This window comes from Bufo gargarizans, chromosome 3 (assembly GCF_014858855.1).
Source record: "Bufo gargarizans isolate SCDJY-AF-19 chromosome 3, ASM1485885v1, whole genome shotgun sequence".
NCBI lineage: Eukaryota > Metazoa > Chordata > Amphibia > Anura > Bufonidae > Bufo > Bufo gargarizans.
The window spans coordinates 20,357,525-20,501,703 of NC_058082.1; the positions used below are offsets into that span (position 1 = coordinate 20,357,525).

General features: G+C 43.9%; 1 protein-coding gene across 1 annotated transcript; it reads left to right on the top strand.

Moving 5' to 3' along the window:
• The first annotated feature begins 26,478 nt into the window (after positions 1–26,478).
• On the top strand, positions 26,479–95,149 carry ANGPTL5 (angiopoietin like 5). Its single transcript, XM_044287676.1, has 8 exons — positions 26,479–26,570; positions 48,209–48,377; positions 55,151–55,254; positions 56,740–56,833; positions 58,780–58,880; positions 72,756–72,876; positions 93,000–93,185; positions 93,480–95,149. Exons 1-8 carry the CDS (start codon positions 26,538–26,540, stop codon positions 93,797–93,799), a joined length of 1,128 nt encoding a protein of 375 aa, XP_044143611.1. The 5' UTR covers positions 26,479–26,537; the 3' UTR covers positions 93,800–95,149.
• The last annotated feature ends 49,030 nt before the right edge of the window (positions 95,150–144,179 follow it).

Here is a 144,179-nt window from a genome sequence, read left to right on the forward strand (position 1 = left end):
TCGGCACCTTCCGTTGGGCCTTTTGCAACCCATAGCCACCGGGGAGCGTCCATGGTCACACCTGGGGATGGATTTCATTGTGGACCTCCCTGCATCCCGAGGCCATACGGTCATTCTCATGATTGTGGATCGGTTTTCCAAAATGTGCCACTGTGTTCCTCTCAAGAAGTTACCCTCTGCACAAGAGTTGGCCTCGATTTTTGCCAGGGAGGTCTTCCGGTTGCACGGTTTGCCCAAGGAGATTGTGTCGGATCGGGGGAGTCAGTTTGTGTCCAGGTTCTGGCGCGCCTTTTGCTCCCAGTTGGGGATTCATCTCTCTTTCTCCTCGGCCTACCACCCTCAGTCCAATGGGGCCGCAGAACGATCCAATCAGGCCTTGGAGCAATTCCTTCGTTGCTATGTCTCCGATCACCAAGACAATTGGGTTGACCTCCTGCCTTGGGCTGAGTTTGCCAGGAACACGGCGGTGAACTCTTCCTCTGGGACGTCTCCCTTCATGGCCAATTATGGGTTCCAACCTGCCGTGTTACCGGAGGTATTCTCTCCCCAGGATATTCCGGCTGTGGAGGATCACCTTTCCGTCCTACGTGCTTCTTGGGTACAGATCCAGAGGTCCCTTGAGGTCTCTGCGCAGCGCCAGAGACTCCAGGCTGATCGCAGACGAGCGTCCGCTCCTTCCTACCAGGTCGGAGACCGCGTATGGTTGTCCACCCGCAACCTCAACCTTCGAGTGCCCACTCCCAAGCTGGCGCCTCGCTTTGTTGGTCCCTTCCGAGTGCTTCGCAGGGTAAACCCGGTAGCCTATGCCCTCGCGCTTCCTCCTGGCATGCGGATCTCCAACGTGTTTCATGTCTCCCTGTTGAAGCCACTGGTGTGTAATCGTTTCACTTCCTCGGTTCCTCGGCCTCGTCCGGTCCAAGTGGGCAATCGTGAGGAGTATGAGGTGAGCAATATCCTGGACTCACGCCTGGTCCGCGGTCGGGTGCAGTTTTTGGTCCATTGGCGTGGTTATGGTCCAGAGGAGCGTTCCTGGGTTCCCTCCGCAGATGTCCATGCTCCTGCCTTGCTCCGAGCCTTCCACGCACGCTTCCCTCAGAAACCGTTCCTTACTCCACGGAGGAGGGGCCCTTGAGGGGGAGGTTCTGTCATGGTCTTGCCTTCTTGCTGTTCTCCTTCGTTTGACATGTGCTGGCGGCCATCTTGGTTTCTGGGTTTCTTGTAGCCTCCCACCCTGCGGCTTCTCCTTCCCACTGGGAGGAGCTGGATGCCCAGCTCATATATATAGGAGGTCTGTGGCTTCAGTTCCCTGCTTGGTCCTCCTGTGTTCACATGCTTCTAAGACTGCTGCTGCTTCTGGTTCCTGATCCTGGCTTCGTCTGACTACCCTTCTGGTTCCTGATCCTGGCTTCGTCTGACTACCCTTCTGGTTCCTGATCCTGGCTTCGTCTGACTACCCTGCTGGTTCCTGATCCAGGCTTCGTCTGACTACCCTGCTGGTTCCTGATCCAGGCTTCGTCTGACTACCCTTCTGGTTCCTGACTTCTGGCTTCGCAAGACCCTGCTTCGGTTTAGCCATCCGCTTGGACTTTTGCCTTACAGCTTGAGTTTCAATAAAGCCTTCTTATTTCCACTTATCTCTTGTTGTACGTCTGGTTCATGGTTCCATGACAAGATGTTATTATTTTCCCTTATAACATGGTTATAAGGGAAAATAATAGCATTCTTTAATACAGAATGCTTAGTAGGTGATCAATTGAGGGTTAAAAAATAATTAACTCACCTTTTCCTCTTGATCACGTACCTGCCGGTCTCTTCTTACTTCTTTAATCATGAGCTGCCGGCTAAAGGACCTGTGGTGACGTCAGATCACATGGTCCATCACCACGGTGATGGACCATGTGATTGGACCATGTGATGTGATGTCACCACAGGTCCTTTAGCCACCAGCTCATGATTAAAGAAGTAAGAAGAGACCGGCAGTTACGCGATCAAGAGGAGAAGGTGAGTTAATTATTTTTTAACCCTCATTTGACCACCTACTAAGCATTCTGTATTAAAGAATGCTATTATTTTCCCTTATAACCATGTTATAAGGGAAAATAATACAGTGAATAGACTGTCACCTTAGCAACCATGCGTGAAAATCGCACCGCATCCGCACTTGATTGCGGATGCTTGCGATTTTCACTCAGCCCCATTCACTTCTATTGGGCCTGTGTTGCATGATAAACACACAATATAGAGCTTGCTGCGATTTTCATGCAACGCATAAGTGATGCGTGAAAATCACCGCTCATGTGCACAGCCCCATAGAAGTGAATGGGTCCAGATTCAGTGCGGGTGCAATGTGTTCACCTCCCGCATTGCACCCGCGCGGAAATCTCGCCCGTATTAACTAAGCCTTAGGCCGAATGCACACGGCTGTGTTCCGCGGCCGAGAGCGGTCCGTGGTATGCCGGGCTGGATTCCTGTTCAGAGCAGGAGCGCATGGCGTCATTGGTTGCTATGACGCCGTGCGCTTCATGCCGCCGCTGCTGTACAGTAATACACTCGTATAGATCCTACGAGTGTATTACTGTACAGCAGCAGCGGCATGAAGCGCACGGCGCCATAGCAACCAATGACGCCGTGCGCTCCTGCTCTGAACAGGAATCCAGCCCGGCATACTACGGACCGCTCTCAGCCGCGGAACACAGCCGTGTGCCCCTTGAAGTAAATGTACCACAGGAGGTATCAAATCTCATCCACTTTGCAGGTAACACATTGTGCAGCAGGTTTTACTGCCTGTGCTTTTGTGGCAGAAAATCGGCAGCTAGGGATGAGCAAAGCGAGCTTCGTTTTAATGCTGTACGGAGATCTGTCATTAAAATGTATGGGCTCCAGCGAGGCGAAATGAGTTATCACCGAAGTCTCGCGAGAGTTTGGTGAATAACTTCGCCATTTAATTTTTAAACTGGAAAACTATTTGAAAACAGGTATCCAAAGTTGGCTTCGGAACCAAGTTTTGAAAGGGTTTTCAAGTTGAAAAATCAATCCTGAAGTTATTCAACAAAGTCCCGCAAGACTTCAGTGATAACGAATTTGCCTCTCTCTGTACTGTGACATCACTGTGTTTATTATCCCTGTACTGTGACATCACTGTGTTTATTATCCTGTACTGTGACATCACTGTGTTTATTATCCTGTACTGTGACATCACTGTGTTTATTATCCCTGTACTGTGACATCACTGTGTTTATTATCCTGTACTGTGACATCACTGTGTTTATTATCCTGTACTGTGACATCACTGTGTTTATTATCCCTGTACTGTGACATCACTGTGTTTATTATCCCTGTACTGTGACATCACTGTGTTTATTATCCCTGTACTGTGACATCACTGTGTTTATTATCTCTGTACTGTGACATCACTGTGTTTATTATCCTGTACTGTGACATCACTGTGTTTATTATCCCTGTACTGTGACATCACTGTGTTTATTATCCCTGTACTGTGACATCACTGTGTTTATTATCCCTGTACTGTGACATCACTGTGTTTATTATCCTGTACTGTGACATCACTGCGTTTATTATCCCAGTACTGTGACATCACTGTATTTATTATCCCTGTACTGTGACATCACTGTATTTATTATCCCTGTACTGTGACATCACTGTGTTTATTATCCCTGTACTGTGACATCACTGCGTTTATTATCCCTGTACTGTGACATCACTGTGTTTATTATCCCTGTACTGTGACATCACTGTGTTTATTATCCTGTACTGTGGCATCACTGTGTTTATTATCCCTGTACTGTGACATCACTGTGTTTATTATCCCTGTACTGTGACATCACTGTGTTTATTATCCTGTACTGTGACATCACTGTGTTTATTATCCCTGTACTGTGACATCACTGTGTTTATTATCCCTGTACTGTGACATCACTGTGTTTATTATCCCTGTACTGTGACATCACTGTGTTTATTATCCCTGTACTGTGACATCACTGTGTTTATTATCCTGTACTGTGGCATCACTGTATTTATTATCCCTGTACTGTGACATCACTGTGTTTATTATCCCTGTACTGTGACATCACTGCGTTTATTATCCCTGTACTGTGACATCACTGCGTTTATTATCCCTGTACTGTGACATCACTGTGTTTATTATCCCTGTACTGTGACATCACTGCGTTTATTATCCCTGTACTGTGACATCACTGTGTCTATTATCCCTGCACTGTGACATCACTGTGTTTATTATCCTGTACTTAAATTAGAGGAAATTGTGGAGTCCGCACACCTGTTATGGTGGAGGGTGCTCGCAGAGGACTTCAGTCGCAGGATATATAGAGATAATCCACGGCACTCCAAATGTCTTTTTACTTTGCAAATTTATTGTAAGTACAGAGGATTCAGAAAAGTTGTCAATATATGACTAGTCGCGCCATAATCATAATATAAGCATATATAACATATATTTGTAGGCCATAGTGTGTCCCAACGTTTCGGTCCTCAAGACCTTTCTCAAGGGATCTGTGAAAGAGTATAAATGTAAAATTTTATGTCACTAGCCTATGAATGCAGCGACCATAGTATGTTATTGACACATAATAAGGGAGAAAATAAAGGAGAAGGAATTACATATATATAACGAGTCTCAGGTAAATGACTTTAGTATAGGGAGAGTAACGGGTAGGTAAAGTAAGGAGGATATGAGACTGGTTAAGCAGATACCATCTATAATAGAAAGAGGACATAGTAGTCAGAACAAGATTATAGCATGAACTATTTCTATTACTTCATCAATTAATCATGGATTTGAGTCAAAAATCATTACCAAGGATAAACTTGAGTAGTAAGGTAAGTATAGGGATGAAGATCAATTAAAGTAAATCAATCAGCGGAATGAATAAGGGTATATTGTAAGTATATAGTGCATGAGCTTACCGTGGCCAGGCTGCAATCGGCGTAATGCAGGCGCTGTAATTGTGTCTGCCTGTCTGCAATTTAAGCCGTGGGGCCGGAAGTCATGTGAGCGCTATAGCCTATGCCTGGGTTCGGCGGGTCACATGATCGCCAGGGACGTCATGTGAGCCGTGCGATCGCAGAACATAGTATGCGCATGCGCACTAGAAGCTGAGACGAGGAAGCGATGTGTTGCCACTTGTCTACAATGTTTATACCTTTGAAAAGGGAATACTAAATAGGGATCAGTCCGCTGGTTGATTTTATGAAACAAAGGGAAGGTTATATCAATGATATTAAGAATATTTGAGACCCGGAGTATATATAGTTCTATGCTAATAATAGATAAGAGAGAAAAGAAAGAACTATATATCAAAATACAATAACAGCGGCCACATATGTATATATATATGGAAAGATTGACAACCCCATAAATTTTCGTCATGCTGGAATATAAGGAGTAAAGAAACAATTGGCGAAAAAATGACATTTTAAATAGTTCTGAATTATATGGATAAGTATATGTGCATATAAGCATCTATATATACTATATTCTAATCAATGATGAGAGGGAGAGGGTAGGGAGGAAGGGGGGAGAGGGAAAAAGGGGAGGGAAAAAGGGGGGGGGGGAAGGGGGGGGAAAGGAGGGGAGGGAGGAGGGAAAAAAGGAGTGGAAGGGAAAGGAGGGGGGGGGGGGAGGGTTGGGGTTAATGTTATCTCACCAACTTGTATATTGACTATGATAATAATCCGACTAGGGAGCCTGAAATAAAGGAAAAGTATATACAAATCAATATCAATGAATTAACATTATGACACCATATCAATCCAAAATGCTGTAAAACAAGAATGAATATTTAGAGATCACAGTAAAAGTCACATTCACGGTTAAGGCCTCTGGGGGATAAAGTGTCCAGTCGGTGTATCCAGAAACTTTCTCTTTGTTTCAATATTTTAATCCTGTTGCCGCCTCTCCGTGGGGTATTAACTTGTTCCAAGACTTGATAGCGCAAGGATGAGATCTGGTGGTTATGTTCCTTAAAATGTGCTGGGATTGGTAACAACAATTGTTCGGTCCTAATGGTGGATTTGTGTTTAGAAATGCGATTCCTTATTTGTTGCGTGGTTTCGCCCACATAGCAAAGTCCACACGGGCATTTAATTAGATACACGACAAATGTCGAGTCACAAGTATAATATCCTTTGATTGGGAACCTTTTGCCAGTGTGTGGATGTGTGATAAAGGTACCCTTAATCACACTCGAACATTGAGCACAATGTAGGCACGGAAAGGTGCCGTATTTAGGATTCTGTAAAAACCGTTGTTTGGGTATTTTATTTAGAGGTCCAATATCTGCGCGGATGAGGTGGTCCCTAATGTTTTTTGATCTTTTGTAGCAAGTGAGAGGGGGAGACTGAAACTCTGGAATCTCTGGGTATGCTTGGGACAGTATAGACCATTGTTTTCTAATTGTTTGTTGAACCCCAACCCAACCCTCCCCCCCCCTCCTCCTTTCCCTTCCACTCCTTTTTTCCCTCCTCCCTCCCCTCCTTTCCCCCCCCTTCCCCCCCCCCTTTTTCCCTCCCCTTTTTCCCTCTCCCCCCTTCCTCCCTACCCTCTCCCTCTCATCATTGATTAGAATATAGTATATATAGATGCTTATATGCACATATACTTATCCATATAATTCAGAACTATTTAAAATGTCATTTTTTCGCCAATTGTTTCTTTACTCCTTATATTCCAGCATGACGAAAATTTATGGGGTTGTCAATCTTTCCATATATATATATACATATGTGGCCGCTGTTATTGTATTTTGATATATAGTTCTTTCTATTCTCTCTTATCTATTATTAGCATAGAACTATATATACTCCGGGTCTCAAATATTCTTAATATCATTGATATAGCCTTCCCTTTGTTTCATAAAATCAACCAGCGGACTGATCCCTATTTAGTATTCCCTTTTCAAAGGTATAAACATTGTAGACAAGTGGCAACACATCGCTTCCTCGTCTCAGCTTCTAGTGCGCATGCGCATACTATGTTCTGCGATCGCACGGCTCACATGACGTCCCTGGCGATCATGTGACCCGCCGGACCCAGGCATAGGCTATAGCGCTCACATGACTTCCGGCCCCACGGCTTAAATTGCAGACAGGCAGACACAATTACAGCGCCTGCATTACGCCGATTGCAGCCTGGCCACGGTAAGCTCATGCACTATATACTTACAATATACCCTTATTCATTCCGCTGATTGATTTACTTTAATTGATCTTCATCCCTTTACTTACCTTACTACTCAAGTTTATCCTTGGTAATGATTTTTGACTCAAATCCATGATTAATTGATGAAGTAATAGAAATAGTTCATGCTATAATCTTGTTCTGACTACTATGTCCTCTTTCTATTATAGATGGTATCTGCTTAACCAGTCTCATATCCTCCTTACTTTACCTACCCGTTACTCTCCCTATACTAAAGTCATTTACCTGAGACTCGTTATATATATGTAATTCCTTCTCCTTTATTTTCTCCCTTATTATGTGTCAATAACATACTATGGTCGCTGCATTCATAGGCTAGTGACATAAAATTTTACATTTATACTCTTTCACAGATCCCTTGAGAAAGGTCTTGAGGACCGAAACGTTGGGACACACTATGGCCTACAAATATATGCTATATATGCTTATATTATGATTATGGCGCGACTAGTCATATATTGACAACTTTTCTGAATCCTCTGTAATTACAATAAATTTGCAAAGTAAAAAGACATTTGGAGTGCCGTGGATTATCTCTATATATTATCCCTGCACTGTGACATCACTGTGTTTATTATCCCTGTACTGTGACATCACTGTGTTTATTATCTCTGTACTGTGACATCACTGTGTTTATTATCTCTGTAGTGTGACATCACTGTGTTTATTACCCCTGTACTGTGACATCACTGTGTTTATTATCCCAGTACTGTGACATCACTGTGTTTATTATCCCTATATGTGACATCACTGTGTTTATTATCCTGTACTGTGACATCACTGTGTTTATTATCCTGTACTGTGACATCACTGTGTTATTATCCCTGTACTGTGACATCACTGTGATTGTTCTGTCCTCAGATGCAAAGCCTAACGCAGGATCGCGGTCCGGAGGCAGCTGTCCCAGGCAGAGTCACGCAGCGGCGCGTCATCTCGCAAGGCGCGAGACTTCCTGTGAACGCGCGCACAGAGGCGCGCGCGTTCACAGGATCGGAAGGTAAGAGAGTGCATCTCCAGCCTGCCAGCGGCGATCGTTTTTTTAACCCCTAACAGGTATATTAGACGCTGTTTTGATAACAGCGTCTAATATACCTGCTACCTGGTCCTCTGGTGGTCCCTTTTGCTTGGATCGACCACCAGAGGACACAGGTAGCTCAGTAAAGTAGCACCAAGCACCACTACACTACACTACACCCCCCCTTTCACTTATTAACCCCTTATTAACCCCTGATCACCACATATAGACTCCCTGATCACCCCCCTGTCATTGATCACACCCCTGTTAGGCTCCATTCAGACATCCGTATGTGTTTTACGGATCCACAGATCCATGGATCGGATCCGCAAAACACATACGGACGTCTGAATGGAGCCTTACAGGGGGTTGATCAATGACAGGGGGGTGATCAGGGAGTCTATATGGGATGATCACCCCCCTGTAAGGCTTCATTCAGACGTCCGTATGTGTTTTACGGATCCATGGATCAGATCCGCAAAACACATATGGACGTCTGAATAGAGCCTTACAGGGGGGTGATCACCCCATATAGACTCCCTGATCACCCCCCTGTCATTGATCATCCCCCTGTAAGGCTCCATTCAGACGTCCGTATGTGTTTTACGGATCCATGGATCAGATCCGCAAAACACATATGGACGTCTGAATGGAGCCTTACAGGGGGGTGATCACCCGCCTGTAAGGCTCCATTTAGACATTTTTTTGGCACAAGTTAGCGGAAATTGATTTTTTTAGTTTTTTATTACAAAGTCTTATATTCCACTAACTTGTGTCAAAAAATAAAATCTCACATGAACTCACCATACCCCTCACGGAATCCAAATGCGTAAACGTTTTTAGACATTTATATTCCAGACTTCTTCTCACGCTTTAGGGCCCCTAAAATGCCAGGGCAGTATAAATACCCCACATGTGACCCCATTTCGGAAAGAAGACACCCCAAGGTATTCGCTGAAGGGCATATTGAGTCCATGAAAGATTTAAATTTTTGTCCCAAGTTAGCGGAAAGGGAGACTTTGTGAGAAAAAAACAAAAAAAGAGAAGACGTCATCGGCGCAGGCGCACTGAGGGAGTGCTGAGGAGGCGAGCCTCCTTATCTCAGAGCGCCTGCGCCGAATCAACACAGGCGCACGATTTTTGAAATACTGACAGGGCCGGCCGGAGGAGGAGATCGCGGCTGGCCCAGTCAATCAACAAGAGGAGGGGGCGGTTTTCTGAGGCTGCTACCAGCAAGTAGACGCCCTACTTGCTGGTAGAAAGGTAATTAGCATATCATAAAAGTACGTTTTTTGCAAAATCTACTGAACGAAAATTATTAATAACATAAGGTATAGCAATATCGCAGGATAGGGATTATAAGTACACACACACAAAAAAAATCAGTTTAGTGGGGTGACAGAAGCCCTTTAACAGTTTTGACATTGCAATTTACCTGTGTTGTATTTCATCTGCATTACAGGAAGTGCAGAATTATTAGGCAAATGAGTATTTTGACCACATCATCCTCTTTATGCATGTTGTCTTACTCCAAGCTGTATAGGCTCGAAAGCCTACTACCAATTAAGCATATTAGGTGATGTGCATCTCTGTAATGAGAAGGGGTGTGGTCTAATGACATCAACACCCTATATCAGGTGTGCATAATTATTAGGCAACTTCCTTTCCTTTGGCAACATGGGTCAAAAGAAGGACTTGACAGGCTCAGAAAAGTCAAAAATAGTGAGATATCTTGCAGAGGGATGCAGCACTCTTAAAATTGCAAAGCTTCTGAAGCGTGATCATCGAACAATCAAGCGTTTCATTGAAAATAGCCAACAGGGTCACAAGAAGCGTGTGGAAAAACCAAGGCGCAAAATAACTGCCCATGAACTGAGAAAAGTCAAGCGTGCAGCTGCCAAGATGCCACTTGCCACCAGTTTGGCCATATTTCAGAGCTGCAACATCACTGGAGTGCCCAAAAGCACAAGGTGTGCAATACTCAGAGACATGGCCAAGGTAAGAAAGGCTGAAAGACGACCACCACTGAACAAGACACACAAGCTGAAACGTCAAGACTGGGCCAAGAAATATCTCAAGACTGATTTTTCTAAGGTTTTATGGACTGATGAAATGAGAGTGAGTCTTGATGGGCCAGATGGATGGGCCCGTGGCTGGATTGGTAAAGGGCAGAGAGCTCCAGTCCGACTCAGACGCCAGCAAGGTGGAGGTGGAGTACTGGTTTGGGCTGGTATCATCAAAGATGAGCTTGTGGGGCCTTTTCGGGTTGAGGATGGAGTCAAGCTCAACTCCCAGTCCTACTGCCAGTTTCTGGAAGACACCTTCTTCAAGCAGTGGTACAGGAAGAAGTCTGCATCCTTCAAGAAAAACATGATTTTCATGCAGGACAATGCTCCATCACACGCGTCCAAGTACTCCACAGCGTGGCTGGCAAGAAAGGGTATAAAAGAAGAAAATCTAATGACATGGCCTCCTTGTTCACCTGATCTGAACCCCATTGAGAACCTGTGGTCCATCATCAAATGTGAGATTTACAAGGAGGGAAAACAGTCCACCTCTCTGAACAGTGTCTGGGAGGCTGTGGTTGCTGCTGCACGCAATGTTGATGGTGAACAGATCAAAACACTGACAGAATCCATGGATGGCAGGCTTTTGAGTGTCCTTGCAAAGAAAGGTGGCTATATTGGCCACTGATTTGTTTTTGTTTTGTTTTTGAATGTCAGAAATGTATATTTGTGAATGTTGAGATGTTATATTGGTTTCACTGGTAAAAATAAATAATTGAAATGGGTATATATTTGTTTTTTGTTAAGTTGCCTAATAATTATGCACAGTTATAGTCACCTGCAAACACAGATATCCCCCTAAAATAGCTAAAACTAAAAACAAACTAAAAACTACTTCCAAAAATATTCAGCTTTGATATTAATGAGTTTTTTGGGTTCATTGAGAACATGGTTGTTGTTCAATAATAAAATTAATCCTCAAAAATACAACTTGCCTAATAATTCTGCACTCCCTGTATATTGTATGGTAACAGCACCATCTACTGGTGAGTTTAATGTATTTCCTCCAGCCTGTTTTTCTATGCATTATGGGAGTCCCAGGGCATTGTGGGTAGTTCCTGGTACTTTGTAGTCTTGTGCTTGTATTTGAAGCAGTAGCCATTGTGACATCTCGGGGTCACTTAGCTTTCCAGGATCGCCGTCTTCTCCGCTTAGACTGTTGGCACACCTCAATAAGCCACTCCAACACTGCAGATTTGGGTGCAAACTGGCCACGACCAGCTTTATTGTCGCTTTAACAGCAGACCAAACATAGATCATAAACACAAATCCTAGGCCGTCTGGCCACTGACTATACAGTAGTTCTCCCTCTATCAGGATCTGGGTCTACCACCCAGCTCCCCAAAACACAGCACGTGCTTACCCCACACAGGGTTCCGGCTCCCGCAGGCCTTGGCGCAGCCTGATCCTTCCCCAGACAGGGAGCCCTGATTGAGGAGCTCAGCCCACATTTACCTGAGCTCCTCAGCTGGCTGCTAATTCTCTTAGTTACCAGCCTAGCTGCTGCAGACAGTGGGAAAAATCTATTTTCCCAGCATTTCCTGTTCTCACCTAGGCTCCTCTGGGTGAGATACACCATTTCAATGGCCGTCATATGGCCCTCTGGCAGCTCCACTGCCACACCATCTTATGTCTTTGTGAGAAGCCACACTCTCACTGGTTCTTCTGCTCCTGATTTCTTATACATCCTGTTTCAAGCATAGTCGGTAAGGACACTATCTATGTGACATTACACTGTAGTTTATTGTATGTTTCTTATATTTGATAGCTCATTATCATTGTATTACCCTATGTACTATGGATATTTATGTTCTGAAATACTACTGTCTCCTAACAGTCACACCGAATATCAGACTATACGGAGCCCGCCATTATCCATGCAGTGCTTACTTACGGATATTGCAGCAGTCTCTTAACAGTCACAACATGTCTAATAGTCGAGCATCTTCAGTCAAGACAAGGTCTCAGATAAGTGGCTCTAACAGGACATCGATCAGAGAAGCTGCCGCCATTGCCCGCGCAAAAGCAGAAGCTGCAAAGGCAAAATCCAGCTTCACAGAACAAGAGATACAGAAAGCTGGAGAAAGCGCAACTTGAAGCAACTCTAGTAAAACTCTCTGCTGATAAAGAGACATCAGAAATACAGATAAAGCTAAGAGAAGCTTCCCTGAATATGGAGAAAGCGCAAATTGAAGCAACTCTAGTAAAACTCACCGCTGATAAAGAGCAGCTGCCATAGCAGAAGCAGAAATTCTAGAAGCCACGGAACATCTAGAAACCAAGACTCATCACAGCATCGTCCATCCAGAACTTGAATTCCAAGATCCAGAACAGCGAACCTTACAATGTGTCTTTCAACATTCCAAGTCAGACGACTACCCAGATCCATAGCCTAATACAGTTTGTTGACAAGCCAAGCCAACATGCTTATTCGGATCATCAGAAAGTCGACTATCTGTCTCTTTGCAGCAAACAATAGAATACACATCAGAGTGAAACCGGCTACAACAACTTCTCTCTAGAACAGAGAATCAGAAATCCGCCCCTGCTAAGAGAGATGCCCTACGCTTCAGAACGGTATTACACAGACCGGATTAAACCAGAGACTTCCAACAGGTATGGCCGTGCACCACACATTCACTCTGACAACACAACACCAGCCGGTTCCAGCGCCAATCAAGCCACAATAGACTTTGCCAGGTTCCTTGTTCGATGTGAGCTGGTCACCAAGGGAATTGTAAAGTTCAGCGACCGCGCTGAGAACTGTAGAGCTTGGCAGCTTCCTTCCAAAATGCCACCAGAGACATAGGTCTGTCATGTAGTGAGGAATTGGATCTCCTGGTAAAATGGCTGGGAAGTGAGTCCGCCGAACACGCTAAAAGGATTAGAGACATCAATGTAAATTATCCAGACATTGGGCTAAAAAGGGTCTGGGATACCCTTGAAGAGGTTTATGGCGCAGCAGAGGTCATAGAAAGCGCCTTATTTAAGAGAATTGAGGACTTTCCTAAAATAGCGAACAAAGGCTATTCGAAGCTTAGAGAGTTAAAGGGGTTGTCCGGGTTCAGAACTGAACCCGGACATACTCTTATTTTCACCCAGGCAGCCCCCCTGATGCTAGCATTGGAGCATCTCATGCTCCGATGCGCTCCCTTGCCCAGCGCAAAATCGCGCAGGGCAAGGTCTCTTTTGTTTTCAGTAACACACGGCCGAACGGAAACTTCCGCCTGGCAGTGTGTTCGGCGACTTCACCGGCTCTGATGGGCGGGCTTTAGCGCCGCCCTACCCGTTTTACTGGCTAGGGCAGGCTAAATCCCGCCCATCAGTGCCGATGACATCACCGGGCTTCCTGGCAGCCCCATGGAGAGCCCCGGTACGTCACCGGATCTCCCAAAAATGCCTTTGCCCTACGCAATTTAGCGCAGGGCAAAGGAGAGCATCGGAGCATGAAGTGCTCCGATGCTCAAGTCAGGGGGGCTGCCGGGGTGAGGTATGTCCGGGTTCAGCTCTGAACCCGGACAACCCCTTTAAGTGACTTATTAATGGAGCTGGGTGTAGCAAAGGCAGCAGGAGATCTGGTGGGATTGACATTTATTGACACTGCGAGAGGTGTGAATCCCATAGTTCATAAGCTCCCATACAACCTGCAAGAGAAGTGGGTCATGTATGATTCTCGGTATAAACAGACTTACAATGTACCATTTCCTCCATTTAATGTGTTTGTAGATTTTGTCTCTGAACAAGCAAAAATCATAAATGATCCTAGCTTTAATTTCATTATGTCATGTGCCACCACCTCAGTCGGTAAACCTTGTAGGGCAACGGTGGAGGTCCACAAAATTAACGTTTCTTCCACAGGTTCAGTCCATAAAGAGTTCAGCTCCTATCAAGGAGGAGACAAACCCAAGGACCTGAGCAGACAGTGTCCCTTACACAGGAAGCCTCATTCCCTACTTAAGTGCAGAACATTCAGGGAAAATTCATTGGAAGACCGCAAGACCTTCCTCAAGGAGAACAACATCTGTTTTAAATGCTGCTCTTCAACTTCGCCAGGGACTGTGAGGTTAGTACAAAGTGTGCCGAATGTGACAGCACAGATCATAACACAGCTCTACACCCTGGGCCACCATCGTGGGCTTCACCCAAAACCCAAGAGCATAGCGGGGAGCTGAAGGACACAAATACTGACACTATTGCAGTTACTTCTAAATGTACAGAGGTTTGCAAAGACCTCAGAGGATGCAGATCCTGCTCTAAAATCTCCCTAGTGAGGGTGTACCCAGCGGACGACCGAGGCAAAGCCATCAAAGTTTATGCAATTCTAGACAATCAAAGTAATAAGTTGTTAGCGAAGTCTGCCTTCTTTGATAGCTTCGACATCAGAGGACCCGGTGCCCCCTACTCTCTAAAAACTTGTGCTAGTACTGTGGAAACAGCCGGAAGGAGGGCAAGCGGCTACATAGTTGAGTCCAGCGATGGTCAAGTGCGTCTGCCCTTACCAACTATACTGGAATGTAACCAGATTCCTGACAATAGGTCTGAGATACCTACGCCAGAAGTAGCAGCGCACCAGCCTCACCTGAAACGTATAAGACACCTGATCCTGAACCTTGATCCTGAAGCTCAGATAGTCTTACTCGGGAGAGATATCCTACAGGTCCACAAGGTTAGACAGCAGATCAATGGACCTCACAATGCTCCATACGCCCAGAGACTTGACCTAGGATGGGTCATTGTAGGAGAAGTCTGTTTGGAAGGTGTACACAAACCAACAACTGTCAACAGCATGCTTAGCAGTACACTTGAGAATGGACGCCCATCTCTTCTCCAACCATGCGAAAATCACTTCTTCATCACCAGGTACCTTTGCAGGTCCCACCTACGATGACTTAATCTGGGATGGTAATCAAGACCACTTGGGATCCACAGTCTTCCGCAAGACTAAAGAGGACAATCGTGGGGGCGTGGCCTAGCGGAGGATGTGAGCGGACGCGTGGTGCAGAGCTCCTCCGACACCTCGGCCAATTTATCCTGAAAGGGCTCCTGGATTAATGTTTCTCCTGTCGGTACCTTAGTGGACGAACGCTAGAGCACCCACCTGAACTGCGGGGAAGACTGCAACAGGCCGATATGACCCGCAGAAAGGAACAGAGAGCGCCGGAGAAGGAAAGCCAAGGTGGCGCCGACGCCACTCCAGGGCGGTCAGGCCGCATCACGGCACTTCAGAAAGAAGCCGCGGCTAAGCTGGAGAAATATGCCAGACTCTCAAATGTGGCCTCAGGGAAAGGTACGCCTAAAAAAGTAGTGGCAAATGAGGATTTGTCTGATATGGACTCTGACGCTGAAGGGCCTGATCCGGATAATACTCTGGCGGCCCGATCAAATAGATTTGGCGTGTTAGCCACTGCAAGTGAATGCTTACCCTCTGGGACTCATGATTCTGACTCAGAAGAGCCGACCCTTAAAGACGTCATGCAGGCCATTGCTTGATGTGGCAAGTCGCTGAATACACTCACTATGCAAGTGGGGGCCATTAAGTAAGATATCTCTATAGTGAGACATGATATGAGGAAGCTGGCTGACCGCACGACTGCATTGGAGGGACGAGTGGGTGAAATGGAAGACGCCATGACACCTCTGGCTAATACTGTGAGAGATTATTCATTAAGACTGGATACTATTGCTGCAAAGCAGGACGATCTTGAAAACCGTTCCCGCAGAAACAATGTTCGGGTGGTGGGGGCGCCAGAGAAAGTGGAAGGTGGAAATCCGTCAGAATTTTTTTAATCCTGGTTACAGGAGAACTTTGGCGCAGATGTATTGACCCCCCTGTTTGCAGTGGAAAGGGCCCACAGGGTCCCTATGCGGCCTTTACCACCAGGTGCCCCACCTAGAACAGTCCTGATCAAGATTCTACATTTCAGAGACTGGAACATTATTTTACGAAAAGCGCGAGATAAACCGGATTTGTCTGTAGATGGCCATAAGGTAGCGCTTTTTCCGGATTATTCGCAGGAAAAAGGCGATTGAGGGCGCATGGCGTGTCATACTCCATGATGTATCCGGCCAAGCTGCGTGTGGCTGCACTGGGGACCACGCATTTCTTTGAAGATCCGAAAGAAGCAGCAAGATGGCTGGACCGGCATGAAAGACCGCTTGCAGTGGAGCACGATTGATTCATGAGAGGGGAAACGTCATTAAGTTTATTGGTTCAGGTCATAGTCTCCTGTTTGGTATGGCCTGGTGTTGAGTGGGTGTGAGTGCTCGGGTGTAATGTTATGTCTGACGACGATATGTGAATGGGGGAATTATATTGTACTGATAGTGGAATGTACAGTCTGAAAGGTATAATAAGTCTTTAAACAATTCCCGTATAGTTGTCCGAGGAGTCATGGAGGAGGAGGCTCGGCCCTTTTCCCGGGCTAGTTACCTAGTGTTTAACACTTGACTGATTCTAATAGCGGGTTGTGTGCTGATTCCCACGGACCTTATTTAGGTGTTATAGTGGGACCCGTTATTGGGGTGGTCGCTGTTTGGAGAAGTGGATTGAATGTTCAGGAAGGAATGTTGGGGAGGGGGGAGGGTAATGTTTTGTTCAATCTTACAGCACGCATTGAATATGAGGATGCAGGTATTAGTCTAATGTCTGTGTATGATATGACTTGCTATTATATTTGCTCTCCTGACGCAATTAGTTGGGGCGCTGGGTTTAACCTTATCTGGTTGTTTAAATATGGCGGGAAAGGTTAATGTGCTTAGCTGGAATATAAGGGGGATTAAGGATGTAGTTAAAAGACGAGCAGTTATGGATTGCCTGAATCAACATCAACCATTGATTTGTTGTGTGCAGGAGACTCACCTTACCGCAGACCAGACTAAAGTGCTTACCCCTGGTTCGGCAGGACACTGTTATCATTCCACTTTTTCGTCTTTTGCTAGAGGGGTGAGCCTCCTGATACACAGGTCAATTGCGTTTACCTGTATCTCCCAAAAGGTAGATAAAGAAGGGAGATATGTCTGTATACATTGTGTGATCTTTGCAACAACATGTGTATTAGTGGGAGTGTATATTCCGCCACCATACTCGCCGGTAGTACTTAGAGATATACTAATGTTTATAGCAGATGTACCTGAGGTTCCGGTTCTTTTAATGGGAGACTTCAATAATGTCCTTGATCACAATATGGATAGAATGGGGGCAGGTCATACTCCTCATTTAACGGGAATGACATCTTTTGGGGTTCTGATGCGAGAAGCTATGATGCTAGATTTTTGGAGGTTGAAAAACCTGGCAGTGAGTCAGTTCTCTTGCTGCTGTAGCACATATAATTCTCTATCCAGAATTGACCTCATTCTTGGTAATGCTCATATAGGGCAATATGTAAGGGATGTACAGTATTTGCCACGTAGGATCTCGGATCACTCTCCGGTGATGGCAGTGTTGGACCTCCGTACAACAAAAAATCAAAGGTGTGGGGGTTGGAAGTTTAATCCATATTGGCTACCTCTCCTACCGGATGCTGACGGGATTGGTGAAAAACCGCAACCAAATCAATGGTGTGGGAGACTATGAAAGCTTTTTTGAGGGGATTGCTTATAGCGGAAATTAATAGGAAAAAAAATGAAACTAGGGCGCACACGAAAAAGCTGATTATGGAGGTGGAGGCGGCAGAAACGGAATATGTTTTGCATCCACTAGATGGTGCTAAAGATAAATGGAAGGAATCTCAACAAAGGCTAAATGAGCGGTTGCTGTCTCAAGCGAAAAACAAAAGATTTTTTCAAAAGCAATCCTTTTATGAGGATGGTGAGAGGGCCGGTAGACTTTTGGCATTAATATCTAAAGCCCAGTCGCAGCCTGCGTACATTGCGGCCTTAAAAGATTTGAGTGGTGTGGTTCAAACTGAGCCATCACATTTGCTCCAGGTCATGTATTCGTTCTACTCCACACTATATCGTTCTAGGTTGACAGTTATGGATGAGGAAATTTGTTTGCTTTTTACAGCCGTTAAAATTATGCACCTTATCAAGTGAGCACGGGTGTTGTTAGATAGTCCAATTACTGTACAAGAGCTTGAGGTAGCATTAGGTACGATGTCCAATAACAAAGCCCCAGGCAAAGATGGTTTGCCTGCTGAAATATATAAACGTTATTCCAGCATTCTTCTTCCCCAATTGGTAGAGGTATGTAATGACGCCAAGCAGCGGGGTAAACTCCCTGACTCCATGAATGATGCGGTCATTGTGCTCCTACCTAAACCAGGTAAAGATGTACTTGAACCTGAATCATATCGGCCCATTTCTTTGCTTCCAGTTGATGTTAAACTTTTAGCAAAAGTACTAGCAAATCGTTTAAACTCAGTAATTACCACCTTAATATGTCAGGATCAAGCAGGGTTTATGCCCAATATGTCAACTGCAGTGAATGTTAGGCGCCTCTTTCTAAACATACAAGCGACCCAGGTTCACGCCTCGACCGCGGCGGTCGCATCTCTGGATGCGGCCAAAGCGTTTGATAGCGTGGAATGGCGTTATTTATGGTTGGTGCTTAAGAAAATGGGTTTTGGAGATGAATTTATTGCATGGGTTCAATTGCTGTATGCATGTCCTAGGGCGGTGGTGAGGGTTAACGGAGATTTCTCTGACCCGTTCTCGCTGTTTAGGGGTACTAGACAGGGGTGTCCACTGTCACCGCTTCTTTTCGCGGTGGTGGTGGAACCCTTGGCGGAAGCTCTGAGAATGGCGGATGCAGTTAAAGGTCTTAGTTATGAACCTAGAATAGAAAAAGTGGCTTTGTATGCCGATGACTTGCTTTTATTCTTGGAAGACTGGGGTCATTCTCTCCCTGCTGCAATGGCGATCATAAACCACTTTGGAAATATGTCTGGGTTGGTAATTAACTGGTCGAAATCTGCCCTTTTGCCCTTAGGAAGTAGTTATAATAGGCCTCCTTTAGATACGTCAGGGCTGCAGGTGGTGTTGTCTCTAAAATATTTGGGGGTTTGGGTGACTGCAAATTTAGATGATTATGAAAGTCTGAATCCACTGCTCACTGAATTTAGGAGGAAAGTACAGGCCTGGAGCAAATTACCTTTATCTGTGATTGGTCGAGTTAACCTTGTAAAAATGATATTAATGCCGAAACTTCTATACCTCTTACATAACGCACCAATCTGGATTCTGCTTCGTTTTTTTAACACTGTTAACGCAATATTCAGAGATTTAATATGGAGGGGGGGGGGGTGTCCCCAGGATTAAACTTTCAACCCTTCAACGGCCCAAAAAGCAAGGGGGAATGGCGGTGCCGGATCCTTGGTCTTATTATATTGCAGCCCAGTTGCAGCATTTCAGAGGATAGGGAGACGAACCCAAATTGAATAGTGCGGGGCGCATTATCCAGCACCTACTACATCGTTTGTGTTTATTGGCGGCCCTGGAGGATGGTTCGTTTCATTCTCATGGTACTCAATATTCACTGCTATGAATGATGCATAAAATATGGTGGAAAGCTAAAGAAAGAGCGAATGTTACGGGGTATAGTACTCATACACCCATATGGCCTAATTACCTATATTCTGAATTAGATAAGATTAGTGGAGTGCAACAGTGGGGGCAATATGGGCTGGGCAAGATGGTCCAATTATTTTTGGACAAGACACTAAAGAGTTTCGAAGTTCTGAGACAGGAATTTAACATTCTGCATAGGTATTTTTATGTTTATTTACAGTTGAGACACGCTATCGAGACGCAGGAAAAGAAGGGGAAGATCCAGCAGGCAGTTAGGTGTCCTATTATTGATTATACAGTGAGGGCAGGGACCACTAGCGGAGTGATATCCCTCTACTACAACACACTCAGGGAGGAAGTTGATAAGTCCAACCCGTTGAAATTGTATGAAAAATGGAAGGGAGATATTGAGGAATTAACGGAAGAGCAGTGGAGGGAAATCCTCAATGACGTACCAACGTCATTAAGTGAGTCGTATAGACTATCTCAGATGTATCTCCTGCATAGGGTTTATAGAACACCTGTATTATTGTTCAAAATGGGGTATAGGGTGGATGATGTATGCCCACGCTGTAATTTTGCGAGTGCAGACTTGATTCATCTCGTGGAATTGCCCACGCTTGAGGAGGTACTGGGATGGAATAGTGGAACTTATAAATAAGGTGTTTCGCATTAGATTGGAGGCTAGCTCACTGACGTGTTTACTAGGCTTTGTGAAGGTGCCTAGACACATGATGAAAAAGAAGGTAGCGGTAATGATAATACTATACCAAGCAAGGAAATGCATAGCGGCTCATTGGATCGATGAGTTAGCTCCTGTGGTTCAGGAAGTGATAGATAGAGTGCATACACTGGTCAGGCTGGAGGAATATGTGTATTTAAGGAGGGACTCGACAAAAAAATTTGAGGCAATTTGGTCCTCGTGGATTTCTCACTATAATCTGTCCTAGTGTATGTTTGTGGAAAGGGAACTGGTGGGTCAGAAATGGATGGGGTGGGCGTATGTGAGTATGGTGGTGTACGGATAGGGTGTGTTTGAGGTATGTTCGTATTGGTATGCTAGTTGGAGTACTTTTGAATTGTGGGAGCTCTCAGATGTCCCATAACATGTTTCAGAAGACTGTACTATGATACTCTCGGATGGACTTGTCAACCACAGTTATGGACTATAATGTGCATCTTCTAAGTGATTGTGCTTTGGGTTGGGTGGGGGGGTTGGGTGGGGGGGGGGTTATTGTTGTTGTTTTTGTATAACAAAAATTTTGAAAAAGCAATAAAAATTATCTGATTTAAAAAAGAGGACAATCGTATGGTGATGTGATTCGAAGATAGACTGTTCCTAGATATAATGGAGCAGGGAATGGTGCAGGACGAAACAAAAAGCTGGGTTGCACCTCTACCCTTTAAGCCTCAAAGACAACGCTTACTCAACAATAGAGAACAAGTTTTCAAACAATTTGTTTCTCTCAGGCACAGTCTACGAAGTAAACCTTCATGGAAAAGATATTCCGGAACAGTCATGCAGAGCTAGCACCCGTACTTCGAGACTCGGAAGAGCGTTGGTACCTGCCCATGTTTGGGGTGTATCACCCGAAGAAGCCAGGTCAGATCAGAGTAGTGTTTGACTCAAGTGCCAAGTATGAAGGCGTATCATTGAATGTCGTTTTGCTGTCAGGCCCGGATCTAAACAACAATCTCATAGGAGTGCTTCTCCGTTTTCGAAGAGACTCCGTTGCATTCACGGCTGATAACCAACAGATGTTCCATTGCTTCCTCGTTAAAAAGGAACACAGAAATGTCTTGAGATTCCTCTGGTACAAGGACAACAACCCCTCTAAAGATGTTACAGAGTATCGTATGAAGGTACACATTTTCGGTAATAGTCCTCTTGGAGTTGCCATCTATAGATTGAGACGTGCAGCTCAGAAAGTAGAAGAGAAGTACGGAGCGGATGTCAGACTGTTTGTAGAGAACAATTTCTATGTGGATGACTGTCTGAAATCAATGCCCTCAGATAAGACTGCAATCAGTCTTCTTAAAAGAACCCAGGAGATGCTCTCTCTGTCTAACCTGGGGCTACAGAAGATCGCTTCTAACAGCCAGAAATTGATGGAAGCCTTTCCTTCTCAGGACCATTCAGACTTAAAAGATTTAGATCTAGGCTGTGACTCGCCTCCGATGCAACGGAGCCTTGGCCTACTCTGGGACCTAAAAGCTGATACCTTCACCTTCCTGGTTAAGAGAAAAGAAAAACCCTTTACTCGCAGAGTAGTACTGTCGGCCATAAGCAGTTTATATGACCCACTGGGATTTGCAGCTCCTATAATAATCGAAGGGAAAGCTATGTTAAGAGACTTCACCAGAGAAGTGTCGAACTGGGATACTCCCCTTCCCATAAAGGAAAGAGCCACGTGGATGGCCTGGAAAAATTCCCTTACAGCCTTATCTGATCTTCACATAGCTCGTCCATATGTTTCTGTACCAACTACCAAGGATGAGACACAAAACCTTTGTGTTTTCTGCGATGCTTCAGTCAAAGCAATTGCGGCTGTAGCTTACTTGAAGACGTTAGATACCAGCGGACAATGCCATGTACAGTCGTGGCCAAAAGTTTTGAGAATGACATAAATATTGGAAATTGGAAAAGTTGCTGCTTAAGTTTTTATAATAGCAATTTGCATTTACTCCAGAATGTTATGAAGAGTAATCAGATGAATTGCATAGTCCTTCTTTGCCATGAAAATTTACCTAATTCCAAAAAAACCTTTCCACTGCATTTCATTGCTGTCATTAAAGGACCTGCTGAGATCATTTCAGTAATCGTCTTGTTAACTCAGGTGAGAATGTTGACGAGCACAAGGCTGGAGATCATTATGTCAGGCTGATTGGGTTAAAATGGCAGACTTGACCTGTTAAAAGGAGGGTGATGCTTGAAATCATTGTTCTTCCATTGTTAACCATGGCGACCTGCAAAGAAACGCGTGCAGCCATCATTGTGTTGCATAAAAATGGCTTCACAGGCAAGGATATTGTGGCTACTAAGATTGCACCTCAATCAACAATTTATAGGATCATCAAGAACTTCAAGGAAAGAGGTTCAATTCTTGTTAAAAAGGCTTCAGGGCGTCCAAGAAAGTCCAGCAAGCGCCAGGATCGTCTCCTAAAGAGGATTCAGCTGCGGGATCAGAGTGCCACCAGTGCAGAGCTTGCTCAGGAATGGCAGCAGGCAGGTGTGAGTGCATCTGCATGCACAGTGAGGCGAAGACTTTTGGAAGATGGCCTGGTGTCAAAAAGGGCAGCAAAGAAGCCACTTCTCTCCAAAAAAAACATCAGGGACAGATTGATCTTCTGCAGAAAATATGGTGAATGGACTGCTGAGGACTGGGGCAAAGTCATATTCTCCGATGAAGCCTTTTTCTGATTGTTTGGGGCATCATGGGGCATCAGGAAAAAGGCTTGTCCGGAGAAGAAAAGGTAAACGCTACTATCAGTCCTGTGTCATGCCAACAGTAAAGCATCCTGAGACCATTCATGTGTGGGGTTGCTTCTCATCCAAGGGAGTGGGCTCACTCACAATTTTGCCCAAAAACACAGCCATGAATAAAGAATGGTACCAAAACACCCTCCAACAGCAACTTCTTCCAACAATCCAACAACAGTTTGGTGAAGAACAATGCATTTTCCAGCACGATGGAGCACCGTGCCATAAGGCAAAAGTGATAACTAAGTGGCTCGGGGACCAAAACGTTGACATTTTGGGTCCATGGCCTGGAAACACCCCAGATCTTAATCCCATTGTGAACTTGTGGTCAATCCTCAAGAGGCGGGTGGACAAACAAAAACCTACTAATTCTGACAAACTCCAAGAAGTGATTATGAAAGAATGGGTTGCTATCAGTCAGGAATTGGCCCAGAAGTTGATTGAGAGCATGCCCAGTCGAATTGCAGAGGTCCTGAAAAAGAAGGGCCAACACTGCAAATACTGACTCTTTGCATAAATTTCATGTAATTGTCGATAAAAGCCTTTGAAACGTATGAAGTGCGTGTAATTATATTTCACTACATCACAGAAACAACTGAAACAAAGATCTAAAAGCAGTTTAGCAGCAAACTTTGTGAAAACTAATATTCTCAAAACTTTTGGCCATGACTGTAGAGTTCATCATGAGCCGAGCAAAACTAACGCCACTCTATGAACACACAATACCACTCCTGGAACTATGTGCCGCAGTGTCATTGCTACAGAAATGAACCTGGAGATTAAATACTCTGAGTTCTATACCGATAGCAAGATAGTACTAGGAGATATCTGTAATGAAGCTAGACCCTTCTATGTCTACGTCAACAGCAGAGTTCTAAGGATCAGAAGATCTACCTCTTCTGAACAATGGAAATATGTACCTACGCATCTCAGCCCTGCAGACAAAGTAACTAGATCCGTCGCTGCTGACCGTCTCAAGGATTCAATTTGGTTTACAGGCCCCACCTTTTTGTATAGGCCGACGCCAAACACAGCAGAAACTGCCATGTTCGAACTAGTAGACCCACATGCTGAGGTTGAGATACGTCCACAGGTATCTGTGAAAATACAGAGACAAGGGGAGACCAAATTGTTCCTCAGACCAGTACGAGAACTCGTTCTACTGTTTGCACCCAACGAATACAATAGTGACGTCGGCTGACGTCAAGTGGGGAGTGTTCTGTCCTCAGATGCAAATCCAGTTGTTTCTGTGTGTTGAACAGTTTTGACATTGCAATTTACCTGTGTTGTATTTCATCTGCATTATATTGTATGGTAACAGCACCATCTACTGGTGAGTTTAATGTATTTCCTCAGCCTGTTTTCCTATGCATTATGGGAGTCCCAGGGCATTGTGGGTAGTTCCTGTTTGTAGTCTTGTGCTTGTATTAGAAGCAGTAGCCATCTTATAGCTTTGTGAGAAGCCACATTCTCACTGGTTCTTCTGCTCCTGATTTCTTATACATCCTGTTTCAAGCATAGTCGGTAAGGACACTATCTATGTGACATTACACTGTAGTTTATTGTATGTTTCTTGTATTTGATAGCTCATTATCATTGTATTACTACATGTACTATGGATATTTATGTTCTGAAATACTACTGTTTTATTCTGTAGTTTCACCTTTCCTGTCAGTTTACTAGAAATAAAGAGAACGTTAAAGCTGAATAGTCTCTTTTTCTCAGAAGACAAAGGGTTTAGCTACATGTCAGATTACACACTATGCTAACATGTATGAGGACAGTATAGTGATTATTATCTCTGTACTGTGACATCACTGTTTATTATCTATGTGCTGTGACATCTCTGTGTGTTTTTTTTTTATCTCTGTACTATGACATCACTGTGTCTATTATCTCTGTACTGTGACATCACTCTGTTTATTACCCCTGTACTGTGACATCACTGTGTTTATTATCCATGTGCTGTGACATCTCTGTGTTATCCCTGTACTGTGACATCGCTATGTTTATTATATCACTGTGTTATTTTTTAATCTCTGTACTATGACATCACTGTGTTTATTATTCCTGTACTGAGACATCTTTCTTATTAACCCTGTACTGTGACATCACTGTGATAATTATCCTATACTAATAGAAACAGAAGCAGCCGGCACTCTGATATATCAATGATATAAATGTCCCAGAAATCAATGTGAAGTAAAGGACCGGCACTCGCAGTAAGTATGATCTTCAATCTTTCTTTTTTTCAATATGTAGTGGACTCGAAAAACAATTCGTTTCGACTCACAAACTGAGTCTTTGTCAAGTACTTGAAGATTGAAGATCATACTTACTGCGAGTTCTGGTCCTTTACTTCACATATTATCCTGTACTGTGACATCACTGTGTTATTATCCTGTACTGTGACATCACTGTGTTTATTATCTATGTACTGTGACACCTCTGTGTTTATTATCCCTGTACTGTGACATCACTGTGTTATTATCCCTGCACTGTGACATCACTGTGTTTATTATCCCTGTACTGTGACATCACTGTGTTTATTATCCCTGTACTGTGACATCACTGTGTTTATTATCTCTGTACTGTGACATCACAGTTTTTATTATCCATTACCTCTATTCTTCGTGACAGGACCTGTGAAAGCTGTAATGGAGCCAGTGTGACTGTTCATCAGCTCTTCCAGACTTTTATATAACAATATGGGAATAAATTCTGCATGAGTCAGTATCTAGGCATATCTGCTAGTCTGTAGTTTTAAAAGCTAGGTCACAATGGCAGCTGCAGTGGATGTTACCCAGCTTTCCCAGAAACAAATATAACTATGAAACAGAGCTATAATCAAGGACATGATTACTTTTTTTTAATTATTTTTATAATTTTAGGGTGAAATTCAAAACTATACTTACTGCTGTAATGTAATTATTTGTGCTAATTGATAACAAGTGAATTTCAGATTTCCAATTAGCTTTGAGCTCCGCTCGGGGGACTTTTTTCTTCTTCTTCTTCTTCTTGTCATGATTAGATCCAGGTGGTAGAGCTGGCGTTGCTCATACAGCTCTCCCTGCAGCAGCCTTCATGTTCAGCATCTGCAGTCTGCTGTGTTTTCAGAAGGAAATCTTCAGGCTCCTAGAGTGTTTGCATTTCTTCTAATAAAAGATGATGCGCCTCTGTGCTGCCGCGCTGATCTTCTGCCACATTGTGTTCCATAGAGGAGATAGCACCATGACCAAGGAATATTCCATCCCCTCCGCAAAGGTAAGACCACCTAATGTCCAGTGCGCCTATGGCAAATATGACTAACAAGTATGGACCTCTGCCTAGACATGTGCAGAAAAACTTATATATGATAAGATAAAGCTATGCAAATTATCAATTTACACATTGATACATAGAAGTCAGTAAATGCAAGCTCCTATAGACTTGCTATAATGCACAAGGGCTGATGAGGCTTAATCGGGGAGGGCAAAGGGGGCAAATGGTTCAGGTCCTCCACAATCTGTAGGTCCTCCATCACACTCACAGTAAGAGTTTACTACTAGCTTCTGATACTTGGTTTGGAACCCCAGAGCTCTTTTATCTGTGCAGTCTATTGCACTCTTATTTATGTAGTGTTTGGCGGTATTACTAGTGCACTGTATTGCATTAGTAAGGTTTGTTCGTATATGTCTAGAGCTGCCCTGAATGGGAACATCAAATTACAGAAGCTGGATGTCTTGCATCCAGCGCCCCCCTTTGTGCCCCAGAGGATCAAATATGGACCGTTTAGTAAACTATTGTTGTGTAATAACTTTTTTTTCTTTTTTTGCTTTTTGCTTTATTTTCTTCCAAAAACATTGATCACCCCCTTCCCCACCAAAAAATTGTTTTGTCTAGTGGACCACCCAGGAGACAATCCTGCCCTGGTGATACTATTATGTGTCAATTACGATTCTGCCCCTAGGATTCCATAGGGGAGAATGCAGAGGATGCCACAACCTCTCCAGCTCCTGTGAAACTACAACTTCCAGCATGCCCTTCCCCGGCCTGCCTGTAACCCCAAGTATAATATAGTATTCTGAGAAATGATATTATAGGCGTATATAAAGCTATAAAAGTGGTGTGCAAATTGTGGTGCACAGCAAATTAGAGATTTTTTGTTGTTGTAATATTTTAGTGTCTTTTGTGAATTTGCTCCTACGAGAAAGCATATTGTAGTAAGTTTGTGTAAGTTGCGTAGATTTTTCATGCTTTTTACACAATGTATGCATGTATTAAATGGGCTGTCTGGTTATGAATACTCATTTTCAAATATAACCCCAATTCTAAAAAATAAAAGTTGCTTTTTTACAGTGCTGTGTAAAAATAACCTGAAGGCAATGATTTGCAAATCTTATAGATCTATATTTTATTCACAATAGATCATAGGACACATATCAGATGTTGAGATATTTTACCATTGGATGAAAAAATTTAACTCTTTTACAACTTGATGGCAGAAACACCTCTCCAAAAATTTGGGTTGTAGAAGTTGGGTCCCTTCTTTGGACCCCCCCCCCCCCCCATTAGGGTACTTTCACTTTAGCGGCAGGGGAGTCTGGCAGGCTGTTCCGGTGGGTGAACAGCCTGTCGGATCCATCCTGCCACTAGTTCACGTGTGCCCCTGGACTGCCACTCCGTCCCCATTGACTATAATAGGGGCGGAGTTCCGGCGGCAGCATGGCAGTGCACGGCGAGAGGCAGCCGGACTAAAAGTACAACATGCGGTACTTTTAGTCTGGCTGCCTCTCGCCGTGCACTGCCGTGCCTCCGCCGGAACTCCACCCCCGCCCTAAATATAGTCAATGGGGATGGAGCGGCAGTCCGGGGGCACACGTGAACTAGCGGCAGGACGGATCCGACAGGCTGTTCACCCGCCACCGGAACAGCCTGCCGGACTCCCCTGCTGCTAGTGTTACCTAGCCTTAGCCAGAGCATAGAGCAGCTACAAAAAGGTATCACTGATTTCAGTAGGAATGGTGTAATACTTCATTTCACCTGTGGCGGTGCTACAGTAAAATTGAACACAGATCACCACCAATCTCTGGTGGTTCCCACAGCAGAACACATTGGGATCAGGTTATTGTCAGGGTACACTTCCAATTGAAAGGATTTTCTTTAAAAAAAATAAAAAAAAGGGAAGAAGTCATAAAATGACGGCTTCAAGAATTCTTTACACAATTACAGTTTTATACCGGTGCCCTAATACCATGGAAACTCAGGGCGTATGAAGTACACAAACAGCGGCAGGACGGCATCCTCCCTGGTCCGGGAACTGGATGGTAAATCAATTAACTCAGAAGCTGGAACATTTTGATGCTAGAAGCTACAAGTTGGAAGTAGGACTTGTCTACTATGAATCCTGCCTCTGTCTGCTACATCGATGGATAGAGAAAATCAGAAAAAATGACAGTGTAGTTTTCTGTAAAGTCCATGGAAAATATTGCATCACATTGTGGCCACAATTTTTACTGTACTTAAAGGGGTTATCCTATGACTAATGTAAAAAATGAAAATCAGACATAATATTACATGACAATCTCTTTCTAACAAAGCTAGAACCAGCCCTGTACCTCACATGGATCCGGAGATCTCCACATTCATTGTTTTGCTAGATTTATATCAAACTGACAGCTCAAGGGGCGTGTCTTTTCTGCTGCAGCTCAGGGGGGGAGTGTCCATTCTGCTGCAGCTCTCTCCCTATCACAGCTCTTGGAGGCGTGTCCATGCTCTCCCTATCACAATTCAGGAGGTAGTTGAAGTATGAAACTGAGCACGGGCGACCTTTGCAGTAAGCAGGACAAAGAAATAAGAAAAATAAAAAACAGCAGGTGGCGCTATACAGATACATTTTATTGAATATCTCAGTGGTTATGATAAGGTTTAAATTACATGCAATTACTAAAGTTTTCAGATCCATGTGCTGGTTTGAATATTTTTCATGGGATAAGTGTAAGTTTAGTGGCCTTCTGTCCTGATTAAGATGTTTAAAGAGGAGCTGTCACCTCTCTTGATTTATCTGGTTTAGTAACTACCTGCATTGCCCTTGTAATAACAATTCTGGAGCATCTATTCTTATGACTTCATGTTGTGCCGTTCCTCTATTATTCCTACTTGACGTTATGAATGAATCACTACAATCTGTAATGAAAGTCCATCTCAGTGTCACGCTTTAGGGATTGTCCCTGCACAGTTTGACACTGGCAGCACTGATTGGATAGTGATAGACTGTGCATGGACACAATCCCCTACTGGTAATACCCATCTGGTACTTCATTGCAAACTGCCAGCAATTTATATACACTCACCTAAAGAATTATTAGGAACACCATACTAATACGGTGTTGGACCCCCTTTTGCCTTCAGAACTGACTTAATTCTACGTGGCATTGATTCAACAAGGTGCTGATAGCATTCTTTAGAAATGTTGGCCCATATTGATAGGATAGCATCTTGCAGTTGATGGAGATTTGAGGGATGCACATCCAGGGCACGAAGCTCCCGTTCCACCACATCCCAAAGATGCTCTATTGGGTTGAGATCTGGTCACTGTGGGGGCCATTTTAGTACAGTGAACTCATTGTCATGTTCAAGAAACCAATTTGAAATGATTCGCGCTTTGTGACATGGTGCATTATCCTGCTGGAAGTAGCCATCAGAGGATGGGTACATGGTGGTCATGAAGGGATGGACATGGTCAGAAATAATGCTCAGCTATCCCGTGGCATTTAAACGATGGCCAATTGGCACTAAGGGGCCTAAAGTGTGCCCAGAAAACATCCCCCACACCATTACACCACCACCACCAGCCTGCACAGTGGTAACAAGGCATGATGGATACATGTTCTCATTATGTTTACGCCAAATTCGGACTCTACCATTTGAATGTCTCAACAGAAATCGAGACTCATCAGACCAGGCAACATTTTTCCAGTCTTCAACAGTCCAATTTTGGTGAGCTCGTGCAAATTGTAGCCTCTTTTTCCTATTTGTAGTGGAGATGAGTGGTACCCGGTGGGGTCTTCTGCTGTTGTAGCCCATCCGCCTCAAGGTTGTGCGTGTTGTGGCTTCACAAATGCTTTTCTGCATACCTCGGTTGTAACGAGTAGAGTTGAGCGAACACCTGGATGTTCGGGTTCGAGAAGTTCGGCCGAACTTCCCGGAAATGTTCGGGTTCGGGATCCGAACCCGACCCGAACTTCGTCCCGAACCCGAACCCCATTGAAGTCAATGGGGACCCGAACTTTTCGGCACTAAAAAGGCTGTAAAACAGCCCAGGAAAGAGCTAGAGGGCTGCAAAAGGCAGCAACATGTAGGTAAATCCCCTGCAAACAAATGTGGATAGGGAAATGAATTAAAATAAAATAAAGAAAAATTAACCAATATCAATTGGAGAGAGGTCCCATAGCAGAGAATCTGGCTTCACGTCACCCACCACTGTAACAGTCCATTGTCAGATATTAAGTCCCAGGCACCCAGGCAGAGGAGAGAGGTCCCGTAACAGAGAATCTGGCTTCATGTCAGCAGAGAATCAGTCTGCATGTCATAGCAGAGAATCAGGCTTCACGTCAGCCACCACTGTAACAGTCCATTGTCATATATTTAGGCCCAGGCACCCAGGCAGAGGAGAGAGGTCCCGTAACAGAGAATCTGGCTTCATGTCAGCAGAGAATCAGTCTGCATGTCATAGCAGAGAATCAGGCTTCACGTCAGCCACCACTGTAACAGTCCATTGTCATATATTTAGGCCCAGGCACCCAGGCAGAGGAGAGAGGTCCCGTAACAGAGAATCTGGCTTCATGTCAGCAGAGAATCAGTCTGCATGTCATAGCAGAGAATCAGGCTTCACGTCAGCCACCACTGTAACAGTCCATTGTCATATATTTAGGCCCAGGCAGAGGAGAGAGGTCCCGTAACAGAGAATTTGGCTTCATGTCAGCAGAGAATCAGTCTGCATGTCATAGCAGAGAATCAGGCTTCACGTCAGCCACCACTGTAACAGTCCATTGTCATATATTTAGGCCCAGGCAGAGGAGAGAGGTCCCGTAACAGAGAATCTGGCTTCATGTCAGCAGAGAATCAGTCTGCATGTCATAGCAGAGAATCAGGCTTCACGTCACCCAACATTGGAACAGTCCATTGGCATATATTTAGGCCCCGGCACCCAGACAGAGGAGAGGTTCATTCAACTTTGGGTTGCCTCGCAATATAATGGTAAAATGAAAATAAAAATAGGATTGAATGAGGAAGTGCCCTGGAGTACAATAATATATGGTTAAGGGGAGGTAGTTAATGTCTAATCTGCACAAGGGATGGACAGGTCCTGTGGGATCCATGCCTGGTTCATTTTTATGAACGTCAGCTTGTCCACATTGGCTGTAGACAGGCGGCTGCGTTTGTCTGTAATGACACCCCCTGCCGTGCTGAATACACGTTCAGACAAAACGCTGGCCGCCGGGCAGGCTAGCACCTCCAAGGCATAAAAGGCTAGCTCTGGCCACGTGGACAATTTAGAGACCCAGAAGTTGAATGGGGCCGAACCATCAGTCAGTACGTGGAGGGGTGTGCACACGTACTGTTCCACCATGTTAGTGAAATGTTGCCTCCTGCTAACACGTTGCGTATCAGGTGGTGGTGCAGTTAGCTGTGGCGTGTTGACAAAACTTTTCCACATCTCTGCCATGCTAACCCTGCCCTCAGAGGAGCTGGCCGTGACACAGCTGCCTTGGCGACCTCTTGCTCCTCCTCTGCCTTGGCCTTCCACTTGTTCCCCTGTGACATTTGGGAATGCTCTCAGTAGCGCGTCTACCAACGTGCGCTTGTACTCGCGCATCTTCCTATCACGCTCCAGTGCAGGAAGTAAGGTGGGCACATTGTCTTTGTACCGTGGATCCAGCAGGGTGGCAACCCAGTAGTCCGCACACGTTAAAATGTGGGCAACTCTGCTGTCGTTGCAGCATGTAGTCGCTCATGTGTGCCAGGCTGCCCAGGGGTAAGGACAAGCCACCCCGCTGTGACCATGCTTCATCCTCATCCTCCTCCACCTCCTCCTCATCCTCGTCCTCCAGTAGTGGGCCCTGGCTGGCCACATTTGTACCTGGCCTCTGCTGTCCCTCTGAGTCACTTCGAAGAGACTGGCCTGAAAGTGCTAAAAATGACCCCTCTTCCTCCTCCTCCTCCTCCTCCTCCTGGGCCACCTCCTCTTCCATCATCGCCCTAAGTGTTTTCTCAAGGAGACATAGAAGTGGTATTGTAACGCTGATAACGGCTTCATCGCCACTGGCCATGTTGGTGGAGTACTCGAAACAGCGCAACAGGGCACACAGGTCTCGCATGGAGGCCCAGTCATTGGTGGTGAAGTGGTGCTGTTCCGCAGTGCGACTGACCCGTGCGTGCTGCAGCTGAAACTCCACTATGGCCTGCTGCTGCTCGCACAGTCTGTCCAGCATGTGCAAGGTGGAGTTCCACCTGGTGGGCACGTCGCATATGAGGCGGTGAACGGGAAGGCCGAAGTTACGCTGTAGCGCAGACAGGCGAGCAGCGGCAGGATGTGAACGCCGGAAGCGCGAACAGACGGCCCGCATTTTATGCAGCAGCTCTGACATGTCGGGGTAGTTGTGAATGAATTTCTGCACCACCAAATTCAGCACATGCGCCAAGCAAGGGATGTGCGTCAAACCGGCTAGTCCCAGAGCTGCAACGAGATTTCGCCCATTATCGCACACCACCAGGCCGGGCTTGAGGCTCATCGGCAGCAACCACTCGTCGGTCTGTTGTTCTATACCCCGCCACAACTCCTGTGCGGTGTGGGGCCTGTCCCCCAAACATATGAGTTTCAGAATGGCCTGCTGACGTTTACCCCGGGCTGTGCTGAAGTTGGTGGTGAAGGTGTGTGGCTGACTGGATGAGCAGGTGGAAGAAGAGGAGGAGGAAGCCGAGTAGGAGGAGGTGGCAACAGGAGGCAAAGAATGTTGCCCTGTGATCCTTGGCGGCGGAAGGACGTGCGCAAAACAGCTCTCCGCATGGGGCCCAGCTGCCACTACATTTACCCAGTGTGCAGTTAGGGAGATATAGCGTCCCTGGCCGTGCTTACTGGTCCACGTATCTGTGGTTAGGTGGACCTTGCCACAGATGGCATTGCGCAGTGCACACTTGATTTTATCGGATACTTGGTTGTGCAGGGAAGGCACGGCTCTCTTGGAGAAGTAGTGCCGCCTGGGAACAACATACTGAGGGACAGCAAGCGACATGAGCTGTTTGAAGCTGTCTCTGTCCACCAGCCTAAATGACAGCATTTCATAGGCCAGTAGTTTAGAAATGCTGGCATTCAGGGCCAGGGATCGAGGGTGGCTAGGTGGGAATTTACGCTTTCTCTCAAATGTTTGTGAGATGGAGAGCTGAACGCTGCCGTGTGACATGGTTGAGATGCTTGGTGACGGAGGTGGTGGTGTTGGTGGTACATCCCCTGTTTGCTGGGCGGCAGGTGCCAACGTTCCTCCAGAGGCGGAGGAAGAGGCCGAGGCGGCAGCAGCAGAAGAGGTAGCAGGGGGAGCCTGAGTGACTTCCTTGTTTTTAAGGTGTTTACTCCACTGCAGTTCATGCTTTGCATGCAGGTGCCTGGTCATGCAGGTTGTGCTAGGGTTCAGAACGTTAATGCCTCGCTTCAGGCTCTGATGGCACAGCGTGCAAACCACTCGGGTCTTGTCGTCAGCACATTGTTTGAAGAAGTGCCATGCCAGGGAACTCCTTGAAGCTGCCTTTGGGGTGCTCGGTCCCAGATGGCGGCGGTCAGTAGCAGGCGGAGTCTCTTGGCGGCGGGTGTTCTGCTTTTGCCCACTGCTCCCTCTTTTGCTACGCTGTTGGCTCGGTCTCACCACTACCTCTTCCTCCGAACTGTGAAAGTCAGTGGCACGACCTTCATTCCATGTGGGGTCTAGGACCTCATCGTCCCCTGCATCGTCTTCCACCCAGTCTTGATCCCTGACCTCCTGTTCAGTCTGCACACTGCAGAAAGACGCAGCAGTTGGCACCTGTGTTTCGTCATCATCAGAGACATGCTGAGATGGTATTCCCATGTCCTCATCATCAGGAAACATAAGTGGTTGTGCGTCAGTGCATTCTATGTCTTCCACCGCTGGGGAAGGGCTAGGTGGATGCCCTTGGGAAACCCTGCCAGCGGAGTCTTCAAATAGCATAAGAGACTGCTGCATAACTTGAGGCTCAGACAGTTTCCCTGGTATGCATGGGGGTGATGTGACAGACTGATGGGCTTGGTTTTCAGGCGCCATCTGTGCGCTTTCTGCAGAAGACTGGGTGGGAGATAATGTGAACGTGCTGGATCCACTGTCGGCCACCCAATTGACTAATGCCTGTACCTGCTCAGGCCTTACCATCCTTAGAACGGCATTGGGCCCCACCAAATATCGCTGTAAATTATGGCGGCTACTGGGACCTGAGGTAGTTGGTACACTAGGACGTGTGGCTGTGGCAGAACGGCCATGTCCTCTCCCAGCACCAGAGGGTCCACTAACACCACCACGACCATGTCCACGTCCTTTACTAGATGTTTTCCTCATTGTTATCGTTCACCACAACAACAAAAATATTATTTGGCCTAATGTATTGAATTCAAATTCAGGCCTTTTTTTACAGACACCTAACACTATCTGGCTATCTATTTAGGTACCGTATTACACTAATACAAGCACAGCAGTAACCACAGATTTAGCTGACTATAAATTTGAGGCCTATTATTTAGGCGCTGGGTGACAGGTATACGTTTACAGACAGAATTAGACTGGGATATGCACAGTAGCGTGTGTGTGAAGTTATTGAGAATGACCCACATGTGCACCTTGAATCTTATATACCCTTTTAGGGATAGATTTAAAGTAGGTCTGATACAGCAGAAACCACTAAATTAGGAAATTGCAAAATTGGGAATTGTATTTCAACCCAGAACAAAAACTGTGCTTTGATGGACACTAAATAACTTGCCCAGCCACAGCAATAACCACAGATTTAGCTGACTATAAATTTGAGGCCTATTATTTAGGCGCTGGGTGACAAGTATACGTTTACAGTCAGAATTAGACTGGGATATGGCCAAAAAAAAACAAACACACTATTGATGGTTAAATGCACTTGGTGTGACAGCTTGACCCTGATGTAGGATATAGCCAAAAAACAACCACACTATTGAGGGTTAAATGCACTTGGTGACAGCTTGCCCCTGATGTAGTATATGGCCAAAAAATAACCACACTATTGATGGTTAAATGCACTTGGTGTGACAGCTTCACCCTGATGTAGGATATAGCCAAAAAACAACCACACTATTGAGGGTTAAATGCACTTGGTGACAGCTTGCCCCTGATGTAGTATATGGCCAAAAAATAACCACACTATTGATGGTTAAATGCACTTGGTGTGACAGCTTCACCCTGATGTAGGATATAGCCAAAAAACAACCACACTATTGAGGGTTAAATGCACTTGGTGACAGCTTGCCCCTGATGTAGTATATGGCCAAAAAACAACCACACTATTGAGGGTTAAATGCACTTGGTGACAGCTTGACCCTGATGTAGGATATAGCCAAAAAATAACCACACTATTGAGGGTTAAATGTACTTGGTGGCAGCTTGTGCTGGCGCACCACAAGACACAAAATGGCCGCCGATCACCCCAGAAAAAAGTGAATGAAAAACGCTCTGGGCAGCCTAAAAACAGTGAGCAATTGAATAGCAGCAGTTCAATCATCCACAGCTGCAGATCGATCACTGAATGAAGTCTTTTGGAGGAGTTAATCTGCCTAATCTCGCCCTAACGTCGCAGCTGCAACCTCTCCCTACACTGATCAGAGCAGAGTGACGGGCGGCGCTATGTGACTCCAGCTTAAATAGAGGCTGGGTCACATGGTGCTCTGGCCAATCACAGCCATGCCAATAGTAGGCATGGCTGTGATAGCCTCTTGGGGCAAGTAGTATGACGCTTGTTGATTGGCTGCTTTGCAGCCTTTCAAAAAGCGCCGAACACCGAACCCGGACTTTTACGAAAATGTCCGGGTTCGGGTCCGTGTCACGGACACCCCAAAATTCGGTACGAACCCGAACTATACAGTTCGGGTTCGCTCATCCCTAGTAACGAGTGGTTATTTCAGTCAACATTGCTCTTCTATCAGCTTGAATCAGTCGGCCCATTCTCCTCTGACCTTTAGCATCCACAAGGCATTTTCGCCCACAGGACGGCCGCATACTGGATGTTTTTCCCTTTTCACACCATTCTTTGTAAACCCTAGAAATGGTTGTGTGAAAATCCCAGTAACTGAGCAGATTGTGAAATACTCAGACCGGCCCGTCTGGCACCAACAACCATGCCACGCTCAAAATTGCTTAAATCACCTTTCTTTCCCATTCTGACATTCAGTTTGGAGTTCAGGAGATTGTCTTGACCAGGACCACAACCCTACATGCATTGAAGCAACTGCCATGTGATTGGTTGACTAGATAATCGCATTAATGAGAAATAGAACAGGTGTTCCTAATAATTCTTTAGGTGAGTGTATAACTTCTAGCAGGAATAATAAAGGAATGGCTCAATATGGTATTATAAGGATAGATGCTCCAGAACAGTTATTGTATGGGGAAAGCAAGTAGTTGTTAAAACAGACATGTCAGGAGAGGGGACAGGACCTCTTTAAGACCCCCTCATTATGTAGCCAAAGGGGCATCTGAAATCCCAACAACAAAAAAGTGTGATGCATCTCTATTAGGGATGAGCAAATCAACTTCGGATGAAACATCTGAAGTCGATTCGCATAAAACTTTATTTCAATACTGTACGGAGCAAGCGCTACGTACAATATTAGAATATATTGGCTCCTATGAGCCGAAGTTATTACTTTGCGAAGTCTCACGAAACTTTGCGTAATAACTTCATAAATTGATTTCCACTGTAAAAAAAAACATTTCCCGAACTCGGGTCTGGTTCTAAGTGGTACCTTGGAACCGAACCCGAGTTTGGAACTGAACCCGCGCTTGCTCCTTACAGTATTGAAACTAAGTTTTATGCGAATCGACTTCAGATGTTTCATCCAAAGTCGATTCGCTCATCCCTAATCTCTATGATATGTGAGAACTTTACTGAAATGACTGTGACTCGTTAAAAGGCTCAGGGGGTAACAGCATCACTTTTCTGTGTAATTTACATATTACTCCCTCCTCCATTTTCCCAGGTTCAAGCTCAGAAGGTTGCAAATATCCTAATTATTCAATTATGACTTCCTGAAGTCACCACTGGGGGAGTTTACTTCATTTGGTTTTATTCTGTTAAACTCAATCAAAGCTGCATGAATACATGAATAGTGAGCTCCCCCTGGTGGCATCTACCAGTAGTCAGAATTAAAAATTTTATTCTGCTCTTCAGATTGCATATGGCTTGGCCCATCCATGGGCATAACTACTTGGGTGGCAGCTGCCATGGAGCCTGTCAACTAAACTAAGCTTTGATGGATGGCCGGAATGGAAAACGTAAAGCAGATCACTGGGTGACCAAGGAAAGTAGAAGACAGAGGGGAGATGTAAATAATCATAGGCCTTTTATTTGTAACTTAAAGCTGATGTGCCCCAAATTAAAATCTGTAACAGGACCCCCAACTTACAATGTGCCATTTATAATACCGGTGCCTTTCCGCCTCCTCAGACATCAGGCCTTGGGTATAAGCGTTACCTCTGAAACTCCTATAGACGCCGCAGGTTCTGAACAAGCAGGGCCATGATGATAGACTCTTTGGAGCTCCTTTAAATGCTTGCATGCAGTACTATGTGAGTAATGACTATTTGTCAGGGTTTCATCCTCAAACCTTCCCTGATACAGAGGATACGACTTAAGGACTTGCTAGATGAGCTTGCTTTGTGCTGTGGGATAACATGCTGGAAGTAGCCTTGTGTGACCTGCCCCGACAGCCGCTCCCTGCTCCAAGTTGTATTTTGTGTTAGGAAGATTTAGCATTTTGCTGGCAATTATATTCAGAGGTTTTTTGTTTACATTTTAAATGTCCTGCAATGTTTAAGAAGGTGTTTTCTGGCCTTAGATTCTGTTTAGTTTGCACAAACGTGTCTATATGAGTAATCTGGGGTTCTGTAGGGTTATAACCCTTTAATGACCAAGACAGTTTATAATTGTATTTTTTTTTTGACTTGTTGCATATGTTTTTTAAAATCTATGGAATAGCTGTACAAGGTCTAACTTGTCATCTAAAAAAAAATGTGTGAAAGGAAATAGGAGGGAAGGAGGGAAGGGGGAAACAGGGAATCAGGCCTGAGAACTATGGAAGGAAAATGGACACCTCCTAGTGAAAACTCCTGACCAAAATCCTGACTGACTACCAGTATGAACAGACCCAAAAGGTAGGTGAATAGGAATACCTAGACTCCTATAGGACCCTGGTACTAATGGCAGGGACGAGACTACCTGTTCCTTCAAAAGGAAGGACGAACAGGAGTCTCCTTCAGGCTTAATACAGACAATAGGGAAATGCAACACACAGAATCCAAACAAAATACAAAAGGGAAAGTAAAGACTTAACTTCAAAGGAGCAATGGAAGCACCAGGAATTCAGCCGAGATCCAACGACAATCTATCCAAAGGTCCAAACAGAAGCTATAAACCGCACAGCATTGTGGCAGAAGCAACTATAAATAGAGAAGGTTAAATTACCCTAATAGCCACTCCTGGGGAAAGAAGGTGTGACAAGCACCAGAAACAACACAGACGTCATTTGATCCAAAACATGTCAGATCAAATAACGTGTTGCCAGTCTCACCAATCTCCTGCCATCTGTCGCGGGAACGTCCCTGACAGTACCCCCCCCTTCTACGGGTGACCTCCAGACACCCAGGACTGACCTTATCCCGATGAGACCTGTGAAAAGCTTTTACCAAACGACTGGCATTCACTTCAGATGCCGGTACCCACATCCTCTCCTCTGGTCCATAACCCTTCCAGTGAACAAGATACTGAAGAGATCTACAGAGAACTCGAGAGTCAATTATCTTAGCGATCTGAAATTCCAAAATACCATCCACCATGACAGGAGTGGGTTCAACATATCTCTTCAACAAAGATTTATGAAACACATTATAAATTTTCAGGGCCCGAGGGAGTTCAAGACGAAAAGCTACAGGATTAATAATGGCAGTGATCTTATATGGACCAATAAATCTTGTACCCAACTTTCAAGAAGGTACCTTCAACTTAATGTTTCTTGTGGACAACCACACAGAATCACCCACTCTTAGGTCCGGATCTTTCATACGTTTCCTGTCAGCCACACGTTTATACTTGTTGCCCATATTCATCAAGTTATCTTGAATTTTCCACCATATAGATGACAATGATAACGAAAAACATTCCTCCTCAGGGATACCAGAGGTATCTGAATCAGAAAATGTGCCAAACTGCGGGTTAGACCCATATACCTAAAAAAAAAAAACGGTGACTTACCAGTGGATTCCTGTCTATGATTATTTATGGCAAACTCTGCCAAGGACAAAAACGAAGACTACTCCTGGTTCTCAGAGACAAAACATCTCGGTTAAGTCTCCAGACTCTGATTAGTGCGTTGTGTCTGTCCATTCGACTGAGGATGAAAAGCCGAAGAAAAGCACAGTTGTACCCCCAGTCGAGTACAGAACGCTTTCCAGAATCTAGAAACAAACTGAGTCCCACGATCCAAGACTATGTCAGAGGGAATGACATGGAGTTTCACAATGTTGTCAAGAAAACCCTTGTGCAAGTGTTTTAGCATTAGGCCCGGCAACGCTAGAAAGTGCACCATTTTACTAAAGCGATCTAGCTACCACCAGAATAACTGTCTTTCCTCAAGGATTAGGTAGATCAGTGATAAAATCCATGGATAAGTGAGTCCATGGTCTGGACGGGATGGGCAACTAAAGTAGAGATCCGGAAGGCCGAGTATGTGTCACCTTAGCGCGTGCACAGGTACTACAGGATGACACATAGTCCTCAACACACTTACGCAACCCCGGCTACCAGAATCTATGAGAGATGAGGTCAGCAGTGGTTCTGCTCCCAGGGTGTCCCGTAAGAACAGTACAGTGATGTTCCTCAAACACCTTGTGACGCAATTCCGATGGCACAAACAGTTTCCCAGAGGGACAAGAATCCGGTGCATCTCCCTGGGCCTCTAACACCTTCTAGGTCATGGTAAAGAGCGGATATCACCACCCCTTCCGACAGGACTCGGATTTTCAAAATCACCACCTTCAGGAAAACTACGTGACAAGGCATCAGCCTTGACATTCTTAACCCCAGGACGATAGGTGACAGTGAAATTGAATCTGGTGAAAAACAAAGACCATCTGGCCTTCCTCGGGTTCAATTGTTTAGCTGACAGCAGGTAAGCCAGGTTTTTGTGATCTGTGAACACCGTGATCGGATGAATTGCCCCTTCCAACCATTGATGCCATTTCTCAAAAGCCAACTTAATGGCCAGTAACTCTCTTTTCCCCACATCATAATTTCTCTCTGCGGAAGAGAGTTTTTTTTAGAGAAAAAGGCACATGGACGCTATTTACCAGGTGACGGGCCCTGCGATAAAACTGCTCCTACTCCAACCTCGGACGAGTCCACTTCCACAATGAAAGGTTGTGATACATCCGGCTGCACCAATATAGGGGTGGAAGCGAAGCATTCCTTAATCGCAGAAAAGGCTCTCAACGCCAAATCAGACCACACGAGACATCCGTCCCTTTCTTATTCATGTCAGTTAAGGGTATTACTATTGTCGAATAGTTCTGAATACATTTTCGGTAATAGTTGGTGAACCCCAAAAACCGCATAAGAGCCTTCAGATTTTCGGGTTGATCGCAGTCCAATACAGCACGGACTTTCTCTGGATCCATTCGAAAACCTGATGATGACAGCAGGTAGCCCAAAAACTGAACCTCGTGTACAGCAAAAACACACTTCTCTAATTTTGCATACAATTTATTATCTCTTAGGATCTGTAACACCTGTCTATCCTGATGTATCCCCACATCTGGAGAATAAATTAGAATGTCATCCAAATACACGACTACAAACCTCCCCACAAGGTGATAAAAAATGTAATTCACAAAATGCTGGAAAACCGCAGGAGCATTGGTCAACCCAAAAGGCATGACCAGGCTCTCAAAGTGCCCCTCAGGAGTATTAAAAGCCATCTTCTGTTCATCCCCTTTCTTGTTTCTAACCAGATTATATGCCCCCCTTAAGTCCAACTTGGAGAACACCTTGGCACCAACAATCTGGTTAAACAAATCGGGATTCGAAGGAAGAGGGTTAGGATCACGGACAGTATTCCGATTGAGTTCATGGAAATCCAGACATGGACGAAGACCTCTGTCTTTTTAACAGAAAGGAACCCTGCTGCCACTGGAGACATGAAAGGTCTTATGTGTCCTTTAGCCAAACTCTCGGCAATATACTCTCTCATGGCCAGTCTTTCAGGTCCACAAAGGTTATACAACCTAGATTTTGGCAACTTAGCTCCGGAAATAAGGTTGATCGGACAATTATATTCCCGATGCGGAGCGTAGGAAGGCGCAAGGGTCCGTCGTTGACGGAAGGTATGTGTCACCGAGGTTCCTGGCCTCGGTGAAGTAAGAGCCGGTATTTTCAGGTGTCAGCGGCAGCTAATGCTGATTGACACTTTGCTATTTTATATCAATGGTTTTTATTGATATTTTGGTCAGGAATACATCAAATACAACATAGGTTGTACAGACCAGTCAGCACATTTACAAAGCCATATTGGCAGTGTTGACCTAAGTCCGCAACTTAGGGCAGAAAATCATGAACATCAAACATACATACAAAACAAGTGGGGAGGGAGGGAGGGGATGTACATCTCTGAAGGTAAGTCCAGCAATTTCTCGTACAAAGATTCTCTCCTGACACAGAAGAGCTTAATTTTAAGGATTGTGTTACATATTTAGATTTACTCCAGGAGCTCCACACCTCTGCGAACTTTGAGAAGAAATGCCCGGCTCTTGCGATAGTTTTCTCATATCTATATATGTGGAGCCCCCTAAAGCCTGTTGTGGACGCTGATAGAACCTGCTAACAAGGTGACTGTTTTGTGCTTTGGACTTTCCTTTGTGTGAACGAACACTAAGACTGTCAATGTTGCTTTGTTTTTTTCATGTGTGAATAAACACTGAAGTTTTGTTTTACAAACCGTTTCTTTTGCCTCTGTTCTGCGTCCGCTTACCCTGCCTACCAGAGCGAATCCTCACAGTAGTTAAAGCAGAAAAAGATGTATTCAGACAATTGTCAATGCAATAATCACTTCAATCCAAAATCTGTCTAGCTTGCCAATCGATGGTTGGATTGTGCTTGTTTAACCATGGTAAATCCAGAACTACCAGAGCAGGGAGGCCCTCCAACACAAAACACGAGATACATTCTTGATGAAAGTCACCCACTCTTAATCGGATGTCATGCACCACTTGAGATAAACACTTCTCAGTTAGAGGTGCAGAATCAATAGCAAAAACGGAAATGTTTTTTTCTAATTCACTCGGTGACAACCCGTGCATCAACCGTGCATGCGGTTTTATGATTTGATATGCTTTTAACAAGAATGCGTTTGTAAGTAGAATAAACCCTTTAATATTCACAGAGTCTGACAATACTTCCCTATTTGTGCGAATCCTTGATCCCTATAGGAGTGTCCTGAAGAAAAGAGACACTTTCCTGGGGAGCTGGATGGTGTTTTCAATGTCCAGAGAGAAATAGCCTGTTGTGAGCGACGAGGAGATTCATATTGGTGTACAGCAGCGCGGTCTGTTTGACTTTATTGTTTTTATAGTATAAGACTTACCCACGTCACAGTTTGGACTGCAGCGCTGAAATATATAACGACGTATCATAGTTGCTTAGCATTTTTGACAAAATGTCCCTTCTGTCCGCAGAAAAAACACACTCCCTTCCTATTACCAGTATGCTTAAAAGCAGATCCAGGAGTAGCTCCCCCTAATTGCATGGGTTCGTCCCCAGACATAAATCCAGGAGTAGCTTCACCCAAAGTGTCAGAGGAGGATGATACAACATGTAATAGTACATCCTGAGAGTGGGGGCCCCTAGATCTCTCTCTCTCTCAGGTGTCGATCCATGCTTATAGCCAGAGACATAGCAGCCTTCAGGGACACTGGGGTTTCATGAAAGGCCAAAGCGTCCTTCAGCCTCTCTGATAACCCTTGACAAAACTAGCTACGGAGGGCAGGATCGTTCCACTCCGTATCCGTAGCCCAACTCCTAAACTCAGAGCAATAACTCAGTGGAACGATCACCCTGACGAAGGCCGCACAACTTGGTTTCAGGTAGAGAGGTCCGGATCATCATAGATAAGACCCAAAGCTTCGAAAAATTAATCTTTTCGGTTGGCAGAGAAAAATCCCTCTTAAGCAAGGAAATAACCACACCGACTCGCTGATTCTCATCCCCAGATGAGTGTGGACGTAGCCTAAAATACATTTTGCATGCCTCCCTAAACAAAATGAAATAATCACGTCCCCCAGAAAATCTGTCCGGGAGGGCAATTTTAGGCTCCAGATAGGCCTGGTCTCCACTACTACCACCAGGACCAACAGCCTGTGATCTCTGCATCTGCGAGATGGTCTTGCGGAGGTCAGCTACCTCCAAAGATAGCACTTGCAGCTGACCTGCCAGGATCCATGGTTGCACACAAACAAACATAAAATGACGGTTTTGGCGGTTTATAATGTCACACTTCGGTGTGGGAGGGAAACACCACACTGAGCATAGGGGGTAAGGGAGAAACGGAATCAGGCCTGAGAACTAGGGAAATAGACACCTCCTAGTAAAAACCCTAACCAAAATCCTGACTGACTACCAGTATGAACAAACCCCAAAGGTAGGTGAGTTCATACGCAGAAATACCTAGAGTCCTATCTAGCCCTATAGGACCCTGGTACTAATGGCAGGGACGAGACTACCTGTTCCTCCAAAAGGAAGGACGAACAGGAGTCTCCTTCAGGCCTAATACAGACAATAGGGAAATGCAACACACAGAACCCAAACAAAATACAAATGGGAAAGTAAAGACGTAACTTCAAGGGAGCAATAAAAGCACCAGGAACTCAGCCGAGATCCAACCACAATCTATCCAAAGGTCCAAACAGAAGCTATAAACCACACAGCATTGTGGGAGAAGTAACTATAAATAGAGAATGTTAAATTACCCTAATAGCCACACCTGGGGAAAGAAGGTGTGGCAAGCACCAGAAACAACACAGACGTCATTTGATCCAAACAGAAAACATGTCAGATCAAACCACGTGTTGCCAGTCTCACCGATCTTCTGCCACCTGTCTCGGGAACGTCCGTGACAATATAATGAAAAGGACTCCTAAGCTGGGCACTATAAGGGCTTGTGCACACAACAGTTGGGTGTTTTCTGGTCTGCAAATTTCAGATATGCAAAACATGGATACCGACTGTGGGCATTCCGCATTTTGCGGAACTGAACAGCTGGTCCATAATAGAACAGTCCTATCCTTGTCTGTATTGCGGACAATAATAGCACATGTTCTATTATTTTGCCGAACGGACATATGAACACAGAATGCACACTGGGTCATTTCCATTTATTTGTGGCCCCATTAAAGTGAATGGTTCTGCATATGGTCCACAAAAAACCCCCGGAACGGACATGGACAAAAAATACGTTTGTGTCCATCAGCCCTAATGGAGAAGATTCCTACGCTCGGCAGTATAATGGAGTGGTTACCTAAACTGGGCAGTATAATGTAAGGACTCCTTAAGCTGGGCAGTATAATGTAAAGGACTGCTAAGCAGGGCAGTACAATGTAAAGGACTCCTAATCTGGGCAGTATAATGTAAAGGACTGCTAAGCAGGGCAGTGCAATGTAAAGGACTCCTAAGCTGGGCAGTATAATGTAATGGAGAAGATGCCTACGCTCGGCACTATAATGGAGTGGTTACCTAAACTGGGCAGTACAATGTAAAGGACTTCTAAGCTGGGCAGTATACTGTAATGGAGAGATTCCTAAGTTGGACAATATAATGGAGTGGATACCTAAACTGGGCAGTATAATGGATAGGACTGCTAAGCAGAGCGATATAACGGAGAGGACTTCTAAACAGGGTGATATATTAGAGAGACTAGGCAGTGAGATAAAAATTACATAATGGGACTCAACATCTTTTCTTCTTTACTACAGCAGTCTGTGGGGTTAAAGCATGGATTCCCTTTAACAGTTATGATGATACCAAATATGTATGTATTATTTAGTGTTTTGTGGTATTAGATTAGTTTATTATTTAAAAAATGTATGTTTTTTTATTTTTTTATTAAAGAGGACCTTTCATGTCTCCAGACATGTGTGTTTACTAACTACTTGCACTCCCCATGTAATAACAATTTTGGAGCATCTATTCTTACAACTCTATGCTGTACCATTCCTCTGATATTTATACTAGTTATGAATGAGTTTTCAGCAGCTTGCAGTAAAGATACAGATGGGTGTTACCAGTTGGGGTGTGTACCTGCACAGTCTGACACCAGCAGCACTGATTGGACGGAGTCAGACACCTCCGCTAATGGTAACACCCAGCAATACCCTTACTGCAGACTACTGGCAATTTATTTGTAAATTCTATCAGGAATAAGACAGGGACAGCCCATCATAGAGCCATACGAATAGATGCTCCAGAATTGTTATTACATGGGAGAGTAGTTACTAAAACAGAGAAGTCAGGAGAGAGGACAGGTCAGGTCCTCTTTAGTATTGATCTGTATTATTGACCTATAATGTGCTAGCTTACGGTATGTCACATAAGTATCAACTATTATACCCAACTTATTCACTGACATGCCCAGCCCTGTGTAGCCTGATGCTGCAGTCTCGCTCCCTTCCGTCTATCCCCAACTTCTACCTAATCTGTGGAATGTACTGTATGTTATCTAGAGGTAAGGGACAGAGGGCAGTAATTGTGAATACAGGATCAGACTACACAGTGTCTGTTCTTATAGGAGCTGCAGACATGAAAGAAAATTAGGTTCCTACTGAAAACTACTGTATTTAAAAGGCTATGTGCACCTTTGACATGGAAAAATGATTTTTACATGTGCTAGTTTGAGTAAGAAAAAAGTTGCACTACGGTTTAGTCTACAGTCTAAATTCCTTCATTAATTTTCAGGGCCCCTGGTATTGAATTTTCAGCTTGCTCCTAGTAATGGACTTTTTTCTAGTGCGTGTGTCCCTACCAGTAATACATGCTGGATCTGTGTCTCCAGGTTGCTGCTGTCTGACAGACTGCATTGTGTGTGCTTACCTTCCTATCTACAGCTGCCCTCCTTGGATACTTTCTCCTCTCCAAAATGTATAAAGAAGAGCATTTAGAAACTTGCTTAAAGTAGCACTCCCACAATGGGCAACATATTGCACTGTATTCCTATAAAAATTATAGGCTATGGGATTTTTTTTTTTTTTCCAGTTGTTCATTTGCTTCCTAAATGCGAAATTAAAGAAGAGCTCCCACAAAAATATTTATTTTCTGTTAGAAAGTTGCATGATGTAAACTGTAGTGAATGTAAACTTCTTACCAGTGACTTTATTTGTGAGTTATAACCTCCCTCCTGATCCTCAGCTGTGTCATGTGACCAACTCTCTGATCTCCGACTGACACAGGACAGGAAGTCAGTTTCTTCTCTATACTTCCCTATGAGACTGGCATTGAGGCTCCCATAGGAATAGATAGAGAAACTGGCTTCCTGTCCATACTTAGGTGCTGTGCTATTTGGAAAGAAGAGTGCTGGTCACATGACACTGCTGAGGATCAGAAGGGAGGTTATAACTCACAAATACAGTCTCTGGAAAGAAAATTAATTTCATTACAGTTTACATCATGTACCTATCTAACAGGTCAGAGAATACAAATTTTTGCTGATGCATACCACCCCGGCAAAGTCCCAAAGGACACCTTTTTGGTAGGTGAATGGAACCCCATGGATACATTTCACATATACGCCGAGCAATTGTCCAGGCGTTTACATTGCATATGGGGCTTAGACACAATGTGCACAGCGCCTAAGTGAGTGAGAGCCAAATAAAATAAAGACATTTTAATGCCAAGTCTAGAGTGGCTGAGAATTTTCAGACTTTCATATGCAGACTTTATGTCATGCACCTCTGGAATTTTCTTAACACTGTTTAACTGTGCATTAATTTGCTGTGTGTGTGAATGTTCCTTAAAGGGGTTGTCCGGGTTCAGAGCTGAACCTGGACATACCCATAATTTCACCCCGGCAGCCCCCTGACTTGAGCATTGGAGCAGTTCATGCTCCAATGCTCTACTTTGCCCTGCGCTAAATCGTCCAGGGCAAAGGCTCTTTTGTTTACAATCACACACTGCCGGGCTAAGGCTTCCGCCCGGCAGTGTGTTCGGTGACGTCACTGGCTATGATGGGCGTGCTTTAGTGCTGCACTAGCCGTTTTAATGGCTATGGCAGCGCTAAAGCCCGCCCATCAGTGCCGGTGATGTCACCGGGCTTCCTGGCAGCCCCATGGAGAGCCCGGTACGTCACCAGATCTCCAAAAAATGCCTTTGCCCTGCTCCATTTAGCACAGGGCAAAGGTGAGCATTGGAGCAAGAACTGCTCCGATGCTCAAGTCAGGGGGTCTGCGGGTGAAAATGGAGGTATGTCCGGGTTCAGCTCTGAACCCGGACAACCCCTTTAAGATGTCTCCCACCCCCTATAGACCAGCAATCCAATGCTTTGTGTGTGTGGAGCCGCCTGTCTACATCATCTCATTGCTACCTTGCAGGGTAATGTTGGCTCAGAATCGGTCCGTGTTGCGGAGGCAGCTCTCAAAAATGTCACCTCAGCGATAAAGAGAAGCAAATCTACAAGGGCAACAGCAAGTCATGACAAATGTTTTCAGACGTGCAAAGAAATGACTTTACTAGTACGAGATCAAAAATTCAACATGTGCAGTAAGTACATTTTGTGACCTACAGTGTCTTGAAGAATGTATACTACAGTACATACAGTAATGCCTGTTGTGCCCAGTGTAGCCACTATAAATGACCATAGTATACGCTGTACGGTATATCACATGCCACCATTTACCAGAACACAATGGCTGATTATGCTTCAACTTCCATTTTTCCTCTCCAGGTATCCCCACGTTTGCCCCTCACCTCATATACTTAACATTTGGACTCCGTCTCACTTGGCACCCCCTTTTCTCATCTATCCCCATTGTCTTCTTGGCCCAATAATTTTTGGATTATATTTTTGGATTATTTTTCTTCCCATTGTTATAACCATTGTTGGTCTCCTCAATGTGCTTCATTATGGTCCCTCTGACATGGACACCTACGTAGTGAATTCTGTCTTGCACCCACCCATACTTCTCCTGCTCTTTGCTTAGGGAGTCATACAGTATAGCTGCAGAATCAGACAAGCCCACCAGAGCATGGGGTATGGTCAGCTAGGCCCAGGTTGTAGCTGAGGGGGGCTGGCATGGTACTGCTTGCCAGAGAGGACACCAACAAGCCTCTGCCATGGTCGAGGTATTTACAGAACTAGGACAGCAAACTAAGGGGTCATTTACGATCACAAATACGCCTATCTTAGACATATTTCTGGCGTCGATTGTGGCGCAAAGGCTATTTGCGCTGCAATCTGCAAATTTTTCCCACTCATGCCAGGTCTAAAAAAAAAAAGGGTGCAGCAGGGGCAGGTCGGTAGGCCCATCTCATTTATCATTTTCTACACCCATAGGCGTAGAAAATTGTCTAAATCTATGCCCGCAAGGAAGCTGACATAGATTTAGACAGGTGGTGGATATGCCATATATATATATATATAAGTTATGTAGAGGTCGGTGCCAGCGCAAGGGGTATTAAGACTGGTGTCTAAAATATTGGTCTTAATAAATGACCGCCTAAATCTTTACCTTAGGGCTCATGCACACGACAGTATTTTTTCACAGTCCGTAAAACGGGGTCCGTAGGTCCGTGATCCGTGACCGTTTTTTCGTCCGTGGGTCTTCCTTGATTTTTGAAGGATCCACGGACATGAAAAAAAAAGTCGTTTTGGTGTCCGCCTGGCCGTGCGGAGCCAAACAGATCCGTCCTGAATTACAATGCAAGTCAATGGGGACGGATCCGTTTGACGTTGACACAATATGGTGCAATTGCAAACGGATCCGTCTCCATTGACTTTCAATGTAAAGTCAGGAGTCCCTTTTATACCATCGGATTGGAGTTTTCTCCAATCCGATGGTATATTTTAACTTGAAGCGTCCCCATCACCATGGGAACGCCTCTATGTTAGAATATACCATGGCCACCAGTGATATAAATACAATAGAGGGAGGGAGGGGGGCCGCACTGGCCACCAATGAAATTGAAACTGGGGAGGGAGGGGGGTCTGCCCCCTGCTGCCTGGCAGCCCCGGATCTCTTACAGGGGGCTATGATACGCCCAATTAACCCCTTCAGGTGTGGCACCTGAGGGGTTAATTGTACGGATCACAGCCCCCTGTAAGAGATTGGGTGCTGCCAGGCAGCAGGGGGCAGTCATGTACACAGTTCGTAGTATATTCTAACTAGAAGCGTCCCCATCACTATGGGAATGCCTCTGTGTTAGAATATACTGTCAGATCTGAGTTTTCACGAAGTGAAAACTCAGCTCTGAAAAAGCTTTTATGCAGACGGATGTTCGGATCCGTCTGTATGAAAGTAACCTACGGCCACGGATCACGGATGCCAATCTTGTGTGCATCAGTGTTTTTTCACGGACCCATTGACTTGAATGGGTCTGTGAGCTGTTGTCCGTCAAAAAAATAGGACAGGTCATATTTTTTTGACGGACAGGATTCACGGATGCGGATGCAAAACGGTGCATTTTCAGATTTTTCCATGGACCCATTGAAATTCAATAGGTCCGCGAAAAAAAACGGAAAACGGCACAACGGCCACGGATGCACACAACGGTCGTGTGCATGAGGCCTTACTTGAAGAAAATCCTAGCTATGCTCCTGCAAGACCCTGGCATGATAATGGACCCCCGCCACAACTAGAATAGAAGGAACCTGTTCTATATAACTGAATGGTTATGTATACAGTGCTGCCCATAATTATTCATACCCCTGGCAAATTCTGACTTAAAATTACTTTTTTTCAACCAGCAAGTAATTTTTTGACGGGAAATCACATAGGTGTCTCCCAAAAGATAATAAGACGATGTAGAAGAGGCATTATTGTGGAAAAAAAAACATTTCTCAGCTTTTATTTACTTTTGAGCAAAAAGTGTCCAGTCCAAAATTATTCATACCCTTCTCAATAATCAATAGAAAAGCCTCTATTGGCTATTCCAGCAATCAAACGCTTCCTGTAATTGCAGACCAGCTTTTTGTCTCCACAGGTATTTTTGCCCTTTCATCTTTAGCAATGAGCTCCAAATCTTTCAGGTTGGAGGGTCTTCTTGCCATCACCCTGATCTTTAGCTCCCTCCACAGATTCTCTATTGGATTCAAGTCTGGACTTTGGCTGGGCCGCTCCAAAACGTTAATGTTGTTGTCTGCTAACCATTTCTTCACCACTTTTGCTGTGTGTTTTGGGTCATTGTCATGCTGGAATGTCCACTGGTGCCCAAGGCCAAGTTTCTCTGCAGACTGCCTGATGTTGTCGTTGAGAATCCTCATGTATTGCTCTTTTTTCATGGTGCCATTTACTGTGATTAGGTTCCCTGGTCCATTGGCTGAAAAACACCCCCAAAGCATTAGGCTCCCACCACCATGTTTGACAGTGGGGATGGTGTTCTTTGGGTTGAAGGCTTCTCCTTTTTTACGCCAACGTGACACTTTTTTCTCAAATATAAATGAAAGCTGAGAAATGTTTTTTTCCACAATAATGCCTCTTGTACATCGTCTTATTATCTTTTGGGAGACACCTATGTCATTTCCCATCAAAAAATTACTTGCTGGTTGAATAAAAGTAACTTTAAGTCAAAATTTGCCAGGGGTATGAATAATTATGGGCAGCACTGTACATGTGTAAAAAAGAGCGGGGTGGCACTGCTCATCCTCCTCCACTAACAGACACCCAGGATCAGCCGTGACCGGAATTTAACAATACCTCACTACTAGCGGTGCTCTGCCCACGGCCGTCGCCACAAGTGTTTTCCTGCAGTGTGTGGTCCGCCCTACGCCTGTTATGCTTTTACCATTAGAATAAAGAATAATCACTTCACATTTCGGTGAGTGCCGCCCGATCTTTCCTTCATATTTGTTTACTGGAGATAATAGTCCAAGATCATGATGACAGAGTCCCTTTGAAGAGGTTGCTGTCAGCAAGATCAACCCTATTAAACCAGGCATACTGCCTGGGAGGGTTGATCCTGCTGATTAAAAGTATACCTGTCTTGTGCAAATGAGGGCTTCAGTGCACCGAGGGGCTTGGCCAGCACTGGAAAGTTGAGATGCAAGCCCCACCCCGTGATGCGAAGCTCCCACTTGCATAAAGACTAAGGCCTCTTTCACACGGGCTTCCCGGATTTGCTCCAGATGCGCCCCAGGTGCATTGCGAGAAAGCCGTGCGAGTGCGCACGTAATTTCAGTCAGTTTGCGATTGCGTTGCGTTGTTCAGTTTTTATTGCACGGGTGCAATGCATTTTGCACACGCGTGATAAAAAACTGAATGTGGTACCCAGACTCGAACCCGGACTTCTTCACTGAAGTTCTGTAAGTGTTCTGTAGATTTTATTATTTTCCCTTTTAACATGGTTATAAGGGAAAATAATAGCATTCTTAATACAGAATGCTTACTAAAATGTGGCTTGATGAGTTAAAAAATAAAAAAAAAACATAACTCTCCTTATCCACTTGTTCGCGCAGCCGGCGTCGTCTTCTTTCTTCTTCTTTCAGGACCTACAAAAGGACCTTTGATGACGTAATCGCGCTCACCACGTGGTGACATCACCGCAGATTCTTCTGAATGAAGATAGAAGATTTCTTCATCAAAGGTCCTTTTGCAGGTCCTGAAAGAAGAAGAAAGAAGACGATGCCGGCTGCGCGAACAAGTAGATGAGGTGAGTTAATTTTTTAAAAATTTTTAACCCCTCAAGCCACATTTTAGTAAGCATTCTGTATTAAGAATGCTATTATTTTCCGTTATAACCATGTTATAAGGAAAAATTATAAAATGAATAGAACACCTAACCCAAACCCAAACTTCAGTGAAGAAGTTCGGGTTTGGGTACCACACTTAGTTTTTAATCACGCGTGTGCAAAACGGATTGCACTCGCGCAGAAAAAACTGAACATCAGAACAGAATCGCAGTCAAAACTGAGTGCAATTGCGTGCCTACTTGTGCAGGTTTCCCGCAATGCACACGTGACACATCTGGAGCAAATCCGGGACGCCCGTGTGAAAGAGGCCTAAAAGTCATTATTCTTTGGAAAGCTGAAGTGATTTTCACAAGACTATCATTTTAATCAGCAGGATTAACCATACCCAACAGTATATCTGGCTTAATAGAGTTGATCCTGCTGAGAGGTGATCTTTACACACGTGGGCAAAATTGTTGGTACCCTTCTGTTAAATAAAGAAAAACCCTCAATGGGCACTGAAATAACTCCAAACTGACAAAAGTAATAATAAATAAAAATTTACTGAAAATCAGTTGATAAAAATCAGACATGACTTTTTAATTGTGGTTCAACAGAATAATTTATAAAACAAACTAATGAAATGATCCTGGACAAAAATGATGGTAGCCTTAAAGGGGTTGTCCAGGTTCAGAGCTGAACCTGGACATCCCTCCATTTTCACCCCGGCAGCCCCCCTGACATGAGCATCGGAGCAGTTCATGCTCCGATGCTCTCCTTTGCCCTGCGCTAAATTGCACAGGGCAAAGGCATTTTTCTGAGTTCCGGTGACGTACCGGGGCTCTCTATGGGGCTGACAGGAACCCCGGTGACGTCACCGGCACTGATGGGCGGGATTTGGCTCTGCCCTAGCCAGTAAAACGGCTAGGGCAGAGCTAAAGCCCGCCCCTCAGAGCCGGTGACGTCACCGAACACACTGCTGGGCGGAAGTTACCGCCCGGCAGTGTGTTATTGTAAACACAAGAGCCTGTGCCCTGCGCGATCTAGCGCAGGGCACGGGAGCGCATCGGAGCATGAGATGCTCCGATGCCAGGCTCAGGAGGGCTGCCGGGGTGAAAATAAGGGTATGTCCGGGTTCAGCTCTGAACCTGGACAACCCCTTTAACTTAATATTTTGAGGCAATCACTGCAATCAGGTGATTTCTGTGACTCTCAGGCCTCATTCACATTTCCATGTCAGTGTCAAATCCGTGAAAAAAAAGCTTACGTGTTTCATCTGGGAAGATGTCCGTGAAGGATCTGTGGTTGGTCCGTGTGTCCGTTTTTACCATCCATGTGTCATCCGTAATTCACTGACGTTGCTCAGCTGAAAATCAATTTCCAAAGATCAGTCTTCAGTGAAAAACGGACGCAACACAGAATGCCTTGATAGTCTTGAGATTTCATTGTACCCGGCACAAAGTCAAGACACTCTGTGCTAGATTCAGCAAAGCAGCCCCAAAACATAACCGAGCCTCCTCCATGTTTCACAGTAAGTACAATTGTCTTTTCTTTCTATGGTTCATTTTGCATCTGCGAACATACAGCTGATGTGACTTTCCAAAAAGCTCCAGTCTCATCTATCTTTTGTCTCATCTGTCCAAAGGACATTCTCCCAGAAGCTTTGTGGCTTGTCAATATGCATTTTGACAAATTCCAGTCTAGCTTTTTTATGATTTGCTTTGGCTAAGACAGCGATGGAGCTCACCTCTAATCTCTTTGGAAGTTGTTCTGGGCTCTTTGGTAACATTTTTATTATCCGTCACCTCAATTTGTCATCAATTTTTCTCTTGCGGCAATGTCCAGGTAGATTGGCTACAGTCCTGTAGACCCTAAACTTCTGAATAATATGTGGAAGTGTAGTAAGAGGAACATCAAGCTGTTTGGAGATGCCCTTATAGCCTTAATCTTTAATACGTTTGTCTATCGTTTTCTTTCTAATTTCATGAGACAACTCTCTTCTTAGCTTTCTTCGGTCCATGTTCAGTGTGGGACACACCATGATACCAAACAGCTCAATGACTACTTTTCACCCTTTAAATAGGCAGACTGACTGATTACAAGTTTGAAGACAACTGTGATGCTAATTACAAGACACACCTTAACATGTCCCTATGGTCAAACTATTTTCAGTCCTTTCTAGGGGTGCAATGATTTTTGTCCACGCCAGTTTCATTATTTTTTATTTATTTTGTATTATTCTGTTGAACCACAATTCAAAATGTGTTTTCTATTAGCTGATTTTCAGTAACGTTTTAATTATTATTACTTTTGTCAAGTTATTTCAGTGACCATTGTGGGTACCAACACTTGTCCACATGTGTATGTGTGTGGAGCAGACTGCAGGTCTCTGCTCAACGTGATGGCTGCGAGCGCTACCGTGCAAGGAAAACCGCCGTGCAAGGAAGATTATGCTGCGCTAGTTTAACGCTACGAACCCTTTGATTCTCAGGATCAGTGGGGGTTCCAGATGTCTGACCCCACTGATCATAGAAAAAAATAAGACTTAATTAGATGGAAATATCCGTTTAATTTTCAGATTGTTTATAAATGATTCTTCACATATAAATCACAGCAATAACATATGGAACTAAATATTATTTCACTTCAGGGAATCTGCAACACTCTCTTATTTCTTATGCAAGAAGTACAAAGAATATGTTGAAGAACATGATGGAGGATCACCAAAAATCTCTGGATTTCCTCTCAAATCAGGTGCAAATACTTCTGTCTTGTGAGTTTTGAGTTGTGGTTTCCCTGTTTGTTAAGCTCATGGACGACCGATGCTTGGTTGGTTTTGATCATATTGGAGATCACAAATCTTACCCACCTCTGGGACCCGCACCTATCTCCAGAGCAGGCCCCTGAAAGTGAAGCAGAGCACACCTGACATGTGCAGGGGGCTCTCTATTCATTTGTATGGGAGTTCCAAAAATAGCTAGGCAAGAGGGCTCAACTATTTTCAGAAGTCCCATAGAAATGAACAGAGAGAGCCACCTGTCGATTCACCTCTATGGGACTGCTGGAAATAGCCGAGCCAGCGTTCAGCTATTTTTGAAACTCCCATAGGAACGAATGGAGGCTGGCTGTGCATGCACGGATGCCCTTCGTTTACTTCAAAGGTTCCATTCTGAAGATATCTATCTGACATTGGTGGCATATCGCCAATGTCTAAGCTGAGACAACCCCTTTAATTTCACCTATATTGGCATTTGCTGCCAGGTTTCACTGCAAATGAAAGCTGGCCAGTGGGGGTGCTAGCAACTTATGGAACTTTTTTATTTGGCTAACATTTTTAACAAAAAGAGATTATCCAATATGCATAACCCCTTGTAAGATTTTTGCATATTTTAGTTGCTCACTTGAGTTGAAATAAGTTTCGGTGTGCAGTCTTCATTATTCAGACTCCCTGATATACAGTTAGATAAGCCACTAATTTCAGAATTTTCCTATGTAGTACGCTTCTTAGCTGGATGTGAGGTCTGTGTCTCCAGCATGATGCTGCCTTCACTTGCTCTCATGTATCATCGCACCTTCATTCCTGGACTGGTTTTTCCTTCTGCAATCCACTAGGGATCCCCTCAACTTTTGCAGACACTGAGGATTGTGTGATTCCCCCTCTCCTTGCAGAATCTGCATGAATTCTCTCTTCCCAATAAACTCATTACCCCTTTCCTCTGCGGACTGCTATGTGAGTCTTCTCTTCCCTGTCTACACAAAGATACAGTACGGCTTGTGTAACTTCTCCGCACTGAATACTTGGATGCTTTGCTGCCTATCCACACTCTGATATGCCATTTGCAACATCCTCCCCATACTTATTGCTATGTCTAACTTGGAGAGAAGGTAGGGGGAGAGCAGAGAGAGCCATCAACAACATCACCAGTGTGCTGTGAGATCTATGTCAGAAGCAGCAGGACAGCCAGATATGTATAGAGTTGGACAGACTCTGCAGCAGAAAAACTGTAGGAGATTTATAATGAATGCTGATTAGAAACTTGCTTATTTTTCACTTAGAAAGCAAAAGATTAATAAAAAAAACTGTGCAAAAGTGTCCATAGCCTTTATTATCTTGTATTTATTATGCTTAATTAATCAGTACAGCAATATATCATCTGTTCTCATATCACCAATCTTGTATCTAGCTTGTATTATAACATACTGTAACGGTGTGCTTAATATTTCCATTATTACCTATAGGTGCGTGAACTAACCAATAAGGTTCTTCTTTTGAATGCAGAAGTCTTGAAAAAACACTCAGATCCTTTTCTTAATAGACCCATTCAGACACACGGTAAGAATATTAGTTATATATAAGGGTCTATGGGATGAGTCAAAAGCCAATCTCTGTGGTGTCTGAAAGACCCATTGACTTATAGTGGGGTCTGTCAGGGTCCCTTCGTAGTTTTTGCCTTTTTCAGGGGACATCTCGGTGGAACTTGTTGGACCTATTTTCAGTTAAGGTCCGCTGAGCACTGCCAGCATCCAGCATTTAATGGACCTGGCACAGTGCAGTGGTTTCCATTTATAACAAAAACCACAACACGGATGTGAGCAGAGCCTAAAGCAACGTCTCTGATAAACATTTCTTCTAAACAAATAATCCTGAAATCTTGCAGTTTTTACACTGACTGCTGAGCTTCAGAATAGACTGACACCCACTGTTCTGTAGAGATCACTTCTCAGCAGTCATCTCATTGCACAGGGCGCTGGCCTCTACATAAGGCCTCATGCACACGACCGTATGTATTTTGCGGTCCGCAAAAAACGGATCCACAAAAAATACTGATGACGTCCGTGTGCATTCCGTATTCTGCGGAACGGAACAGCTGGCCCCTAATAGAACAGTACTATCCTTGTCCGTAATGCGGACAATAATAGAACATGTTCTATTTTTTTTGCGGAAAGGAAATACAGACATACGGAAACGGAATGCACACGGAGTACCTTCCGTTTTTTTTTGCGGACCCATTGAAACGAATGGTAAAAAAACCAGAACGGACACGGAAAGAAAATATGTTAGTGTGCATGAGCCCTAACTTAGGCGCTTCACCGGTGGCTGTGCAACTTGCCTAAATCTACGCCAGCTCACTTGCTGACGTACATTTAAGTCATTTCTACGTCAAAAACGTGCGTAGTAAATGACGAATCAGATGGGCCTGCTGGCCCACCCCCTTCCCTATCAACGCTATGCCTACTTTTTCTCAGAACTGGCAAAAAAAGTGGTAAGTGGCGTACATGGGCAAAGGCGCATCACAAAGGTGTTTTGCTGCAAAATCTGAGCCTTAAATATGCCAAAAAGTGGCGTATATTTTGTTATAAATGACCCCCTTTGTCTTTTAATTGTTTAGTTAGACATTGGATGCATGTAGACAGGCTTTCAACGACCCTATTGACATGCATAGGAAAATATTTTTTCTAATTGAATACAGAAATAAGTGGCATGTTGCATATTTGGGAGCAAAAAACAGTCATTTATTATACTGAAATACGCCTATATTATTTCAGGCGCAGATGGCAGCACCACGGTTAGCTGTGCCGCAGTCTGCTACAGCAAGGAAGCTGGCTTACATTTAAACTGGCGCTGGATGCGCCAAAGTTATGTAGAGGCCGGGCTTTAGAAATGACCCCCATAAGGTTTAGCCACATGAACTAAAAATGGAGCTAATCCTTGTGAGGATCCATTGACGTGCAAACTGCACTCCACGGCTCAGCAACAGAAATTTGAAGCAGTGCTTTAGATCTCCTTTCCGGAAAATACACATTGGAAAATATCCCATCATTTAAACATACGGTAAGGCTGAGTTCACACATCACATTCTGGACGTTTGCTTGCTGACTCTGCCCTGAAATTCCACAGCAAACTTCAGTACAATCTTAGTGAATAGGGTTTTACACATGTTGTGGATTTTCAGATTTGCAGCGTGCCCTATCTGTTGAGGAAAGTCCATGGATTTTCACTGCAGATTTTATTCATTTTAATGCAAGCAGTGAAATCTGTGGCTCAATCCGCACCAAAATCGATGGATTCCAATGCAGAGTTTTTTGTCCAGATACACAGTATACATTTTACACTCCTCCATAAGAGAATACCAGCATTGTCCCTGACTTGTCATGGTCACAAGCCTTGGTGCCGAAGGTTACACTTTCCGATCGATGTGAGACGGTAAGGACATTGCATTACTGATTTTCTTGGCTACTACTTGTAACGCAGAGACCTTTCCCTTCTGTTTCTCTCAGGATTCGATTGCACTGATATTAAGGAAAATTTTGGAACAAATTCAAAAACTCCAAGTGGGATATACATCATCCAGCCAGAAGGAACTCACTTCCCTTTTGAGGTAATCACCTAAGAACAGACAGCCCTATGTTCTGCTCAGTGTGATGTGTAGGAGACATACAGCTCGGGTCGCACACGATTAATCATGAAATTGAATCCAGACCTTCTCATACAAAAAGAGCTATCTCAGCCCTCGCATTGACCGAACTGCTGACTGCGTGTAGTATGTTACAGGATGTTTTATCTACTGTGGGAATTTGAATCGCTATAAATGGCAAACAATGTCATGAAAATCTTAAAGGAGTTAGGCTCCATTCACACGTCCGCAAAATGGGTCCGCATCCTTTCCGCAATTTTGCGGAAAGGGTGCGGACCCATTCATTCTCTATGGGGACGGAATGTGCTGTCTGCATCCACATTTGCGGATCCGCACTTCCGCATCCGTGCTTCCGTTTCCGCAAAAAAATAGAACATGTCCTATTCTTGTCCGCAATTGCGGACAAGAACAGGCATATTCTATTATGTCAGCAATGTGCGGTCCGCAAAATGCGGAAAGCACATTGCCGCTTTCCGTGTTTTGCGGATCCGTGTCTCCGTGTATCCGCAAAACACATTGCGGACGTGTGAATACAGCCTTATCCAAGGTTAGAAGAAATTGGCTGCTTTTTTCCAAAAGTAGTGCCACACCTGTCCACAAGTTGTGTATGATATGGTGAAGCCCAATTTACTGCAGTGTAGCTGAGTGGGAATACCAGACTCAGCCCAGTGTGGCGCTGTTTCTGGAAATACACAGACATTTTTTTAACCACTTGCTTACCGCCACATGACTTTATATATCAAGGCAGTAAGCTGTTAACTGTAACCCGCCATATAAAACGTATTACGTTATGATCTGTCAGCTGCATGACGCTGCAGATCGCAGTGACTGTGCTGTCATCAGTCAGCTGCGGTCACAAGTGAAGATCCTGGAGATCAGCCGAAGTGGTCTCCGGGGATCTGATCCCTGTGACAGGCTGTAAGGGGATGGAAAAGGTCAGCAGGGGTTCTCTCAGCTAAGATTCTTAATGTGAGCGTGACCCCTGCTGGTTGTAAAGTTAGCTGTGATAATGCTGTCTGTGTATTAACTCTTTCCTACCCTGGCTGTGTGTGGGTGGGTGGGGGATTAATTCACTTTTTTCATTAAAAAAATATAAATACATAAAAAGTTATATCTCTAGTTATTAGTTTTAGAAAAAGTATAGCAGACGATGTATACACACTTACACTCACTTTTTCCCGTTTTCTTTCATAAAAAAATTAAAAATATATTACTTTTAGCAGTAGTAATAGGGTGTAGAATATACAAATGTACACACATTTTTTCTATCAAAAAAACTAAAAAATATAGGTATTTGTTTTAAGTATATTTAGTGTAGCTTTTTTGTGCATAAACGATAAAAAAAAGCATGCACTTTTTTTTTTTCAAAACTCAAAAGCTTAAAATGTCCAAATTCCCCCAACATTGAAAAAATTGTCACTTTGAAGGAGTTTCTAATGTTTTGGCACTGTACAACATCTCTTCTGGCAGTACGGTGCCATAGAACCATCAATAGAAAAATAAGCCTACACAATGTGCTCCAGTCCTTCGAAGTCTTGTGGTACACAAGTAGCATCTATTTTGCAGTTAGATAAAAAATGATACGAAAGGAAAATATTAATGTTTTCATAATTTTCACAGTTTATCCTTCAATTTTCTTTAAACATTATATCCGTCATCTAATGGCATAAAAGAAAGATCTAATCTGTTGTCACGGCTGAGGATGGGAAAAACCCTCAGCCGTGCGATGCCAGAAGGTGGAGTCGCTACAAGGCCAGGACAGAGATCAGGGAGCAGGTCACCTCCTATCATATCCCTAACTCTGACCCTGGCTCCTAGCTGTATGAGCCGACCCTGATGGTAGGAGGGCTCATACTCCGGAACCTTGAAGTCCCTACTAGCCCTCAGGGTTGCCCTCAACTAGGAGCAGGGTAAGACGACCTGTTCCTCCTAGGCACAGAGGAACAGGAGTCTCACAGGCCAGGCTACAATAAAGGGGAAACATAAACAACTTATGGCAATGGCAGGTAAATGCAACAAGTATAGCACCTACCTGCCACAGACACAAAGCCTGGAACCCATGCAGACGCGCTGCTGTCCAAAGAACACACACGGACACAGCACACACCACACAACACACCATACACAGGACAATAAGCTGCAATAAACATGCATACCAAAAACACACCTTCATAACATCATGTGTGACATAACTTATGACCACAAGGGTGGCCCCCACTGGCAGATGGTTAATTACCAGGAGGATGTCTACAGCAAAGCATGGCTGAAGAACCCCCTCAGCTTCAGGTCTCCAAAGTGGCTTTATAGCCCAAAGTGGCCACACCCACACAGACACACACAGGAAAGGGAATTAACCCTTCCAACACCAACCAGGGAAGTGAAACCACTTAAAGGGGAATACACACACAAACACACTGGAGCTGTTACCGCCGGCAACGACATGCGTGGCAACTATGTCCTGGGAGTCAGCCAAAAGGCTGAGACACTGCCACCACATGTACAATATACAACACGTTGCCACGGGCAGCCCCCAGTAAAGGGAAGTGTCACAGTGCACACACCTAAACCTCGTGCACACCAAACACATAAAAGGCACACCTACAAAGACAGGTAGCCAGGTGCAACCACATACACAAACAGCAAGCTGCCACATAAAAATGTTGCCAGCGGCAACCACAGGTGAGGCAACATACTTCAGCCCTCACCTGTGATTGACAACACAACCAAGACCGCAGGCAACTGCCTGCGGTTACAGGAGTCACGACCATGACCATGGTCGTGACATCTGTCCTGTGAAAAATATCAAATACATGTAGGTTGGCTCAGAAATGAACCCCTTCCCGACTGCCATACAGCTATATACGTTGGCGGTCAGGACTTTAAAGATGGCGCCCGCCTGTTATTTTCCGTTATAACGGAAAGCAATAACGGAACTTATAATGCTGATGTGAACCTGTCCTAACTTGTATTTTATGTAAACCTCTGCACTCTCTATACTTAGGAGTCCTGTGGGCAGTCCTACTCTGTGATTGGCAGCCTTCCCTGTGTAAGTGTACATACAGGGACTCCTAAGTATAGAAAGAGCATGAATAAATTACAAATAATACAGAATTTTCCCATAAAACTAGATAGCAATCTGCTCAGCTCCTCCTGCTCTATAACATGCTGTCTGCAGATTGTACTGCATTTTCATGGCGATAGCTTCCCTTTAAGTTATGATGGACCAGGAAAGTTCAATAATAAGGTAGCCTTGTATAGAGTTGTAATTTATATACCAGAGGAGCACATCATACGTTCTGTTCTCTCAGTCTCGTAAACTTGCTGAGTTCTCTTGCTGTGAATCCTGGTGCCAGCATATTACATCAGACGTCCGGGAACATTTCAAGGTGTCTAACATGGCAAACCTTCTGGATGTCTTCTGATTTGCTCATACAGATGTGGATGTGTTTCCAGCTTGATAAAAGGGTGCCAGTACCAAAATAAAAAATGTGGGGCACTGTCAGGGGCGTTCATAGAAATCACTGGGCCCCATAGAAAGAATCTAAATTGGGCTCCTCATGCTCCATTCATAGCCCCTCCCACTACCCATTCCTGGCCACTATATACAGCAGTGTACTGATATGTGAAGTATGAGGTATAAATTACAGATCATACCTCACATATCAGTACACTGCTGTATATACTATATATCTGTACACACTGCATCTATTATACCTTGTACTTCACATATCAGAACCCTGCTGTATATACTATATACTGTATCTGTACACACTGCATCTAATATACCTCATACCTCACATATCAGTACACTGCTGTATATACTATATACCTGTACACACTGCATCTATTATACCTCATACCTCACATATCACTACCCTGCTGTATATACTATATACCTGTACACACTGCATCTATTATACCTTGTATACCTCACATATTAGTACACTGTTGGGAATACTGCATCTATTATACGGTATAACAGATGCAGTGTATGTATGTACATGCGCAGTGTCCCACTGTGTTATTTGCCAATGTAATATATTTATGCATTAACCCTGTATATCCCAATTGCAGGCTGGTAGGGTGTCATTCCAACCCTTCACCCCTAGGTGGTGCTATCCTCATTTAGCTAGAACAGGAAATAGGAAGTAAGTTAGTCAGTGAGTGTATGTCTGAGAGGAGTTAGGAGAGGAGCAGTCCAGCTCTACTCCATCATGTAGCTGCCATGTTAGCCCCTTGGCTCTGGCCAGGTCAAGGGAGCAAGAAGTACAGATTCCAGCAGCATAGCACAGAACAGCGAGTCTATGTCTGAATATAGAGGAAGTCTAGTTAAGGTGAGAGCTACTTTAGCCAGTGGCCTTCACAAGCACCAGTGACCGGGAGGAACTTAAAGGTACCTGGACACAACCGGAGGATTATTACGCAGAATTATCCTTTTTCACTAAATACCTTCTGGGACATAGTGAACCTGAATATTTCAGGAGAGCATCCTGCATCAAATAATGTAGCAGAGAGTTTGTCAGCCACGAGGGAGAACGCCCTTATTGGATTGCTCAACATAAAGTAAGGAGACCTATTATATTCAGTACTAGTGATGAGCGAGCACCAAAGTATTCGGGTGTTCAGCCCGAACACATTGCTATATTCGTGTGCTCGCTTTAAGAGGATAACCCTCTATTGGTTTCATAGTCTTCTTACAAGAATATTAGACTGAGTCTTATGACAAGCTTGTAAGTGTAGCCTTTTGCATGAAAAACTCGCGATTAGAATATTCGCGATTAGAATATTCGCGATCTACATTAGGATGATATCTGACACTTGGAAAGCTGGGTAATAACTCAGTGATAAAATCTGACACTGGGAAAGCTGGGTAATAACTTGTGATCTACACTGAGTTATTACCCAGATTTTCCAGTGTCAGATATTATCACTGACTTACTACATAATTATTACATAATATTCGCTATATTGCTATATATTTGTTTTTTAGAATATTCGTAATATTCTAAAAAACTAACATATAGCAATATAGCGAATATTATGTAATAATTATGAATCACTGACTTACTACATAATTATGTAATAATTATGTAGTAAGTCAGTGATAATATCTGACACTGGAAAAGCTGGGTAATAACTCATTGTAGATCGCAAGTTTTTACCCAGCTTTCCTAGTGTTAGATATCATCCTAGTGTAGAATATTCTAATCGCAAATTTTCCATGCAAAAGGCTACACTAATAAGCTTGTCATAAGACTCAGTCTAATATTCTTGTCAGATGACTATGAAACCAATAGAGGGTGCTATTGAGTTATGAACAGCGCCTTCTATTGGTTTCATAGTCTTCTGACAAGAGTATTTGTCTTGTCATAAGACTGTGAAACCAATAGAGGGTGCTGTTTATAACTCAATAGCGCCCTCTATTGGTTTCATAGTCTTCTGACAAGAATATTTGTCTTGTCATAAGACTGTAAAACCAATAGAGGGCGCTATTCATAACTCAATAGCGTCATCTATTGGTTTTCATAGTCTTATGACAGCTGAAAAACAAGTTAGATTCTGCTCATTTGCATGTCTTTCCCATATGCCCATGTTTATGCAAATTCGTTTTTACATGACAAAACTGTATAGAAAGGTTATTGAAAATTATGTTAGGACAATCGGAAAACTTTTTGTCGCCCTAATGATATTGATCTAGGTGTGCAGTTCCACCCAAGCCATCCAACAGATGCAAAATAACTTTGAGGTTTACTGGTTCTCAGTCAAATGAGAGCTGGTTTGGAATATTTCATAGTGCACAAGGCTGCCATTGTAAGGTATGCTTGCTGTTATCTGTCTCATGGATGGATAGATGGATGGCTTGTACATACCTGGCTTTTGGCATATAGCCTTTGTGTGGTTGTCTATTGTATGTCATACATAATAGGAGTCTAAGATGCATCCAGCTATCCTCTTAATGCTGTTGCCAATCCTTTTTGATGGGGTTACCATCAATTTCTAACCTTTTTTTATGAACCAGACACCCTCTTCTCTTCCGAGCAGGGGGTGCCTGGTGTTCTCCCATTGACTTCCATTATATTAAATTGTATTCGAGTACCCAAATTATTCAGCCGAGCACTCGGATCTGCCGAGCATAGCGATGCTCGAGCCGAACAGGTATTTGGCCGAGCGTGCTCGCTCATCAGTATTCACTACCTGAGTGCTAGAACATAGACAAATATAGAGAGAAGGAAACTCCTAAAAGTACAATTGCCAAGCCTGTTATAGGATTACAGTGGCTATTATTGGGATTATCAACTTTGCCATCTAAATGAACTGTATTGACTACCTTTGACTACCTGAAGACAGGAGATTCAAGTAAAAGTTTAATTGTTTTATTACCACTGACTCCTCATCTTTTACACCACCAATATTTGCACCTAACAGTGCTGGTGTCACAAACAACACAGAGGCCCAGCCACCAAAGCACCTTAAATACCCATTACCATCAAGGGCACCTCAACCACCATCTGACTGGTGTTCCTTGCAATAGAGAGTGCCCCGGAGGATTTAGTGCTCTCTTCCCCTCCACTGCACACCGGCCCAGGGGACAACTGAACTGTGAGTACTACTACCCTCATTTGGCACATCACCACCGTTACACTCATATAGCACCCCTAGGGCGCGGGCATTGCGCATGTATATATGTGTATATAATATATAGAGTAGTGTACTGATGTGAGAAGTACAAGGTATAATAGTGCAGTGTCTACAGATATATGTGGTCAGTTATATATTATGGTTATTGTATGAGGTAATAGTGGTTGTAACTGTCTGGAGTACTATATATATGAATGAGATATGAGTAAAAATAGGGAATGGGGGCCAAATGAAGAGAAAGGAGGAGAACCTCTTCTTACCACACCATTCTAGTCTCAGTGTAGAGCTTGTCCTGCAGTTCTTCTCTATGCTGTTGGGGGTTGAAGGACCTGTGATGATGCTCTGTGCAGTTCCTTTACTATATGTACAGGACCTGTGATGATGATGATGATGATGATTGTGTCATCACAAGTCCTGGCAGATGCCCCTATCTAACCTGGGAACTACACCATGTTCTGTGAAGTTCCTTTACTAGATGTACAGGACCTGTGATGACATAATCACAGGTCCTTTACCTTTCTCCAGTGATGATAGGTTTACTATACTGGAGCTGGACAGTAATTAATCTAATTAGGGGGCGGGCCTTTGATTCAGTGTGAGCCTCTTTTCCCCAGGGGCCCCATAGCAGTTGCGTGGTCTGCCTCTATTTGAGGTATGCCACTAGGCACCATGTAAGATAATGAACAGAATGTAATGATTTGCAATTCAAATAGACCCATATTGTATTCACAATAGATCATAGAACACAGAATAGATGTTGAAAATGTAACTCATTTAGAACTTGATGTCAGTGATGCATCTCAAAAAAGTTGGGACAGGGGCAACAAAAGGCTGGAACAGTAAGTGGTGCTAATAAAAAACAGCAGGTGGAACAATTTGCTGTTAAGTCACATGAATGGGTATAAAAGAGCATGACAGAGAGGCAGAGTCTCTCAGATGCAAAGAGGGGCAGAGGTTCAACTTTCTGCAAAAAAACTGTGTCTAAAAATTGTCGAACAATTTCAGAGAAATGTTCCTCAACATAAAATTGCAATGACTTTGAATATCTCACCATCTACAGTATATAATGTCATCAAAGAATCTGGAGAAATCCATGTGCGCAAGGGAGACAAGGTCAACAGTCAATATTGGATGCTCGTGATATACAGGGCGTCAGCACTGTATTAAAAACAGGCATGATTCTGTACTGGAAATCACTGCATGGGCTCAGGAACATTTCTGTGAACATAAATGCAAGTTCAAATTGTTACGAAAAGAAGAAGTTATACACTACGTGCAGAATTATTAGGCAAATGAGTATTTTGACCACATCATCCTCTTTATGCATGTTGTCTTACTCCAAGCTGTATAGGTTCGAAAGCCTACTACCAATTAAGCATATTAGGTGATGTGCATCTCTGTAATGAGAAGGGGTGTGGTCTAATGACATCAACACCCTATATCAGGTGTGCATAATTATTAGGCAACTTCCTTTCCTTTGGCAAAATGGGTCAAAAGAAGGACTTGACAGGCTCAGAAAAGTCAAAAATAGTGAGATATCTTGCAGAGGGATGCAGCACTCTTAAAATTGCAAAGCTTCTGAAGCGTGATCATCGAACAATCAAGCGTTTCATTGAAAATAGTCAACAGGGTCGCAAGAAGCGTGTGGAAAAACCAAGGCGCAAAATAACTGCCCATGAACTGAGAAAAGTCAAGCGTGCAGCTGCCAAGATGCCACTTGCCACCAGTTTGGCCATATTTCAGAGCTGCAACATCACTGGAGTGCCCAAAAGCACAAGGTGTGCAATACTCAGAGACATGGCCAAGGTAAGAAAGGCTGAAAGACTACTACCACTGAACAAGACACACAAGCTGAAATGTCAAGACTGGGCCAAGAAATATCTCAAGACTGATTTTTCAAAGGTTTTATGGACTGATGAAATGAGAGTGAGTCTTGGTGGGCCAGATGGATGGGCCCGTGGCTGGTTGTTCAATAATAAAATTAATCCTCAAAAATACAACTTGCCTAATAATTCTGCACTCCCTGTATGGAAAGGCACTATCAATGCTGAACAGTAAATAGAGGTTTTAGAACTAATGCTCCCATTTACACAATGTCTCCTTCAGAGAAGACCTTGCATATTTCAGCAAGACAATGCTAAGGCCTCATGCACACGACCGTTGTGTGCATCCGTGGCCGTTGTGCCGTTTTCCGTTTTTTTTCGCGGACCCATTGACTTTCAATGGGTCCGTGGAAAAATCGGAAAATGCACCGTTTTGCAGCCGAGGCCGTGATCCGTGTATCCTGTCCGTCAAAAAAATATGACCTGTCCTATTTTTTTGACGGACAACGGTTCACGGACCCATTCAAGTCAATGGGTCCGTGAAAGAACACGGATGCACACAAGATTGGCATCCGTGTCCGTGATCCGTGGCCGTAGGTTGCTTTCATACAGACGGATCCGAAGATCCGTCTGCATAAAAGCTTTTTCTGATCTAAGTTTTCACTTCGTGAAAACTCATTTCCGACAGTATATTCTAACACAGAAGCGTTCCCATGGTGATGGGGACGCTTCTAGTTAGAATACACTGCAAACTTTGTACAAGACGGCCCCCTGCTGCCTGGCAGCACCCGATCTCTTACAGGGGGATATGATAGCACAATTAACCCCTTCAGGTGCGGCACCTAAAGGGGTTAATTGTACTATCATATTCCCCTGTAAGAGATCAGGGCTGCCAGGCAGCAGGGGGCAGACCCCCCCCCTCCTCCCCAGTTTGAATATCGTTGGTGGCACAGTGTGCCAACCACCATCGGCCCCCCTCCCTCCCTCTATTGTATTAAATCGTTGGTGGCACAGTGTGCCAACCACCATCGGCCCCCCCTCCCTCCCTCTATTGTATTAAATCGTTGGTGGCACAGTGTGCCAACCACCATCGGCTCCCCTCCCTCCCTCTATTGTATTAAATCGTTGGTGGCACAGTGTGCCAACCACCATCGCCCCCCCCCCCCTCTATAGCAGTAACATTGGTGGCAGTGTGCGGTCTCAACAGTAGAAGATTCATACTTACCTGCTTGCTGCTGCGATGTCTGTGACCGGCCGGGAGCTCCTCCTACTGGTAAGTGACAGTTCTTTAGCAATGCACCGCACAGACCTTTCACTTACCAGTAGGAGGAGCTCCCGGCCGGACACAGACATCGCAGCAGCAAGCAGGTAAGTATGAATCTTCTACTGTTGAGACCGCACACTGCCACCAATGTTACTGCTATAGAGGGAGGGGGGGGGGCGATGGTGGTTGGCACACTGTGCCACCAACGATTTAATACAATAGAGGGAGGGAGGGGGGCCGATGGTGGTTGGCACACTGTGCCACCAACGATTTAATACAATAGAGGGAGGGAGGGGGGGGGGCGATGGTGGGGGCACACTGTGCCACCAACGATATTCAAACTGGGGAGGGGGGGGCTGCCCCCTGCTGCCTGGCAGCCCTGATCTCTTACAGGGGAATATGATAGTACAATTAACCCCTTTAGGTGCCGCACCTAAAGGGGTTAATTGTGCTATCATATCCCCCAGTAAGAGATCGGGTGCTGCCAGGCAGCAGGGGGCAGTCTTGTACAAAGTTTGTAGTGTATTCTAACCTGAAGCGTCCCCATCACCATGGGAACGCCTCTGTGTTAGAATATACTGTCGGATCTGAGGTTCACGAAGTAGCTCATATCCGACAGTATATTCTAACATAGAGGCGTTCCCAAGGTGATGGGGACGCTTCAAGTTAAAATATACCATCGGATTGGAGAAAACTCCAATCCGATGGTATAAAAGAACTCCAGACTTTACATTGAAAGTCAATGGGGACGGATCCGTTTGAAATGGCACCATATTGTGTCAACATCAAACGGATCCGTCCCCATTGACTTGCATTGTAATTCAGGACGGATCCGTTTGGCTCCGCACGGCCAGGCGGACACCAAAACGACTTTTTTTTCATGTCCGTGGATCCTCCAAAAATCAAGGAAGACCCACGGACGAAAAAACGGTCACGGATCACGGACCCACGGACCCCGTTTTTGCAGACCGTGAAAAAAAACGGTCGTGTGCATGAGGCCTAAACCGCATACTGCATCCATCACCACAGCATGGCTTCACAGAAGAAGAGGCCGGGTGCTGAACTGGCCTGCCTGCATCCAGACCTTTCACCAATAGAAAACATTTGGCTCATCACGAAGCAAAAAATATAGCAAAGAAAGCTCAGGACTGTTGAGCAGCCAGAATCCTACATCAGAGAAGAATGGGACAACATTTCTCTCCCAAAACTCTAACAGTTGGTCTCCTCACTTCCCAGAGGTTTGCAGACTTGTTAAAAGAAGAGGGGAATATACAATGGTAGACATGACCCTGTCCCAGCTTTGTTGAGATGCGTTGCTGCCATCAAGTTCTAAATGAGTTAATTTTTTTCATTAAATGGTAAAATGTCTCACTTTCAACATGTGATATGTGTTCTATGATCTATTGGGAATAAAATATGGGTCTATAAGATTTGCAAAGCATTGCATTCTGTTTTTATTAACATTTATTTACATTTTGACAGTGTTCCAACTTTGGATTTGGGGTTGTAATAAAGTGCAGGAGGTGTAGTCCTAACTCAAGTGCCACATAGTTATTTGTAGGTCCATTGTCCATACACACTGGTCCCATGCAAAAACAAAGCTAGACCAGCACCTCTAAACAATATGAAAGGAACGGTGCACACTACCATGGCCGACATGCAAACAAACAGTTAATGTAATAGCAAACTCTGCTCCATGTGCTAACATTGAAAATATGAATTATTCTATATTTCCTTACTCTTATACCTACTCTACAGAAATATTTGTGGCTTTCTGTGCAAATTTATGATCAAAATTGTTTGGCCAATCCTGCAACGATAAGGAGACCTCTTTGGATGGGAACCTGCGCTATCAGACTTCATAGGAGCTTAGGACTACAAAATGAATTCAGGGTAATGTAGGATCCAGCCACACTATGCTCCAATTAAAATCCTTGGTTACAGTTGTCCAGAACATACTGCAGAAGAAATCAAGGTCCGTAGACCGCAGGTCCAAGAAGGAACCTAGATAGCATATATCATTGGCCAACCTTAACTTGTGTCATATTGATGTGCATATAAGAAGGAGATAAAATAAGGGATTAAAGACTTACAGAAAAATGGTTTATGCACAATTCACAAGTGGGACTGGGACACTAATACAAGTGTCTAATAAGGGTCACCTATCTGTCTAAGCCAGGATCACCTACCGATGCCTCCGTTCTGTGCCAGTCATTGCACTGGTTGGCCATACATTATAGAATCCAATTTAAACTGTTTGTTCTCACCCACAAAGCTCTTCACAGTGCTGCACCCCTTACATCTCCTCCCTCATCTCTGTCTACCACCCTAACTGTGCTCTACGCTCTGCAAACAATTTACGACCTCATCTATCATAATCCGAACTTCTGACTCGTGGCTTTAAGTGTTCTCCTGAGCTGCACCAGTTCTCTGGAATATTCTACCTCAAACAATTTGGTTAAATCACACATATACAAATACACTGCCTGTCCCCCAAAAAATTGCCACCTGGATTTAACTAAGCAAATAGTTATGAGCCTCCTATTGGATAATTACTGCATGGGCGATTATTTTTCAGCTGGCAACAAGCTATTTAACCCCAACTGGTGCAATGAGTTGCTTCTCATTTCTTAAACGTTAGTCTGTTTGAGAAGGGTCAAATCATCGGCATGCATCAAGCAGAAAAAACATCTAAGGAGATTGCAGAAACTACTAAAATTGGGTTAAGAACTGTCCAACGCATTATTAAAAACTGGAAGGATAGTGGGGACCCATCGTATTCGAGGAAGAAATGTGGCGGGAGATGATCGTGATTGGCGATCACTTAAACGTTTGAAATGAAATCGAAGAAAAACAACAGTAGAACTCAGGGCTATGTTTAATAGTGAAAGTAAGAGCATTTCCACACACACAATGCAAAGGGAATTCAAGGGATTGCATGCTTTAATCAAAGTTAAAGGCGGTCCAACAAAATATTAGAGTGTGTGACCCTATTTTTTTTTTGGTGGTGACTTTTTTTTGGGACGGCAGTGTATAAACAGTTTTAGGCGCTCCCTAAAAACACACCTATCACATCCCCTAATCTAACTCCTCCCCATATATAGCCCATTTATCATTTCCTGAACCTGATCCTCCACCAAACTCTCCATCGCACCAATGCACCCAAAAGCACTACACCAGTGGCTGGTGACTAGCTCATGCAGCTTTATATCTACTCCCTTATTTTCCCAAGATGGCCGGACCATTGCACAAAACTTTTACCTTTTGTGTCACCCCTTTCCCCTCATAGATTGTAATCTCTTGCGAGCAAGGCCCTCATTCCTTTTGTTCCAATTATTGACTTGTCTGTTGCTATGTTATTTATGACTGTACATGAAACCCTGAATATGTTGGCGCCATGTAAATAAAGATTTTTATTAATAAGGTGAAGCAGAGCCAGCCCAAGAGGATCTTACAACTTACCTCAATACTCCTCATTATGTTGTGACTTTGATTATATAGATCCCTCTTTTATTGGTTACCCTTTTACAAATTCCGTGTGGGTAGGTGGTGATTCATCCAACCAGGGGCATAACTAAAGGTTCTGTGCCCTTGTGCAAGAGTCCAGCTTGGCCGCCCCCTTCCTTTGTACAACTTCTTTTCACATCATCCTGTATGTTGCTTACCGCTGAATAGCTGTCAGTGTTCCCTGTAAGGGCCCATTCACACAGCATATTTTGGTGGCAGAATTTGGTGAGCATTTTGTGCCACAAAGTCACAAGGTGGCCATACAGAATCTGCATCCCATTGTTTTCAATGGGAGACTGAGGTTTATAGCTGCAACCATGCCAAGAAAGGTCGTGACCATGAGCCGCAGCCACATGAACGGCAGCATGGCCTCCCATTAAGACTAAAAAGACATTGTGCGAGCGTCCCCTAACCCTTTAAAGTTGGTGAGCAGGGCACTTAGGGACATGGGTGGTATTTCCTCTAAACTCGGCAGTACAGAACTGCAACTATTTAGACATGATAGCTCAAAGGGTGGCTTATGACCTGAAATGTAGATAACTTATAAATCAATTGCTATCAAGGAAAATACAGATGATACATCTCATTAATGAAGTGTCTCTGTAGGCTTTCTGTGACATGGATTACAGAGGAGGAGGTTGGACCGTTCTTCAGAAGAGAATTGATGGAATTGTTGACTTCCAGAGAACTTGGCTGGACTACATGGATGGATTTGGAGAACTTTCAGGTAATTAAACCTTTGAATAAATCTTTTTCTGTGTTATACTATGCTCAATGTTTCTGCAATTTTATCATAGATACATATGTAAATTGCCTAATAAAGAATGCTGAGGGTGAGGGGCTCCAGAGCCAAGAGGCTTGTCAAATTCAAATTTTTTGCTTTGAAAGATGTCGAGCCTTCTTTGAAATCCCTGCATCCATGTGTATGCCAAGCGGAGGTCTGGTGAGGCTGAGTTGCAAATAAAGGTCAAAGATGCAGCCCAGGTGCAGCAGATAAGATAACAGTCAACTTTACAGAGGCAAGGTGGTATGGCCTCAGAGGGAGTGCACATAGTCTCCTCTCACAGACAGAGGTACAGTTTTAAAAAGTTGCTCAAAACTGTGGCACAGGTTCTAGTCACAACTTATAGGTAGCGATGGTGGCTCACCTTCCCATGATTAAAAAGGTTTTCCAGTTTGCAACATCCTGTAAAATAAATAATCATTTATGGAGGTCGATGTAATTTAGCTACAGACGTGGACAAAATTGTTGGTACCCTTTGGTCAATGAAAGAAAAAGTCACAATGGTCACAGAAATAACTTTAATCTGACAAAAGTAATAATAAATTAAAATTCTATAAATGTTAACCAATGAAAGTCAGACATTGTTTTTCAACCATGCTTCAACAGAATTATGTAAAAAAATAAACTCATGAAACAGGCATGGACAAAAATGATGGTACCCCTAACTTAATATTTTGTTGCGCAACCTTTTGAGGCAATCACTGCAATCAAACGCTTCCTGTAACTGTCAATGAGACATCTGCACCTCTCAGCAGGTATTTTGGCCCACTCCTCATGAGCAAACTGCTCCAGTTGTGTCCGGTTTGAAGGGTGCCTTTTCCAGACTGCATGTTTCAGCTCCTTCCAAAGATGCTCAATAGGATTGAGGTCAGGGCTCATAGAAGGCCACTTTAGAATAGTCCAATTTTTTCCTCTTAGCCATTCTTGGGTGTTTTTAGCGGTGTGTTTTGGGTCATTGTCCTGTTGCAAGACCCATGACCTGCGACTGAGACCAAGCTTTCTGACACTGGCTAGTACATTTCTCTCTAGAATTCCTTGATAGTCTTGAGATTTCATTGTACCCTGCACAGATTCAAGACACCCTGTGCCAGACGCAGCAAAGCAGCCCCAGAACATAACAGAGCCTCCTCCATGTTTCACAGTAGGGACAGTGTTCTTTTCTTGATATGCTTCATTTTTTCGTCTGTGAACATACAGCTGATGTGCCTTGGCAAAAACTTCGATTTTTGTCTCATCTGTCCACAGGACATTCTCCCAGAAGCTTTGTGGCTTGTCAACATGTAGTTTGGCATATTCCAGTCTTGCTTTTTTATGATTCGTTTTCAACAATGGTGTCCTCCTTGGTCGTCTCCCATGTAGTCCACTTTGGCTCAAACAACGACGGATGGTGCGATCTGACACTGATGTTCCTTGAGCATGAAGTTCACCTTGAATCTCTTTAGAAGTCTTTCTAGGCTCTTTTGTTACCATTCGGATTATCCGTCTCTTAGATTTGTCATCAATTTTCCTCCTGCGGCCACGTCCAGGGAGGTTGGCTACAGTCCCATGGATCTTAAACTTATGAATAATATGTGCAACTGTACTCACAGGAACATCTAGTTGCTTGGAGATGGTCTTATAGCCTTTACCTTTAACATGCTTGTCTATAATTTTCTTTCTGATCTCTTGAGACAGCTCTTTCCTTTGCTTCCTCTGGTCCATGTCGAGTGTGGTACACACCATATCACCAAACAACACAGTGATTACCTGGAGCCATATATATAGGCCCAATGGCTGATTACAAGGTTGTAGACACCTGTGATGCTAATTAGTGGACACACCTTGAATTAACATGTCCCTTTGGTCACATTATGTTCTGTGTTTTCTAGGGGTACCATCATTTTTGTCCATGCCTGTTTCATGAGTTTATTTTTTTACATAATTCTGTTGAAGCATGGTTGAAAAACAATGTCTGACTTTCATTGGTTAACATTTATAGAATTTTAATTTATTATTACTTTTGTCAGATTAAAGTTATTTCTGTGACCATTGTGACTTTTTCTTTCATTGACCAAAGGGTACCAACAATTTTGTCCACGTCTGTATGTATTTATTTTCCCTTTTTTTCCTCCTATCTCCCGTTCTGGGCTGTGGTCACCTGACCATGTCCATGCAGCTCTTTCTTACTTCCTGTAATGTCATTGTGAGGAATATGGATTAATATTTACTGTCAGCCATGTCCTCACAACCACCATTTGCTGAAAGATGGCAGAGGAAATCAAGCTCCACAGGGGGGCCCTGCTTCAAAGCCGCAGCCAGATAGCAGTAAACCCCTAGCAGGCCACATTTGGTTACATTCCACACCTCCAGTCAGACACAGATCCTGCAGGAAAACCCCCAGCAGGAGGTATCAGCCCTTGCCAGGATCAATGATACGTCCCAGACATGTTGGCACCTACATTTCATAAGGAAATATGAATCGTCCGTCCATCCCCAGCATAATTCAGTGATCTTTTTGCAATCCTGGGGCAAAGCCAAACGTCCACGTAGTCCTGGTTTTAGGCTAGGATGCCCGGGAGGGGAGAAATACATATCTCCCCACAGAAACCAACTAACGGTACCATGTTTGGACTCTACTTGTAGCCAGAACCCAGGCGGATCCGTTGGTCCTAGAACCATCTCCCTGTGACCTTCTGGCCTGGAGCTATGAACCCTAAAGAGTTTTGTGGGTCATTTGCTGTCAGCCCAGCAATAGGGGGGGTGAATCTGTCACAACCAGACAGCTGAGAAGCTCTGACAGAGGCCTTTCAGAACCTCCTCTTTGAGTTTCTGTGTTGTGGTATTCAGCTCCTCCTCTCCTTAGCCTCTCTCAGCTGTCATGTGTTGGACTAATTGCTTCCCTTTAAATTCTTCCCCAGAAGGCTTTTCTGGGCGGCTTATATTTCTTCCTGGAGTATGTGTGCGCCCATCTGGTTCTCCTCTCCTCTACAAAGTTAAGTGTTAAACTGTTATCTGTTATTTTCTGTTTGCTGGATCCCAGGTGACCCTGACTCCCTCCGTGTCTGGTGTAGGGAGCCGGTGGTCGTGTCCCCTCACTATTGTAGGGTGCTCAGGGGTTATTAGTCAAGGTACGTGGATATGCATACCTCCACCATTCGGATCTATGCATAGGCTAAGCAGCCAGGGAAAGTGCCAGGTCTTCTACAGGGGTCTCCCTTTTGTTCCTTAGCTGTTGGATCCAGCGAGTCATTTATGCATGTTGTTTTGCCTTGTTACCTGTACACATTCCGTGACATTATAAGCCGCCAAAACCGTCTTAAGCATGGATTCGGTTTCACTTTTGGCTGAACTCTTCCAGGGTCTTTCATTGGAGGTAGCTGACCTCCGTAAGACTTTTTCTCAGCTTCAAGTGACCGGTTCAGCTTGCGTTCATGGAGCTTGTTCTGAGCCTAAGATCTCGCTCCCGGATACGTTCTCCGGGGGTAGTGAGAATTTTGTGCGTTTTAGAGAGGCTTGCAAACTCCATTTTCGCCTTCTTCCCCTTTCCTCTGGAGATGAGGAACGGAGGGTGGGGATCATTATATCGCTGCTCAGAGGTAACGCTCAGTCCTGGGCCTTTTCGCTGCCGGAGGGGGCATGGCCTCTCCGTTCAGTGGATGAATTCTTTTTAGCCCTGGGTCAGATATATGATGATCCGGATCGTATTGCTCTGGCGGAGTCTAGACTACGTCTCTTATGCCAGGGTAAACAATCCGCAGAAATATACTGCTCAGAATTTCGGAGATGGGCAGCTGATACTGGTTGGAATGATGCTGCACTCCGAAGTCAATTTTGCCATGGTCTTTCAGAGGGATTGAAAGATGCATTTGCCTTTCATGAAAGGCCTATTTCTTTGGACTCTGCTATGTCTCAGGCCGTTCGTATTGACAGGCGTCTTCATGTCATACTCGGTCCCAGGACTGTGCAGCGGTCCCATTCTGTGCGCAGGGGTCTCAGTCGCTGTCAGCCCCTTCTGAGCAGGAGCCCATGCAGCTGGGGTTGATTGCTTCTGACAATAGAAGATTCAGCCCGCATGGGACGGTTTGTTTTTGTTGTGGAGGTATTAATCATTTGGCAAATATTTGTCCCTCTAGGAGATTCAGGCAGTTCTCTGGGTATAATAAAGAAACAAAGAGGAAAAAATCTTTGAAAAATGTTCCGTCTGTTACTATTGGCAGGGTTGAGGCGGAAATTGAAGGTTTTCCGTTTGCTTGTAGTTCCCGTTTTGTCCTGCCGGCTAGGGTGGCGCTAGAGAGCAAGAACATTTTTTGTGAGATTTTTGTGGATAGTGGAGCAGCGGTCAATCTCATTGATAATCAATTTGCGATAACTCATGGTTTCCAGGTGTGCGCTTTGAGAAAGGATATTCCTGTTTTTGCTATCGATTCCGCTCCACTTTCTCAGAAATCATTAAAGGGCATAGTTCACAATATCCGTTTGATTGTGAGTGATGCTCATGTTGAGGATGTGTCATGTTTCGTCCTTAGCGGTTTGCCCACCCCTCTGGTGTTGGGGCTGCCCTGGCTCACTAAGCATAACCCCACCATTGATTGTCAAGCGAAGCAAATAAATGGTTGGAGTGACTTTTGCAGAGAGAATTGCCTCATGACATCTGTTTCTGAGGTTGCTACTAAGACTATACCATCTTTTCTCTCTGAATTTTCGGATGTCTTCTCTGAGAGTGGAGTTCAGGATTTGCCCCCGCACAGGGAGTACGATTGCCCTATTAATCTCATCCCAGATGCCAAGCTGCCTAAATCTCGTTTATACAATCTTTCCCAACCTGAGAGGATCGCTATGCGTGCTTATATCTCTGAGAGTCTGAGAAAGGGACACATACGACCCTCGAAGTCACCTGTTGCCGCTGGTTTTTTCTTTGTTAAGAAAAAAGATGGTTCTTTAAGAACTTGTCTGGATTTCAGGGAGCTGAACAATATCACAATTCGTAACCCTTATCCGCTTCCTCTGATCCCGGACCTATTTAACCAGGTTGTTGGGGCTAAAGTCTTTTCCAAATTAGATTTAAGAGGGGCATACAACCTGGTCAGGCTCAGACAAGGGGACGAATGGAAGACGGCCTTCAATACCCCTGAGGGCCATTTTGAAAACTTGGTTATGCCTTTTGGTTTGATGAATGCCCCAGCCGTTTTTCAGCATTTCGTGAACAGCATTTTTTATCATTTGATGGGAAAATTTGTATTGGTGTATTTGGATGACATTTTGATTTTTTCTCCCGATTTCAAAACTCATAAGGAACATTTACGTCAGGTCTTGCTCATTCTGCGGGAGAATAAATTATATGCGAAACTGGAAAAATGTGTGTTTGCGGTTCCAGAAATTCAATTTCTGGGGTTTCTTCTCTCCGCTTCTGGTTTTCGCATGGACCCCGAGAAGGTCCGCGCTGTGCTTGAGTGGGAGCTTCCTGAGAATCAAAAGGCGCTGATGCGTTTTTTGGGCTTTGCCAATTATTACAGGAAGTTCATTTTGAATTATTCTTCTATTGTTAAACCACTCACTGATATGACCAGAAAGGGGGTAGATTTTTCTTCTTGGTCATTAGAGGCGCGTAAGGCTTTTTCTGATATCAAGGAGAGTTTTGCTTCCGCTCCCATCTTGGTGCAACCTGATGTTTCGTTACCCTTCATAGTTGAGGTTGATGCTTCTGAGGTGGGTGTGGGGGCGGTCTTGTCTCAGGGTTCCTCTCCTGCCAATTGGCGACCGTGTGCCTTTTTCTCAAGAAAACTCTCCTCCGCAGAGAGAAATTACGATGTGGGAGATAGGGAATTGTTGGCCATCAAGTTGGCTTTTGAGGAATGGCGCCATTGGCTAGAGGGAGCCAGACACCCTATTACCGTATTTACTGACCATAAAAATCTGGCCTACTTGGAGTCAGCCAAGCGTCTGAACCCGAGACAGGCCAGATGGTCGTTGTTCTTTTCTAGGTTTAATTTTGTTGTCACATTCCGCCCTGGAGTTAAGAATGTGAAGGCAGATGCCCTGTCACGTTGTTTTCCGGGAGGCGGGAATTTTGAAGACCCGGGTCCCATTTTGGCTGAAGGTGTGGTGGTCTCTGCTCTTTTTCCTGAATTGGAGGCAGAGGTGCAGGCAGCCCAGTCAGAGGCTCCTGATCTTTGTCCTCCTGGGAGGTTGTTTGTGCCTCTCGCTTTAAGACACAAGATTTTTAAAGAACACCACGATACGGTCCTTGCTGGGCACCCGGGGGTAAGAGCCACACTGGATCTCATCGCTCGGAGATTCTGGTGGCCTGCGCTTCGTAAGTCGGTTGAGGGTTTTGTGGCAGCCTGCGAGACTTGCGCTCGTGCCAAAGTCCCTCATTCACGGCCATCAGGTCCTCTCCTTCCCTTACCCATTCCTTCCCGTCCTTGGACACATCTGTCCATGGACTTCATAACGGACCTGCCTCGTTCCTCGGGGAAGACTGTGATTCTGGTGGTGGTGGACCGTTTTAGCAAAATGGTGCATTTCATCCCTTTTCCTGGTTTGCCCAATGCTAAGACGCTGGCGCAGACATTTGTTGATCACATTGTCAAATTGCACGGTATTCCTTCAGACATAGTCTCTGATAGGGGCACGCAGTTTGTTTCCAGATTCTGGAAGGCTTTCTGTTCTCGCTTGGGGGTTCGGTTGTCATTCTCTTCTGCTTTCCACCCGCAGTCGAATGGTCAGACAGAGCGCGTCAATCAGAATCTGGAGACATATCTGCGTTGTTTTGTGGCGGAGAATCAAGAGGATTGGTGTTCTTTTTTGTCCCTTGCTGAGTTTGCTTTAAATAACCGTCGTCAGGAGTCCTCTGATAAGTCACCATTTTTTGGTGCATATGGGTTTCATCCACAGTTTGGGACTTTCTCGGGAGAGGGGTCTTCTGGTTTACCTGATGAGGACAGATTCTCCTCGTCTTTGTCATCTATTTGGCAAAAGATTCAAGATAATCTAAAGAGCATGAGTGAGAGATATAAGCGTGTGGCTGATAAGAGACGTGTGCTTGGTCCGGACCTTAATGTTGGTGATCTGGTGTGGTTGTCTACCAAGAATATCAAATTGAAGGTTCCCTCCTGGAAGTTGGGTCCTAGGTTTATTGGGCCTTACAAAATCCTGTCTGTCATCAATCCTGTTGCATACCGTCTTGATCTTCCTCAGAATTGGAAGATCCATAATGTTTTTCATAAGTCCTTATTGAAACCTTATGTTCAACCCATTGTACCCTCGCCTTTGCCTCCTCCTCCGATTATGGTTGATGGGAATCTTGAATTTCAGGTCTCTGGGATTGTGGATTCTCGTCTTGTCCGCGGTTCTCTTCAGTACCTTGTTCACTGGGAGGGGTATGGTCCTGAGGAGAGGATGTGGGTCCCAGTGACGGACATTAAAGCCTCTCGTCTCATCAGGGCTTTCCATAGATCCCATCCTGAGAAGGTGGGTTCTGAGTGTCCGGAGTCCACTCGTAGAGGGAGGGGTACTGTCACAACCAGACAGCTGAGAAGCTCTGACAGAGGCCTTTCAGAACCTCCTCTTTGAGTTTCTGTGTTGTGGTATTCAGCTCTCCTTAGCCTCTCTCAGCTGTCATGTGTTGGACTAATTGCTTCCCTTTAAATTCTTCCCCAGAAGGCTTTTCTGGGCGGCTTATATTTCTTCCTGGAGTATGTGTGCGCCCATCTGGTTCTCCTCTCCTCTACAAAGTTAAGTGTTAAACTGTTATCTGTTATTTTCTGTTTGCTGGATCCCAGGTGACCCTGACTCCCTCCGTGTCTGGTGTAGGGAGCCGGTGGTCGTGTCCCCTCACTATTGTAGGGTGCTCAGGGGTTATTTAGTCAAGGTACGTGGATATGCATACCTCCACCATTCGGATCTATGCATAGGCTAAGCAGCCAGGGAAAGTGCCTGGTCTTCTACAGGGGTCTCCCTTTTGTTCCTTAGCTGTTGGATCCAGCGAGTCATTTATGCATATTGTTTTGCCTTGTTACCTGTACACATTCCGTGACAGAATCCCTCCCAAAGGCTGGGAGGGGAAGGACCGTCTACAGGTTAAAAAGCTTGTGCCAGCAAGCGGGCGTGTCTTTTTTCTCTGAAAGGGGGTCACATCGTGCAATGTGTTTAGAGGGACCTGCAACCAGCTGACATCACTGCCTCCGACGTGAATACAGCTAAGAACTCATCACTACCCAAAGGACTCATATATCTGGTAAACTAACTTATTGTTCTGCTTAACCCTGTTGTACCTATATCACCTGTATCTGTAACCTCAGACCACTGTATATATTCTCTGTGTATATTGTGTCATCTAGTGTGCCCTTAAGGCGATTAAATATATAATTTAATCTTGTGCTATCTTGTATCTCGATCACGACTCCCCACCTCTGTGTTTCGGCCTAGTTATAAGCTACCGTGGGTTGGTTTCTCAGCTTATATAATCCAGTAAGCGGACCGGGCTTATATCAAATGAGAAGCTGGTGGCAGTTACCCGGGCTGAGACAGCACTGTTTTCACGGTGGCAGTGAAAAGGCTCTCTCAGCTTGTTGCCTCTCTGTGCCCGTGTGGACAGGAGGTGTCTTTGTAAACAGTACAAAGCTGACCTTACCTTCTCCTTTGGTTACAAGTGACCATACTGCATCTCGTGAGCTCGACGTAGGTGACGTCAAGCGGGCACAAGGCGTGGTGTTCGTCACAGTCATTTCCATGGGTGGGGCAGTGATAGGGGAGTGTCTACATAACTATATGGGTGGGCGGTCCTATAAAGTAGCTGGGTGTTTTTAGGGGCGGTGCTGGAGTTGTGGCAGAGAAAGGAGAAGTGCATCATGGTTTTGGAAGGATACAGGAACAGGAAGTGCTACCTACAGGATGGAAACAAATCGGAGGGATTTGTTTACATGATGAGAACAGGTCAGGAGGGTCAAAAATGAAGAAAAAAAACCCTACATTGCATATCTGTTAAAAATCATAGCATTCCTGGAAAACCCCTTTTAACAGCACATTCATCTTACCTGATATAAAGGTATATTTTTGACACTGTGATATAGCCTCTCTATAGGCCTGTATTGGCTCTTAGTTTTGGGTCCACATGCAGCCTTTTGTAAAATTTGTGAGGAAGTTCCCTTTTCTGCCCACCTCTCTGTGTCTGTCAGGGAGCCCACTCTTGTCGTACTGACTGTCTCTATTTTACTGTGGCCCTTCCTTTCCCTCAACTTGGCTTTACACAAGGCCATTTACTCACTTATGGCCATATCTCCTCTCTCATTGGCATGAAGTGCAACCTTTTTTATGATTCTATAACTCTGCCCATGTAGCGACCTAGGAGGAGGAGAGCAGAAGAGATGATAGGAGTAACATAGTTTATAATAAGGCTGAAAAAAGACATCTGCTCATCCATTTCGGCCTGTTATCCTGCAAGTTGATCCAGAGAAAGGCAAAAAAAAAAAAAAATATGTGAAGTAGAAGCCAATTTTTCTCACTTTAGGGGAAAAAATTCTGAATATCCATCAGAATAATTCCCTGGATCAACGACCCCTTTCTAGTAGCTATAGCCTGTAATATTATTACACTCCATAAATACATCCAGGCCCCTCTTGAATTCCTTTATTGTACTCACCATCACCACCTCCTCAGGCAGAAAGTTCCATCCATAGTCTCACTGCTCTTACCGTAAAGAATCCTCTTCTATGTTTGTGTACAAACCTTCTTTCCTCCAGACGCAGAGGATGTCCCCTCGTCACAGTCACAGTCCTGGGGATAAATAGATGATGGGAGAGATCTCTGTACTGACCCCTGATATATTTATACATAGTAATTAGATCGCCCCTTAGTCATCTTTTTTAGATAAATAGCCCTAATTTTGCCCTAAATAATCTTTCTGGGACCTGTAGTTGTCACCACCAGACATCTGAGAAGCTCTGACAGATGTCCTTCAGAACCTCCTCCTTGAGGTTCCTTTTGTTTTGCTTTCATTTTCTCATCTCGTTAGCCTCTCTCAGCTGTCATGTAGTTGCACTGATTGCATCCCTTTAAATCCCTTCCCATACTGCATCACTTTGCGGTTTATACAACTTCCTGGAGTGTATGCATGCTGGTTGCTACTACTGAGTCTTCTACAGATAAGTTTTGTTCATTCATTTGTATTTTCCTGTTTGCTGAATCCCAGATGACCCTGACTCCCTCCGTATCAAGTGTAGGGAGCCGGTGGTTGTGTCCCCTTACTATTATAGGGTGTTCAGGTGTTATACAGTCGAGGTACGAGGATATGTGATCATCTACCATTGAGATTTTTGCATAGGCTGAGCAGTTAGGGAGAGAGCCAGGTCTGTTGCAGGCCCTTTTGTTCCTTAGTTTTGGATCCAGTCAGTCGGATCTTCATTTTGTGTCTTCTAGTTTTCTATACACCTTCCGTGACGTAGTCCACCCATTCCAGTTATTACTTTAGTTGCCCTCCTCTGTACCCTCTCCAGCTCTGCTATGTCTGCCTTGTTCCCCGGAACTGTACACAGTACTCCATGTGTGGTCCAACTAGTGATTTGTAAAGTGAAAAGACTATGTTCTCATCACGGGCATCTATGAGTGATAGTAACAAGAATGGTGGACAGAGTGGACACTCACTCTGATGCTTCCCTGGGCTGTGTGGTGATTAGAAGGGCACACCTATTTCTGGTCTTGGGGTTCTCCTGGCTGATGGTTGTTTGAGGTCCCCTTGATAGTAACTAATCATGAGGTGCAGGGTCCTATGCATCAGTGGAGAAAGTTTTGCAGTAGAACAATTCTTTACTGAAGAATGATGTTCTGTTACATCTCTTAGCATGCAATGGACTGACAGATGTTACACAGATGCACTTCCCACAGCTCTTAGAGGTTGTACAGCTGCAAAGGCAATTGATAGGCCCAATGTATCTCTTTAACCTGTCCCAGTACTTAAGGACACAGGGCGTACAGGTCATTCAGCAGGCACTCTGTGATAATGCTGAGGGGGGTCCTGTGACCCCCCCCCCGTATCGGTGTTCGCTGAAAACTGCAGGTCAATTCAGACCTGCAGTTTGCAGCGCTTTCGGAAGTTTCTGATCCCCGCGGTCCATGACCTTGGGGATCAGAAACTTTAAAATGACCTAACTTTTCATTTTTAACACCCCCCCTACAGCCCTCATTCTTATGTGTCGGCGGGCTGTGCGGGCGGGGGGGGGGGGGGGGGGAAGTTGCTCTCTCAGGATGGCCGAGCAGTTAGCAGAGTGTCAGCACATTCCTGACACTTTGCTTGAAACGGCTGACATCCGTGCTCCGTTTAACCCCTTCCATGCCGCGGTCCGTAGGGACCGCTGTATGGAAGGGTTTTACAGGGAGGGAGCTCCCTCCCTCTCCCATCGGGGGCTGCTGTGCCGTTTCAGCCCTTAATTCTTGACGGGATCACAGAGGCAGGGGGCCTCCCTCCCCATCACCTGCTGCTCAGTTGTGGCAGCGGGTGATGGTTACCATGGCAACCGGACGACGTCTTCACAGGCTTCCGGTTTGCTATGGTAAGGCTAAGTCTGATCAGACTTCTGCTAAAGGCAGTGTAAAGTGAAAATACAGTACAGTACACTATATAGTGTACTGTATTGTATTATACAGACATCAGACCCACTGAATATTCAAGAACCAAGTGGGTCTGGGTCAAAAAAAAAAAATAAAATAATTTGAAAAAAAGTAAAAATAAAAAAAAACACATTTATCACTGATAAAAAAAAAAATGAAAATTCACTATACATATAAGGTATTGCCGCATCCGTAATAACCTGCTCTATAAAAATTTTACATGACCTAACCCCTCAGGTGAATACCGTAAAAAAAAAAAAAGGTGTAAAAAAACAATTTTTTTTGTCACCTTACATCGTAAAAAGTGTAATAGCAAACTATCAAAAAGTCATACGCACTCCAAAATAGTGCCAATCAAACCGTCATCTCATCCCACAAATATCATACCCTACCCAAGATAATCGCCCAATAACTGAAAAAACTATGGCTCTCAGACTATGGAGACACTAAAACATGATTTTTTTTGTTTAAAAAATGAAATCATTGTGTAAAACTTACATAAATAAAAAAATGCTGACATATTAGGTAGCGCCGTGTCCGCAATAACCTTCTCTATAAAAATATCACACGATCTAACCCCTCAGATGAATATCGTAAAAAAAAATTAAAATAAAAACGGTTTATTAACACCTTGCATGCAAGAAATACAATAAATGCATATACCACACAAAAGTACATTTTTAACCCTTTTGCAGTTCACCGCTGCTCTGCAGTGGGACGCTGCACCCAGGCGTAAGGCATGACTATCCTTTTTCACGCTCTGCATTACATATTTCTCTTAACCAGGCAGGGCTCCTGGGGCCATCCTTCCCTGTTGTCAACCTAGCTTGTTCTAAAAAGAAGCACCAGAAGCAATACAATAAAAGATGTATTACTATATAATACAATAACAGTCACTGGACGAGGCGAGCCTTAAATAAACATCTTCAATGCCGTTCAGATATCAATTTACAATATGTTAAGACTCAGTCCTTTGCCAGAAATAAATGTACATGTGGCAACAGTCCCAAACACATCTGGAGGGGGTTACTCCACCACTTCACATATATTTACAATTACATTGTAGGGGGAGATAACCAAGGTGCGGGTCATGGTCTCCTTTAAGTAACCGATTTAGCTCTGCTACATCCATATATGTTTATTACATCTGTTGTATATCACCACAGTGGGACTAATTTAAGTCAATGTGTTTAAGAGGATCTGTAGCGTTAATAGCATTGCACAGGGAGCTGGACTAAAATGAGAATCCACCTATTATACATCATCTCCCTATTGTTTTCCTTATGTTATCCTTGTTTTACCTGTGCAGCTGTTTTACATTTTGGTCAGGACCTCATCCACACACCAGTAATACTGTAGTACAAGATAAATGGAATACATCATCAGAAAATGATGTATTGTTTAAATTGTGTATTTATATTGAACATATTTTAAAGAATTTTAAATTTTTTACTAATTTCCCATGTCCTTAAAAAAAAAAAAATACCTGAAATCTTACAATTTCTCACAATGGCCACTGAACATCACGATAAGCTGATACTTCCTATTCTGTAGGGATCACTTTTCAGTGTGCATCTCCTTATCATCGCAGGCAGGATTACAACGGCAGGTAACACCTATATAGAAATAACATGGAAGTTACCGTTCACAATAGCTGATGGTCTCAGCTCACCGATGGCCAGTAATGGTGACACACTATAGGTAGTTGTCTGACATCACCGCCATGTCCATTCTGTGTTTTCCCCAGCAGGTCTCGTGACGAGTGTCAGCAGCAGGGGGAGTGTGTCCGACTACTGCAGAACACGGTGCTACGGGTAGTCTGAGAAGCTGGGAGACATGTTAGGTGTAGTTGTTACCAACCCTAAATTTGCAGGGACTGCCCCTAATTTTCGGGGAAATCTGTGCAAACTGCCTGGACATTTTCAGGTGGATTTGGGGGTGTTCACTTGGGGCATGTAAGCTAACATGTCCCAAATTTACCAACTGCCATAGTGGTAACTATGGTTAAATAGGGTTGTCCGGGCTTATACTATTGATGACCTATCCTCATCATAGGTCATTAATATCAGATCGGCGGGGGTCTGACGATCAGCTGTTTGAGGAGATGCCACTGCTGCTGTTCAATAGACATACAGCAGCAGAGCAGGAAGAGAGACGGGAGATGGCACGTGCGTACTGCAGTTGGTAAATTTGCAAGCGCCGTCTCCTCATACAGCTGATTAGCGGGGGTGCCGGGTGTCAGACCCCCGCCGATCTGATATTAGAGACCTATCCTGATAGGACATCAATAGAAAGAGCCCGGACAATTCCTTTAAGTGAAAGAAGAGTCCTGGGAATTTGTGGATCTGCTGCACAAAGAGGACACTAGGCACATCTACTAAGCATTACACAGGGGTTTTCCGAGACTTTTCTACAGGTAACCTATCCTCTAGATAGCTTGTCAGTATATGATCGGTGGAGGTCCGACACCCAAGACCCCCGCCGATCAGCTTTTTGAGAAGGTACTGGCATTCACAGTAATGCCGCGGCCTTCTCTCAGCTTAGTCTAGGCCAGTGACATCATATTCATCGGTCACATGGCCTAGGCGCAGTTCAGCCCCATTGAAGTAAATGGGGCTGAGCGCGATACCAAGCACAGCCGCTATACAATGTACGGAGCTGTGCTAGATGAGCTGAAAGAAGGCCACAGTGCTAATGCAAGCGCTGGTGCCTTCTCAAAAAGCTGATCAGTGGTGATCCTGAGTGTCAGACCTCCACCGATCAGATACTGATGACCTATCCATTGTCACCACCAGACATCTGAGAAGCTCTGACAGACGTCCTTCAGAACCTCCTCCTTGAGGTTCCTTTTGTTTTGCTTTCATTTTCTCATCTCGTTAGCCTCTCTCAGCTGTCATGTAGTTGCACTGATTGCATCCCTTTAAATCCCTTCCCATACTGCATCACTTTGCGGTTTATATTACTTCCTGGAGTGTGTGCATGCTGATGATACTACTGAGTCTTCTACAGATAAGTTTTGTTCATTCATTTGTGTTTTCCTATTTGCTGGATCCCAGGTGACCCTGACTCCCTCCGTATCAAGTGTAGGGAGCCGGTGGTCGTGTCCCCTCACTATTATAGGGTGTTCAGGTGTTATACAGTCGAGGTACGAGGATATGCGATCATCTACCATTGAGATTTTCGCATAGGCTGAGCAGTTAGGGAGAGAGCCAGGTCTGTTGCAGGGCTCTCCCTTTTGTTCCTTAGTTTTGGATCCAGTCAGTCGGATCTTCATTTTGTGTCTTCTAGTTTTCTGTACACCTTCCGTGACATCCATAGGATAAGCCATTATTAGGAAAGTTTCGGAACACCCTTTTGAAATATGAGGATTTGACATAGAATATGCAGAGGTGCATCTGCTCGTCTTTCTCAGTTTTCTGTAGAAAACTCCTCTAATTTCATTTGCACTAGAAGTTTTCTTGAGAAATTTTGGCCAGACTGTTTTGCACTGACTCATTGGCCCCTGTGACTCATGGGTCTGCCCACACGCACCACAGTTTAATAAGCAAATGGAAAATAGGAACAACATTGTTTAGGAAGAGACGACTTTACAAACCCAAGTGTTATGGACAGGTGGCCCCGTGTTTGCCTTATTGCCAGATGTCTCACATTTATCAAGCATAACAGATAAACTTCTGAGGTATGTATAATTACTACAGGCAATCCCAGGTTTTAATTCATTGTCCTTAGAAGTTTCTAAATTCTGCCAGAAATATCTTTTTTCTACTTTTTGGTTTTGGCCTCCCCAAATTGAATCTTCACCTTTCAACATCATATCATTTTAGATCCAACATTCTGTACTGATTAATTTCTTAAAGGGAATATGATAACCATATTTTTTTAAGACTTTTTGGTGAAGTTATTTTTAATTTTCCATTTGACTATGTTTTAAAAAATCCTAACATGGTACAGTTTTCACACTGGACACTAAGCCTAATGATACGGTAGGATGGTATTTCCTGTTCTGTGATCACTTCTCAGCAGTCACCTCCTTATCCTCACAGGCAGGATTACAAAGACAGATTTCATGTATAGATAAGGCCGAGTTCACACTTCAGAGATTTTGGTCAGTGATTGTGAGCCAAAACCAGGTGCAGGTCAAAAACAGAACAGGTACAGATCTTTGTACTTATACCTTGTTTTTTTTTAAATCTGATAATTTTTATTTGAGTTTCATAAAAACAATATATTATTACAATAACAACCCCTTACACCCACCCACCCCCCTCTTCCCTCCCACCCCTTTTTCAGTCCTGCGACCAATTAAAGTCCAGAATCATCTCCGTGATAGTCTTTGTAATAGTCTTTGTAATACCATACACCATTAACATACTCTCTCCTATATGTCTTCCATGACCGCCATTCCATCCTCTGTCCACAACAGACCCCATGTTCATCTTTCATCCATCCACCATATAAATAATCACCATCCTTCCTAACAGGCAGAAAATAAAATAGACCAGCATACAATATTTTGGACACCTTTCACCCAATATATTGTTAAATAATGTTGTAATATCTCAACCACGAGAACCATACTGTTTCAAATTTTTTGACCGCTCCTCTCTTCTGATAGACATACCTTTCTAACTTTACCAAGATGTGAACCCTGTCTACAAGCTCTTTCAATGTAGGCGGTTCCGGATCTATCCAGTGTTGTGCAATACTTTTCCTGGCTTGATATAAAACACGCATAATGGCCGTTTTCTTCTTTGCCATCCCTGGCTGAACTTTAACACATCCTAAAACACACACTAGTGGTGTAACCTCTATGTTAGTTTGGAACACAGCATTTATCAAGCCCACAACAGCCATCCAATATCTCCTAAGCTTTGGGCAATTCCACATCAAATGGATAAGGTCCGCGTTATGCCTATTACACCTTGGGCAACAGTCATCTGCTCTATATCCCATCTTTTTCAACAGAACCGGAGTTCTGTACACCCTGTGCATCAAGTACAATTGTGATACCCGTTGTGCTTCACTCATTGCTATGATTTGAAAATTCTGCATTACTTCATCCCATAAGTCCTCAGTTAGATCCCCAATGTCAGACTTCCATTTCCCGTACAATCCTAACGGTCTATTTTTATGCTGCATTTCCATCAGGGTCATGTAATGAAGAGATATTACCCCATTTGTGCTCCCCAGCGTTATGGTGAGGTCTATAATACTATGCTTTGGTGCCTGAACAATACTTTCTTGTTTTATTTGCGATTGTATAGCATGCCGGAGCTGAAGATAGAGATAAAATGAGTTATGTGGTATATTAAATTCTTGTTGTAGTTGTGCAAATTCTTTTAGAGTATTATTAGAGAATAACTGAACCATTCTATTAAGACCATACCTCTCCCACACCTTTATTTCTGACACTTTACCTATTTCTTTATACATATAATTCGGCCATATTGGTGTATATACTGTATATCCCGATATTTTAGCCATAGACCTGGCTTTCCACCATATTTTGTGAATCACTCCCAATATCTGATATTGCGCGCCTCTATCATAAAAAGTACCCTCCTCCAAGGCTGATAGCAGACATGTTTTCCCTATAAGGTGTTTCACTATTTTCCCCGTCTTGTTTAGATTTTCACTATCACCCCAACCCCTGATATGTTGCAATTGGGCTGCGACATAAGAAAATCAAGGGTCTGGTATAGCTAGTCCCCCATGTTTTTTAGGCTTCTGTAATGTACTTAATTTTATGCGTGGAACACCTCGTTTCTATATAAGATCCCTAAAGATTGTATTAATCTTGTGGAAAAAACGGATTGGAATCCATGTTGGAGCATTATGGACAAGGTATAACAGTTGGGGCATGAGGATCATTTTAATAAGGTTGGCTCTACCAATCAGCGCAAGGGGTAACTTAGTCCATGCTTGCATTTTACTCCTGAACTTTTCAAGTAGGGGTACTAGATTCAAATCACTGTATTCTCGAGTATCAGTAGATATTTTCACCCCCAGGTACGTAAAGGATGTAACAACTTTAAGATCCGAAGACACTAGCAAAGATGGGTTCACCGCTTTAGATAAAGGCATTACATTAGATTTTGACCAATTAATGGTTAATCCGGATAATTGGCCAAAGTCATTTATAACCTTAATAGCTTCTGAAAAGGACGTTTCCCAATCTTCCAAAAATAACAATAAGTCGTCTGCATACAATGCGACTTTTTCAGTAAGATTCCCATACTGAAAACCTTTTACTAGGCCTGCACTTCTAAGGGCTTCAGCTAGTGGCTCTATCGCCACCGCAAACAGTAACGGTGACAGAGGGCACCCCTGTCTAGTCCCCCTATAGATATTGAATGGGTCTGATACATTACCATTCACTCTTACGGACGCTCTGGGACTAGCATATAATAACTGTATCCATTTTATGAACTCTGGGCCAAAGCCCATCTTCTGGAGTACAGACCACAAATACCGCCATTCCACACTGTCAAATGCCTTGGCCGCATCAAGAGATGCGACCGCCGCATTCGAGGTATGAACCTGGCCCGCCTGAATATTTAAAAACAGACGCCTAATATTCACCGCTGTGGACATATTTGCCATAAAGCCAGCTTGGTCAGTATGTATGAGAGACGTAATTACCGTATTTAAGCGATTTGCCAGAACTTTAGCTAATATTTTCACGTCCACTGGAAGCAAAGATATAGGTCTATAAGAGTCAGCTTCTAGAACGTCTTTACCTGGTTTTGGTAACAACACAACTATAGCCTCGTTCATGGATAACGGTAAACTGCCCAAACCCTTAGCTTCCTCACACACCTCCAACAACTGAGGCAAAAGTGTTGAAGCATAAGACTTGTATATTTCCACCGGTAACCCATCTTTGCCAGGGGCTTTATTATTGGCCATATCACAGGGCTAACTCTATTTCTTTTAATGTTATAGGCCCCTCAAGCATATTCCTCTGATCTTCAGAGAGGACATTTAAATGTAACGGGTGTAAGAAGCCCTGCAAATCCTCATCCGAGGCACACATCTTAACCTCATATAAAGAAGAATAAAATGTGCGCATGATTTCCAGTATATGCTCTGGTGATGTGTGTATGTTCCCTTCCCGATCTCTAAGGGCTGCTATGTATGCTGTTTGTTGTTGGGCTTTAGAAATTAATGCTAACATCCTGCCTGCCTTTTCTCCTTCTTCATAATAGGACTGTTTCTGAAAAAAAACTTTTATTTTGTGCAGTCTGTAATAGATTGTCGTTCAGTTTTTGTTGTGCCTCCCGCCATCTCTTTTCCATTGTTACGTCAGGAGAAACAATGTACTCTGCTTCTGTTGCTTCCACCTCATCCATTAGTTTACGTACATTAAGCCTGGATTCATTTTTCTTTTAATTGATGTCAGCTATCAATAACCCCCTCAGGAAAGCTTTCATTGTATCCCATACTATCAATTTGGGAGCTGATGGAGTATTAAGTTTGAAAAACTCCTTTAGTTTCTCCCCAATTCCACCAATATCCGGACGTATATGCAACCAGTACGGATTGAATTTCCATACCCTAATGCCTTTATGTTGAGAAGAAAGAAAGTCAGCCGTTGCCATTACTGGAGAATGATCTGAGATCCTGCGTGGTAGATACTCTACCTTTTGGACAAATTGTCCCATGCTCTCATTACCCAATATCATGTCTATCCTAGACAGGGAACCATATGTTGTAGAGTAGCATGAATATTGTTTTGTTTCTGGATGTTTCATCCTCCAATAATCCAACAGGGAAACCCCCCGCAGATTGTGGACCCCCACTCATCCTATCCATATCAGTATGTGTTACCGTATTGAAGTCTCCTAACAATAAAACTGGGACCTCTGGTAGATCCGTCACAAAACCCAGAACAATTCTGAGCACAGTAGGGGAGTACGGTGGTGGCACATACAGTCCTATTATAACACATTGCATATTATATACGGCTGGGGGCCGTGAGGAGGGATGGGGTGGCACTCCTAGGCATCGGCCGACTGGGAAATTTCCCTGTAGGGTCTATGGCCAATCCACCCCTGTAAAGGGGTTTTTGAGTTACACAATAAAAACACCAACAGTCAACCTTACTGCATTATGTAAGTCAGATGTTAAAGTTCTGAGTACATTTTGACTACAGCATAATTGCGATTTGTGACCCGCACCCAGTGTTTACATCCCGGCATAAGATTCACGGGGAACGTCTGTAGCATCAGGTCTCTGCCTCTACTTCCCTATCGCAGCTCGAACGTCACGGATCCAAGCCTGCAGGGAAATTGAACCCTTGCTCCCAAGTGTCTCCATCAATAGCAATTGATCCGTGGAGGGTCCTAGATGCAGGACATCCTTATTTATATTAACTTATTTCTGTGGGAACTTTCCAACCAGAAGGAATAATCACTAGTGGAAGACTCTTTGATACTGAATCTCAATGCGATTTGTTTTGTTTTTTGTTTTGGTACTTGCAGGTGAGTTCTGGCTAGGTTTGAAGAAAACGTTCTGCATTCTCAATCAGAAGAACACCAGCTTTATGCTGAATATAGCCTTAGAGGCAGAGGATGGCTCTTCAGCCTATGCAACTTATGATAGCTTTTGGATTGAAGATGAGAAGACGGCATTTATAATGCATGTCGGACGCTACTTTGGAACTGCAGGTAAAGTATTAATCAGGTCAGTTTCCAATATCTTTATAAGGTTCATCTCATGAAGTCAACCCTGTCAGTGTGCTCTATTAGGGCATATGGAGCTCAAAGAGGAGGGCTTTTCTGCTTAGGACTTTCTTCTGAACAGAAATGACCTCTGATCGACAATGAATTTGAGATGTCCGTTCAGTGTTAGCCCCACCTGAAGTACTCCCGACATTGACAGAGACGCCCCTTTTAGTGAAAATGTGCATACTCTCACCTTTTTTCATATTTTGCATTTATTAACAGTCTATTCGTGTTTAGGTGATGCTATAAGGGGAAACCGGAAAGAGGACAACCAAAATGCTGCCCCCTTCAGTACATATGATGTGGACAATGATAACTGTTATCCTTCCTGCTTCGTCAATGGCACCAAAGTGGCCAGCTGCAGCCAGCACAAGAGCAGGAGCGGCTGGTGGTTCAGCCAGTGTGGTTTAGCCAACCTGAACGGTGTTCACCGAGTAACTAGAGGCGTGGACATATCGGGGATCCAGTGGGACACGTGGATAGAGAACAATGCGACTATTAAGATTAAATCAGCTTCAATGAAAATTAAGAGAACTCACTACCCGTTTTATAAATGAAAAATGATTAGCATCATTAGTTTTTAGCGTATTTAAAACCTATATTATATGTCGCTGTGCTTATTTCTCTTCTTACAGTCCCCATTTTCCCCCTTAGAGTTTACAATAGGATCTATGTGTTCGTGTTGCCTAGCCTCACAAGAAGTTCCATCTGATACACAAGAGTCCTCCTCTATATGCTGCACAGGGTTGTATTTGGCCCATCACACTCACAGGCCAGGAAGAATGAGAAGATTATGGATAGAAAGGCTAAAATGTGACTTAAAGGGGTTTTCCCATTAAGTGGGGCCACAGTGATTAGTGAGTTAACAAGAAACATTTTTGTAATAAAAGCGGTTTTCATTTTTTTTAGCGTTATGAACTTATTTGTCTCTCCACGAGCCTCATTTGGTTACAAATCCTGTTGCCTTTGGTCTCTGTCCGTAATGTCTCCCTCTGTGGATCCTGAGGACTGAGCATGTGCAATAGAAAAGCAGGTTGGCGGGGTCTTGTCACATGAGGGCATGGATGATAGGGAGGGAGATTCTATGCCTTCCTACAACTTTGTAATTTGGGCTCACTTGGTAATTTAACCCTAAGTGGGATTGACTAATACTGCTTTACCCCAGCCTAGCTATCCTCTGGGTTTTGCTTTGCCCCTTTAGATTACCCTCCCATCTTTCGGATTGTCCCTTCCTTCTTGTCTTCCCTTTTGTTTCTGACTTTACCTTTTCTTTACTATTGTCCCCAAGGGTTTACGTAGTGGGCCCACAATCAGCATTTTCTGCTCTGTGGCAAAAACCTGTTCATTCTCTTTCCTCATCTTCTCCATTCGACCCAGACCACCATAATTACTTCTTTCAGCCACATTTAATCTCTGCTGAGTTTGCTACACAGACTTCTTAGATTCCTTATCTTGGACAGGGCTTGGGGGGGGGAAGAAACAAGCACCACATCCTTCTGCCTTGGGGTGCACAACCTGGCGCCATTATGGGAGCACCAATTTTGATCTCTGCTTTGGGTTCCTGATATATATATCAGTGTGTGTGTCCATCCCACCCCCCCCCCCCTTTGTTTTTGTGTCTTATGTCCTCCTCTACTGTTTCGTACATTCTGATTAATGACACCTATGCTTGGGGGTTCTTCAACTTGCTAGTCAATGTACTTTAAACCGCTGTGGGGCCCTATGCCTCTATTGGATTGTAATGCTTTTAATCAAGTTCTGTGCTTTGCCTAATACTTTTCTCAATGCAATCTAATTGAAGGTGAAATAATATATGTATTAAATTTAATGCACTTCTGCATTGCGGGGAAAAAAATTCCAATGTTTTATGATCTTAGTTTTATTCGTCTGACATTCCCTTAATGAAATCTAACTGCAGCGACGTGCAGTATTTTACTACAAGATCGTTTTAATTGCATTATTCATGTTTTATTCATTTTCAAAATTCAATAAAAAGAAGCTAAATGACTCAATTATTCTTTCCCTTTTTTACTTACTGTTGGACATATTATTACAGCATAACATGAAAAATCTGTTTTTATTTATTATGTTATTATAGGTTTCAGAGGGTCTGTTGCAGAGTGAGTAGGTTTGCAATGCAATGGACAAGGTCTGGTTGTAATAATACAACAATCTCTGGTCTAAAATGATTTAAAAAAAAATGGTGCTCTTAAAATAGAAAGTCTCTGTTAGTGATGTCATAGTATTTGATTAATTTTATTACATCACTGTCATCAAACGTGAGCAGGGTCAGATTGGGAACTTAAAGTGGCCCTGGAGAAAAACTAAACATGGCCCTATGTTGTAGGTGGGTTTAAATTGGTAGAAGTCAGCACCAACACAAGTAAGAAAGGGTCGGTAATACCATAGTGCAGCATAAAATACCTTCCCAGGAGAACAAATCCCACAGTGCAGCACAAAATACTGCATTAGCAGTGCTAAAGAGCAGAACAAAATACTTTCCCAAAAGCTGCCAAATGTGGTGGCAGCAACAGCTATCATGTTTTGTCGTTCTCTTTCTCCAATTGTTTCTAATTAAGATATAGAGGAAGAGACTGAGAAGGTGAGACATGTGCCATAGCATCAGGCCAGCCCTACCTTCAGCAAGCTGCCTGGTATTTTAGCACTACCAAACGTACATGAGAAAACAGCACTACCTAACTATTACATCCAGTGATATCTCTTCTGGTTGAAGATATTTTCTTTTCCTTATCTTCTCCATTTTGCCCTTGCCGCCATGATGACTTTCAGCCATATATCATTTCTGCTTTCATTTTTGCTACACAGATTTCTTAGATTCCTCACTTTTCCATCCTCCTCCTCACCTTCTCAACATGAATGAAATCATCGTGGTGCCCCAAAAGTGTCATCCTGCTGCCAACCCCAACACTGCTAGCTGTGCTCCCACATGACCGCAAATATTATATTGGATAATTAATAGTGCCATACAAATAGTGCCCTTGAAAATACTAGTACCATGCAAAAATAATTAATGACGAGCAGAATACCCTCAACAGCTAGAGAGCTCTCTTATAATGCCTCTACTAGTAATACTCTCTGTAGTGCCACCAGTAATAATAATGCCCCCTACAGTACCTCCACTGTCAATAATGCCCCTTATAGTGCCTCCAGCAATAACAATGCCCTCTATGATGTCACCAGTGTTAATAAAGCCTCCCACTGTGCATCCAGCATTGACTGCCTTTATTGTGCCCTCAGTAATAATAAAAATGCCCCTTATAGTGCCCCTAGTAGAATGCTCTTCAAGTGGCCAAGAAAAAAAAAGACTCACCTGTCTCCTGTTCCATGCCGACATCTGCCATTTGGGTCACAGTCCTTTTTTGGTCTGTGGCCTGAGATGCCTGATTTCTGGCACAGGCTGTCACCTTGACCTTATCATACTACCAGAGTCCCAGTGCAGGCGATCGCGATGATGTCATCACTTTGCAACCATCTGCAACATTGATACACTACTTCATAGGTTTCGGGCCTAGTGACCTATAAAAGTGAATGGAGTGGAGGGAGCTAGCAGCCCTGAGATTTCTACACAGGAAAGAAAAAAAAGACTTATCTGTCTCCTATTAAAGGGTTTCTCCAGGACTACAAAAAGATGTTTGCTTTCTCCCAAAAACAGCTCAGCTCTATTCACTTCAATGAAGCTGAACTGCAATCCTGGAGAACCCCTTTAAATACTGCAATCTGCCATACAGGCCACAGTTCTCTTCTAGCCTGTGGGCTGAGATGCCTTATTTCTGGCATAGGCTGTCACCTTGATGTTATCCTGCCACCTGTGTCCTAACAGAGGTGGTTGCGATGATGTCATCACTTTGCGACCACCAGCACCATTGATTCACTACTTCATAGGCTTCAGGCTTGGCCTGTGGCCTATAAGGGTGAATGTCGGGGAGGGAACATCAGCCTCCCTGCCCCATTGTAGTATACCTAAGGACTGAGCATGTGGCACTCCCAATGTTTCTTAATACTGGGAGCATTAGGCGATTTTTCCGCACGAGTGCAAAGCGTTTTAATGCGTTTTGCATGCGCGTGAGAAAAATCGGCATGTTTGGTAACCAGACCCGAACCCGGACTTCTTCACAGAAGTTCGGGATCGGTGTTGTGTAGATTGTATTATTTTCCCTTATAACATGGTTATAAGGGAAAATAATAGCATTCCTAATACAGAATGCAAAGTAAAATAGGGCTGGAGGGGTTAAAAATAATAAACAAATTTAACTCACCCCATCCACTTGACTTTCTTCAGGACCTGGCTAAAGGACTGTTGATGACGTCACTGCGTTCATCACATGGTCCATCACCATGGCACATCACCATGGTGATGGACCATGTGATGAGCGCAGTGACATCATCAAAGGTCCTTTAGCCAGGTCCTGAAGAAAGTAGAAAGAGGAGATCCGCTACGCGATCAAGTGGATAGGGTGAGTTAAATTTGTTTATTATTTTTAACCCCTCAATGGACATTTTACTAAGCATTCTGTTTTAAGAATGCTCATATTTTCCCTTATAACCATGTTATAAGGGAAAATAATAAAGATCAGGTCCCTATCCCGATCGTCTCCTAGCAACCATGCGTGAAAATCGCACCGCATCTGCACTTGCTTGCGGATGCTTGCGATTTTCACGCAGCTTCGTTTACTTCTATGGGGGCTGCGTTGCGTGAAAAACGCACAATATAGAGCGTGCTGCGATTTTCACGCAACGCACAAGTGGTGCGTGAAAATCACCGCTCATGTGCACAGCCCCATTGAAGTGAATGGATCCGGATTCGGTGCGGGTGCAAACTTCACGCATTACACCCGTGCGAAATTCTCGCCCGTGTGAAAGTGGCCTAAGACTGCAGTCTATAGATTTCGTAAAAACGTTTTGAAATGCTCTATTAGATGCCATATAATAGTGGCATTGCTTTTTCAATATTTCTGATACAGTGCCATATATTGGCACATGGCGTGCCTATGGCTCAGTAGTTCTCACAGTGCCATGGTATGGAACCGCAGGAATTTAGATTCCTTCGATTTTAAAAAAGGGAAAAGAATAACCGTTTTAAGCTTTTATTGATATAGAGGGTATTTTTCTTATTAAGGGATATGTTCTCAAAGCCCCCATAAATGGTGATTAATAATGGCAAACTTGTTTCTTAATATTGCCCCTCCCCTCCCAAAAAAGCTAAGATACTGGAGCATAAATACTGCCAAATAAAATCGTGTGCGTTCTAATAGGTTATGTGCTGCTTTGCTTTAGTTTTATGCTATTACATCTACAATAAAAAAATGAAGCAAAAGGTTTCACTTCAAAATATCCTACCGTTTTGTGTACCCAGCTCTTATGCAAAGCTATGTGTGCAACTGCCTTACAAGCTTGCTCGAGCAGCTTTACTTGAAAGTGAGAATATAACAGATCTTAGAAGGTTGATGTGTATAACAACGGAGAACATTGCTCACTTTTTCCAGTTTATGGTATGGGATTTGTGGCACTGCAGCAGTGATATGGGATGTCTAACACCTAGCACACCTTTGAATTCCTATTAGCAGCACACCCCAATCTGCCCAGTAATACCCACAGAACCACCAGAATTATCCATTTTTGGACTCATTTACATGGGCTGCAGCTTTTTAGAGGGCAGTTGTATGAACAATAGGACAGTTGGGTCATATGGTACAGAAATTTCCCATACGTGGCCTGGTTATGAACTCCAACAACCACATACTATATAAATCTTATATGTACCGAATGTCACTGATAGTAACGGAAATGAAGGATAAACAGACGTAAACGTAGCTATTAAAAGAAATCTTAATTCATTTCTCATGTCATATATTTTTGGTGTCGCCTCAGGACAAACCATTGCTTTACTCAGTGTGTATATTAGCTGCAGATGTTGGTAGAAGATAATTGAAAACAATGTTGTATGAATCTATGGATGTCATGTGACTGTAGCATATGCAGGACCTTCTATTACTTTACATTTATTTATATTTTTACCTTTTTTATGTCAGAACTTCAAACTAATGACTCATTTATTAAAGATAAACTGTTATGAGTAACATGGGTCTTTTGCTTTATTCTTACTTAGTTTGAGCAGTTGTGCCTTGTATCTGAATCTGAGTTTGGTTATTGCCTGGCTTCGCCTTGTTGATTAGGGCAGAGTTGCTGATTGCTGAGCCTTTATATATTCCAGGTATAGTTAGTATAGTATTTGCTAGGTGCATTCCCATCCAAATGTTTTGTACTTTGTTCTATATTCTTGCATGTGTTGTTCCACAGTTGTATCTTGTTCTTGTCTTGTGTGTTTACTGTGTATTCAGGGAGCCACTATTTTAGCACCTTGTTTTCTGCTAGTGCTGATAGGCGATTGATATATGTTATTTTTGTGACTGTTGCACAATTCATCCATAAAGTAGGGCTACTTTCCCACCAACGTTTTCAATTCCGCTATTGAGATCCGTCATAGGATCCCAATAGCAGAAGAAAACGCTTGAGTTTTGTCCCCATTCATTGTCAATGGGGACAAAACTGAACTGAACAAAACGGAGTGCACTAGAATGTATTCCGTTCCGTTTGGTTGAGTCCCCATCGCGGACAGAAAAACGCTGCTTTTTCTGTCCACAATAAGTCAATGGGGAAGGATCTGTTTTCTAGGACACAATAGAAACGGATCCGTCCCCTATTGACTTTCGATAATGTTCATGACGGATCCGTCATGGCAATGTTAAAGATAATACAACCGGATCCGTTCATAACGGATGCAGATGGTTATGTTATTGTAACGGAAGCGTTTTTGCAGATCCATGACGGATCCGCAAAAAATGCTAGTGTGAAAGTAGCCTAAGTCCTGGGGGTATCTGAGTACTGTAACATGGTGGCTGGTAAAGTACTGGAGGGGGTGTATATCTCACCCAGAATGCTCAAATGGGTGAGGTAAAAGAATCCAGGAAAGCTGGGTGGTTTCAGCAAAGTGTAGTTTGCTGAGACACTTTTCTTTAAAGTGTTTTATGGGCTGTATTTTTATAGAATGATATGTGGGTGCCCTCTCTCCTTCTGTACCAGTTTGCAACTCGTTTTGTTTATGATTAGTGCAATTGTCTGTATTATGTATGTATACCCCTTATCATATGTACAGCGCTATGGAATGAATGGCACTTTAATAATATATAATAATAATAGGTGTTAGTAGTGGGATTTGCCATTCCCTCCCCACTCCAGTACAACACATTCCCCTTTCCTGAGGCAAACCCAGGTGTGGCTGCTGGGCTCATTACTGCAGGGATAAAAACAGAGCCTGGAAGCTGGATGTCCTACTTGCTGAAAGCCTGATCTCCCATGTGTTGCTGAGTGTTTTAGATGAGGAAACATATGGTTAGTTAGAGGCGAGGGGGGCGAGGTATTTTTTTTATGTTTTGGTGCCATGGATTCCCTCAAGTGACTGTATAACTTGGATGGAAAATAAAGCATTATTTCAAAATGTAAACTGCTGAATCTAATGAATTCTGTCATCACCAACCCTGTCTACATACGGACCCACGACAGTACAGAGACACAGTTGGGACAGTTGTGAAAGGCCGCAGTTATAGATAAAGTCCAGTTCTTTGGGCACAACCATCGTCCTTAGGCCTCGTTCACATTTCCGTGTCAGTGTCACGTCCGTGAAAAAAATCGTACGTGTTTCATCCTTGGAGCTGTCCGTGACGGATCCGTGGTTGGTCCGTGTGTCCGTTTTTACCATCCGTGTGTCATTCGTAATTCACCAACGTTGCTCAGCTAAAAATTAATATCCAAAGAATCTCCTGTTGGTCTTCAGTGAAAAACGGACGCAACTCGGACACAACTCGGATGTGTGTCAGTGATTTTCACGGACCCCTAGACTTAAATATGTGTGCTTGGTCCGCATCACGGATCAAAGTAGTGCATGTCCCCGTGATTTTTTTACTGACCCACAGTCAGTAAAAAAATACTGAAATGTGAACAGAAAGGCCTCTTTCACACGGGCGTCAGTTTTTTTGCCTGGATAAGAGGCGGGTGCGTTGCGGGAAAATGCACGATTTTTCTGCGCGAGTGCAAAACATTGTAATGCGTTTTGCACTCGCGTGAGAAAAATCGCGCATGTTTGGTACCCAAACCCGAACTTCTTCACAGAAGTTCGGGCTTGGGATTGATGTTCTGAAGATTGTATTATTTTTCCTTATAACATGGTTATAAGGGAAAATAATAGCATTCTGAATACAGAATACATAGTATAATAGGGCTGGAGGGGTTAAAAAAAAAAAAAAAAAAAAAAGTTAACTCACCTTCTCCTTTTGATCGCGCAGTTCCCGGTCTCTTTACTTCTTGAATGAGCTTTGGGCTAAATGACCTGTGGCGATGTCAGATCACATGCTCCAATCACATGGTCCATGTCACGACCCTTGGTCTTGGTCGTGACTCCTTGGGAGCCGCACGCAGTTGCCCGCGTTTTGGAGTTCATCAACCGCAGCTGGGGGCACTTAGTGGTTTGCCTCAGGTGCGGTTGCCGCGGACAACAAGCATGCGTGCGGTTGCCCTTGGCAACGTGTTTTGTGTGAATGCACGTTTGTATGTCTGTGTGCACTTTGTGTTGTGTGTTGTGCACTGACATCCGTTCCTTCACTGTGGCTGTCTGTGGCTATGTTTGGTTGTTTGGGTACATGTGGTGGAAGTGTCTCGGCCTTTGGGCTGACTCCCAGGACACGGTTGCCACTCATGTCATTGCCTGCGGCAACAGCCACAGTGTGTTTGTTGTGTTGGGCACTTCCCCTTTAAGTGTGTGTTTTCCCTTCTGTGGTGTAGGAAGGGTTAACTCCCTTCCCAGTGTGTGTGAGTCACTGGGTGTGTCTGACCGTTGGGTGTGGCCACTTGGCCTATAAAGCCTCAGTCCCTGGCTGGGTTCAGTAGGTTGCTCTCAGCCATGCTGGCTGGAGCAGCCTCCTGTCTCCTCCATCTGCCTGGTGGGGACCATCCTTCTGGTCATAAATCTCTGTTGGGAATTTCTATGTTTCACGGTGTTATCTAGGTGTATGTGGGGTTTTCTTGTTAGTGCAGCTTATGGTCCTGTGTGATGTCTGGTGTGTGCTGTGTTCGTTGGTGTCTGAACTGCAGCACCTGCACATGGGATCCAGGGTTTGTTGTCTGTGGCAGGTGAGTGATGTGTTGGTCCCATTGCCTGTCACTGCCATAAGTCTGTTGTTGTATTCCCCTGTGTTGCTTGGCCGTTGAGACTCCTGCTCCCCCGTGCCTAGGAGGAGCAGGTTGTCTTACTCTGTCCCCTAGTACAGGGCCGACTTGAGGGCTCGTAGGAACTTTTAGGTTCCGGCGTATGAGTCCTCCTACCACCAAGGTCGGCTCATACAGATAGGAGACAGGGTCAGCAGTAGGGACGCAATAGGAGGTGACCTGCTCCCTAACTCTGTGGTCCCGGCCAAGGGGTAACCCTACCATCTCCTGGCACCGCACGACTGGGGGTTTCCCCCACCGCCAGCTGTGACAGTCCATCACCGTGGTGATGGAGCATGTGATCTGACGTCACCACAGGTCCTTTAGCCCACAGCTCATCATTAAAGAAGTAAAGAGACCGGGAACTACGCGATCAAGAGGAGAAGGTGAGTTAACTTTTTTTTATTTTTTTAACCCCTCCAACACTATTATACTCTGCATTCTGTATTCAGAATGCTATTATTTTCCCTTATAACCATGTTATAAGGGAAAATAATACAGTGAATAGACTGTCACCTAGCAACCATGCGTGAAAATCGCACCGCATCCGCACTTGCTTGCGAATTCTATGCGATTTTCACGCACCCCATTCACTATGGGGCCTGCGTCGCGTGAAAATCGCACAATATAGAGCATGCTGCGATTTTCACTCAACGCACAAGTGATGCGTGAAAATCACCGCTCATGTGCACAGCCCCATAGAAATGAATGGGTCAGGATTCAGTGCGGGTGCAATACGTTCACCGCACGCATCGCACCCGCACGGAAAACTCGCCCGTGTGAAAGGGGCCAAAATGCGGACAGCACACGTCAGTGAAAAACGGAAATGTGAACGAGGCCTTACACAAGAGACAATTTGACAAGAGAAATTTCCTCCAACACAGTTGTGAAAACGAGATAAATCGGATATATTTAAAGAGTAACTGCACTTTTAACTTTTTTTTTCTAACAATACACTGTAATGTTAAATACATCACCTTTTAAATTGCTTTATTACCCTTTTTTTAGCGTTTTCCTTGTGAGAATTTACTCCATCTCTTTTTCCTATTACCAAGTTGTGTTCTGCTCCAGTGACCTTGAAGGCAGATTTTGCAGTGTGTGGGTGGCGTCTTCCTTGGAAGTGCATTCCCAAGATGTCCAGTATGTGTATAGGGATGGCTGCACAGTGTGTGTTGACTTACAGCCTCTGTTTACACAGACTCTATGCACTCCTGATATCACTCCTCCAAGAGAGGGACAAGGCTAGTGAAACACGCTAGGTAAGGTCATATTTATCCTAAAAACTCTGCACCGGTGCTACTAGTAGAGGCAGTGCAAGTAGACAGAAGAATGAAGAGGCTGCAGAACTTGCATGAATGCCATAGTTCCTTCAGACAGTTAGGCCTCTTGCACACAAACGTTTTTTTTTTTCCCGTTTACGTTCCCTTTAATTACTTTTTTTTTTTTTTTTTTTTTTTTTTTTTTTTTTTTACGGAACCATTAATTTCAATGGTTCCACAAAAAAAAAAAATGAATGTACTCCGTATGCATTCCGTTTCCGTATTTCCATTCCGTTCAAAGATAGAACATGTCCTATTCTTATCCGCATAACGGACAAGGATAGTACTGTTCTATCCAGCTGTTCCGTTCCGCAAAAAACGGAATGCACATGGACGTCATCCGTATTTTGGGCGGATCAGTTTTTTTTCAGACTGCAAAATACTGAGAAAGCCATACGGTCGTGTGCAATAGGCCTTAGGCCAATTGCACAAGAACGTGTGCTCTCCTTGGCCATATTGCAGACCGCATTTGCGGAACCGCATTACACGTGTGTATTTTGCATCACGGATGCGGACCTATTCACTTCAATGGGTCCACAAATCCGGAGATGCAGAATGGTGCTTCCGTGGGGTTTCGTCCCGTACTTCCGTTCCGCAAAAAGATAGGACATGTTCTATCTTTTTGCGGAACGGCCGGATCGCGGACCTATTAAAGTGATCGGGTCCGCAATCCGCTGCGGCTGCCCCACGGTGGGTGTTCGTGCAATTTGCGGGCCGCAGCACAGCCACAGGGTGCACACGTTCGTGTGCAAGAGGCCTTAGTCAGCGGGAGTGACAAGAGTCAAATCCCCATCTATATTATAAGGAACTTGGAAAACCCCATTAGGGATGATTTCAAACAGGGTTTTTTTCTGTCATTTTTCTACACTTTTGTGGTTTTTATTGTGTTTTTTGTAACTGCTTTTTTGGCATTATTTTTTGCGGTAAAAATGCCAGCTCTGTATGTTAGCTGAAGGTCTATGGGAAATATGAAATGCAGGACACACAAGTGATTGTTTACTCCTGAATTTTTTTTCATTACGTGGCTTTTTATGTCTTTCTGACTTCTTTTCAAAACCCATCATGCTGGAGCTCTTTTATGCTGTTTTTTCAGGCGTTTTGACATCACCTCTGTGAGCCTTGAGGAAAATGCTAGTGGCAAGACACACAGGTGGACATTTACTAAAGCTTTTACACCAGGGGCGTACATAAAGGCTAACGCTGGGTTCACACCTGAGCGTTCTGAAAGGAGCGCTCTGTATGCGCGATTGTACCGGCGTTTGCAATCGTGCATACAGAGACAAGCGAACGCCCATTGTCGCGCGTTCCTGAAAGTCTATGTACGGGAACTTTTTTGAGCGTAGGGCATTTTTCAAACGCGCTGTAAAACACTCAAGTGTGAACCAGGGCCATAGGGAAGCATTGGTTTTCATGTGTTGAGCGTTTTACAGCGCGTTTGAACGCGCTATAAAACGCGCTATAAAACGCTTAGGTGTGAACCCAGCGTTATAGTCCATAGGGCAACAGTTCAGCTTGGGCTCCCTTATCTCAGTGCTTTGTGGCAAGGGGCAGGTGTACACCTAACCTTTCTGCTGCCTGAGGCAGAAATTGAAACGGCACCCCCCCCCCTCCATCTCCGCGCGCCAAATTCTCAATCTACACTTCGCACTACAAAACATACTGGAAAATACAGTGCCACATAGCGCTTACATTCAGTGACGTCTCCTCTGATGTAGATGTTCTCTTTTCTCAATTTCTCCATTCAGACCAGACCACCGTGATGACCTCTGCAAAGTTTGACATAAAGACATCTTAGTTTCCTACTTTTCCATCATCCTCCCACCTTTTGAAAAGCCCACCGTGCCCCCTAATACTTTATTGCAGAGCCAGTCCCCCTGCAAATACTAGTACCATGCAGATGAAAAAATGGCCCCTAATGTATGCCAGTAGAAAAACTCCCCCTAATGTGTGCCAGTACAAAAAAAATACCCCCCTTATAATGTGTTCCAATACAAAAATACCCCTTATAATGTGTGCCAGTACAAAAAAAAACTTTAGAGCTCATGCACACAACCATATGTATTTTGCGGTCCGCAAAAAACATATCCGCAAAAAATATGGTTGACATACGTGTGCGTTCCGTATTTTGCGGAACGGAACACCTGGCCCCTAACAGAACAGTCCTATCCTTGTCCGTAATGCGGACAATAATATGACATGTTCTATTTTTTTTGCGTAACGGAAATATGGACATAGGGAAACGGAATGCACATGGAGTAACTTCCATTTTTTTTTTTTGCTGGCCCATTGAAGTGAATAGGTCCGCATATGGCTCGCAAAAAAACGGAACAGACACGGAAAGAAAATACGTTTGTGTGCATGAGTCCTTTTAATGTGTGCCAGTATAAAAAATACCTCCTTATGATTTGCACCAGTCCAAAAAATACCCCCTTACAGACCCCCATATCAGATCTTCAGATCAGACCCCCATATCAGATCTTCAGATCAGACCCCCATATCAGATCTTCAGATCAGACCCCCATATCAGATCTTCAGATCAGACCCCCATATCAGATCTTCAGATCAGACCCCCATATCAGATCTTCAGATCAGACCCCCATATCAGATCTTCAGATCAGACCCCCATATCAGATCTTCAGATCAGACCCCCATATCAGATCTTCAGATCAGACCCCCATATCAGATCTTCAGATCAGACCCCCATATCAGATCTTCAGATCAGACCCCCATATCAGATCTTCAGATCAGACCCCCATATCAGATCTTCAGATCAGACCCCCATATCAGATCTTCAGATCAGACCCCCATATCAGATCTTCAGATCAGACCCCCATATCAGATCTTCAGATCAGACCCCCATATCAGATCTTCAGATCAGACCCCCATATCAGATCTTCAGATCAGACCCCCATATCAGATCTTCAGATCAGACCCCCATATCAGATCTTCAGATCAGACCCCCATATCAGATCTTCAGATCAGACCCCCATATCAGATCTTCAGATCAGACCCCCATATCAGATCTTCAGATCAGACCCCCATATCAGATCTTCAGATCAGACCCCCATATCAGATCTTCAGATCAGACCCCCATATCAGATCTTCAGATCAGACCCCCATATCAGATCTTCAGATCAGACCCCCATATCAGATCTTCAGATCAGACCCCCATATCAGATCTTCAGATCAGACCCCCATATCAGATCTTCAGATCAGACCCCCATATCAGATCTTCAGATCAGACCCCCATATCAGATCTTCAGATCAGACCCCCATATCAGATCTTCAGATCAGACCCCCATATCAGATCTTCAGATCAGACCCCCATATCAGATCTTCAGATCAGACCCCCATATCAGATCTTCAGATCAGACCCCCATATCAAATCAGAACCACATATCAGACCTCAAATCAGAACCACATATCAGAACCACATATCAGACCCCCATATCAGATCCTCAGATGAGACTCTCATCAGACCTCCAAGTTAGACCCTCCATATCAGATCTCAAATCAGACCCCCATCAGACCTCCATAAACCACCCATATCAGACCTCAGTTCAGACCGAAAATAAATAAATTCACAGACCTATGCTGCTCCGCCGCTACTCTGCAGGTTCAGCGTTCTCTCCTTCAGTCATGCTACCTGGTCTTCTCTGGACATGCGCTGCATTGTGACTTGACTGCATACAATGTCAGGTCAAAGTGTGAGCACTACATCCTGACGCTATACGCAGTCAAGACAGTGCAGCGCAGCCCCAGGGAAGAAGACCAGGAAGGGTGAGCACAGTTAACGCTCCCCGTGCCTCCTGCATACTAGTGAGCTCAGTGAGCACTGCATCGTATAAAGTGTAAAATGCGGTAATTGGCTGTGCACATCTTATTCAGCGCACAGGTGGCTAAAGAATAAGGTATGTTATATATTCCAGAGGAGATTGAGGGGCTGCATTTACTTCCAGCAATAACCACTTGTACAAGCATGTCAGCGTGAAAGAGGGAAGGGAAAGATCCAAGCATAAAGACTGAGGCCCCTTTCACACGGGCGAGACTTCTGCGCGGGGGCAATGCATGAGGTGAACGCATTGCACCCGCACTGAATCCGGACCCATTCACTTCAATGGGGCTGTTCAGATGAGCGGTGATTTTCACGCATCACTTGTGCGTTGCATGAAAATCGCAACATGTTCTATATTCTGTGTTTTTCACGCAACGCAGGCCCCATAAAAATGAATGGGGATGCGTGAAAATCACAAACATCCGCAAGCAAGTGCGAATGCAATGCGATTTTCACGCATTGTTGCTAAGGAGACGAGGGATGAGTTACCCGGGACCCCATTTACTTAATTATTTTCCATTATAACATGGTTATAATGTGGTTCTAATTTTTTTTTGTCTTTTCAGATATCTGGCGACTGGTAATTCTTTTTCGTCTTTACATTTTGTTTTTCGAATGGGCACTTCCACAATTGCTGGGGTGGTACGGGCTACATGTGCCGCCATTTGGTTGACACTGAAGGCATCAGTGCTGCCACAACCAACCAAGCAGCAGTGGCTTGATATAGCCCAGGGCTCACAGGAGAGGGCTCAATTTCCTAATTGTATTGGTGCCCTTGGTGACGGGAAGCACATATGGGTTAAGAAGCCACCGAACTCAGGGTCCCAATACTATAATTATAAGTAGTTTTTCTCTGTAGTTTTGTTGGCCTTGGCTGACATAAACTACAGGTTTATAATTGTAGATATTGGGTCCTATGGAAGTTCTGCAGATGCTCGCATCTTCAGGGCTTCCGGAATGGGTCGCTGGCTTCAGTCCAACCAACTGGACGTACCACAGCCAGCAAACCTTGCTGGCTCTACTGGGCCACCAGCGCCTTATGTGGTTGTAGGGGACGAGGGATTTGCCCTTTCTAGCCACCTGATGCGTCCTTATCCTCGACGCGGTTTGGATGTGAAGAAGCGCAATTTTAATTATCGTTAAAGTAGAGCCAGAAGGTTTGTGGAGTGCACATTCAGCATTTTTTCAAATAAATGGCGTGTTTTCCAGTCGGCAATACAGCTGGCACCACAAAATGTCAATGTGGTCATCAAGGCGTGTGTAGTGCTGCATAACTACATACCCACCTATGAGGCCACACCTGATGAAGACGCCCAAGTGTACAGTACACCATCACCAAGAGACACTTTACTACTTGGACATAGAAACATGTGTCGGCAGATAAGAACCATTTGGCCCATCTAGTCTGCCCAATATACTAAGTACTATGGATAGCCCCTGGCCCTATCTTATATGAAGGATAGCCTTATGCCTATCCCATGCATGCTTAAACTCCTCCACTGTATTTGCAGCTACCACTTCTGCAGGAAGGCTATTCCATGCATCCACTACTCTCTCAGTAAAGTAATACTTCCTGATATTACTTTTAAACCTTTGCACCTCTAATTTAAAACGATGTCCTCTTGTAGCAGTTTTTCTTCTTTTAAATATTCTTTCCTCTTTTACCGAGTTGATTCCCTTTATGTATTTAAAAGTTTCTATCATATCCCCTCTGTCTCGTCTTTCTTCCAAGCTATACATGTTAAGTTCCTTTAATCTTTCCTGGTAAGTTTTATCCTGCAATCCATGTACTAGTTTAGTAGCTCTTCTCTGAACTCTCTCCAAAGTATCAATATTCTTCTGGAGATATGGTCTCCAGTACTGCACACAATACTCCAAATGAGGTCTCACTAGTGCTCTGTAGAGCGGCATGAGCACCTCCCTCTGTCTACTAGTAATGCCTCTCCTTATACACCCCAGCATTCTGCTAGCATTTCCTGCTGCTCTATGACATTGTCTGCCTACCTTTAAGTCTTCTGAAATAATGATCCCCAAATCCCTTTCCTCAGATACCGAGGTTAGGACTGTATTACTGATTATATATTATGCTCTTGGGTTTTTACACCCCAGGTGCATTATCTTGCACTTATCAACATTAAATTGTAGTTGCCAGATTTTTGACCATTCCTCTAGTTTTCCTAAATCCTTTTCCATTTGGTGTATCCCTCCAGGAACATCAACTCTGTTACAAATCTTTGTGTCATCAGCAAAAAGACACACCTTACCATCGAGGCCTTCTGCAGTTTCGCTGATAAAGATATTAAACAATATGGGTCCCAGAACAGATCCCCGAGGTACCCCACTGATAACAAGCCCTTGGTCTGAATATACTCCATTGACTACAACCCTCTGTTGCCTGTCCCTCAGCCACTGCCTAATCCATTCAACAATATGGGAGTCCAAGCCCAAAGACTGCACTTTATTGATAAACCTTCTATGTGGGACAGTATCAAAAGCCTTACTAAAGTCTAGATAAGTGATGTCTACTGCACCTCCTCTACTGCACGATCTTGATCTGCTGGACTCAGAGTGACGGAATTTTTTTAGAATTATTTTATGTCCCCTATCGGTTCTTTTTCTTTTCAGCAGTAGTCCTCAATTCATGGACTTTTGTGTTTGCCAGTATATTTTCCTAACCAGGATGGTTTGAGTTTAGTTACTTTTTTCATTTTTTAGTTAGGGACTTGCAAGATAATGAGGACCCTTGACGTGGGTTGCGAGCTTACATATTTTGCTACCAAATAGTCTCATCTTCATGGTATGTGAAATATGTACTAATACCTCATTTATCTATTAGCTACACTTTGTTTCATAACATTTTACAGTGCTAAATGTTGCAAAATGAGAGAATTTATTCAAAATGATTTTCTGTATAATACTGAGTAAAATAAATGTGTTAATATTGATTATATGGTGTTCTAGGAGTATAGATTTGTTGGTCTAACATGTTCTGTATATATGTGTAATAAAACATACTTATTAAAATTACGTAGGACCTACATTTTGATGTAAGAACCCCTAAAAATAAAAAGTATTGAACGTCAGTGTTTGTGTGCAAAATTAACATTTCATATGTGTCCTATGTGGTTACTAATGTTTCTTAAAAATTTTCTATCTATATATTGTGTTATGTGTATGCCCAATAAAATTAAATCTGACACATTAGAAACTTGAAAACAAAAATGTGTTTTATTGCACACAATGTGAAAATAAATTCTCTGTTATATTAAAATAAAATTATTTGTCTCACAAAATTTTTATAAATTAACATACTGCATTGATGGCGATGAAGGTCCCTGATAAGGAGGGGCTGAGTATTGTGAGGGTCCAGCCTGATTTGGAGCTTGGCACTCATAAAGAGTCCCGGAATATTGGCTCTGGGAAGGAGCCCTTGAATATTGGCTCTGGGAAGGAGCCCTTGAATATTGGCTCTGGGAAGGAGCCCTTGAATATTGGCTCTGGGAAGGAGCCCTTGAATATTGGCTCTGGGAAGGAGCCCTTGAATATTGGCTCTGGGAAGGAGCCCTTGAATATTGGCTCTGGGAAGGAGCCCTTGAATATTGGCTCTGGGAAGGAGCCCTTGAATATTGGCTCTGGGAAGGAGCCCTTGAATATTGGCTCTGGGAAGGAGCCCTTGAATATTGGCTCTGGGAAGGAGCCCTTGAATATTGGCTCTGGGAAGGAGCCCTTGAATATTGGCTCTGGGAAGGGGGGCCAGAATATTGGCTCTGGGAAGGGGGGCCAGAATATTGGCTCTGGGAAGGGGGGCCAGAATATTGGCTCTGGGAAGGGGGGCCAGAATATTGGCTCTGAGAAGGAGGCCGAGAATATTGGCCCTGGGAAGGGGGGCCAGAATATTGGCTCTGGGAAGGAGCCCTTGAATATTGGGCCTGGGAAGGTGGCCCAAGGCATTGTGGTGGGCCAGCTTGACTGGGCGAGGGTCCCGGAGGACCATAGCTGGGTTCACCCTGAATCTGGGGCACATATGGTGCCATTGGTGGCCCATAATGATCCCTTGGGGGGGGCATTTGTTGGTGGTCCGGTAATGCCTGGGAAACTGTGGGGTTGTTGGGGACAAATAGTTGCCCATAGCGGCGCAAATTTTCCAGTGCGTCATGCATTACAGAGGGATCTGGAAGGGAATTTGCTAGCTCCAGAGCGATTTCGACCGAAGTTATTGTTCGTAATAATCGTTCTGGAGGTAGCTGCCGCATATAATGGGCCAGACTACGGGCAAACATATCATGATGATCCTCCTGCCGGGCCCGAGATAAATAATCCAGAACTTGGACATTAATGTTGGACTCGGCAGGAGGATTTGCCCGTCGTCTGGACCTGCTGGGTAGAGCCAGAGGGGGGGGGGGGGGGGATCAGCTCCTGATGCTGCAGGAGGCTTGGAAGGTGCTGGTCTGGGTCCCGGAAGAGTCTCCTGCTGGCTAGCTGTCGTCTCCTCCTCACAAGCGCTCGACAGTTGTGGAGCCGATTCTTCTCCTTCCTCCTCTAGGTTGTCCTCCGTTCTACAAAATGATTAAAATATATATACATGACGATTAAAAATAATCCTTGCACATATTCCTGTCATGAGCTACACAATCTACATTTGTCACATAGTACTAACTGGCCCAACAAACAGGGGCGTCATTATGTCAAAACATTCGGGGCTTGTGCCCCATATGTTTTGTCCAGTGCCCTGAATGTTATGCTGGATTGCTGGTAGGATTTTTGGGGCATATTCCAGGGACTTTTTATATTGATTGGAACTAGGCAACCCCCAGATCACCCCCCACCCCCCCCTTGTACTAGTTCCGCTACTTATCTGCTGCGCCGGCATGAGTTCAGTCACTTCTGTGGCATCGGTGCTCAATCCTGTCCTGCGATTGAGCACCGATGCCACAGAAGTGACTGAACTCATACCGGCGCAGCAGATAAGTAGCGGAACTAGTACAAGGGGGGTAGGGGGTGATCTGGGGGTTGCCCAGATGGCTAGTCCCTTTGCAGTAGTTATTAACCCCTTTCAGCAGTCCCCCATTCACTGAAGGGGGGACTGCTGAAAGGGGTTAATAACTACTGTGAAGCCCCCTCCCCCTTGGGGATGGGGGCGTAGCTTCATGGGTGGGACTTGGCTTCACGGGGGCGTTGTACAGTGGGCTTGTGCCCCAGATGTTTTCAGACACTAGCAACTCCCCTGCCAACAAATATAAGACATATGTGGTAATTGTGGTAGTATAGATGTAGCAGGGATAACCCACACACTCAGAAATATAATGTCTATACTCATCGTGTTAACTTTAACCAAAACGACGAAAAAAAATAAAAAAAATCCACATTTTTACACATTTATTAGACATCTTATGTCCCATAGAGCATGTGGGTTAACCCTGCTACATCATTAACCTAGGTATCCATTAGGGCTGCACGATATGGGAATTTTGTGCGATTGCGATTAGGGCCCTAAAAATTGCGATAACGATATGCGATGCGATATTTTAAAGGAATTGTGCTAGAGGTCTGTTTGCTTGGATTTTCCCATATGAGCCGCTGACGCGGCTGGGTATGACATAGTTATGGGGATCTGTGGATGACGCTGTGTTGTGGGGGATCTGTGGAGGGTGCTGTTATATGGGGGATCTGTGGAGGATGCTGTTATATGGGGGATCTGTGGAGGACGCTGTGTTGTGGGGGATCTGTGGAGGGTGCTGTGTTGTGGGGGATCTGTGGAGGACGCTGTTATGTGGGGGGGATCTGTGGAGGACGCTGTTATATGGGGGATCTGTGGAGGACGCTGTTATATGGGGGATCAGTGGAGGGCGCTGTTATATGGGGGATCTGTGGAGGACGCTGTTATATGGGGGATCTGTGGAGGACGCTGTTATATGGGGGATCTGTGGAGGACGCTGTTATATGGGGGATCTGTGGAGGACGCTGTTATATGGGGGATCAGTGGAGGATGCTGTTATATGGGGGATCAATGGAGGACGCTGTTATATGGGGGATCTGTGGAGGACGCTGTTATATGGGGGATCTGTGGAGGGCGCTGTTATATGGGGGATCAGTGGAGGACGCTGTTATATGGGGGATCAGTGGAGGACGCTGTTATATGGGGGATCAGTGGAGGACGCTGTTATATGGGGGATCTGTGGAGGACGCTGTTATATGGGGGATCTGTGGAGGGCGCTGTTATATGGGGGATCAGTGGAGGACGCTGTTATATGGGGGATCAGTGGAGGACGCTGTTATATGGGGGATCAGTGGAGGACGCTGTTATATGGGGGATCTGTGGAGGACGCTGTTATATGGGGGATCTGTGGAGGACGCTGTTATATGGGGGATCTGTGGAGGGCGCTGTGTTGTGGGGGATCTGTGGAGGACGCTGTTATATGGGGGATCTGTGGAGGACGCTGTTATATGGGGGATCAGTGGAGGGCGCTGTTATATGGGGGATCAGTGGAGGACGCTGTTATATGGGGGATCTGTGGAGGGCGCTGTTATATGGGGGATCTGTGGAGGGCGCTGTTATATGGGGGATCTGTGGAGGGCGCTGTTATATGGGGGACCTGTGGAGGGCACTGTTATGGGGGATCTGTGAATCTCACTGTTATAGGGGATGTGTGGAGGACACATAGGGCCATGAGGGGGGCCAGCATAAGACATATAGCATCTTATGCTGGTCCCCCTCATGTGTCCTAAACTGGGCACATAACTGCCTTTTGCATGTAAAGTGTTTTACTAGTGTGTGTGTGTGGGTGAAACAATCTCTCTCCTAACAGGTCCGGCCTCTGTACTCACTATGAATGCAATGCTCTGCAGCGAGCGGCAGCGAGGTGGCCGGCCGGCGCGTGACTGACGTCACTTAGTAACGCTCCTCCCACTTCAGGAAGCAGGAGCGTTACTAAGTGACGTCAGTCACGCGCTGGCCGGCCACCTCGCTGCCGCTCGCTGCAGAGCATTGCATTCATAGTGAGTACAGAGGCCGGACCTGTTAGGAGAGAGATTGTTTCACCCACACACACACACTAGTAAAACACTTTACATGCAAAAGGCAGTTATGTGCGCGGGGCCCCTTTTTATATATAATCGCGGCATTTTCCGGTCGGCCAAATCGCCATATCGCATTTGCCGATTATCGCGATTCGATTATTTTTTCGATTTATCGTGCAGCCCTAGTATCCATACCATCAATCTTACTCAACTTGTCATTTTAATCTCCTACTTTTGCTATTGCCAACTATGACATTTCACATTGATCCATTCAAACCATTCACAGTACCTAAAAATTCACGCAACGCAACGCATGGTATTCGGATGCATTGCGTTTTTCACGCAGCCCCATTCACTTCTAAGGGGCCTGCGTCGCGTGAAAATCGCACAATATAGAACATGCTGCGATTTTCACTCAACGTACAAGTGATGCATGAAAATCACCTGCTCATGTGCACAGCCCCATAGAAATTAATGGGTCCAGATTCAGTGCGGGTGCAATGCGTTCACCTCACGCATCGCACCCGCACGGAAAACTCGCCCGTGTGAAAGGGGCCTAAGGCTGGTTTCACATGGGCGTTGCGGATTGGGGCCGGATGCGTTCAGAGTGCGTTCAGTGAAACTCGCACTATTTTGCAAGCAAGTTCAGTCAGTTTTGGCTGCAATTGCGTTTAATTGCGTTTAATTGCGTTTAATTGTTCAGTTTTTTCCGCGCGGGTGCAATGCGTTTTGATGCGTTTTTCACGCGCGTGATAAAAAATGTAATGTTTACAAACAACATCTCTTAGCAACCATCAGTGAAAAACGCATCGCACCCGCACAAAACGCAGAGTATAGAACATGCTGCGATTTTTACGCAATGCAGAACTGATGCGTGAAAAACAACGCTCATGTACACAGACCCATTGAAATGAATGGGTCAGGATTCAGTGCGGGTGCTATGCGTTCATGTCACGCATTGCAACCGCGCGGAAAACTCGCTCGTGTGAAAGGGGCCTAAATCACCAACCATTTCTACATATAAAAATATATTAACAAAAAAAATAAAAAATAAACATAACAGGTATCACTGCAACCGAAAAATGTCTCAACTATTAAAATATAAAAATATTTTTCCTGCACAGTATACACTGTAATGGTGAAAAATTCATCATTTTTGGTCACCTTATTCTCCCAAAAAATGGAATAACAGTGATCAGAAAGTTGTATGCACCCCAAAAATGGTACCAATAAGAATACAGTTCGTCTCGCAAAAACAAGCCCTCATGCAGCTCTGTAGTTGGAAATTAAAAAAGTTATGGCTGTCAGAAAATGATGATGTAAAAAAAAAAAAGACATTAAAAAAAAAGAAAGGTTTTTATATTTGTAAAGGTAGTAAAATAAAAAAAGCTATACAAATTTGGTATCGCTGTAATCGCATTGAGCTGCAGAATAAGGATGTCATGTCATTTTTAGCGTGCAGTGCTAACGCCACTTATATTAAAACTTAAACTTTTAAGAATTGTGTTTGTTTTTTTCAATTTAACCCCACAAAGAATATTTTTAGCGTTTTCCAATTCCAGACACGGTAAATTAAATGGTGCCATTAAAAAATACAAGAGTTATGGCAATTGGAATGTGGGGAGGAAAAAAATAAAATGAAAAAAAAAAAAGGAGTTAAAAGAGAAATGCAGAAGTCAGAACATAATGTAGTAGAATGTGAACCTCTTCAGTCACATGCACGTATCTTGTAAAAATGTTTTTTACGTGACAAATGTGCACATACGTGTTGATAATGGAATCTACAAAAGTGAGTTTGCATCTGTGCTTCCAGCAGTGCCATGTATTATATAATGTTGGATGTCTGTTATACTTTATGATGGGAAAATCTGAGTGTTTACAAATGGGCTGAACTCAATAGCAGCAACACATATGGGTTTGATAACACAATAACAATAGTAACCGTACACTTTATCAGCCGATTCTATGGCTGGATCCAAAAATGTGGCTCGGGTTAAAGTCTACAAAGGTAATTAAGACTTCCATGCTGTGATTTTTTTAATTTTTTTAGATAGCACAAGTTTTTTTATTTTCTTTTTATCAACAATACATACTTGACCTCCATCCCCGATGCAGTTTTTGGGACTGGATACATAACAATGGAATGAGATTTGTAGAGATCCTTGTTGTGGCAGTGCTACAGAAGACATCTGGGAAGCTGTCATAGACAAGTAATAAGCATACTCCATATCTGGAGTAAGGACCTTCAGATGTAGGTTTGATACCACGGAGAGACCAAAACTCAAGTGCGCATCTCTTTAAAATGTTCAGCTTTAGCAAAAAGGATGAAATTCAATACAGTTCAATAGAGTATAGTACAATAGTCACTGTAGTGCAATTATACAAAAGTGGTTTGCCTAAATCAGGCCTGCTTTAACCTTAAGGCAAATGGTGCAATGGTATTGCAGCCACCAATGCAGTGAGCCGATGAGGAGACGGAGCAGAGAATGGGAGTGATATTGGCTCTGGCGTCACAGTCAATCATGGCGATTACCCTCACACTGTTGCTCCCTAGGGCCATGTAGTGAAAGGCTGGTGCACCCTTTCTTCCCTTGGGGCATGCCCTGGTTCTGAGGCTGCCTGATGATAGCTGGGGTGCCCTGATGATAGCTGGGGTGCCCTGATGGTAGCTGGGGTGCCCTACATGTGCCAGTAGTAGAAGACTAAACGTCTCTCTTTACTTGAGTGCCAAATGTACACAGTACATGTCTCGGATAGAAGTGTATGGATTTATACAAGGATGAAAGTGTTGACCATCTTTTCTCTCTATCTTGCCAAAGCCTCTCGCAGTTGAATTTATGGCAGGCAACAGAACCTTAGTATGCCTGCCAATTGTCTCGGACCTGAAGGGACAGTCCATCAGGCCTGGGAGGGATGTGGCATTTCCCAATTTCAACTGTATCTGAATTCTCAGGAAACAGATACAGTTGAATACAATGGTGAAGCAGTGAGCCATCAACTCCTTGCTCCATCTATCACTGGCATGTGTGATTCTTCTTCTGGTCACTCAGTAGTCTGGCAGAGTCTCCTCCTCTAAGCACTGTTCCCTAACTGCAGAACACTAGGGCCTCTGACTGCTCTCCTTATATACAGTTTCTGGCTGAACTAGAACCTTCTAGTGGGAGGGGTGGAGAAACTCAGCACAAACCGATACAATGTTACAATTCCTGAGAAAATGTATAGTGGCTCTCCCGTTTTGGCTTCTGGATCTAGGTGCACCATTATCAGACTGCCCCAGAAATTGTACTGAGAACAGATATTTATTATATCCAAATACTTATAAACATATCAATATGAGCAAAAGTATCCAAACGTAATAGATGATGTATAAAGATATAAAAAAAATATGGCTAAAAACTAATAAACAATACACAGAAGATAATACTGTGTTTTTCTGTCTGGCTCAGTGAAGGCAGTAAATTCCTGCAGATATGTGAGTCTGTAATGAGGAAGACAGGAAAACATGTTATCAACTATATACACTGTTACTGAATCCAAAGGGACGGAAGCTCTATGTACTCCTGTTGTATCTATTTCATCCAGTAAACATATACATCCAGAATAAAAAATGTCCTTTTTATAAAGAAAAAATCAATGTTCAATAATTGTAAATACCGCATAACAATGTAAATTCTTTATGATTCCATTTCACTCTCTAATTGATGACCATGATTGTATACAATAAAAATTGATTTGATCCAAATATTATATGCAGATAGATTTATCAGTCGACACTCCTATTAGATAGTTGTGGTCTTCATAATGCAAGTGGTAGTATGACTAATCTGGTTTCATTTATGGATCAATGTACATAATTGTTAGCAGAAAAAGAAAGTCCGATTTCATTCATGGATCAATGTACATGATAGTATCAGCAAGTAGCTTGATCTGGATATACCTGATCAGTTTTCATAATTCATACTGTATACATATTATGTTCCTTATTCAATATAGTGTTGATCACGAATATTCAAATTGCGAATTTTTATTGCGAATATAGGTACTTCGAAAATTCGTGAATATTTAGAATATAGTGATATATATTCGTCATTTAGAATATTCGAGTTTATTGCAAATTTTCGTAATGCGAATTTTTATCGTGAATTTTTCAATTGCCGAGCAAAAACATGATTCCTCCCTGCTTTTTGCTTCTGGGCCAATGAGTCATAGCACTATATCGAATATATTAGTTTTTTCGAATATTCGTAATATTCTAAAACAAGTATATATAGCAATATAGCGAATATTCGAAAAAAAACGAATATAGAGCAATTTAGCTGATATAATGCTATAATCTTCTTTGTCTAATAGTTGTAATTTTTTCTCATCTGAAGTTCAGATTGGAAAAAAATTAAAACTATTGAAAAAAAAAATGATAGCATTATATTAGCTAAATTGGTCTATATTAGTGTTTTTTTTCGAATATTCGCTATATTGCTATATATTCTTGTTTTAGAATATTACGAATATTCAAAAAAACAAATATATTCGATATAGTGCTATGACTCATTGGCCCAGAAGCAAGAAGCAGGGAGGAATCATGTTTTTGCTCGGCAATTGAAAAATTCACGATAAAAATTCTCATTGTGAAAATTCGCATATTACGCGATCATTAGCTTGTTGATTTTTCGAGTAAAAAAATCGTAGAATCTGATGAATATTCGAATTCGCAAATATTCAGCGAATATTCTACAAAATATTCACGAAATATCGCGAATTCGAATATGACCCCTGCCGCTCATCACTAATTCAATATAGATGATGATATATTTAACAACTTACCGTATTTTTCCCCCTATAAGACGCACCGGCCCATAAGACGCACCTAGGTTTTTGAGGAGGAAAATAAGAAAAAAAATATTTTGAACCAAAAGGTGCGCTTTTGAACTAATTGTGGTCTGTGGGTGACGCACTGTTATAGAGGATCTGTGGATGACGCACTGTTATGGGGGATCTGTGGGTGACGCACTGTTATGGGGGATCTGTGGGTGACGCACTGTTATGGGGGATCTGTGGGTGACGCACTGTTATGGGGGATCTGTGGGTGACGCACTGTTATGGGGGATCTGTGGGTGACGCACTGTTATGGGGGATCTGTGGGTGACGCACTGTTATGGGGGATCTGTGGGTGACGCACTGTTATGGGGGATCTGTGGGTGACACTTATAGGGGATCCTCTCTGGATGGCACTGTTATGAGGATCTGTGTATGACAGTTATGGGGGGGGATCTGTGGATGACACATATATAGCGTCTTATGCTATGTGTCATCCACAGATCCCCTCCATAAGTGTGGGGGTCGCATTTGCTTTTATAATGGGGGTGGGGGTCGCATCTGCATTTATAATGACAGCGGGACCCGTGCAGTGACTGTATTCTACTACACGGGCCCCGCTTACTGTATAATCATATCCCTAATAGTTAATTGTTGTATGCATGTAAAAGCATAATGAGCGTTAATGAGCGCTGTGTATTACTTACAATTAGAAGCGCTCGCCGTTCGGAGCAGAGAGGAGGGAGGAGGCAGGCCGGGAGGACAGGGCGCTGGCAGTGTGAGTCATCCGTCATGCGCCCACGCCGACTGCTTCATTAATAAAGTGGGCGGCGCAGGCGCGTGACGTATGACTCACACTGCCAGCGCCCGTCCTCCCGGCCTGCCTCCTCCCTCCTCTCTGCTCCGAACGGCGAGCGCTTCTAATTGTAAGTAATACACAGCGCTCATCATTATCGCTCATTATGCTTTTACACGCACACAACAATTAACTATTAGGGATATGATTATACAGTAAGCGGGGCCCGTGTAGTAGAATACAGTCACTGCACGGGTCCCGCTGTCATTATAAATGCAGATGCCGCCCCCAGCCCCTCCTCCCTCACAGCTGATACACCCGCCGCGCAGCATTGCGGCAGGTGTATCATTGAAAACTAGGCAAAATCGGCTACATTCGCCGTATAAGACGCACTGCTATTTCCCCCCCACTTTTGGGGGGAAAAAAGTGCGTCTTATACGGCGAAAAATACGGTAATTGGTTGTTACCGCTATACCTTGTGCATTATATACCGTTCTTTGGTGTAAAAGATAAAATGTTATTACATTGTTGGTTTCTCCAACAGTGGATCTTTTGCTTTAGTGGTATTCAACTTTTAGGCTGGACCTCCTAACTCCCCACATGGCAGCCAGTGCGCTACCTTGTGATCGGACTATCTGTTTGATCTCCGATGCAGCGCGCTGTTACTTAGTATGCTTTGGATCTTTAGTATTGTTTGGTACTACAGTAATCCAGAGAGACCCCCGGCATAACTGTTGGTACTACAGTAATCCAGAGAGACCCCCGGCATAACCTCTATTTGCTACTTGATACAGTAGTGCAACCTTGTAAAGATCCGAAGCATACTAAGTAACAGCGCGCTGCATCGGAGATCAAACAGATAGTCCGATCACGTGGGACGCCGAACAAGGGAGCGCACTGGCTGCGATACGGGGAGTCAGGAGGTCCAGCCTAAGGCCCCTTTCACACGGGCGAGTTTTCCACGTGGGTGCAATGCGTGAGTTGAACGCATTGCACCCGCACTGAATCCGGACCTATTCATTGCTATGGGACTGTGCACATGAGCGGTGATTTTCAATCATCACTTATGTGTTGCGTGAAAATCGCAGCAAGCTCTATTTTGTGCGTTTTTCACGCAACACAGGCCCCGTAGAAGTAAATGGGGCGATTTTCACGCACGGTTGCTAGGAGACAATCGGATGGGGACCCGATCTTTATTATTTTCCCTTATAACATGGTTGAAAGGGAAAATAATAGCATTCTGAATACAGAATGCATAGTACAATAGGGGGGGGTTAAAAAAAAAAAAATTAATCCACTTGTTTGCGCAGCCGGCTTCTCTTCTGTCTTCTTCTGTGAGGAATAGGACCTTTGATGACGTCACTATGTTCATCACATGGTCCGTCACATGAGCCATCACCACATGATCCATCACATGATCCATCCAGCCCTATTGTACTATGCATTCTGTATTCAGAATGCTATTATTTTCCTGTATAACCATGTTATACGGGAAAATAATACAATCTACACAACCTTGAACCCAAACCTGAACTTCTGTGAAGAAGTTCAGGTCTGGGGACCACATTAAATTTTTTATCACGCGTGTGCAAAATGCATTTCACCCGCGCGATAAAAACTGAACAACGGAATGCAATCGCAGTCAAAACTGACTGCAATTGCGTACCTACTCGCGCGCGTTTGCCGCAACGCATCCGGACCTTATCCGGACACGCTCATGTGAAAGAGGCTTAAGAGTTAAATACCGCTAAAGCAAAAGACCCACTCTGGAGAAACCAACAATGTGGTACCATTTTATATTTTACAACAAAGAACGGTATATAATGCATAAGGTATAGCGGTAACAACCGATTAAGTTGATATACAGTACAGACCAAAAGTTTGGACACACCTTCTCATTCAAAGAGTTTTCTTTATTTTCATGACTTTGAAAATTGTAGATTCACACTGAAGGCATCAAAACTATGAATTAACACATGTGGAATTATATACATAACAAAAAAGTGGGAAACAACTGAAAATATGTCATATTCTAGGTTCTTCAAAGTAGCCACCTTTTGCTTTGATTACTGCTTTGCACACTCTTGTCATTCTCTTGATGAGCGTCAAGAGGTAGTCACCTGAAATGGTCTCCCAACAGTCTTGAAGGAGTTCCCAGAGATGCTTAGCACTTGTTGACCGTTTTGCCTTCACTCTGCGGTCCGGCTCACCCCAAACCATCTCGATTGGGTTCAGGTCCGGTGACTGTGGAGGCCAGGTCATCTGGCGCAGACCCCCATTACTCTCCTTCATGGTCAAATAGCCCTTACTTTTAAAGTTTTCCCAATTTTTCGGCTGACTGACTGACCTTCATTTCTTAAAGTAATGGTGGCCACTCGTTTTTCTTTACTTAGCTGCTTTTTTCTTGCCATAATACAAATTCTAACAGTCTATTCAGTAGGACTATCAGCTGTGTATCCACCTGACTTCTCCACAACGCAACTGATGGTCCCAACCCCATTTATAAGGCAAGAAATCCCACTTATTAAACCTGACAGGGCACACCTGTGAAGTGAAAACCATTTCAGGTGACTACCGCTTGAAGCTCAAGTGAATGCCAAGAGTGTGCAAAGCAGTAATCAAAGCAAAAGGTGGCTACTTTGAAGAACCTAGAATATTACATTTTCAGTTGTTTCACACCTTTTTTGTTATGTATATAATTCCATATGTGTTAATTCATAGTTTTGATGCCTTCAGTGTGAATCTACTATTTTCATAGTCATGAAAATAAAGAAAACTCTTTGAATGAGAAGGTGTGTCCAAACTTTTGGTCTGTACTGTATATATATCATCATCTATATTGAATAAGGAACATAATATGTATACAGCATGAATTATGAAAACTGATCAGGTATATCCAGATCAAGCTACTTGCTGATACTATCATGTACATTGATTCATGAATAAAATCGGACTTTCTTTTTCTGCTAACAAATATGTACATTGATCTATGAATGAAACCAGATTAGTCATACTGTAAACAGAATTTTACTTAAATGTGGCAATAAACACAACGACAAATGCCGAGAATATATAATCACTTTACATAAACCCAAAACGAAGGCTGAGGCCCTTGTGTTGCACAACACGGCGCCCTCCGATGGATGCAGGAGGAAAGAGCAGTAATTTACCTGCTGGCGGGCACAATTAAACTGCCACACCTTACCTGTTATTACCCTAAAAACAAGAATCACTGTATGGATGTGTGGTACGGGCTAGCCTGCAGTGCAGAACAACAGCTTACAATCTTACACAGGTCTACAGTATTCCCCCTCCCATAACTGGTCCTGTAGCACGTGCCTGAGTATTCCTTCTGAGCAAGAAAATGCCAGCCTGGCTTGAGTTTGTGGGAATTTTATCAGCTCCCATTGTGAAATGTCGCTTTAAGTTATGAAGATCTTGAAATGAACAGGGGTAACACTTGTGGCCTGACACAAACAGAAACCCTAACTATTAGAAAAGAGAAGTGGCGCACTGGGCTGGTACTGACACAGGAGGTGCTCTCAGTAAAAAGGATATCACCCTTCCTTTAAATAGAAAATCAAATAATAAAAAGATACTGGGCACTCTTTAACTAATGGAACCTAATAGTTTAATAAAATACATCATATACACTTTAATACATTAAGCATAAAAATACGTGTAATAACGAAAAAAAAAAAAATACTTAACAGTAAAAATAGATTCCTCAACCTATTGGTACCAATTTAGGTCTATATAATTAAAATAAAATAGCCTCTGGGTGTTCGGGGTATAAATAAATCCTTGAAATATGTGTCCTTTAGGGAGAAAGATTTTGTGTAACAATTCCGCAAGAACAAGTTATTTCAATCGAATGTTGGTGCAGTGATTGTATAGAGCGGCGTCCCGCTGTTACTCACTGTTTCGCTACAACATTAAGCTCCGCTGTTGTGGAAGTCCTTTGGTTCAGGGATTTCTCCGGCAGTCCGCGGTTCCCCGGCTGTCTCTCCGGCGTCGCTCCGTAGGTGAAAGAGCCGGCGCTTGGACAATTATCACAGCCTCCTTTTCTCGCCGCTACACTCGTTGTACTGGTGAGCGTGCTCAGCTCTTGCAGTCCGCTCCCAGAGAGTGCGCGTCAAGTCTGTTGTTGCGACAGCAAAGGTTCCAATAGCAGCGGTATTAGTACAAGGCATCCAAGTGTAACGGGGGTCCTGGCACCAAACGCGTTTCGGGGTCTATTGTTACCCCTTCCTCAGTGGTAATGCCTCCCCCTTCTGAATCTCCTTATAAAGTCTTTACTGATTAGGTGACAGTCATCAGCTGGATGGGTTGGTTTCTTTTTTCAAAACCTGGTATGGCCCCGAAAAACACCTATTTGTCAAGAGTATATTTGTATTCGCCGTCAGTCCTTTATTCACATATACACTCTTATATTAACCTTTATGGCATACTTGCTATGCTACTTGCTGACTAGAAGATGTTTGATTAGCGTAGAACAAACTCCCAAATCTACGCAAGTCTATTACACCCTGTTAGGCTTTGTATGGTATTTTCTTTTTACCGCAATCTAATCTGCGGTATTCATGCGGTTTTGGAAAGGATTAAGGTTATCCCCCCTAACCGTGTAATTGTGAATTTCCACCCGAACTTTCTTTATACCAAATGAATTCCATATACATATACATCAAAAATATTATAAAATATTTGTATAGAAATAAAAAACTTTTTTTTTTAAATTGATAAAAATGAAAAATAAAAAAGACAAGGACAATTGTGTCTTTCTAGATACACTATTTTTATTAAACTTCATTACATCCTTGAGATGTCAATTTTTGTTTATTTTTGTTGTGAGTTTTCTCAAATATTATCCACTTGAGCTTTTCTTTACATCTGTTAACTTGGTGTATTATATAGTTTTTTATGGAGGTAGGGGCAGATTGTTATTTCTGTTGTTAAACGTATATGTGTTGTTATTAGCATAGTCAAATTTTCATATAGGAAGGGCGAAATTGTGGATCCACAGAGCGCATACGAGATGTGTCGGATAGTGAGACCGAATGACCGGTGGAGGTCCGCCGCGGAGGACCGGACCCCCCCAGAAGTGAAATCACTGGGAAGGATCCCGACCCCCGCCGCGGGCCCCCCCCCTTCTCATAAGAATCCGAATAATTCGAATTCTGAGTTCAGTCCTCCCGGCACAAGAGTGTTTAACTCATATATTCTCTGTGTCTCCACCCTGGACATCCTACAAATATGATCCCCTCCCCTCCATTCTTTAGTCACCTTATCTATTGCAGCATATTTCATTCCTGATGGATCTTGGTTGTGTGTCGTTTTAAAGTGTTTGGACAATACATGTGTTTCCAATCCTTTTTTGATGTTAGCCACATGTTCAGATATACGTTTTTTCAAAGTCCTTTTTGTCCTACCGACATATTGTTTCCTACAGGGACATTCTATAATGTAAATTACACTTTCGGAGCTGCAGGTTAAAAAATCCTTTATAACATGTTTATGTTGATTGACAGAGGAAATTATTTCTCCTGTTTTGCGGGGGAATGTTGTTAATTTGCAGTTATTACATTGCCCACACCTATAGAATCCCTCCATATGAATCCAATTTTGTATGGAGGGTTCCGTTCTTTTAACTTTTTTTATGGTTGGTGCTACCAAATTGGCCAAGTTGGGGGCTTTAGTGAATGTAATACATGGTTTTGATGGAATCAAGGCGCCTATAGTTTTTTCTTTCTTTAATATATGCCAATGTTTGCGTATGATTCCTTGGATTTTTCTATATTCATTATTAAACGGTAACAAAATCCTAATTTGTTCAATTTACTCCTTCTTTATTTTCCATTTTTTTTAGTCTCAAAAAAATCTTTCCTTTGCATTCCTCTTACTTTGTCTAGGGATCTTTTAATTAATGTCTCTGGATATTCTTTTTCTTTAAACGCTTCTACCATCACTGCTGCTTCCTTTTCGAATTGTTCTTCCATAGTGCAATTACGTTTGATTCGTTGAAATTGTCCCTGTGGGATATTCATCAACCAATTTGGAAGATGACAGCTGCTATAAAGGATGTAACTGTTCCTAGTGGCAGGTTTAATTAATGTACAATTTTTAATACAACTGTTTTCTACATATATTTTTAAATCTAAAAATTCTAAAATTTCTTGACTAATAGTATGAGTGAATTTGAGGTTAAAATCGTTCACATTAATATTGGTTAAAAAATCTTCCAAACTACTTTTGCCCGATTTCCAAATAAAAAACACGTCGTCTATGTATCTTTTCCAGAGCACCAGGTCCGTCCCCAGTCGGGGGGCTATAACCAACTCTTCCCAAAATGCCATAAAAAGATTGGCATAACTGGGGGCGAACCTGGTGCCCATCGCCGTGCCCTGGGTCTGTAGATAAAAGTTGCCTTCATAGTAAAAATAATTATGTGTTAATATAAAATCAATCCCTCTTATTAAAAACTCGATTTGTTCTTCTTTAAGGACTACCTTCTTTTTTTAAAAGATCGCTCACTGCCTCCTTGCCTTGTTTGTGTTTAATGATCGTAGTACAACGAGTGCACATCCAGGGATCCCATCCACCAACCTTCTTGAAATGGCATATTTTCTACAGTTTTAATTATTTCTGTGAGATCCTTGGTATAGGAGGGAATTTTCTTGACTTTTGATTGTAGATGTGTGTCAATATACTGGGACAGATTACATGTTAATGAGTCTATCCCTGACACTATTGGGCGACCTGGGGGATTTTTCATATCCTTATGGATCTTTGGTATACAATAAAAAATAGGGATTCTCGGGTGTTTATTTAAAATAAAATTGTATTCTTCATCTTTTAGAATGCCCTTCATTTTGCCTTCTTCACACAGGTTAACGAGTTCCTCAAAAAATTCACTTGTGGGGTCTTTCATAAGTTTTTGATAGGTATTGATATCTGATAATTGCCTGAGACATTCAGAGTTATAGTTTTCAGCACTTTGTATGACTATAGACCCTCCTTTGTCTGCAGGTCGGATGACAATATTATTATCTTTTTGAAATTGTTTTATAATTCCAATTTCGCCTTTCGTCAAGTTCTGGCGTTTGTATCTATTAGTATTTTTTATCTTACGTATATCGTTACCCACATTTTCTCTAAATGTTGCCATTTCTTGGCTAATTTCATTTCTTGGGTATTTTTTGGAGCCATTTTTTAGATTAGTGTGGGTATATTTCTCGTTTTCTACTCTCGTTTCTTGTTCCCTTCCTATCGGATTTTTGGCAAAGTATTTCTTCAAACACAACCGTCTAATAAATTTCTCGATCCCAATAAAAGTTGTAAATTTGTTTAGTTTCTCGGTTGGTGCGAACTTCAGGCCTTTATTTAGTAGTTGGCTTTGGACTCCTGTTAATGTGGTGGAACTCAAATTTATAATTGCGTCATTATTGATTGTGGTGTCTTTTATCTGTGATAGTGCTCTCTTCCTCCTACTTCTCCTTGTTTTCCCCTTGCTTCCTCGTGATACCTTCTGGTTTGTGCATTGTGATTGTGTGGATTTGGATGGTGTTGGTGTCTCCCTGTTCTTGGTGTTTTGTAATCTTGCTGTGTCCAATGTGCTTGAGGTCTGTCCCTCAAATTGTAATGATGATCTATCGGTGGGTTGTAGTGAGTTTTGTGTGTTTTCCTCAAAGGTGATGGATTTCTCGTACGTGTGCGGTGATGTGGGGGAGTCCGATCTAAAAAAGACTCCCTCTCCTCAAGCATTTCAAATCTATTGTGTACTGGAATAGTGTAGTGAGTATGTTTATTTGCATCTCTATTTATCTTTTCTTTTTCTACTGTGCTCGTGCCTATTTGTATATCATTTTCATTCTCTGTCATTATTTGTTCCACATTATGTTCGTTCCTTTCCTTTCTATCTCTTTTATAAGAAAATAATTTTTTAATTTTTTTGTCCAGGAAACTACACAGAAAATCGCTGAAATCAAACTGATAACAGATAAATTCCCAATAAATGAAGAAACTAATCTATTACAAAATAGAATATGCAATAATATAGATAAAATTGAACGAGAAATAATGGACAAAAAAATTAAAAAATTATTTTCTTATAAAAGAGATAGAAAGGAAAGGAATGAACATAATGTGGAACAAATAATGACAGAGAATGAAAATGATATACAAATAGGCACGAGCACAGTAGAAAAAGAAAAGATAAATAGAGATGCAAATAAACATACTCACTACACTATTCCAGTACACAATAGATTTGAAATGCTTGAGGAGAGGGAGTCTTTTTTAGATCGGACTCCCCCACATCACCGCACACGTACGAGAAATCCATCACCTTTGAGGAAAACACACAAAACTCACTACAACCCACCGATAGATCATCATTACAATTTGAGGGACAGACCTCAAGCACATTGGACACAGCAAGATTACAAAACACCAAGAACAGGGAGACACCAACACCATCCAAATCCACACAATCACAATGCACAAACCAGAAGGTATCACGAGGAAGCAAGGGGAAAACAAGGAGAAGTAGGAGGAAGAGAGCACTATCACAGATAAAAGACACCACAATCAATAATGACGCAATTATAAATTTGAGTTCCACAACATTAACAGGAGTCCAAAGCCAACTACTAAATAAAGGCCTGAAGTTCGCACCAACCGAGAAACTAAACAAATTTACAACTTTTATTGGGATCGAGAAATTTATTAGACGGTTGTGTTTGAAGAAATACTTTGCCAAAAATCCGATAGGAAGGGAACAAGAAACGAGAGTAGAAAACGAGAAATATACCCACACTAATCTAAAAAATGGCTCCAAAAAATACCCAAGAAATGAAATTAGCCAAGAAATGGCAACATTTAGAGAAAATGTGGGTAACGATATACGTAAGATAAAAAATACTAATAGATACAAACGCCAGAACTTGACGAAAGGCGAAATTGGAATTATAAAACAATTTCAAAAAGATAATAATATTGTCATCCGACCTGCAGACAAAGGAGGGTCTATAGTCATACAAAGTGCTGAAAACTATAACTCGAATGTCTCAGGCAATTATCAGATATTAGTACCTATCAAAAACTTATGAAAGATCCCACAAGTGAATTTTTTGAGGAACTTGTTAACCTGTGTGAAGAAGGCAAAATGAAGGGTATTTTAAAAAATGAAGAATACAATTTTATTTTAAATAAGCACCCGAGAATCCCTATTTTTTATTGTATACCAAAAGTCCATAAGGATATGAAAAATCCCCCAGGTCGCCCAATAGTGTCAGGGATAGACTCATTAACATGCAATCTGTCCCAATACATTGATACACATCTACAATCAAAAGTTAAGAAAATTCCCTCCTACACCAAGGATTCTACAGAAATAATTAAAATTATCGAGAATATGTCATTTCAAGAAGGTTGGTGGATGGGATCCCTAGATGTGCACTCGTTGTATACGATCATTAGACACGAACAAGGCAAGGAGGCAGTGAGCGATCTGTTAAAAAAAGAAGGTAGCCTCAAAGAAGAACAAATCGAGTTTTTAATAAGAGGGATTGATTTTATATTAACACACAATTATTTTTATTATGAAGGCAACTTTTATCTACAGACCCAGGGCACGGCGATGGGCACCAGGTTCGCCCCCAGTTATGCCAACCTTTTTATGGCATTTTGGGAAGAGTCAGTTATAGCCCCTCGACTGGGGACGGACCTGGTGCTCTGGAAAAGATACATAGACGACGTGTTTTTTATTTGGAAATCGGGCAAAAGTAGTTTGGAAGATTTTTTAACCAATATTAATGTGAACGATTTTAACCTCAAATTCACTCATACTATTAGTCAAGAAATTTTAGAATTTTTAGATTTAAAAATATATGTAGAAAACAGTTGTATTAAAAATTGTACATTAATTAAACCTGCCACTAGGAACAGTTACATCCTTTATAGCAGCTGTCATCTTCCAAATTGGTTGATGAATATCCCACAGGGACAATTTCAACGAATCAAACGTAATTGCACTATGGAAGAACAATTTGAAAAGGAAGCAGCAGTGATGGTAGAAGCGTTTAAAGAAAAAGAATATCCAGAGACATTAATTAAAAGATCCCTAGACAAAGTAAGAGGAATGCAAAGGAAAGACTTTTTTGAGACTAAAAAAAATGGAAAATAAAGAAGGAAGTAATTGAACAAATTAGGATTTTGTTACCGTTTAATAATGAATATAGAAAAATCCAAGGAATCATACGCAAACATTGGCATATATTAAAGAAAGAAAAAACTATAGGCGCCTTGATTCCATCAAAACCATGTATTACATTCACTAAAGCCCCCAACTTGGCCTAATTTGGTAGCACCAACCTATAAAAAAAGTAAAAGAACGGAACCCTCCATACAAAATTGGATGCATATGGAGGGATTCTATAGGTGTGGGCAATGTAATAATTGCAAATTAACAAGATTCCCTCGCAAAACAGGAGAAATAATTTCCTCTGTCAATCAATATAAACATGTCATAAAGGATTTTTTAACCTGCAGCTCCGAAAGTGTAATTTACATTATAGAATGTCCCTGTGGGAAGCAATATGTCGGTAGGACGAAAAGGACTTTGAAAAAACGTATATCTGAGCATGTGGCTAATATTAAAAAAGGATTGGAAACACATGTATTGTCCAAACATTTTAAAACGACACACAACCAAGATCCATCAGGGATAAAATATGCTGCAATAGATAAGGTGACTAAGGAATGGAGGGGAGGGGATCATATATGCAGGATGTCTAGGGTGGAAACACAGAGAATATACGAGTTAAACACTCTCGTGCCGGGAGGACTGAACTCAGAGTTCGAATTATTCGGATTCTTATGAGATGGGGGGGGGCCCGCGGCGGGGGTCAGGATCCTTCCCAGTGATTTTATTTCTGGGGGGGTCCGGTCCCCCGCGGCGGACCTCCACCGGTCATTCGGTCTCACTATCCGACACATCACGTGTGCGCTCTGTGGATCCACAATACCATCCTTTAAATTTGATTACGTTAATAATAACACATATATGATTAACAACAGAAATAACATCTGCTCCTAACTCCATAAAAAACTATATAATACACCAAGTTAACAGATGTAAAGAAAAGCTCAAGTGGATAATATTTGAGAAAACTCACAACAAAAATAAACAAAAATTTGACATCTCAAGGATGTAATGAAAGTTTAATAAAAATAGTGTATCTAGAAAGACACAATTGTCCTTGTCTTTTTTATTTTTTCATTTTTATCAATTAAAAAAAAAGTTTTTTATTTCTATACAAATATTTTATAATATTTTGATGTATAGTGTATATGGAAGTTCATTTGGTATAAAGAAAGTTCGGGTGGACAATTCACAATTACACGGTTAGGGGGGATAACCTTAATCCTTTCCAACAACCGCATGAATACCGCAGATTAGATTGCGGTAAAAAAGAAAATACCATACAAAAGCCTACAGGGTGTAATAGACTTGCGTAGATTTGGAGTTTGTTCTACGCTAATCAAACATCTTCTAGTCAGCAAGTAGCAATAGCAAGTATGCCATAAAGGTTAATATAAGAGTGTATATGTGAATAAAGGACTGAAGGCGAAGATATATATTATCTTGACAAATAGATGGTTTTTGGGGCCATACCAGGTTTTGAAAAAAGAAACCAACCCACCCAGCTGATGAGTGTCATCTAATCAGTAAAGACTTTATAAGGAGATTCAGAAGGGGGAGGCATTACCACTGAGGAAGGGGTAACAATAGACCCCGAAACGCGTTTGGTGCCAGGACCCCCGCTACATTTGGACATCGAGGACTATTATACCGCCATTATTGGAACCTCTGCTGCTGTAACCACAGTCTTGACGCGCACTCTCTGGGAACGGATTTTAACATCTAAACACGCTCACCAGCACAACGAGTGCAGCGCGAGAAAAGGAGGCTGTGACAACATCTAAGCGCCGGCTCTTTCATCTACGGAGCGACGCTAGAGAAACAGCAGGGGAACCGCGGACTGTCGGCGAAATCCCTGATTCAAAGGACTTTTTTCAACAGGGGAGCTTAACGCAGGAATTTAACAGTGAGTAACAGCGGGACGCCGCTCAATATAATCACTGCATCAATTCTGATTGCGACCACTTGTTCTTGCGGTTTTATATAAAGCCATTCGTCCTAAGGACACATACCTCAAGGAGTGATCTACACCCCAAATACCTAGAGGCCATTCATTTTATTTTACCAACACACATTCTTATTGGTACCAATAGGTGAAGGAACCTATTTTATTATTATATATATTTTTTTTTTTTTTTTCGTTATTACACGTATTTTTATGCTTAATGTATTAAAGTGTATATGATGTATTTTATTAAACTATTAGGTTCCATTAGTTAAAGAGTGCCCAGTATCTTTTTATTATTAGAAACCCTAACTAACTAACTACAGGCCTGGTCTTAGTCTCTAGGCACCAACACTGTGATGAGGTGCGTGCACGATCTTACCGACCCGAGTCTGCTTTGCATCCGCTGGTGACTCTGAACAGAACAAACGTCTCTCTAACAAGCATGCGGTACCGCAGTGTATGTTGCTTTGTTCCTCTGCTCATATCAGCGTTCCTGGCCGCAATCTTCCTTCCTCTAGACAGAATCAGGGTCTTGGACACGATCAGCTTCACTTAACTGCAGCTCTGGTATATGAGGGATGCTCTCACACCTGGATGCCGTCAGATTCTCTGCTCACACAGTTCACCTCCCTCTAAGATGGCTGCTCTGTCTTTTTTCCTCTCCCCAGACTCTCTGTAAAAACCCCACCTCTCTCATGAACATGGAGATATATGTTCAGTCTGTAGCTGTGTTAGGAAACAGCGGCATCTTGTGGCCAAACAGCAGAATGTCAGTCCAGAACATTTAATTTAATCACACAGTGTTCAGACAAGGAGAGCTGTTTCCCCATATCACAATACTACCACTTGCATTATGAAGAGCACAACTATCTAATAGGAGTGTCGACTGATAAATCTATCTGCATATAATATTTTGATCAAATCCATTTTTATTGTATACAATCATGGTCATCAATTAGAGAGTGAAATGGAATCATGAAGAATTTACATTGTTATGCGGTATTTACAATTATTGAACATTGATTTTTTTTCATAAAAAGGACATTTTTTATTCTGGATGTATATGTTTACTGGATGAAATAGATACAACAGGAGTACATAGAGCTTCCGTCCCTTTGGATTCAGTAATAGTGTATATAGTTGATAACATGTTTTCCTGTCTTCCTCATTACAGACTCACATATCTGCAGGAATTTACTGCCTTCACTGAGCCAGACAGAAAAACACAGTATTATCTTGTGTGTATTGTTTATTCGTTTTTAACCATATTTTTTTTATATCTTTATACATCATCTATTATGTTTGGATATTTTTGCTCATATTGATATGTTTCTAAGTATTTGGATATAATAAATGTCTGTTCTCAGTACATTTCCTGGTGATTGAGTGCCTGGTTGGAATGTTACAATTCCTGTCTCTCATAGACTTGCATTAGAGCTTCAGTGATACTCAATGGCAATGAGACTGTCGTTTTTCCAGACAAAAAACTGGTTTTCAGACATAATACCAGGACTAAACCAGGTCAGTATTAGAGATGAGCGAATTTCCGCTTAAAACGCCTGACGCCCCAAGAAGTACATGAGCTTCTTTGGGGCGTCTTGTCACGCGTTCCCGTACATAGACTTCAGCGGGAACGCGCGACAATAGGTGTTCGCTTGTCTCTGTATGCGTGATTGCAAACGCCCGTACAATCGCGCACACAGAGAGCTCCATCGCAAACGCTCAGGTGTGAACCCAGCGTTATGGTAACTGTGGAATTTACCAGCTTCTCATTGTTAGCTAGAAAGTCCCAAAAAGTCTCTCAGTATTTATTAACCATTTCCACAGTGCTGTGCAAATACAGTGCAAATGAGCAGGATACTGTATATATCACAGCAAACATAAAATGCAGTTACACAGTGTTAAACAGTATAAGTCAGTGCAAGTTGACCCTTTAAAGGGAGTCTGTCACCTACCTGACCGGTTTCAAACAGGTGACATTGTTCAGTGGGGCACAAAGACATGACACAGATGTTACCCGTGTATAGTTCTTCAGATGCTTCAAATCGCTTTTTTATCATATGCTAATGAGCCGTCGCAAGTGTCCAGGGGCGGAGAGTTTTCTGAAAGTGCCCAAGTTCCCCTGCCTCACTCAGGTAAATATGATGTCACAGAGCCACAGGGCTGGCCTGAGCTTACTGAGGGGCGGAGTTAGGCGCGAGTGAGGCAGGGGAACTTGGGCACTTTCAGAAAACTCTCCACCCCTGGGCACTTGCGACGGCTCATTAGCATATGATAAAAACGACTTTTTGGGCGATTTGAAGCATCTGAAGAACTAAAACACGGGTAACATCTGTGTCATTTCACCTGTTTGAAACCGGTCAGGTAGGTGACAGACTCCCTTTAAAGTAAAATAAAATGACAAGTTCATGACTTTGCATAGGGGAAATAGGGGGAAGTGTCCACAAATGTCCAGACTTCCAGTACCACTGCTCCAGGGCACTACAACTACTGTGTGCAGACACTAAGGAAGCATCAATACTGTGAAAGATATGACAATTTTCAGGGAGTGTGGAGGCACTGATGAAATTTAGGGACTGGGCCCATTGATTTTAATGTGTTTATTTACACTCGGTCATTGAAAAAAACACGAAGACATCCATTACATTGGTTCAAGAAGTGGACCAAAAGCACTCATTGAAGTCTATGGGTCGGTAAAAACCACCGACACAACATAGATGGCATCATGTTTCACTGACCCTTACTCAAAGATGCGCTGGTAGTTAATTTTTTGGGCTAGCAGTGTGCATGGAATACGGATAACAAGTGGAGGGCAAATAATGGATACACGGACCCAACACGTATCCTTGATGCACATCTTCATGGATGGACTGCTGACAATCTTGTCACAGATGACATCATGGACGCCGATGTGTGAATGACGAATTAGTTGCTTGTTCGTAATTACAGCAAGGGCTCATGCACACGACCGCAGTTTTGGTTCACATCCCATCCGCGTTTTCTGTGGATCGGATGCAGACCCATTCATCTTAATGGGGTCTGTTCCGCGGCCCTGTAACAAAAAACAAAAAACATATCCTATTCTTGTCTGTTTTGCAGACAAGGATAGGACATTTCTGCAGGAGTAAAAAAAATGGTGGCATGCATTCGGCCAGGATCCGTGTTTTGCGGATCCACGATTTGTGTGCCGGAAAACACTTACGGCCGTGTGCATGGGGCCTAATACACAAAAACAGTTCAAGCGTCCAGATCACATTATCATAATGAAAATGTTTATAAGGCTTCATGCACACGAACATATCTGCATTTTTTGTGTATCAGATGTGGACCCATTCATTTCAAAGGAGCCGAAAAAAATGCGGACAGCACACCCGTGAGCTGTCCACATCCGTATATTCGTTCTGTGGCACCGCAAATAAATAAATAAAAATTAGAGCATGTCCTATACTTTTCCATTTTGTGGAGAAAGATAGGACATTTCTACAGGAGTCAAGAATGAATTGACGGCATGCACTTGGCTGGTTTCTGTGCTTTGTGGACCACAAAACGGATACAGTCGTGTGTATGAGGCCTTATAATGAGGACAAGATGGTACACGTTGACAGACAAATCTTTCACGTATGCACAAATTATACCTCGATTGTAGACGAGCCAACAAATATACCTAAAATTAAATCTACCCATATAATAAAAGAAAGTCATTCTATGCACACACTCCATCGATTAAGGCCTCTTTCACACAGGCGTGTGTGCCCCGTAGTCGTGCTGCGGCCCGCAATGCACGAGCACCGTCCGTGTGGCAGCCGCAGCGGATCGCGGACCCATTCACTTGAATGGGTCCGCGATCCGGACGTTCCACAAAAAGATAAGACATGTTCTATCTTTTTGCGGAACGGAAGTATGGGACGAAACCCCACGGAAGCACTCCGTAGTGCTTCCGTAGGGTTCCGTTCCGTGGTTCCGTTCCGCACCATTCCGCATCTCCGGACCCATTGAAGTGAATGGGTCCGTATCCGTGATGCGGAATGCCCACGGAACGGCGCCCGTGTATTGCGGATCTGCAAATGCGGTCCGCAATACGGCAACGGGGCGCACACACCTGCAGGAACATATAAGAACACGCCGAAATTCACATGTATGGCACTGTCTAGTGCAGAGTTATTTCCAGGAGCCCCATAGAAGGGAATTGAGCAGTGGTCACACATACGCACCACTCTGTTCTCATAGGGGACTTAGAGACCTCTGTTTTCATGATCACTTGGGATCCTAGCGGTTGGACCCCTAGCCATCAGAGCGACTTAATCAGTGTGAGGAGGCTTACAGGCCATACATGTTCCTCTGGAATTTTGGGAAGAAGGTATGCAAGAAGGCGCTCTCTATAAGGAGCAAGCCGTCTCTTGGACCGGACGGGCCGGTTGGCCGCCCGGGGCGCTGTCAGAAGGGGGGCGCCGGCAGGGCAATGCAGGAGATGAGCGCTGCGCTTCCATTGTGGAAGCGCTCACTCATCTCCATAGTCATCTGTATCGCCGTCCTCAGGAAGGCGATACAAATGTCTGTGCTGCGGCAGTGGAGGGAGAAGTGTGTCCCCTCCCTTTTCCTCTGGCCGGCAGCCTATCAGAGGCCAGTGCAGGCGGCGCGATGATGTCATCGTGCCGCCTGAGCCAGCGAGGGACACAGGCCGGAAGAGGCCTGCATCACATCGCTGGAGGAGGTAAGTATAAGTTTTTTCTTATATATATATATGTACAAATTACAATACTGGCACATAAGGGAGGCTGATGGCACATAAGAGGGGGCTGCTGGCACATAAGTGGGGTCTGATGGCACATAAAGGGGGGCTACTTGCACATTAGGGGGGCTACTGGCACATAAGGGGGGCTGCTGGCACATAAGGGGGGCTGCTGGCACATAAAGGGGGGCTACTTGCACATAAGGGGGGCTACTGGCACATAAGGGGGGCTACTGGCACTTGATAGGTGGGCTACTGGCACATGATAGGGGGGGCACTCTCGCTACTGGCACATGATGGTGGGGGGGCTCTTATTACTGGCACATAATTGGGGGGCATCTATGGGGGCACATCTTACTGGCACATGATTGGGGGGCATCTATGGGGGCACATCTTACTGGCACATGATTAGGGGCATCTATGGGGGCACATCTTACTGGCACATGATTAGGGGGCATCTATTGGGGCACTTATTACTGGCAGATAATTGGGTGGCACTATAGGGGCATCTACTGAGGCAAAAAAGAAGGGGTATTTTATATGGGGGGCTCTGTATAGGGGCATTTTATACTGGGACACATTATGGTGGGTACTATGGGGAAGGGGGGAGAGGAGCACTATGGGGTCATCTACGGGGGCACTGAGAAGGGGTATTTTATATTGGCACATTATGGGAACATTAGCTCAACTGGGGGCATTACAAGGGGGTATGTTTTGCACATTATAAGGAGAATTATTTCTACTGGGGGGGGGGACATTATGGTGGGCTTTATTACTCACCCATGGTATGACCCCCCTAGTAGCAGCACCAGCCTCTCCCTGCTCTGCTATCCCTCTGCCCCTTCTCCAAATCCTTATTATGAAATCTTTCTCATTAGGATAAAGTACAACATCAGCTCCGCCGAGCCCCCGGCCAAAGTGGTGTCCCAGATCCCCAAGGGCCAAGCCAAGTAATTGTAAGTTTTCATGTGGAGTATATGTTTATGTTATACACATATAGCCTACACTGTGCCCCACAATATACAGTATACCGCTACACTGTGCCACACAATATACAGTATACCTCTACACTGTGCCCCACAATATACAGTATACCTCTACACTGTGCCCCACAATATACAGTATACCGCTACACTGTGCCACACAATATACAGTATACCTCTACACTGTGCCCCACAATATACAGTATACCGCTACACTGTGCCCCACAATATACAGTATACCGCTACACTGTGCCCCACAATATACAGTATACCGCTACACTGTGCCACACAATACACAGTATACCTCTACACTGTGCCACACAATACACAGTATACCTCTACACTGTGCCACACAATACACAGTATACCTCTACACTGTGCCACACAATACACAGTATACCTCTACACTGTGCCACACAATATACAGTATACCGCTACACTGTGCCACACAATATCCAGTATACCTCTACACTGTGCCACACAATATACAGTATACCTCTACACTGTGCCACACAATATACCTCTACACTGTGCCACACAATATACAGTATACCTCTACACTGTGCCACACAATATACCTCTACACTGTGCCACACAATATACAGTATACCTCTACACTGTGCCACACAATATACAGTATACCTCTACACTGTGCCACACAATATACAGTATACCTCTACACTGTGCCACACAATATACCTCTACACTGTGCCACACAATATACAGTATACCGCTACACTGTGCCCCACAATATACAGTATACCTCTACACTGTGCCACACAATATACCTCTACACTGTGCCACACAATATACAGTATACCTCTACACTGTATCCTCTTCCAAGGAAGCCACAATAAAGGTTACTGATTTTTATCCTGGTGAGTGCCGCAACGCTATTATTTTCTTCTCCTTCAAAGACTGATTTCTACTTGATGTTACTTTTTGTTGCTGAGCACCGCTTATTGGATCTTTTACACCGCATGCAATCTGCCGACAGTGGTGATATTAGTGGGGGCAGTGCCGCCGTATTTTCTCCTCTCTTCTTTGCCTGATTATACCTCTACACTGTGCCCCACAATATACAGTATACCGCTACACTGTGCCCCACAATATACAGTATACCGCTACACTGTGCCACACAATATACAGTATACCTCTACACTGTGCCCCACAATATACAGTATACCGCTACACTGTGCCCCACAATATACAGTATACCGCTACACTGTGCCACACAATATACAGTATACCTCTACACTGTGCCCCACAATATACAGTATACCTCTACACTGTGCCCCACAATATACAGTATACCTCTACACTGTGCCCCACAATATGCAGTATACCTGTACACTGTGTAGGGGTTATACTGTTTATTGTACAGCATGGCACAGAGGTTATATTGTCCGACATGGTGTAACCTCCATACAGTTTATGTACAGTATACAGTAATCCGCCATCTATCCTTTGAATCTGGTTTTATATGTTACTTGGTTTTTGTACATTTACTTGCGTATGCTAGTTAAGACCTGCTGTGATTGGGTTTTAGTTAGTTATTAAATGCTAACATGACGACAGGTTTTTGGTTTTGCACATTATTGATGATTGTATTTCATGACTACTCTTCTAAGGGTATTGCCTTCCTTTATACTGCAGCTCTCCTGTACCACTCTGCCTGCCACTTTTAGCAGTAATGTATGATTTTCTTTTGCTCTCAATAAATCTTGTGTTAAGCATAAAAAATAAAATAAAAAAATAATAATAATATATATATTTGTGGTAAGAGCTGAGCTAGGGACAGAAGAGGCATGCCTACGTACTGCCCCGACCTATCTGGCTGGAGTGTGCCCGGAGCCAGAGACGAGGTAAGGCCTGAATATGTGGGCCACCCAAGGAGGGATAGATGAGAAAAGGGGATGGGAGGGAGGGTCACAGGAAACAAGCTCCCTCTGCCTCCCGGCCGCTGAGTATAAGTAGGGGAGGGAGCTCCTCCCACAATTACAGGCTGTACACAGCCTTCACTATTTGTGGTAAGAGCTGAGCGAGGGACAGAAGAGGCATTCCTACGTACTGCCCCGACCTATCTGGCTGGAGTGTGCCCGGAGCCAGGTAAGGCCTAAATATGTGGGCAAAATAATGACAACCGGCACTGAGTAGGGTGCAACCGTTTATTGAGCAAAATGAAACCTACAAGGCTAAAGAACAAAAGGCTCTGGATATTATGACCTGGGGATTAGGAATATACCTTGCGTAACATGACGACCGCCTGCGACCCATCTTACGAATCACATGAGCCGGAACCTGATGTCTGGAAGCCACGGAAGCTGCTCCTATCCGGAAGGAGTGCCCGGAAATTGAACTAGGGTTGCATCCAAACCCTGCCGCTAGTGTGCGGATGTTAGAGATGAAATGGGAAGAAGAAAGGGGCCTACTGGCTATCGGGAGATACGGGCCGTCGAAGGCAGCTGACTGGGGTGAGGCTACTAGTTCCTTGAGAACCTTGACGGGACACCAGCAATTGAATGTGGGGAAGAACTCCATTTCGGTGGGCGGACCTGCCTGGTTAGCTTGGGTGCATGGAATGGACAGCGTGAAATGGTTATCGTGCCAGACGAGATGCCGCTTGAGGGGGGTTGAAAGGCTGGCTGAGCCGCAGGTGAACTCCCCAGGCCTAAGGAACCCATAGAACCCGAGGTACATGGCCACTTTGGTGGTGATGCTGGCCGAGTGCCCAAAAGGAAGACCGTCCAGGGCTACAGACAACTTGCGGAACAGCTCACTTGAGACCGGTTGCCTGCGAACCTGAACCCCCGCGCTATCCTTCTGAATACCCCTGAGAGTAGCTTTAATGGCCTGATTTGCAAAAATGGACTTGCCAGAGGGGTCACTGAGCATCTGGTGGTGCTGGATTCCTGCCAGATACAGCTTGATGGTATTGAAAGATAGGTGGCGGTGAGAATGACAATGAGCTATGAATGCCATGAGAAAGGTGACTTCATCCAAATCCCCCTGAGGGGGAAAGACCTTAAACCCGGCATCATAGTTCCTGGCAGTATTGGCTGCTAAAGAATGCTGAACTAAAATCTGTGTGGAGGCTACCAGGGACCCTAGTCCAACGGGGTCTGCCTCTGGTAGTTCCTGAAAAAAGATGGCTAATCTATCAAACAGCCACGGGCTGCTCTTAGATCCGAAGGTGAGCCGGTTGGCGAAGTAATACCCGTCTGCCCACTGCAAGCCATAATATTTCCATAGCTGGGGAAGGATAGGGAGCAACTTAAATGCGTCCGCTATGTCGGCCTTGGCCAACCAAGCCCCTTCCCCAGCCCCTTCCCTCATCGATGGACAAGTACCTCATGGAGAATTCTTCGGATGGAATTAAAGAATTCAAACTGGGAATGGGAGACATGTGAGGAGCAGACAAATCGTAAATTAATTGCCTTTTATTGGAGGACTGCTTGCTAACCAGGCCAATCGGGTTTACCCTCCAAGTCGCGAAGGGGATAGACTGGAACGGACCCAACAGGAACCCTTTATGGACCTCCGCTTGCAACAGGGTATCTACTGCCGCCGGCTCCTGAGTAGCCGACAGCAAGTTCCTTCCTTCCCAGGAAACTTGAGGGAGGGCAATGAAACCCGTGTGGAAACCCCTCTCGAATTCGGAGAGGAGGAACTGGGTCAACTGGCGGTCAGGATGGTTCTGCAATAGAACACCCAGGAGCTCGATGTTGATGTCGGCTAGTCATAGGGCCTTGTGCTGCTTTTTCGGGCAGCTAGGACGAGGATGGGCCCTAAAACAGAGAGAGCAGATATGCAAAGCTCTGCAACTGTTAAACCCGCAACCCCCTGAATTGAAATTGTTATAGATTTGACTCTGTCCCAGGTAAGTAATAGGTCTACCCAGCTTATCAGTTGAGGCCTGGAACCGCTGGGCGCTAGAAGGACCTGGAAGGGAACCCTCCCGAGTCGGGGTGGGTAGGTTGGGGCACCAGTCTGCGGTGTGTTGGATCGACTGGCAAGCTGTGCAAGTAGGAGCCTTTAAACCGGCGAAATGCCGACAGAGGAGCTCCATGTCGAGGTTCGCCCAGTCAGTGATAAACTGGAACTGGGCAAGGGCTGCGGCTGCCTTGGCCGAGAATGACCTGTGGTAGTCATAAAAGTTAGTGCCACCGTACTTGTAACCTAAGTCAGTAATACGGTACAAGTATGAGTCTAACTCCTCGCGCCTGTGCGGTTGTACCGAGCAAATGGTGTCTCTGTAGAGGCTGAAAGCAAGTACAAACTCAGGAATTTACGATTCAAGCGAGCGTCCTTGGCCCTGAGAACAACCGACACCTCCCCACAATTAATGATCTTGTTCTCAGAAACGTCCTGGGACGCAATGAGAATGGATGCCAGATTGACATCCTTTCCCGCTAGGATATCCCCTTTTAAGTTCTCCGGGATAAAATGCGAGGGAGCGATCTGAGGGCTGGCACAGACCGTACCTGGAGCCGCATCCTGAGAAGTGGAAGGAATGGGTGGTGGAGCTGGAGATGGTGGCGCCACCGGAGGCCGGGACTCCAGTTCCCCCATTCTGGCTTGAATATCTGCCACTGATCCGGCCAGACTGCCGATGGTGGACTGCAACTGCAGCAGGGACAGCTGAATAGAAGAGAGAGAGGGCTGTTCGTTTGAACTCCCTGACTCCGTCATCAGGAGACGATAGAGCTCCGCCTTCCTTGCTGATGCGGGATGATGAATTCCTCTCCTATTAAGCTCTGCGTTGAGCTTAGGAATTGTCCAGCTACGAAGGGACAGGTTACTGGCGCGTCCTGACACCAAAGACCCGGGTAATGACATGTTGTCTTCCGCATCTGACGCTTGAGACATCTTTAGTCTGCATGGGAAAGAGGAAAGCATATATACAAGTAATTTTAAGTCTCCCCCCCGTTCCCCGACAGGGTGACCGGGCGAGAGAGGTGAGGGAACAGGAACAAACATGGCATAGAAAGAATCACAAACCTACCCAAACCAATAGTCAGCCCTAACTAATTCTCTGGCGGGACCGGAGACCTGGAAATGGAAGCTCGCGGTAAATAAGGGACAAACCCTGAGCAGCGGCAGAGTGCATGACGCTACCCAATTTTGACCTTACCTGGAACCTGGCACCGTGGAGTGACCGGAGACGGAGGAGCACTGTGACACGAACTGGAGTTAGACCGGAATTCCGGAGGCCTGAGGCCCTGCTTAAATGAAAAACAAGCTTGTATTGACACGAGACCCGGAGAGGGGTGAGACCTGGAGGAACCGGATTGAAGCAAAAGGAGACCAGGATTCAGCCTGGGTGTCATGGATGATTAATGAATGACCCCGACCTGAAGCATCGGGGACCGAACTGGGTAAACAGGAACCGACCGGGCCCTGCAGAAAAACCCCTGAGCGAATCAGGTAACACATCAAATCCTGAGCGATTCAGGCAATACATCAAATCCTGAGCGAATCAGGCAATACATAACCTTCATTAAAGGGAACCTGTCATGTGGATATTTGATTATAATCTAACTAATTATATACAATCATTAACTACTAAAAAGTACCTTAGATGTATTCACTTACTGGAGTGACCGATGGTTACCTCATAATATACACACAAAGATGCCGCATGTTAATGAGCTGATTGGAGTCCAGCGTGATGTCATTGAGTCCAGCGTATATTTAATTCAGAGCTATAGCCACTCCCCTGCCCACCTGCTGCTGGTTCATATGGAAACAAACTATCATTCAGCAGCAGGAGAGTCAGGAGCTCATGAATATTCAGGACTCATCATTATCAGCTGGAGCTTTTCAATACAAGATGTTGGCAGATTGACTGGGCCAATTAAAGAAAGTGACCCAGCATTTTGCTAAAAGAATCAGTTACTTATTTATGTTGCCCTTAGTTAGGACACCATAAAACTGGTGACAGGTTCCCTTTAAGGAAAAACATGAACCTGAGCGAATCGGGCATTACAAAAAACCTGAGCGATTCCGGCAATCACC

Coding starts and splice junctions, on each gene's coding strand:
- ANGPTL5 (XM_044287676.1), top strand. CDS start 26,538: ATGACCAAGGAATATTCCATCCCCTCCGCAAAG. Junction 48,378..55,150: donor TCAAAAATTCAACATGTGCA/GTAAGTACATTT, acceptor ATTTCACTTCAG/GGAATCTGCAACACTCTCTT. Junction 72,877..92,999: donor TGGATTTGGAGAACTTTCAG/GTAATTAAACCT, acceptor TGGTACTTGCAG/GTGAGTTCTGGCTAGGTTTG.